Source organism: Oncorhynchus nerka, unplaced genomic scaffold (genome assembly GCF_034236695.1).
Source record: "Oncorhynchus nerka isolate Pitt River unplaced genomic scaffold, Oner_Uvic_2.0 unplaced_scaffold_1359, whole genome shotgun sequence".
In the NCBI taxonomy this organism is placed as follows: domain Eukaryota; kingdom Metazoa; phylum Chordata; class Actinopteri; order Salmoniformes; family Salmonidae; genus Oncorhynchus; species Oncorhynchus nerka.
Window position 1 is genome coordinate 1 of NW_027039990.1, and position 128,369 is coordinate 128,369.

At 43.5% G+C, this 128,369-nt stretch overlaps 4 protein-coding genes and 1 pseudogene across 4 annotated transcripts; 2 read left to right on the forward strand and 3 right to left on the reverse strand.

Annotated features, from left to right (window-relative positions):
- Positions 1 to 2,286: 2,286 nt before the first annotated feature.
- On the reverse strand, positions 2,287 to 54,750 carry LOC115120495 (uncharacterized). The gene is made up of 13 exons (XM_065015660.1): positions 54,247 to 54,750; positions 53,726 to 53,823; positions 53,415 to 53,592; positions 43,298 to 44,276; positions 18,834 to 18,947; positions 18,505 to 18,677; positions 17,719 to 17,858; positions 16,393 to 17,532; positions 12,404 to 12,527; positions 11,841 to 12,215; positions 11,355 to 11,452; positions 11,041 to 11,224; positions 2,287 to 3,621 (listed from the first exon to the last, which is right to left on the reverse strand). Exons 1-13 carry the CDS (start codon positions 54,479 to 54,481, stop codon positions 2,984 to 2,986), a joined length of 4,476 nt encoding a protein of 1,491 aa, XP_064871732.1. The 5' UTR covers positions 54,482 to 54,750; the 3' UTR covers positions 2,287 to 2,983.
- On the reverse strand, positions 25,582 to 31,434 carry LOC115127459 (zinc finger protein 514-like; annotated as a pseudogene).
- A 3,980-nt stretch (positions 54,751 to 58,730) lies between the features above and the next one.
- Positions 58,731 to 89,367, reverse strand: LOC115117365 (zinc finger protein ZFP2-like). The gene is made up of 7 exons (XM_065015659.1): positions 89,013 to 89,367; positions 88,534 to 88,631; positions 88,221 to 88,398; positions 85,902 to 86,141; positions 85,411 to 85,508; positions 85,100 to 85,277; positions 58,731 to 60,470 (listed from the first exon to the last, which is right to left on the reverse strand). Exons 1-7 carry the CDS (start codon positions 89,365 to 89,367, stop codon positions 59,398 to 59,400), a joined length of 2,220 nt encoding a protein of 739 aa, XP_064871731.1. The 3' UTR covers positions 58,731 to 59,397.
- Positions 89,368 to 96,358: 6,991 nt separating this feature from the next.
- Positions 96,359 to 101,668, forward strand: LOC135568884 (zinc finger protein 180-like). Its single transcript, XM_065015658.1, has 2 exons — positions 96,359 to 96,829; positions 99,980 to 101,668. The coding sequence occupies exons 1-2, from the start codon at positions 96,592 to 96,594 to the stop codon at positions 101,122 to 101,124; spliced, it is 1,383 nt and encodes a 460-aa protein (XP_064871730.1). The 5' UTR covers positions 96,359 to 96,591; the 3' UTR covers positions 101,125 to 101,668.
- A 7,873-nt stretch (positions 101,669 to 109,541) lies between these two features.
- LOC115115960 (zinc finger protein 3-like) lies at positions 109,542 to 115,682 on the forward strand. The gene is made up of 2 exons (XM_029644439.2): positions 109,542 to 110,502; positions 113,393 to 115,682. The coding sequence occupies exons 1-2, from the start codon at positions 109,770 to 109,772 to the stop codon at positions 114,037 to 114,039; spliced, it is 1,380 nt and encodes a 459-aa protein (XP_029500299.2). The 5' UTR covers positions 109,542 to 109,769; the 3' UTR covers positions 114,040 to 115,682.
- The last annotated feature ends 12,687 nt before the right edge of the window (positions 115,683 to 128,369 follow it).

Here is a 128,369-nt window from a genome sequence, read left to right on the forward strand (position 1 = left end):
ATTCCTCTATCATCTACACAATTTAAGTTAATCTCTGAATAGAATGAGCAACACCCAACTCATGCACACACACAAAGACACACACACACAAAGACACAAATACCCTTAAATTGATGACTTTTTGTGAAAGTCATCACATAAGATTGTTTGGCTTGAAATGATGTGGAAACAACGTTGAGTCAACCAGTTTTTTTTGTCCAAGTGGGGGTTTTGTTTGTGGAAGAGAATATGGTAGACGTTGCTGTCTGAAAGTGATTTCTATGTCCTTTGGTTGTCCTCTCGTTGGCCTGTTAATGACATCATCTCCGGATGTTCTCACCATATTTAGTGTGTGATTGTGACTTTATAGTGCAGCTGTTTCTTTGTAGTAAAACACAAGTAATGTCCTGGTCATTGATGTGGCGTGTCGTAACCTTGTTGAGCTTAAAGAAATGTGTTTGAAGTAAAAAAGTAATGTCCTGGTCATTGATGTGGCGTGTCGTAAGCTTGTTGAGCTTAAAGAAATGTGTTTGAAGTAAAATATGATTGAAATAAAGAGTGTCCAGGGGATGTCTCAGTCTTTGAAAGGGTCATTTGTAATCTTTAAGATGTTCCCTTTACCGAAGACCTAAATAGATAGATTTTTACCCTTTTAAAAAGAAGTTCTCAGCTATCCAAATGTAATGGTAATGTGGAAATGACATGTTATAATGCTGTTATTGCATCAAATGTTTGCTTCATGCAACAGAATAGAGGGGTTGTTAGAACGCTCATCTGTGTGTGTTCTACTGCGGATGGACCTCTAGAAGATCTACGATGTCTTTGGGTGATACCGCATTCCAGAGCATGAGTTAATGTTTCTATACTGGGGTACCAGGGGGAGATGGCAGTTGGGGGGGCAGTTGTTACAACAGATACTGTCTGCTGTGAATTCTAAGTATCTTTCATACTAGTCTTAACCTTGTGACCCATTCCATACATCTGGTGTTTGTCATGTAGACTGAAGGAGGATGGACTTCGCTATAAAACGCTGTGGCTCAAACCAGATCGCTGACTTCTCAATGATCACCTCCAGGGGTGATATAAAACGCTGTGGCTCAAACCAGATTGCTGACTTCTCAGTGATCACCTCCAGTGGTGATATAAAACGCTGTGGCTCAAACCAGATCGCTGACTTCTCAGTGATCACCTCCAACTCCATTACAGCAGTAATTAAATAATAAAGTTTACTTGTTTTGAAGAAATGTTGCAATAATTCAAAACAGATGTGCTGACTTCTCAGTGATCACCTCCAACTCCATTACAGCAGTAATTAAATAATAAAGTTTACTTGTTTTGAAGAAATGTTGATTACAATAATTCCACCACAATGGTCAAGAGGTTGTGAACCTAGAGGGGCCCTTGAACACGTGTTTAGGTACACATGTTGTGTTTAGGTACAGTAATACACATGTTGTGTTTAGGTACAGTAATACACATGTTGTGTTTAGGTACACATGTTGTGTTTAGGTACAGTAATACACATGTTGTGTTTAGGTACAGTAATACACATGTTGTGTTTAGGTACAGTAATACACATGTTGTGTTTAGGTGCAGTAATACACATGTTGTGTTTAGGTATACATGTTGTGTTAAGGTATACATGTTGTGTTTAGGTATACATGTTGTGTTTAGGTCCAGTAATACACATGTTGTGTTTAGGTACAGTAATACACATGTGTTTACCTACACATGTTGTGTTTAGGTGCAGTAATACACATGTTGTGTTTAGGTGCAGTAATACACATGTTGTGTTTAGGTACAGTAATACACATGTTGTGTTTAGGTACAGTAATACACATGTTGTGTTTAGGTGCAGTAATACACATGTTGTGTTTAGGTACAGTAATACACATGTTGTGTTTAGGTGCAGTAATACACATGTTGTGTTTAGGTACAGTAATACACATGGTGTGTTTAGGTACAGTAATACACATGTTGTGTTTAGGTGCAGTAATACACATGTTGTGTTTAGGTACACATGTTGTGTTTAGGTACAGTAATACACATGTTGTGTTTAGGTACAGTAATACACATGGTGTGTTTAGGTGCAGTAATACACATGTTGTGTTTAGGTACAGTAATACACATGTTGTGTTTAGGTACACATGTTGTGATTAGGTACAGTAATACACATGTTGTGTTTAGGTACAGTAATACACATGTTGTGTTTAGGTGCAGTAATACACATGTTGTGTTTAGGTACAGTAATACACATGTTGTGTTTAGGTACAGTAATACACATGTTGTGTTTAGGTACACATGTTGTGTTTAGGTACACATGTTGTGTTTAGGTACACATGTCTTCTGTTTACGAAGGAATAAATGATTGACAGGATATAGAACATGCAACAAAATATAATTGTAGTCTTTTAACGATGTGCCCTTTACTAATGACTTAAACAGATAATTTTACCCTTTTACTGCAGGGGGCTAAATCAGGGGCCTTCAATGCTGCAGAAATGTTTTGTAAGAGACCTTATATATATTACTAATGACTTAAACAGATCATTTTACTCAGGATTGGGACAACAATCCACAGGCCACAATCAACTATAGGCAAATGGTGGTCACATCAGATACTGACTGGTTTTCTGATCGTGCCCCTACCATTTCTTCAAGGTATCTGTGACCAACGGATGCATATCTGTATTCCCAGCCATGTGAAAAACACAGATTAGGCCTCTAATGAATTTATTTAGATTGACTGATTTCCTTAATATGAACTTTAACTCAGTAAAAATGTTTGAAATTGTTGCATTTTGTGTTTATATTTCTGTTCAGTATTTACATACACACACATATTATATATATACACAAAAACATATATGGGGGATTAGAAATGAAGTAGACAATTACATTGAAGCTACAATCTAAGTTCAATATTAAAGCTGTTCTACCCCCTAGGATAGAGGACTTTTTTCTCTAAAAGTGTTCAGCCTACATCTATCCAATGTTCTACTGTTCAGACTGTGTGTAATCTTTCATGTCTTTTCAGGTTACATAAGTGGGTAAAACTCCTTCCACACTGGGAGCAGTGGTAAGGCTTCTCGCCTGTGTGTATTCTTTGATGTATTTTCAGTTTACATAAGTGGGCAAAACTCTTTCCACACTGGGAGCAGGGGTAAGGCTTCTCCCCTGTGTGTAATATCTCATGTGTTTTCAGGTTACATGAGTGGGTAAAACGCTTTCCACACTGGGAGCAGGGGTAAGGCTTCTCTCCTGTGTGTACTCTCTCATGCGATTTCAGGTTACATAAGTGGGCAAAACTCTTTCCACACTGGGAACAGTGGTAAGGCTTCTCCCCCGTGTGTATTCTCTGATGTGTTTTCAGTTTACATAAGTGAGCAGAACTCTTTCCACACTGGGAGCATTGGAAAGGCTTCTCCCCTGTGTGTATGCTCTCGTGTTTTTTCAGGTTGCTTTTCTGGGTAAAACTCTTTCCACACTGGGAGCAGTGGTACGGCTTCTCCCCCGTGTGTATTCTCTCATGTTTTTTCAGGTGCTCTTTCTGGTTAAAACTCTTTCCACACTGGGAGCAGAGATGTTGTCTTGCTGGTTTGGACTTCACTGGCTCTGGTTCCTCTGAGTCTGGTCTTTCTCCTGCCAAAGACAGAGTGTTCACTTAAATAGAGACCTGAACAAAACCTCCACATGACAAAACGGCCTTGCTACGAGGGTAAAATCCTAATCAGATCCCTCAATAATCTGAGGCCAATTTGAACAATCTTGGTGTGATTTAGCTTCCTGGTAATTACTAATAATATTTTATAAAAGTCAGATCACAAAAAACGAAACAGTTCCAGGACACTGAAGACATGTTTTACAAGTCAGAACACAAAACAGTTCTATGACATCACTGGATTCCAACCGAGCAGGTGGTTCTAAATATACAACCTTCAGTTAACTAAACAGTTCTAGGACACTCAAGACACAGACATCACTGGATTCCTATCAAGCAGGTGGTTCTAAATATATAACATTCATAGCTGTATGATACAGAATGCGACCTACACTTAAACATAAAATAACTAAAAAAGTAATTTTGTGGGGTTTTTTGTTTTTGTTTTTACATTGGAGGCAAAAGCACATGTGCTTTGACACACAGCACATCAGTAACATCTCCCTGTTGTTGAAAGGGTTCGACACATGCTGTTTAAAAGGACCAATTTCTTATTTAAACGTTCAGATTTTCAACATTTTGACTGATTTCATATTTTGGGTAAAGTGAAAAATAAGAAGGTGAAATATTTTGGGTAGATGTTCCTAAAACTGATAGTAACTATATATAGTAAGTTTATATTATAAAGTCTGAAAGGGCTTGTTCATTCACATTAATTCACTATGACATCATCATATGTTTCTAAAACTGATAGAAACTACACTGAACAAAAATATAAACGCAACATGTAAAGTGTTGGTCCCATGGCTTCATGAGCTGAAATAAAAGATTGCAGATATTTCTCTCAAAATTGTACACAAATTTTACATCCCTGTTACTGAACATGTATTCTTTGCCAAGATAATCCATCCACCTGACAGGTGTGGCATATCAAGAAGCTGATTAAACAGCATTATCATTACACAAGTGCACCTTGTGCTGGGGACAATAAAAGGCCACTCGAAAATGTGAAGTTTTGTCACACAGAAATGCCAGATGTCTCAGAGGGAGCCCGGCAATTGGTATGCTGACTGCAGGAATGTCCACTGGAGCTGTTGCCATGGAATTTAATGTACAGTACCAGTCAAAATGTTGGAGTCACCTACTCATTCAAGGGTTTTTCTTTATTTTGACTATTTTCTACATTGTAGAATAACAGTGAAGACATCAAAACTATGAATAAACATAAGGAATCAGGTAGTAACCGAAAGTGTTTACCAAATCAAAATATATATTAGATTCTTCATAAGTAGCCCCCCCTTCGCCTTGATGACAGCTTTGCACACGCTTGGCATTCTCTTAACCAGCTTCACATGGAATGCTTTTCCAACCAGTCTTGAAGGAGTTCACACATATGCTGAGAACATGTTGGCTACTTTTCCTTCACTCTGCGGTCCGACTCCATCCCAAACCATCTCAATTTGGTTGAGGTCGGGGTTGTGGAGGCCAGGTTATCTGATGCAGCACTCCATCACTCTCCTTCTTGGTCAAACAGCCCTTACACAGCCTGGAGGTGTTTTGTGTCATAGTCCTGTTGAAAAACAAATGAAAGCCCCACTAAGCCCAAACCAGATGGGATGGCGTATCGCTGCAGAATCGTGTGGTAGCCAACCTGGTTAAGTTCGCCTTGAATTCTAAATAAATCACTGACAGAGTCAACAGCGAAGCACCTGCACACCATCATTATATATATCTATATATATTATATATATTATTATTATTATCACCATCACACATACGGAGATCATCCATTCACCTACTCCGCATTTGAAACCAAAGATTGCAAATTTGGACTGATCAGACCAAAAGGATAGATATCCACCGGTCTAATGTCCATTGTTCGTGTTTCTTGGCCCAAGCAAGTCTCTTCTTATTGGTGTCCTTTAGTTGTGGTTTCTTTGCAGCAATTCAACCGTGAAGGACTGATTCATGTAGTCTCCTCTGAACAGTTGATGTTGAGATGAGTCTCTTAATTTAACTCTGTGAAGCATTTATTTGGGTTGCAATTTCTGAGGCTGGTAACTCTAATGAAGTTTTCCTCTGCAGCAGAAGTAACTCTGGGTCTTCCTTTCCTGTGGTGGTCCTTAAAGTAATGAGAACCAGTTTCATAATAGCGCTTGATGTTTTATGCGACTGCACTTGAAGAAACTTGAAATTTTCCGGATTGACTGACCTTCATGTCTTCAAGTAATGATGGACTGTGGTTTCTCTTTGCTTATTTGAGCTGTTCTTGCCATAATATGGACTAGATCTTTTACCAAATAGGACCATCTTCTGTATACCCCCCTACCTTGTCACAACACAACTGATTGCCTCAAACACATGAAGGAAAGAAATTCCACAAACTTTTAACAAGGCACACCTTTAATTTAAATGCATTCCAGGTGACTACCTCATGAAGCTGGTTGAGAGAATGCCATGAGTGTGCAAATCTGTCATCAAGACAAAGGGTGGTTACTTGGGGCGGCAGGGTAGCCTAGTGGTTAGAGCGTTGGACTAGTAACCGAAAGGTTGCAAGTTCAAATCCCCGAGCTGACAAGGTACAAATCTGTCGTTCTGACCCTGAACTGTTCCTAGGCCGTCATTGAAAATAAGAATTTGTTCTTAACTGACTTGCCTAGTAAAATAAAGGTAAAATTAAAAATAAAATAAAAAAACTTTGAAGAATCTCAAATATACTTTGATTTGTTTAACACTTTTTTTTAACTTCATGATTCCTTATGTGTTATTTCATAGTTTTGATGACTTCACTATTATTCTACAATGTAGAAAACTGTAGAACATAGTCAAAATAAAGAAAAACACCTGGAATGAGTTGGTGTGTCCAACCTTTTGACTGGTCCTGTAAATTCCTCAACCATAAGCTGCCTTCCAACGTCGTCTTAGAGAAATTGCCAGTACGTCTAACAGTACGTCTAAACGCCCAATTTTTCAGTTTTTGATTTGTTAAAAAAGTTTGAAATATCCAATAAATGTCGTTCCACTTCATGATTGTGTCCCACTTGTTGTTGATTCTTCACAAAAAAATACAGTTTTATATCTTTATGTTTGAAGCCTGAAATGTGGCAAAAGGTCGCAAAGTTCAAGGGGGCCGAATACTTTTGCAAGGCACTGTATATATATATCAGTCTATATATATATCAAATCAAATCAAATCTTATTTGTCACATACACATGGTTAGCAGATGTTAGTGCGAGTGTAGCGAAATGCTTGTGCTTCTAGTTCCGACAATGCAGTAATAACCAACAAGTAATCTAGCTAACAATTCCAAAACTACTACCTTATAGACACAAGTGTAAGGGGATAAAGAATATGTACATAAAGATATATGAATGAGTGATGGTACAGAGCGGCATAGGCAAGATACAGTAGATGGTATTGAGTGCAGTATATACATATGAGATGAATATGTAAACAAAGTGGTATAGTTAAAGTGGCTAGTGATACATGTATTACATAAGGATGCAGTAGATGATATAGAGTACAGTATATACGTATGCATATGAGATGAATAATGTAGGGTAAGTAACATTATATAAGGTAGCATTGTTTAAAGTGGCTAGTGATATATTTTACATAATTTCCCATCAATTCCCATTATTAAAGTGGCTGGAGTTGAGTCAGTGTGTTGGCAGCAGCCACTCAATGTTAGTGGTGGCTGTTTAACAGTCTGATGGCCTTGAGATAGAAGCTGTTTTTCAGTCTCTCGGTCCCAGCTTTGATGCACCTGTACTGACCTCGCCTTCTGGATGATAGCGGGGTGAACAGGCAGTGGCTCACGTCTGTAACCATAAATAGCTTTGAAAGACTGGTCATGGGATCACAACACCATTATGCCAGAAACCCTAGACCCACTCCAATTTGCACACCGCCCCAACAGATCCACAGATGATGCCATCTCTATTGTACTCCACATACTCTTTTTCCCACCTGGACAAAAGGAACACCTATGTGAGAATGCTATTCATTGACTACAGCTCAGCGTTCAACACCATAGTGCCCTCAAAGCTCATCACTAAGCTAAGGACCCAGGGACTAAACATCTCCCTCTGCAACTGGATCCTGGACTTCCTGACGGGCCGCACCCAGGTGGTAAGGGTAGGTAACAACATCCGCCACGCTGATCATCAAAACGGGGGCCCCTAAAGGGTAAGTGCTGAGTCCCCTCCTGTACTCCCTGTTCACTCATGACTGCATGGCCAGCAACGACTCCAACACCATCATTAAGTTAGCCGATGACAACAGTGGTAGGCCTGATCACCGACAACGACGAGACTGCCTATAGGGAGGAGGTCAGAAACCTGGCCGTGTGAGCCAGGACAACAACCTCTCCCTCATCATGATCAAGACAGGAGATGATTGTAGACTACAGGAAAAGGAGGACCTTTCACACCCCCATTCTCATCGACGGGGCTGCGGTGGAGTAGGTTGAGAGCTTCAATTTCCTTGGTGTCCACAATTACCAACAACCTATCGTGGTCCAGACACTCTAAGACAGTCGTGAAAAGGGCACGACAAAGCCTATTCCCCCTCAGAAGAACAAAAAGATTTGGCATAGGTCCTCACATCCTCAGAAGATTCAACCGCTGCACCATCGAGAGCATCCTGACGGGTTGCATCACTGACTGGTACTTCTCGGCCTCCAACCGCAAGGCACTAGAGGCTAGTGCGTACGGCCCCAGTACATCACTGGGGCCAAGCTTCCTGCCATCCAGGACCTCTATACCAGGCGGTGTCAGAGAAAGGCCCTAAAAATGGTCAAAGACTCAAACCACCCTAGTCATAGACTGTTCTCTCTGCTATTGCAGGACAAGCGGAACCGGAGTGGAGCCGGAGCTCCAAGTCGAGGACCAAAAGGCCTTAATTTTTTAGGTTGTGTGAACAACAACAGTAATTGTGTGATAAATACAAATCCTCAGCAAACTACCCAGATAATGACAGAGCGAAATGTTAGCAAAAATAATTATTCCCACTTGATCCAGATCTAGATTTGATCCAGATCTAGATTTGATCCAGATCTAGATTTGATCCAGATCCAGATTTGATCCAGATCCAGATTTGATCCAGATCTAGATTTGATCCAGATCAGATTTGATCCAGATCTAGATTTGATCCAGATCTAGATTTGATCCAGATCCAGATTTGATCCAGATCTAGATTTGATCCAGATCTATATTTGATCCAGATTTGATCCAGATCTAGATTTGATCCAGATCTCCAGATCTAGATTTGATCCAGATCTAGATTTGATCCAGATCTAGATTTGATCCAGATCTAGATTTGTAATCGACTGTTTTTTGGTTGTGTAAACAACAACTGTAATTGTGTGATGGTGGGGCAGCGTTCATTTATGGTCGATTCAGTGGGAAAGTCAACCTGAACATGTGTAACGGAGGTGAGAACGCGCCGTAAACTCACTCCACAGCTTGAAACGTCACAGATGGAGCTGTCCAACTGGTACCTTTTGCTTCAATCGGTTCATTGTCACGTGTGTTGAGAAGCAGATAATCACCAGTTTGAGGGGACAGGGACACTCGAGGAAGCTAAACTGTTAGCAGCACACCGGCGTCAGTTACATATGAACAAATAAAGTGAGTCATTTCCAAATTAAACCATGTTCTTTAAGGTCTATATAGTATATATATTAAACCATGTTCTTTAAGGTCTGTATAGTATATATATATATTAAACCATGTTCTTTAAGGTCTATATAGTATATATATTAAACCATGTTCTTTAAGGTCTATATAGTATATATATTAAACCATGTTCTTTAAGGTCTATATAGTATATATATTAAACCATGTTCTTTAAGGTCTGTATAGTATATATATATTAAACCATGTTCTTTAAGGTCTATATAGTATATATATTAAACCATGTTCTTTAAGGTCTATTTGGTATATATATTAAACCATGTTCTTTAAGGTCTATATAGTATATATATTAAACCATGTTCTTTAAGGTCTATATAGTATATATATATATTAAACCATGTTCTTTAAGGTCTATATAGTATATATATATTAAACCATGTTCTTTAAGGTCTATATAGTATATATATTAAACCATGTTCTTTAAGGTCTGTATAGTATATATATATTAAACCATGTTCTTTAAGGTCTATATAGTATATATATTAAACCATGTTCTTTAAGGTCTATATAGTATATATATTAAACCATGTTCTTTAAGGTCTATATAGTATATATATTAAACCACGTTCTTTAAGGTCTGTATAGTATACAGTGCCTTGCGAAAGTATTCGGCCCCCTTGAACTTTGCGACCTTTTGCCACATTTCAGGCTTCAAACATAAATATATAAAACTGTATTTTTTTGTGAAGAATCAACAACAAGTGGGACAGAATCATGAAGTGGAACTACATTTATTGGATATTTCAAACTTTTTTAACAAATCAAAAACTGAAAAATTGGGCGTGCAAAATTATTCAGCCCCCTTAAGTTAATACTTTGTAGCGCCACCTTTTCCTGCGATTACAGCTGTAAGTCGCTTGGGGTATGTCTCTATCAGTTTTGCACATCGAGAGACTGACATTTTTTCCCATTCCTCCTTGCAAAACAGCTCGTTTGACCTGATAAAGTAGGAAATTAAATGAATTTTGTCCATTACAGAGACGGAGGACAAGTCTCACAAAAAATGCTTTTCATTCATATTTCATGGCTTTTAGAAAAGGTTTCAAATATATATTTACCAGTTTAACAAGTCCTGTAGATCAGCTGTTAATGAAGCAATACAGACCACATTGAAGTGTCTGGAGTTTAGTTTGTATGTTCTAGAGTCTAGTGAAGAGAGGGGGGATGACTGGGACAGACAATGTAACATCTATACTTTTTTTAGGAAATGTTTTTGTAAAACAAGCTCCTTTTGAAACTTTCTCTCTAAATCTAACTTTCATTAAGGTTTTATATGGTCTATTGGTTTCTCTCTAAAGCTAACTTTCATCAAGGTTTTATATGGTCTATTGGTTTCTCTCTTTTAATTGGCAGAATCCTTTTTCAGTGTTATGATATTCATAACATCCATATCCACCAGTCTATCTTCCTGTCAACTAACAGAACTCTGCTAGTTGTCCTGGTAACAGATACCAGTCTTCTTCATGTCAACTAACATAACTCTACTAGTTGTCCTGGTAACAGATACCAGTCTTCTTCATGTCAACTATTTGTATTGTTATTTTATATTTAACCTTTATTTAACCTGGCAAGTCAGTTAAGAACAAAATCTTACACACACCACCAAGCTACCTGCCGCCCCAAAACTAACAGAACTCTGCTGGTTGTCCTGGTAACAGATACCAGATCTATTTCATTTGTTCAAACTAAACTACAGCACTTACTTTGATGAGTCAAATTTGATCCTGATCCTTTCTTCTCTTCTCCTCCTCTCACAGTTCCACTCAGCCCCGTTGTTTTCCTGCAGTCCACCAGCAGCACAGACAACCTCTTCATACCCAGCAGTAAGGTGCTACTGGGAGAGGCTCGACACGGGGACTCCAGGAGGGAGGAAGGGTTAGCGTTGTCCTGGTAACCATACAGAGGGGACACAGACACATATCATTATGGATGCTGATGTCACTGTTGTCATAAAGTGCTTTCCAGAAACCCAGAACCCGATAGAGAAAGCTGTATGCTAGACCAGACCAAGCTGTACCATCTGGTGTTCTGATCTGGAGAGACTCTTCTCTGTCTCGTCAGCATCAGGATGTTGTTGAGGGTCCGCAGAGGATCCAGGATAGTCACGTCTCTCTCCTATGTGAACGAGAACATCAAACAGATATTGAACTTTCTTTTAAAATCATAGGGTCTTAGACGAGGCATTAATATATCTCAACTGGGCATATGTACGAAACAGGTGTATTTTGCATCCCTTCAATATTTTATTAAGAAATTATGCTCCAATATTGAATTTTAAAAGCCTGTTGCATTAGATGAGGTGCAGTTTAATATAGACCACATGGATAATTCAATACATAATCTAAAAGTCCCCAAAAATATATACCAATGGCAGATTGACCCTTTAACAATTTATACAGTACTTGAACAACATATTCAAGTGTAGAACTTCAGTAGAATGCCCCTTAAAAACCCCACATTCAATAACTGCATAGTTTGTGTCCCTGTTGAAGACAGTACTCACTGGTGTTAATCAGATATTCTGTCTCCTCCTCTTTCACTCCCAAAACGTCTTCCTCCTTCACCTTTATTGAGACAGCATCCTCTTCCTCTCGAAACGGTTCTTTCTCTTCCTTCACTATAACAGCCTCCTCTTCCTCCATTTTCATTCTGAACGATTCTTTCTCTCCTTTCACTGTAATATCCTCCTCTTCTTCTTTCACGACAATGTTCAGCGCCAGAGCGTCTTTCTCTCCTTTCACTGTAATATCATCCTCTTCTTCGTCTTTCACGACAATGTTCAGTCCCAGAGCTTCTTTCTCCAAACAGCAGACCTCATCTTCTTTAGCAGGGGATGAGTAGTTTAGTGAGCTCATGGTCAGTGATGTTAGTTTGCATTAGCGACTAGCCTAGTGCTAGGCTCAGTATCAATATTTAACAAGTTTGCAAATTGAACAAGGAAATTAGGTTAAAAGTTAACCAGTAGATACGTCGCCAGAAATGTGTTTTCAACACTGAGATTAGCTATTGTACATTAATAATGTCTAAAACCTCAATCTTTCAGTTTTATGTTGGCTAGCAAGCTACCGAGGTGGTTGAAAGAGTTGGCGAAATAGTAGCCGTGTTGTTGTTCCTGAAGAAGCGTCCCGTCCAGGCCATTATACGTCACACAAGAAGCATCATCTGAAATACGCTCATCGCCATCTGCTGGCTGGAGTGGGTAACGCAGTTTGGAAACAGTTCCTACACTTTTGTATTGGAAAAAACGTCATAATAATTCAACAATAAACTGATATATTTTCTCTCACAAATAATAATTTCCTGTACACAGACGTAGAAGCTTAATATGAATATGTAGATGATGATGATTAAATACTTATATGAATAGGTAGTGTGTTAATGTGTGTTTTCTCTGTTAATTTTTTACATTAGTTTTCATCTAGATGTGACCATGCTATCCACTTCAATCAGTGTAAGATACAAACCATCCTGTAAACAACAGAACAAATGCATCACATGCAAATAGCACTTGATTTTCTGATTATCTGTAGTGCTATACACTGGGTAGACAAAACATTAAGAACAGCTGCTCCTTCCTTGACATAGACTGACTAGGTGAATCCATGTGAAAGCTATGATCCCTTATTGATGTCACTAGTTAAATCCACTTCAATCAGTTTCGATGAAGAGGGGGAGACAGGTTAAATAAGGATTTTTAAGCCTTGAGACAAATGAGACATGGGATTGTGTATGTGTGCCATTCAGATGGTGAATGAGGAAGACAAAATATTATAAGGGTGTATTATGACATCAGAACTACTCAGACATTCCAAATATCACTTGATTATCAGAAGGGTGTATTATGATGTCAGAACTACTTGTCCTGCTGGACACAATAGAGCAAATGCATCACATGCAAATAGCACTTGATTATCTGTAGCGCTTTACACTGAGTCTACAAAACATTAAGAACACCTGCTCCTTCCATAACTTAGACTGACCAGGTGAATCCAGGTGAAGCTATGATCCTTTACTGATGTCACTAGTTAAATCCAGATGGTGAAGAGGGGAAGACAACATATTATAAGGGTCATTGAACAGGGTATGATAGTAGGTGCCAGACACACTGGTTTGTGTCAAGAACTGCAACGCTACAGCTTCCCATGTGTACCAAGAATGGTCCACCATTCTATCCGTGTAGATGAAGGGGAGGAGGCCAGTTAAATAAGGATTGTTAAGTGAAATGAGACATGGATTGTGTCTGAGTACCATTCAGAGGGTGAATTGGGAAGACTAAATATTTAAGTGCCTTTGAACGGGGTATGGTAGTAGGTTCCAGGCGCACCGATTTGTGATTTGTTTTTCCAACTCAACAGTTTCCCATGTGTACCAAGAATGGTCCACCACCGTAACAGTGGCGGTCAGTGCCGTTTAAGATGAGGGAGGACCATTTTGTTTTTTCATGGGCATGGCCTTATTTCTACACAAACATATTGGATGACTGTCATTCATATTCCATTCACCCTGTTCAATGTAGCATGAACGGGTTTAGGCTACTACATGATACTCACATTTTTCACTATAACCATCATGAGGTTGCTACAACCTGGCCTATGAATGAAAGTTTAGAATGTAGGTGCACACTGGTCGAGAGAAAAATACTGCCTAGAACACTCTTGACTACATCTAGCTGATATAGGGTGTCATCAGTAGTCCAACAGTTTCAAACAAGAGATTCTATTGGACAAATGTTCATCCCGGTTTTGTTCCGTTTATGTAATGTTTGTCAACAGAATCGGAGGAATGAATACACCCCTGATCATGTGTAAACACAGGTCACTTTCATAACAGCCACGTTGTATTCCTTCTCTCCTCCTTTCACCTTTTCCCTTCGCTTCTGTACTTCAATGCATAACACATCAGCTGTATGTGACCAGGAAAGAAAACATTTACAAGCCAAACCATATCATAACTGAAACACACAGCCTACATCGTTGTCACCATATTGGCTAAAGTAACATCATAGTCAACAGAGCTAATAGAACTAACCTGCTACAATCATAGCATCGCTACTGAAAGTGCAAAATAAGTGACGAAATATCTCTCTCTCGCTTCTACTTCATTTTGGAATAAAATAATTTGTTAAAAACTGTTCAACTATTGTTTTTTTTCATCTTCTCTCTTTGAGTCAACTACTCAACACATTTTATGTAGTGCAGTGCTAGCTAGCTGTAGCTTTTGCTGTCAGTACTAGATTAATTCTCTGATCCTTTCATTGGTTGGACAACATGTCAGTTCATGCTGCAAGAGCTCGGATAGTTTGGAGGACATCCTCCGGAAGTTGTCATAATTACTGTGTAAGTCTATGGAAGCCTTGAGAACCATAATCCTCCTAGGTTTTGTATTGAAGTCAATGTACCCAGAGGAGGATGCAAAATAGTATGTTTTAATCAATTATTTGGTGACGTGATTATATTTAGTATAGTTTTATCTAAAAAAAAAATCAGTGAGGAGGAGGGTCCTCGCCTTCCTCCTCTGAGGAGCCTCCACTGCACCCAAAGGACATCCAGCCAACTTGACGCAATTGTGGGAAGCATTGGAGTCAACATGGGCCAGCATCCCTGTGGAACACTTTCGACAGCTTGAAGAGTCCATAACTCAATGAATTGAGGCTGTTCTGGGGGAGAAAGGGGAGGGTCCAACTATTAGGAAGTTGTTCCAAATGTTTGGTATAATCAGTGGATATATCTGTCATTTAGCAGACACTTTTATCCAAAGCGATTTGCAGTCATGTGTGCAAACACTTTACATATGGGTGGTCCCAGGAATCAAACCCACTACCTTGGTTTTACAAGCACCATACTCTACCAACTGAGCTACAGGACCACAAGGAATGACCAAGGATGGATGGAGATTTTTAAAAAACATTAGAAAACACACACACACACACACACACACACACACACACACACACACACACACACACACACACACACACACACACACACACACACACACACACACACACACACACACACAGCCTGAATTTGAAAAATCTAATTTAATTAAAGACAGTAACATTAAAACTGACAAATGGAGATATTTAGTTCAAATCAAATGTTATTTGTCACAGGAATACAACAGGTGTCGACCTTACTGTGAAATGCTGAATACAACAGGTATTCTGCCCTTGAGTTGCGTTCCCATGCAAAACTAGACAGATAGCTAACAACTAAGTCTTCAATAAAACTCCCAAGGCGTGACTTTTCTTAAATGAATATATTGAAAACGTTTATGTTGTGAAAAAATATTTTTCCAAGGCTGAAGCGTGACAAGAAATAACTACATTGAAAGACCTGCACCGTAGCGTTGTTTGTAGCTGCTTCTATGCGTGCAAAACAAATTCTGAACTTCCCGTTTGCGTTGTCTTTCTAAGTACCAGAAAGCGCCACTAGGGGGCAAATAACACCATTGAACACAATGAAAATCCAATTTAACCATTGTAATAAAATAATCTGTTACCTTCTAACAGGATGGCAGCACACTCCCCGCCTGGTATAATGAAATTGTGCCACTATGAAATAAAACATCAAGAAACAAATAATGTCCTTTCTATTTTTATCTTTTGTCTCTAGGATGCTTCTGAAAGAAGAACAACAATCTCTGAGATTGGTCCCAGAAACACCTTAGCAGCTCCTTGCTTGACAATTTTTAGTTCTACTTTCCTAACCTTTTTGTCAGTACTGGGAAAGGTTTTTACCACAAGCCTGACTGGCCAGTCATTTCTGTGCACCTGACTGTCTTTCAATAAGACAACATCTCCCACTTTTACATTTGGCTTTTCTGCTGTCCATTTTTTGCGTCTCTGCAGCGTTGTCAGGTACTCCTGTCTCCACCTTTTCCAAAAGGTGTCAGCGAGACACTGGACTTGCTTCCACTGTTTCCATTTCTCTTCTTTTTTCTGTTGGAAGAGGGACATCCCACTCACTCTGATCAGAAGAGAGTACTCTGATTAAGGCTTTACCTTGCATTGTTATTGGAGCCACGAACCCAAGGGGGTCATAAAGACTATTCACTGTGGACAGGATGCCTCTCCGAGTAAAAGGCTTCTCATTGTGGGACACCTGGAATGAGAAGCTGTCTGTTTCCAGGTTCCAGGAAAGTCCAAGACTCCGTTGAAAGGGGAGAGGATCCACTCCTAAAGCCAGATCTTTTAAGTCTTTTGCACGGTCCTCCATAGGGAAGGCTTCCATAACTGTTTTGCTATTGGATGCAATCTTGTGTAGTTTCATGTTGGACTCCGCCAACATTGCTTGTGTTTTTCTTAGAATATTGATAGCTTCTTCTGTAGTAGCTACTGATGTCAGACCATCATCGACGTAGAAGTTCCTCACTACATATTGCTTGGGTTCTGACCCGTGTTCCTTCTCACCCTGTAGCGCTGCTCGTCTCATGCAGTAGATGGCTACGGCTGGTGAAGGGCTGTTCCCAAATACATGGACTTTCATCCTGTACTCTGTTATGTTTCTATCTGGGTTGTTGTCTTCATACCAGAGAAACCTTAAGTAATCTCTGTGATCCTCACGTACACCAAAACTGTAAAACATTTGCTGCACATCTGCTGTTAGTGCATTGCAATCCTTGCGGAAACTCATTAGGACACCCAAGAGTGTGTTGTTTAAGTCTGGACCACTGAGCAGAACATCGTTAAGTGACACGCCTTGACACTTAGCACTGGAGTCAAATACTACTCGTATTTGTTCAGGCTTTTGTGGATGGTAAACACCAAATATGGGCAGATACCAACGTTCTTCGTCTCCCTCTAGTGGCTGTGAAGGTTCGGCTTGGTCGTTATCCAGCATCTTTTGCATGAAGTCAATAAAATGACGCTTCATGTCAGGCTTTTTGTCTAAAGTCCTGCGAAGTGATGTGAGACGGTTCATGGCCTGCTCCCTGTTATTAGGAAGGCGACGTCTAGTGGGGCGAAAGGGTAGTGGAGCCACCCAGTTGTTTCCATCATCCTGGAAAACCTGTTTGTCCATAATGTCCAAGAAGTCTTTGTCCTCCACTGATGGTGCTGGTTTATCATCGTCTTGTGTTTTGTCGAACACGGAACATCCCAGGCTGTCTGTGTTCACAGTTGTGATTGGATCTCTCGAGTGCACTGTAGAGGGAGAGATGTGTTTCTGAGCTACGCTGTTGTAGTTCTCTTTTACCTGGATGATGTCAGGGCAAGGGCTCAGATAGGAAGTGCGACCATTTTAAAGTATGTTTGTCCTGAACACGTTAACATTGGCTGGTCGGTGAGCTGTTCCCAGACAGACCTCACCCACAATGACCCACCCGAGGTCGAGTCGCTGTGCATAAGGAGTGTCGTGGGGCCCATTGATTTGCTCTCGTACCTTGTGTACCCTTAAGATGTCTCGTCCTAAGAGCAGGAGGATGGGAGCGTCTGGGTCCACAGCTGGAATTCTGTCCATAACTGGTTGCAGATGAGGATGATGATACGCAATGTCGGGGGAGGGAATCTCCATCCTATCGTCTGGCATCATATCACACTATCAGAGTAGGGAGAGTGAGCTGCATGTGTCCATCTATAGACTCCACCATGAAGTTGACGGCTCTCCTGCCTGAAGTCTCTGTTACCCCAGAACACGTCTTCATGGTGTATGGAGCAGAGTTGTCATTGATGTTGAAGAGACTGAAAAACTCTGTCTTGGCAAGAGATTTGTTACTCTGTTCATCAAGCACTACATACATTTTGACAGCTTTCTCTCTTTTCCCAGCCGGATAAGCTTTGACTAGGCATATTTTTGAACATGATCTTGGATTGACTGCCTCACCACAGATCTCTGTACACTTTGAGGTGACAGATAGAAGAGTATCGTCACCTTGCTCCCCGCCATAGTCTGTCTCTGCTGTAGCGGTGTCTGTATTTGTAGGGGCTGGGCCTGGATGCAGAGCAGCAAGATGCCTGTCGCTGTCGCACTCAGAGCACTTGATTGAAACCTTACAGTCTTTAGCTCTGTGATGAGTTGACCCACAACATCGGAAACAAATGCCATTGTCTTTGAGATATGATTTGCGCTCATCTAGAGTTTTGTATCTAAACCCACGACACTTTTTAAGAGGATGAGGCTTGTTATGTATTGGGCAGTGACGGTCAGGGTTTTCAACCTTTGTCTTACTGGGTTTGGTTTGGTGGTCTGAGGCCTCAGATGACACATCTGTCTTGTATACAGTCACAGGTGTCTTGCTGCTGTACCTGGCAGGTTTCTCACTTTTCATGGACACCTGGTTAGTTGAGGTGTAGAGGGTGAAGCTGGGGTCATTTCTAATTTTCGCCTGGTTCCTGATGAATCTCGAGAAGAACGAGAATGGTGGGAATGCTACCCGATAGTCCTCCTTATATTTGGATCCCTGTGCTATCCATTTTTCTTGTAAACTGAATGGAAGTTTCTCTACAATAGGGTTTACCCCCCGAGATGTGTCCAGATAAGCGAGTCCTGGAAGGTACCCTTCTACTTTAGCACACTCCAGTTCGAGAAGAATGTCACCTAGTTCTCTTAGTTTGTGATTGTCTTTGTTAACTTCCCGTTTGCGTTGTCTTTCTAAGTACCAGAAAGCGCCACTAGGGGGCAAATAACACAATTGAACACAATGAAAATCCAATTTAACCATTGTAACAAATTAATCTGTTACCTTCTAACAGGATGGCAGCACAACAGGTGTCGACCTTACTGTGAAATGCTGAATACAACAGATGTAGTAGACCTCACCGTGAAATGCTGAATACAACAGGTGTAGTAGACCTCACCGTGAAATGCTGAATACAACAGATGTAGTAGACCTCACCGTGAAATGCTGAATACAACAGGTGTAGTAGACCTCACCGTGAAATGCTGAATACAACAGATGTAGTAGACCTCACCGTGAAATGCTGAATACAACAGATGTAGTAGACCTCACCGTGAAATGCTGAATACAACAGGTGTAGTAGACCTCACCGTGAAATGCTGAATACAACAGGTGTAGTAGACCTCACCGTGAAATGCTGAATACAACAGGTGTAGTAGAGCTTACCGTGAAATGCTGAATACAACTGCTGTAGTAGACCTCACCGTGAAATGCTGAATACAACTGCTGTAGTAGACCTTACCGTGAAATGCTGAATACAACTGCTGTAGTAGACCTTACCGTGAAATGCTGAATACAAGCACAGCCTGGAATCTAACCTGTGAAATTCTTACTGACAAGCACTTACACACACAATGTAGTGAAGAAAAATAAGAGATAAGAAAAAAAGTTAACAATAACAAAACTATACCGTGGCTACAGAGTCAATGTGGAGGCTGTATACAGGAGGTACCAGTACAGAGTCAATGTGGAGGCTATATACAGGGGGTACCAGTACAGAGTCAATGTGGAGGCTGTATACAGGAGGTACCAGTACAGAGTCAATGTGGAGGCTGTATACAGGAGGTACCAGTACAGAGTCAATGTGGAGGCTGTATACAGGAGGTACCAGTACAGAGTCAATGTGGAGGCTGTATACAGGAGGTACCAGTACAGAGTCAATGTGGAGGCTGTATACAGGAGGTACCAGTACAGAGTTAATGTGGAGGCTGTATACAGGAGGTACCAGTACAGAGTCAATGTGGAGGTTATATACAGGGGGTAACAGTACAGAGTCAATGTGGAGGCTATATACAGGAGGTACCAGTACAGAGTCAATGTGGAGGCTATATACAGGAGGTACCAGTACAGAGTCAATGTGGAGGCTATATACAGGGGGTACCAGTACAAAGTCAATGTGGAGGCTATATACAGGGGTACCAGTACAAAGTCAATGTGGAGGCTATATACAGGGGTACCAGTACAGAGTCATTTAGCCTCCACATTGACTCTACTAGTACCCCCTGTATACTAATAAATAGGCAATTGAGATGAAATAATCACAATTTAGCAAAAACACTGGAGTGATAGATGTGGAGATGATGATGTGCAAGTAGAGATACTGTGGTGCAAAAGAGCAAGAGGATAAGTAACAATATGGGGATGAGGTAGTTGGGTGTGCTATTTACAGATTGGCTGTGTACAGGTGCAGTGATCGGTAAGCTGCTCTGACAGCTGATGCTTAAAGTTAGAGAGGGAGATATAAGACTCCAGCTTCAGTGATTTTTGCAATTCGTTCCAGTCATTGGCAGCAGGGAACTGGAATGAAAGACTGCCAAAGGAAGTGTTGGTTTTGGGGATGACCAGTGAAATATACCTGCTGGAGCATGTGCTACGGGTGGGTGTTGCTATGGTGACCAGTGAGCTGATATAAGGCGGGGCTTTACCTAGCAAAGACTTATAGACGACCTGGAGCCAGTGGGTTTGGTGACGAATATGTATTGAGGGCCAGCCAACGAGAGCATACAGGTCATAGTATATGGGGCTTTGGTGACGAAACGGATGGCACTGTGATAGGCTACATCCAGTTTGCTGAGTAGAGTGTTGGAGGCTATTTTGTAAATTACATTGCCGAAGTCAAGGATCGGTAGGATAGTCAGTTTAACGAGGGTATGTTTGGCAGCATGAGTGAAGGAGGATTTGTTGTGAAATAGGATGCCGATTCTACATTTAATTTTGGATAGGCAATGCTTAATGTGAGTCTGGAAGGAGAGTTTACAGTCTAACCAGACACCTAGGTATTTATAGTTGTCCACATATTCTAAATCGGAACCGTCCAGAGTAGTGAGGCTAGTCGGGTGGGCGGATGCAGGCAGCAACCGCTTGAAGAGCATGCACTTAGTTTTACTAGCATTTAAAAGCAATTGGGGGCCACGGAAGGAGAGTTGTACGGCATTGAAGGTTGTTTGGAGTTTGTTAGCACAGTGTCCAAAGAAGGGCCAGATGTATACAGAATGGTGTCGTCTGCGTAGAGGTGGATCAGAGAATCACCAGCAGCAAGAGGGCGACATTGATATATACAGAGAAAAGAGTCGGCCCGAGAATTGAACCCTGTGGCACCCCCATAGACACTGCCAGAGGTCCGGACAACAGGCCCTCGGATTTGACAAACTGAACTCTATCTGAGAAGTAGTTGGTGAACCAGGTGAGGCAGTCATTTTAGAAGCCAAGGCTATTGAGTATGCCGATAAGAATGCAGTGATTGACAGAGTCGAAAGCCTTGGCCAGGTTGATGAAGACGGCTGCACAGTACTCTATTATACTCTACTCCATCTTATCGATGGCAGTTATGATATCGTTTAGGACCTTGAGCGTGGCTGAGGTGCACCCATGACCAGCTCAGAAACCAGATTGCATAGTGGAGAAGGTACGGTGGGATTCTAAATGGTCGGTGACCTCTTTGTTAACTTGGCTTTCGAAGATTTTAGAAAGACAGGGTAGGATAGATATAGGTGTATAACAGTTTGGGTCTAGAGTGTCTCCCCCTTTGAAGAGGGGGATGACCACGGCAGCTTTCCAATCTTTGGGGATCTCAGACGATACGAAAGAGAGGTTGAATAGGCTAGTAATAGGGGTAAAGCAAACTTTAGAAAGAGAGGGTCCAGATTGTCTAGCCCGGCTGATTTGTAGGGATCCAGATTTTGCAGTTCTTTCAGAACATCAGCTATCTGGATTTGGGTGAAGGAAAAGCGGGGGGGAGGGGGCTTTGGCAAGATGTTGCAGGGGGTACTGAGATGTTGGCCGGGGTAGGGGTATCCATGTGGAAAGCATGGCCAGCCATGGAAAAATGCTTATTGAAATGATCGATGATCGTAGATTTATCGGTGGTGACCGTGTTTCCTTTCCTCAGTGCAGTGGGCAGCTGGGAGGAGGTGCACTTATTCTCCATGGACTTCTCCATTCGTGCTCCAGGATGCAAATTTCTGTTTGAAAACAGAATTTCTAGTTTTCCTAATTGACTGAGTATATTGGTTCCTGACTTCCCTGAAAAGTTGCATATCACGGGGCTATTCGATGCTAATGCAGAACGCCACAGGATGTTTTTGTGCTGTTCAAGGGCAGTCAAGTCTGGGGTGAACCAAGGGCTATATCTGTTCTTAGTTCTACATTTTTTTTTTTAAGGGGCGTGCTTATTTAAGATGGTGAGGAAAGCACTTTTAAAGAGCAACCAGTTATCCTCTACTGACGGGATGAGGTTAGTATCCTTCCAGGATACCCGGGCCAGGTCGATTAGAAAGGCCTGCTCGCTGATGTGTTGTAGGGAGAGTTTGACAGCGATGAGGGGTGGTCATTTGACCGTGGACCCATTACACACGTAGGCAATGAGGTAGTGATGGCTGAGATCCTGGTTGAAGACAGCAGAGGTGTATTTAGAGGGCAAGTTGGTCAGGATGATATCTAAGAGGGTGACCATTGTTACGGATTTAGCGTTGCACCTGGTGGTTTCCTTGATAATTTGTGTGAGATTGAGGGCATCTAGCTTAGATTGTAGGACGGCTGGGTTGTTAAACTGGTCCCAGTTTAGGTCACCTAACAGTGCGAACTCTGAAGATAGATGGGGGGAGCGGCAACGGTGAGAGACTTGTTTCTGGAAAGGTGGATTTTTAGAAGTAGAAGCTCAAATTGTTTTGGGCACAGACCTTGATAGTACGACAAAACTCTGCAGGCTATCTCTGCAGTAGATTGCAACTCCGCCCCCTTTAGCATTTCTATCTTGTCGGAAAATTTTATAGTTAGAGATGGAAATGTCAGGATTATCAGAGGGGTACGAAGCCAGATAGAACTATTCAGACATTCCAAATCAGGCTTCATCCATTTCATGAAGGTGGATATTGATCCAACCATTTCAAAAGTAATGACCGGGCTGATGGAAACAGGATATGCCTGTACACTTTTCTAAATGCAGACAGACAATTTGTTAGGCCGTTTGACATGGTGGGGTCTTTTTGCGTCAGTAAAAATGTAAAAACGAGAAATGGCGGTGGAAACTCCTTTATGAGAAAATATTTATATAATAACCATCATATCTTAGTTAACTTGGAGTCACATGATGATACAGTGGGGCAAAAAAGTATTTAGTCAGCCACCAATCGTGCAAGTTCTCCCACTTAAAAAGATGAGAAAGGCCTGTAATTTTCATCATAGGTACACTTCAACTATGACGGACAAAATGAAAAATATAATCCAGAAACTCACATTGTAGGAGTTTTAATGAATTTATTTGCAAATTATGGTGGAAAATAAGTATTTGGTCAATAACAAAAGTTTATCTCAATACTTTGTTATATACCCTTTGTTGGCAATGACAGAGGTCAAACGTTTTCTGTAAGTCTTCACAAGGTTTTCACACACTGTTGCTGGTATTTTGGCCCATTCCTCCATGCAGATCTCCTCTATTGCTGGGCAACACAGACTTTCAACTCCCTCCAAAGATTTTCTATGGGGTTGAGATCTGGAGACTGGCTAGGCCACTCCAGGACCTTGAAATGCTTCTTACGAAGCCACTCCTTCGTTGCCTGGGCGGTGTGTTTGGGATCATTGTCATGCTGAAAGACCCAGCCACGTTTCATCTTCAATGCCCTTGCTGATGGAAGGAGGTTTTCACTCAAAATCTCACGATACATGGCCCCATCCATTATTTCCTTTACACGGATCAGTCGTCCTGGTCCCTTTGCAGAAAAACAGCCCCCAAAGCATGATGTTTCCACCCCCATGCTTCACAGTAGGTATGGTGTTCTTTGGATGCAACTCAGCATTCTTTGTCCTCCAAACACGACAAGTTGAGTTTTTACCAAAAAGTTTGGTTTCATCTAACCATATGACATTCTCACAATCTTCTTCTGGATCATCCAAATGCTCTCTAGCAAACTTCAGACGGGCCTGGACATGTACTGGCTTAAGCAGGGGGACACGTCTGGCACTGCAGGATTTGAGTCCCTGGCGGCGTAGTGTGTTACTGATGGTAGGCTTTGTTACTTTGGTCCCAGCTCTCTGCAGGTCCAGTCACTAGGTCCCCCCTGTGGTTCTGGGATTTTTGCTCACCGTTCTTGTGATCATTTTGACCCCACGGGGTGAGATCTTGCGTGGAGCCCCAGATCGAGGGAGATTATCAGTGGTCTTGTATGTCTTCCATTTCCTAATAATTGCTCCCACAGTTGATTTCTTCAAACCAAGCTGCTTACCTATTGCAGATTCAGTCTTCCCAGCCTGGTGCAGGTCTACAATTTTGTTTCTGGTGTCCTTTGACAGCTCTTTGGTCTTGGCCATAGTGGAGTTTGGAGTGTGACTGTTTGAGGTTGTGGACAGGTGTCTTTTATACTGATAACAAGTTCAAATAGGTGCCATTAATACAGGTAACGAGTGGAGGACAGTGGAGCCTCTTAAAGAAGAAGTTATAGGTCTGTGAGAGCCAGAAATCTTGCTTGTTTGTAGGTGACCAAATACTTATTTTCCACCATAATTTGCAAATAAATTCATTAAAAATCCTACAATATAATTTTCTGGATTTTTTTTCTTCTCATTTTGTCTGTCATAGTTGAAGTGTACCTCTGATGAAAATTACAGACCTCTCGTCTTTTTAAGTGGGAGAACTTGCACAATTGGTGGCTGACTAAATACTTTTTTGCCCCACTGTATGTTGTGTGGTCCTCCCACTACGACTTGGGAACCCATGTAGTTTATTAGGCTACAGATGAAATAAGTTATGAACTTCACAGGGTGGTGAAAGTGCACGTGATGAGCTTGATGCTCCTTTCCAATACATTTTGATGGTCTTGTTCTGGTGACTGATGATTGATGCTTGGTTGCCATTTGACAAATAAAATACAAAAAGAATACTTGAACTTAAATCTTCATTGTAAAGGTTCTAAACACAGTTTCCCATGTTTGTTCAGTGAACCATAAACAAGTAAAACATATACAAATATGATGATGTCATAATGAATTCATGACACGTGATTGAACAAATATGATGACGTGGGGCGGCAGGGTAGCCTAGTGGTTCGAGCGTTGGACTAGTAACCGGAAGGTTGTAAGTTCAAATCCCCGAGCTGACAAGATACAGATCTGTCGTTCTGCCCCTGAACAGAGAGTTTGACAGTGATGAGGGGTGGGATTGTCACCTTGATCAAACATCACATGGATTTCTTTTGTTGAAATGATGTGGAAACAATGTTTATTCAACCAGTGGGAGGCTTGTAAATTCCCACAGGAAAGTGGAACGAGGAACTCTTCATTGAGACAATGATAAACAGCAATCCATGGGAGAGTTGTGGTGGATATTATAAAATAAGGATCTGCTGGAGTCCAAGTCAAACCAAGATTCTTTATTTCTGAGCTCAGAGAGAATAACAGAGTTACACAGTGCAGTGTAGACAGTCTGAATTCCAAAGCATTGAGTGATGAGCAAATATCTTTATAGTTTCCTGTTCCTGGGAGGGACTTTATTCATACAAGGACGCAGGTGCAAATTGGTTTGCAACACAGGATGAAACTCCCAAGAACAGAAGATTATAATAGGACAGTTTCACAAGGTTAGTCACATACTCAGTTATGTGGACACACATACAATTAACATTTTCTATTACAGTCTGAATATTTTAATTTCATTAAATCATCAGTGGGCTACAATGCTAATATAAACAATGGAGCAAATGCATCACATCCAAATATCACTTGATTATCTGTAGTGCTGGAGGAATGACACACCCAGTCAGAGTTTAAAAAAGGACCATTTAAACACATGGAATCTGATCTACTCCATATTCACTTCATGTTTTCTAATAAAACATCATAATAAATAAAAACATACAAATATATATGTTTGAGTACACTTTGTACCATTTCATTTCACATGGTATAAACAAGTAAACACATTCTCAGTCAACAATATAAGACAATGGACAATGATATGTGAAATATGAGTTCACACACTAGGATAAGTCATTATTCTCTCCTGTGTGGATTCTCACATGACTTTTAAGTGACTGTGATGAGTAATGTCTTCCCACAGTCTGAACATTTGTAAGGCTTCTCCCCTGTGTGCAGTCTCATGTGTTCCTTCAGGCTTCCTAAATGGGTAAAACACTTTGAACACTGGGAGCAGTGGTATGGGTTCTCCCGTGTGTATTCTCTCATGACTTCTCAGGCTTTATAAAGGGCCAAAACTGTTTCCACGCTGGGTGCAATGGTATGGTGTCTCCCTAGTGTATTCGCGCATGAGCATTGAGGGTGTCTAAGCGCTTAAAACTCTTCCCACACTGAGAGCAAGTGTGTGGCTCCACTCCTGTGTGTATCCTCTCATGTCTTTTCAGGCTAGCTAAATGGTTAAAACTCTTTCCACATTGTGAGCAGTAGTAAGGCTTCACCCCTGTGTGCAGTCTCATGTGTTCCTTCAGGCTTCCTAACCGGATAAAACACTTTCCACACTGGGTGCAATGGTACGGCTTCACCCCTGTGTGTATTTTCTTGTGAGTTTTGAGGGTGTCTAACCGTTTAAACCGCTTTCCACACTGGGAGCAATGGAAAGGCCTGTTCTGTGTGTGCGTTCGCTCATGAGCTTTCAGATTTCCTAAGTGGCTAAAACTCTTTCCACACTGGGCGCAATTTTGTGTCTTCGGTTCTGTGTGTATTCTCTCATGTCTTTTCAGGCTTCCTAACTTGGTAAAACTCTTTCCAATCTGGGAGCAGAGGTGTCGTTTTGCTGGTTTGGACGTCTCTGGTTCCTCCAAGATTGGTTTTCCTCCTGCCAAAGACAGTGTTTATTTAAAGAGAGAACAGAATTAAATCTCCACATCATAAAACTGCCTTGCTATGAGGTTTAACCTTGTCTTGGTAAAGGAGAAATGTTCACTAACAGGGATGTAAACACATTTGTGCACAGAATATGAGAGAAATAAGCTTTTGAAACATGGGACCAACACTTTTTATTTTTGTAAATACTTATTTCCCACCATAATTTTCAAATAAATTCATTAAAAATCCTACAATGTGATTTTCTGGGTTTTTTTTCTTCTCATTTTGTCCGTCATAGTTGAAGTGTACCTATTATGAACATCTTGGCCATGTTCTGTTATAATCTCCACCCGGCACAGCCAGAAGAGGACTGGCCACCCCACATAGCCTGGTCCCCCTCTCTAGGTTTCTTCCTAGGTTTTGGCCTTTCTAGGGAGTTTTTCCTAGCCACCGTGCTTCTACACCTGCATTGCTTGCTGTTTTGGGTTTTAGGCTGGGTTTCTGTACAGCACTTTGAGATATCAGCTGATGTACGAAGGGCTATATAAATACATTTGATTTGATGAAAATTACAGGCCTCTCTCATCTTTTTAAGTGGGAGAACTTGCACAATTAGTGGATGACTAAATACTTTTCCCCCACTGTATGTTCTCTCTCCACTGGCTATTGTCATGGAAATTGCAAGATTATGTTATAACACTTGTATTGCATTATAATGGTTGTTTTATTCGACAGAATATAGTATTCTGTTAACCATTGTGTTCTACTGAGGAGGGCCTCTATGAGAAAACACTGACAGGGGAGATTTACGATGTCTTTCGGTGATAAAACCTAAAGAGAATTCCAGAGAACATGAGTTAATGGTTCTGTTCTATACCGTACCAGGAAGAGATGGTTCCAGTTTGGAGTCGGAGGACCAGACACTGGTCTATACAATGAAAACTGTTGACACAGCAGAGATGCTGTTTACTATGTATTATAAATATCTTTCATACAAATCTTAACCTTGTGGCTATTCTATGTATCTGTTGTTCGTCATGTAGGTTGAAAGGGGTGTATCTTGGTTATGAAAGACCTTTGTACTTTTGTTTTGCCACTCTCAACGGATCATTGGAAAATGGTGAATCGTTGACAAGTCATTGGTATTGCAAAGCTCTTATTATTAAAGATGTAGTTTAAGTATAACTCTGACTTGGTGTGATAAGTTTATATCTCCTCATTTGATAGTAAAGAAATTAACCACCACACTATCTGGCCAACAGGCTCCACTCTAGTCTCCACTGGCTATCTGGCCAACAGGCTCCACTCTAGTCTCCACTGGCTATCTGGCCAACAGGCTCCACTCTAGTCTCCACTGGCTATCTGGCCAACAGGATCCACTGGCTATCTGGCCAACAGGATCCACTGGCTATCTGGCCAACAGGATCCACTCTAGCCTCCACTGGCTATCTGGCCAACAGGCTCCACTCTATTCAGTATCTTCTGATGATGTGTGCCTGGTAGCGCTAATCTACTATTTTCCTTTCAGCAGGTTAATACCTGCTTGGCGCCCCAACGAAATCTCTAACAATACCGCTACAGAATTAGCATAGTAGGCCATGTAACTTAAGGTTACCTGAAATACATTTTGGTATCTGTAGTGATGGTGCAAACACCATGACAGGGAGACATAGTGGAGTGGTAACGCGCATGCAAACAGTTGCTCCCGACGCCACTTGGGTCCACAGAGTTATGTGCATCCTTTCAAGCACACCCTTCTCATTAACCTGTGGTGAATTATTCACCATTTTTGATGAACAAATAAGGTTTTATATGAAAGATGGTTAAATAAAGAACAAAATTATATCATTATTATTTGTGCCCTGGTCCTATAAGAGCTCTTTCTCACTTCCCACGAGCCGAGTTTTGACAAAAACTCACACTCATTCTTCTGTTTAATAGATGTATCATATAGTGTATGTGTGGCAGGCTTACAGTGATGTAAAAAAACAACATTTGAGAGTAGCACCCTGCTGGAAGAAGCTGGAGGTTGAATGTTTGAAGGGGTACGGAACTATAAAAAGTTTGGCAACCACTGCTCTTCATCATACCATTTTTCTATTCCTCATCAATCCACGTGGATTTAACAGTTTTTACAGTCGTTTTCTTAATGGCTCATTAGTAACTGGGATAAGTAATTTTCATAAATGTGTCAAGGGCAGCGTCTGGTTGCTCGTCATTACACACCACGGACCAACAAATATTATTTACATCAATAACATAGGAATCACTACAAAACTTATTGTATGACCTCTTTTACACAACATTAGGCCCAGCCTTTGGAACGGTGGTTTTCCTAGACATGGCTACTATATTGTGATCACTACATCTGATGGATCTGGATGCTGCTTTAAAACCCATTTCTGTAGCATTAGTAAAGATATGATCAAACCATGTTGATGATTTCATTCCTCTACTGTTTGTAACTACCCTGGTAGGTTGATTGATAACCTGAACAAGGTTGCCGGCACTGGTTACAGTTTGAAGCTTTCTCTTGAGTGGGCAGCCTGATCACAGCTTTCCTCCAGTATTAGTTAATTAACAGTGTCTTGAGTTTAGTTGGCCTGTCCTACAGTCTTGTAAAAATAGGGGGGTTGACTGGGACAGGCAATGTAACATCCATAATGTTTTATGGAAACGTTTTTGTAAAACAAGCACCTTACATCTTGAAACTTTCTCTCTAAAGCTAACTTTCATCAAGGTTTTATATGGTCTATTGGTTTCTCTCTAAAGCTAACTTTCTTTTCATTGGCAGAATCCTTTTTCAGTGTTATGATATTCATAACATCCATATCCACCAGTCTATCTTCCTGTCAACTAACAGAACTCTGCTGGTTGTCCTGGTAACAGATAACAGTGGGCAGGTCTATTTTATTTGTTCAAACTAAACTACAGCACTTACTTTGTGTCAAATCTGATCCTTTCATCTCTTCTCCTCCTCTCACAGTTCCACTCAGCCCCGTTGTTTTCCTGCAGTCCACCAGCAGCACAGACAACCTCTTCATACCCAGCAGTAAGGTGCTACCAGGAGAGGCACGACACGGGGACTCCGGGAGGGAGGAAGGGCTAGCGTTGTCCTGGTAACCATAAAGAGGGGACACAGACACATATCATTATGGATGCTGATGTCACTGTTGTCATGAAGTGCTTTACAGAAACCCAGCCCAGACCCAGAGAGAGCAAGCTGTATGCTAGACCAGACCAAGCTGTACCATCTGGTGTTCTGATCTGGAGAGACTCTTCTCTGCCTCGTCAGCATTAGGATGTTGTTGAGGCTCCCCAGAGGATCCACGATAGTCATGTCTCTCTCCTGTGTGAACGAGAACATCAAACAGGTGGTAAACTTATGATCTACTATTACAATCACAAAGGGTCTTACAAGAGGCATTAATATCTCTAAACGGGGCCTAAAATGCAAATGTTAAAGCATTGTTCGACCAAATGGGTGCTTTTGGAGAATTCAATAAATCTAATTGAAAAAGACCCCAAAATATGTACCAGTGGCAGATTGACCCTTTAACAATTCCTACAGTACTGAACAACATATTCAAGTGTAGAACTTCAGTAGAATGCCACTTTAAAACCACACATTAGTTCAACAACTGCATAGTTTGTGCCCGTTTTTAAGACAGTACTCACTGATGGTAATCGGATATTCTGACTCCTCCTTTTTCACTCCTAAAACGTCTTCCTCCTCCTCTTTTATTGAGATAGCCTCCTCTTCCTTTTTTACTCCAAAAGGTTCTTCCTCTTCTTTCACTACATTCTCTTCTTTCAATGTCATGGCATCTTCCTCCTCTTTGATTATGAAAGCTTCTACCTCCTCTTCCACGCTGACAACCTCTTTCCCATCTTCCACTTTCACTGTAATATCATCCTCTTCTTCTTTCAATGTGATAGCCTCCTCCTCCTCCTTTTTCATCCTGAAAGCGTCTTCTGTCTCCTCCTCTTTCACTCCCAAAACGTCTTCCTCCTTCACCTTTACAGAGACAGCATCCTCTTCCTCTCTAAAAGGTTCTTTCTCTCCTTTCACTGTATCCTCCTCTTCTTCTTCCATGTTCAGCGCCAGAGCTTCTTTCTCCAAACAGCAGACCTCCTCTTCTTTAGCAAGGGAGGAGTAGTTTAGTGAGCTCATGGTCAGGGATGTTAGCTAGCTAGTTAGCATTAGCGACTAGCCTAGTGCTAACCTCAGTATCAATCTTTAACACGTTTGCAAATTGACCATGCGAATTAGGTTAAAGTTAACCAGTTGATACGTCAACTTAACTGCGTTTACAACACTGAGATTAGATCATGTACATTAACATGGTCTAAAACGTCAATCTTTCAGTGTTATGTTGTCTAGCAGGCTACCGAGGCGGCTGAAAGAGTTGGCGCCTTGTTGTTCCTGAAGAAGCGTCCCGTCCAGTCCATTATACGTCACGCAAGAAGAGTCAACTGAAAGACGCAAATCGCCATCTGCTGACTGGAGTGGGTAACGCAGGTTGGAAACAATAGTTACTACACTTTTTGTATTGGAAAGAACGTCAATTATTTAACAATAAGCTGATATATTTTCTCTTACGTCTTACAACTAATACTTTCCTGTACACATACGTAGAGGCGTAATATGAATATGTAGATAATAAATACTTTTATGAATAGGTAGCGTGTTCATTTTTTACATTCGTTTTAATCTAGATGTGACGGTACTATTCCTCTTTAATATACAAACCATCCTGTAAACAACAGAGCAAATGCATCACATGCAAATAGCACTTGATTATCTGTAGTGCTTTACACTGGCTATTTTATTTTTTAAGTCAGTTAAGAACAAATTCTTATTTTCAATGACGGCCTAGGAACAGTGGCCTGTTCAGGGGCAGAACGACAGATTTGTATCTTGTCAGCTCGGGGATTTGAACTTTCAACCTTCATGTTACTAGCCCAACGCTCTAACCACTAGGCTACCCTGCCGCCGAAACATTAAGAACACCTGCTCCTTCCATGACTTAGACTGACTAGGTGAATCCAGGCTAAAGCAATGATCCCTTACTGATGTCACTAGTTAAATCTACTTCAATCCGTGTAGATGAAGGGAAGAGGTTAAATAAGGATTTTTAAACTTTGAGACAATTGAGACATGGATTGTGTGTGTGTGCCATTCAGTGAATGGGGAAGACAAAATATTGAAGTGTCTTTGAACCCTGGCGCACCGGTTTGTGTCAAGATCTGTAACTCTACAGCTTCCCATGTGTACCAAGACTGGTCCACCATCCAAACAGTAGCAGTCAATGCGGTTTAAGATGAGGGAGGATGATTCTTTCAGCATCGTTCTGTTTGAGCCAGGTGTTTGAGTAGGCTAAACTTGCTAGCTGCATTGGCTAGCTAAGTAAGTGAAACTGAAAGTGGAAAATAAATTACCAAAACTCTCTCGCTTCTCCTAATTTTTTCAAAACTGTTCAACTATGGTCTTTTTCTCTCTTTGAGTCAAATACTCACCACATGTTATGCACTGCAGTGCGAGCTAGCTGTAGCTTATGCTTTCAGTACTAGATTCATTATCTGATCCTTTCATTGGGTGGACAACATGTCAGATTATGCTGCAAGAGCTCTGATAGGTTGGAGGACGTCCTCCGGAAGTTGTCATAATAACTGTGTAAGTCTATAGAAGCCTTGAGAACCATAAACCTCCTAGGTTTTGTATTGAAGTCAATGTACCCGGAGGAGGACGCAAAATAGTATGTTTTAATCAATTATTTGGTGACGTGATTATATTTAGTATAGTTTTATCTGAAAAGGATAACTTTCTAAATGTTTTAACATTTTTCTGAAAATCACTCAGGAGGATGGGGCTCCCCTTCCTTACCCCACTGCACCCATTATTATTTGGTGACGTGACATTGGAACATCCATCCAACTTGACACAATTGTGGGAAGCACAGCTTTCGACACCTTGTAGAGTCCTTCCCCCGACGAATTGAGGCTGTCCTATGGGGGGAAAGGGGGAGTGTCCAACACCATATTAGGAAGTTGTTCCAAATGTTTGGTATAATCAGTGGATAAATCTGCCATTTAGCAGAAACTTTTGTGAAAATGAGATGGAAACCCATTTAACTTGTATTTTTCATTCGGTACATGGGAATGCACTACGTAATCATGCAAAGCCTTTTATCGCAATAAGTCTGTTTGATATAAACATTTCTGGTGGGAAAAGGCATATATTGTTTAATGCAGATTTGAGAATATTCACATGAATATGTCGCAAATTAATCCAAATCAGATCCCTCAATAACCTGAGGTCAGTTTTCAAACATTCCATCATTTAAAACAATCTTGGTGTGATTTTAAAACAAATTTTGTAGAGCTTCCTGGTAATATGTTAACATTAATTATTCATCCTGTTTTACAAGTCAGAACACTAAACACCAGACAGTTCTATGACACTCAAGACACAGACGTCGCTGGATTCCAATCAGCAGGTGGTTCTAAATATATAACCTTCATAGCTGTATGATAGAGAACGTGACCTACACACTTCCTTAAACATATAATAAGTAAAGAAGTCAAACGTTTATTTTTTTAACTTTGGAGACACAAAGCACATCAGCACACCTCCCCGTTGTCTCAAGGGTTCGACACAATGTTGATTTAGATGTTCACATTTTTTACATTTTGGCCAATCGCTAATGTCATGATATTTTGGGTAAAATAAAAAAAAAAGCTAAATATTTGGGGCAGACATTTTTTAAATTATTAATATTATATTTATATTTTTCACCCCCTTTTTCTCCCCAATTTGTGTCAATTGGAAGTAAGGCTTATCTCATCTCACTGCTGCAACTCCCATATGGACTCCGGAGAGGCGAACGTCAACAGCCATGCGTCCTCTCTCTCTCTCCCTTCTCCTAATTTGTTAAAAACTGTTCAACTATTGTCTTTCTCTCTCTTTGAGCCAACTACTCACCACATGTTATGCACTGCAGTGTTAGCTAGCTGTAGCTTATGCGTCCCCCGAAACACAACCGCAATACTTCTTGACACAATTGTCACGCATGCGCCCTGCCCGCCACAGGAGTTGCTAGAGGACATCCTGACCTGCCAAACCCTCCCCCAACCCGGACGACGCTGGGCCAATTGGCTCTCCCGGTTGTGGCCGGCTGCGACAGAGCTGGGTATCAAACCAGAATCTGTATTAACGCAGCGAAACACAATGCAGTGCCTTAGACGCTGCGCCACTCAGAAAGCTGCATTTATATTTCTGTTCGGTATATATTTATATTTCTGTTCAGTATATGTTTATATTTCAGTTCAGTATATATCTTTTATATTTGAGATTCCTCAAAGTAGCCACCCTTTGCCATGACACTCTTGGCATTATGTCAACCAGCTTGAAGAAGTTTCAACATATGCTGAACACTTATTGGTTGCTTTCCCTTCACTCTGTGTTTTGGCTCATTGTCCTGTGGAAAAACAAATTAAACAAATGATGGTCCCACTAAGCGCAAACCAGATGGGATGGAGTATCGCTGCAGAATGCTATGGTTGTGCCTTGAATTCTAAATAAATCACTGACAACGTCACCAGCAAAGCACCCGTGTGGTTCTCTTGTAGTGAAGGAGAGTCGGACCAAAATGCAGCGTGTAGATTGCGATCCATGTTTATTCAACAAACGTAACACGAATCTAAATACAATCACTACAAAATAAATAACGTAACGAAAACAGAAACAGCCTATACTTGCGTAAACTAACACAGAGACAGGACCAAAGGACAATCACCCACAAAACCCAACACAAAACAGGCTACCTAAATATGGTTCCCAATCAGAGACAATGACTAACACCTGCCTCTGATTGAGAACCATATCAGGCCAAACATAGAAATAGACAAACCAGACACACAACATAGAATGCCCACCCAGCTCACGTCCTGACCAACACTAAAACAAGGAAAACACATACGAACGATGGTCAGACCGTGACAGACTGGCGGATCCTGGCTGACTGGCGGATCCTGGTTGACTGGCGGATCTGGAAGAGTCTGGTTGACTGGCGGATCTGGAAGAGTCTGGTTGACTGGCAGATCCTGGCTGACTGGCGGATCCTGGCTGACTGGCGGATCTTGGCTGACTGGCAGATCCTGGCTGACTGGCGGATCCTGGCTGACTGGCGGATCCTGGCTGACTGGCGGATCCTGGCTGACTGGCGGATCTGGCAGATCGGCGGATCTGGCAGATCCTGGCTGACTGGTGGATCCTGGCTGACTGGCGGATCCTGGCTGACTGGCGGATCTGGAAGAGTCTGGTTGACTAGCAGATCTGGAAGGGTCTGGTTGACTGGCAGATCTGGAAGAGTCTGGCTGACTGGCAGATCTGAAAGAGTCTGGCTGACTGGCGGATCCTGGCAGACTGATGGATCTGGCTGCTCCATGCTGACTGGCGGCTCTGGCTGCTCCACACTGACTGGCGGCTCTGGCGGCTCCATATAGGCTGACAGCTCTGGCGGCTTCTTACAGACTGGCAGCTCTGGCGGCTCCGTGCAGACTGGCAGCTCCTTGCAGACTGGCAGCTCCTTGCAGTCTGACAGCTCCTTGCAGACTGGCAGCTCCTTGCAGACTGGCAGCTCCTTGCAGACTGGCAGCTCTGACTGCTCCATGCAGACTGGCAGCTCTGGCTGCTTCATGCAGACTGACAGCTCTGGCTGCTCCATGCAGACTGGCTGCTTCATGCAGACTGACAGCTCTGGCTGCTCCATGCAGACTGACAGCTCTGGCTGCTCCATGCAGACTGACAGCTCTGGCTGCTCCCTGCAGGCTGGCAGCTCAGGCTGCGCTGAACAGGCAGGAGACTCCAGCAGCACAGGAGAGGAGAAAGGCTCCAGCAGCGCTGAACAAGTGGGAGACTCCGGCAGCGCTGGAGAGGCGAGGCGCACTGGAGTCCTGATGCGTGGTGCTGGCACTGGTGGTACTGGACCAAGGACACGCACAGGAAGCCTGGTGCAGGGAGCTGCTACCGGAGGGCTGGGGTGTGGAGGTGGTACTGGATAGACCGGATCGTGCAGGCACACTGGAGCTCTTGAGCACCGAGCCTGCCCAACCTTACCTGGCTCGATGCCCACTCTAGCCCGGCCGATACGAGGAGCTGGAATATACCGCACCGGGCTATGCACCCGCACTGGGGACACCGTGCGCACCTCTGCATAACACGGTGCCTGCCCGGTCTCTCTAGCCCCCCGGTAAGGACAGGGAGTTTGCGCAGGTCTCCTACCTGGCGTAGCCCTACTCCCTGTGAGCCCTCCCCCCAAGAAATTTTTGGGGCTGACTCTCGGGCTTCCTTGCCAACCGTGTTCCCTCATATCGCCGGCTCCTCTCTCCGGCTGCCTCTGCTCTCCTCGCTGCCTCCACCTGTTCCCATGGAAGGCGATCCCTTCCCGCCAGGATCTCCTCCCATGTGTAGCAACCCTTGCCATCCAATATATCATCCCATTTACATTTACATTTAAGTCATTTAGCAGACGCTCTTATCCAGAGCGACTTACAAATTGGTGCATTCACCTTATGACCTCCAGTGGAACAGTAGTGCATCTAAATCTTTTCAGGGGGAGGGGGGGTGAGAGGGATTACTTTATCCTATCCTAGGTATTCCTTAAAGAGGTGGGGTTTCAGGTGTCTCCGGAAGGTGGTGATTGACTCCGCTGTCCTGGCGTCGTGAGGGAGTTTGTTCCACCATTGGGGGGCCAGAGCAGCGAACAGTTTTGACTGGGCTGAGCGGGAACTGTACTTCCTCAGTGGTAGGGAGGCGAGCAGGCCAGAGGTGGATGAACGCAGTGCCCTTGTTTGGGTGTAGGGCCTGATCAGAGCCTGGAGGTACTGAGGTGCCGTTCCCCTCACAGCTCCGTAGGCAAGCACCATGGTCTTGTAGCGGATGCGAGCTTCAACTGGAAGCCAGTGGAGGGAGCGTAGGAGCGGGGTGACGTGAGAGAACTTGGGAAGGTTGAACACCAGACGGGCTGCGGCGTTCTGGATGAGTTGTAGGGGTTTAATGGCACAGGCAGGGAGCCCAGCCAACAGCGAGTTGCAGTAATCCAGACGGGAGATGACAAGTGCCTGGATTAGGACCTGCACCGCTTCCTGTGTGAGGCAGGGTCGTACTCTGCGGATGTTGTAGAGCATGAACCTACAGGAACGGGCCACCGCCTTGATGTTAGTTGAGAACGACAGGGTGTTGTCCAGGATCACGCCAAGGTTCTTAGCGCTCTGGGAGGAGGACACAATGGAGTTGTCAACCGTGATGGCGAGATCATGGAACGGGCAGTCCTTCCCGGGAGGAAGAGCAGCTCCGTCTTGCCGAGGTTCAGCTTGAGGTGGTGATCCGTCATCCACACGGATATGTCTGCCAGACATGCAGAGATGCGATTCGCCACCTGGTCATCAGAAGGGGGAAAGGAGAAGATTAATTGTGTGTCGTCTGCATAGCAATGATAGGAGAGACCATGTGAGGTTATGACAGAGCCAAGTGACTTGGTGTATAGCGAGAATAGGAGAGGGCCTAGAACAGAGCCCTGGGGGACACCAGTGGTGAGAGCACGTGGTGTGGAGACGGATTCTCGCCACGCCACCTGGTAGGAGCGACCTGTCAGGTAGGACGCAATCCAAGCGTGGGCCGCGCCGGAGATGCCCAACTCGGAGAGGGTGGAGAGGAGGATCTGATGGTTCACAGTATCGAAGGCAGCCGATAGGTCTAGAAGGATGAGAGCAGAGGAGAGAGAGTTAGCTTTAGCAGTGCGGAGCGCCTCCGTGATACAGAGAAGAGCAGTCTCAGTTGAATGACTAGTCTTGAAACCTGACTGATTTGGATCAAGAAGGTCATTCTGAGAGAGATAGCGGGAGAGCTGGCCAAGGACGGCACGTTCAAGAGTTTTGGAGAGAAAAGAAAGAAGGGATACTGGTCTGTAGTTGTTGACATCGGAGGGATCGAGTGTAGGTTTTTTCAGAAGGGGTGCAGCTCTCGCTCTCTTGAAGACGGAAGGGACGTAGCCAGCGGTCAGGGATGAGTTGATGAGCGAGGTGAGGTAAGGGAGGAGGTCTCCGGAAATGGTCTGGAGAAGAGAGGAGGGGATAGGGTCAAGCGGGCAGGTTGTAGGGCGGCCGGCCGTCACAAGACGCGAGATTTCATCTGGAGAGAGAGGGGAGAAAGAGGTCAGAGCACAGGGTAGGGCAGTGTGAGCAGAACCAGCGGTGTCGTTTGACTTAGCAAACGAGGATCGGATGTCGTCGACCTTCTTTTCAAAATGGTTGACGAAGTCATCTGCAGAGAGGGAGGAGGGGGGAGGGGAGGAGGATTCAGGAGGGAGGAGAAGGTTGCAAAGAGCTTCCTAGGGTTAGAGGCAGATGCTTGGAATTTAGAGTGGTAGAAAGTGGCTTTAGCAGCAGAGAGAAGAGGAAAATGTAGAGAGGAGGGAGTGAAAGGATGTCAGGTCCGCAGGGAGGCGAGTTTTCCTCCATTTCCGCTCGGCTGCCCGGAGCCCTGTTCTGTGAGCTCGCAATGAGTCGTCGAGCCACGGAGCGGGAGGGGAGGACCGAGCCGGCCTGGAGGATAGGGGACATAGAGAGTCAAAGGATGCAGAAAGGGAGGAGAGGAGGGTTGAGGAGGCAGAATCAGGAGATAGGTTGGAGAAGGTTTGAGCAGAGGGAAGAGATGATAGGATGGAAGAGGAGAGAGTAGCGGGGGAGAGAGAGCGAAGGTTGGGACGGCGCGATACCATCCAGTAGGGGCAGTGTGGGAAGTGTTGGATGAGAGCGAGAGGGAAAAGGATACAAGGTAGTGGTCGGAGACTTGGAGGGGAGTTGCAACGAGGTTAGTGGAAGAACAGCATCTAGTAAAGATGAGGTCGAGCGTATTTCCTGCCTTGTGAGTAGGGGGAAGGTGAGAGGGTGAGGTCAAAAGAGGAGAGGAGTGGAAAGAAGGAGGCAGAGAGGAATGAGTCAAAGGTAGGCGTGGGGAGGTTAAAGTCGCCCAGAACTGTGAGAGGTGAGCCGTCCTCAGGAAAGGAGCTTATCAAGGCATCAAGCTCATTGATGAACTCTCCGAGGGAACCTGGAGGGCGATAAATGATAAGGATGTTAAGCTTGAAAGGGCTGGTAACTGTGACAGCATGGAATTCAAAGGAGGCGATAGACAGATGGGTAAGGGGAGAAAGAGAGAATGACCACTTGGGAGAGATGAGGATCCCGGTGCCACCACCCCGCTGACCAGAAGCTCTCGGGGTGTGCGAGAACACGTGGGCAGACGAAGAGAGAGCAGTAGGAGTAGCAGTGTTGTCTGTGGTGATCCATGTTTCCGTCAGTGCCAAGAAGTCGAGGGACTGGAGGGAGACATAGGCGGAGATGAACTCTGCCTTGTTGGCCGCAGATCGGCAGTTCCAGAGGCTACCGGAGACCTGGAACTCCACGTGGGTCGTGCGCGCTGGGACCACCAGATTAGGGTGGCCGCGGCCACGCGGTGTGGAGCGTTTGTATGGTCTGTGCAGAGAGGAGAGAACAGGGATAGACAGACACATAGTTGACAGGCTACACAAGAGGCTACGCTAATGCAAAGGAGATTGGAATGACAAGTGGACTACACGTCACGAGTGTTCAGAGAGTTAAGCTTACGTAGCAAGAATCTTATTGACTAAAATGATTAAAATGATACAGTACTGCTGAAGTAGGCTAGCTGGCAGAGTCTGCGTTGTTGACTAAGTAGGCTAGCTGGCATTGGCTGCGTTGTTGACACTACACTAATCAAGTCGTTCCGTTGAGTGTAATAGTTTCTACTGTGCTGCTATTCGGGGCTAGCTGGCTAGCTAGCAGTGTTGATTACGTTACGTTGCGTTAAAAGAACGACAATAGCTGGCTAGCTAACCTAGGAAATCGCTCTAGACTACACAATTATCTTTGATACAAAGACGGCTATGTAGCTAGCTATGTAGCTAGCTACGATCAAACAAATCAAGCCGTTGTACTGTAATGAAATGAAATGAAAAATGTGATACTACCTGTGGAGCGAAGCGAAATGCGACCGGATTGTTGAGTGCAGAAGTTCTGTTCGGTAGACGTTGGCTAGCTGTTGGCTAGCTAGCAGAGTCTCCTATGTTAAGGACGACATAAAACTACACACTCTAAACTACACAATTATCTTGGGTACGAAGACAGCAAAGACAACTATGTAGCTAGCTAACACCACACCAATCAAGTCGTTCAGTTGAGTGCAATAGTTGTGCTGCTAATCGGTAGACGGTGGACTAGCTAACGGTGGACGTTAGCTAGCTGGCTAGCTGCAGGGCAGTGTAGACTGCGTTAGGACGACGAAATACGATAATTAATTTTAAAGTGTAGACCTTTCTAAAAAAGTGTGCTCTTGCTGTCAGTTAGCCTGTGCTGTCCGTAAACAAATCTTGGGACTACTCCCAAGAGAGTATCACCCCATAACCATTAATACAAACTTTAAAATATGTCGCTCAACCTACTCACGCAAAGAGATAGTAGTCTGCCCTACAGAAATACTCCATCCCATGTCCAATCCTCATTGCGCCGCTGTTGCTGCCTTTGTTGCTTCTCCTGTGGCTCCTGGCTGTTGACACGCTGCTTGGTCCGTTTGTGGTGGGTGATTCTGTAACTGTTCTCTTGTGGTGAAGGAGAGTCGGACCAAAATGCAGCGTGTAGATTGCGATCCATGTTTATTCAACAAACGTAACACGAATCTAAATACAAACACTACAAAACAAATAACAAAAACCGAAAAAGCCTATACTTGCGTAAACTAACACAGAGACAGGACCAAAGGACACTAAGGACAATCACCCACAAAACCCAACACAAAACAGGCTACCTAAATATGGTTCCCAATCAGAGACAGTGACTAACACCTGCCTCTGATTGAGAACCATATCAGGCCAAACATAGAAATAGACAAACCAGACACACAACATAGAATGCCCACCCAGCTCACGTCCTGACCAACACTAAAACAAGGAAAACACATACGAACGATGGTCAGACCGTGACAACCCGCATACCATCGCACCTCCTCCTCCATGATTCACGGTGGGAATTACACATGCAAAGATCATCCGTTCACCTACTCGCGTCTCACAAAGACACTGCGTTTGGAACCAAAAATCGCAAATTTGGATTCATCAGACCAAAGGACAGATTTCCACTGGTCTAATGTCCATTGTTCATGTTTCTTGGCCCAAGCAAGTCTCTTCTTCTTATTGATGTCCTTTTAGTAGTGGGTTCTTTGCAGCAATTCAACCATGAAGGACTGATAAACGCAGTCTCCTCTGAACAGATGATCTTGAGATGTGTCTGTTACTTGAACTCTTGTCTGTTACTTGAACTCTGTGAAGCATTTATTTGGGGAGTTAACTCTAAATAACTCTAATGAACTTATCCTCTGCAGCAGAGGTAACTCTGGGTCTTCTTTTCCTGTGGAGGTCCTCATGAGAGCCAGTTTCATCATAGCGCTTGATGGTTTTTGCGACTGCACTTGAAGAAACTTTCAAAGTTACGGAAATTTTCCGGATTGACTGACCTTCGTGTCTTAAAGTAATGATAGACAATTGTTACTCGTTGCTTATATAAGCTGTTCTTGCCATAATATGGACTTTGTCTTTAACCCAATAGTGCTATCTTCTGTATACCCCCCTACCTTGTCACAACACAACTGATTGGCTCAAACACACTAAGTAGGAAAGAAATTCCACAAATTATCTTTAAGAAGGCACATCTGTTAATTGAAATGCATTCCAGGTGACTACCTCATGAAGCTGGTTGAGAGAATGCCAAGTGTGTGCAAAGCTGTCATCAGGGCAAAGGGTGGCTACTTTGAAGAATCTAAAATCTAAAATATTTTGATTGAACACTTTTGTTGGTTACTACATGATTCCATATGTGTTATTTCATAGTTTATGTCTTCACTATTATTCTACAATGTAGAAAACTGTAGAACATAGTAAAAATAAAGATAAACCCTCAAATGAGTAGGTGTAACCAAACATTTGACTGGTACTTTAAGTTCCTCTACACAACGTCATTTTAGAGAATTTGGCAATACGTCCAACCGACCTCATAAATGCAGACCAGGCGTAACCACACCCACCCAGGACCTCCACATCCGGCTTCTTCACCTCAGGAGACTGAGACCAGCCACCAGGACAGCTGATGAAACCAAGTAGAATGTCTCTCTGTCATAAATCCATTTTGTGGCGAAACAAATTCTGATTGGCTGGGCCTGGCTCGTCAGAGGGTGGGTCTATGCCCGCCAAGGCCCACCCATGGCTGCACCGTGCCCAGTCATGTGAAGTCCATAGATCAGGGCCTAATACATTTGACATTGACTGATTTCCATATATGTGAATCGTTGAAATTGTTGCATGTTGCGTTTATATTTTTGTTCAGTATATATATATATATATATATATATACAGTGGGGCAAAAAAGTATTTAGTCAGCCACCAATTGTGCAAGTTCTCCACCTTAAAAAGATGTGAGCGGCCTGTAATTTTCATCAAAGGTACACTTCAACTATGACAGACAAAATGAGAAAAAAAATCCAGAAAATCACATTGTAGGATTTTTTTATGAATTTATTTGCAAATGATGGTGGAAAATAAGTATGAGCTCAGAGAGAATAACAGAGTTACACAGCGCAGTGTAGACAGTCTGAAATCCTGAAGCATTGGGTGATGAGCACATATCTTTATAGTTTCTTGTTCCTGGGCGGGACTTTATTCATACAAGGACACAGGTGTAAATTGGTTTGCAACACAGAATGATCCTCCCAAGAACAGGAGCTTATAATAGGACAGTTTCACAAGGTTAGTCACATACTCAGTTATGTGGACACACATACAATGAACATTTTCCATTACAGAGTCTGAACATTTTCATGTCATTAAATCATCAGTGGGCCAACAACGCAAATGTCAACAATGGAATTAATGCATCACATCCAAATATCACTGGATTATCTGTAGTGCTGGAGGAATGACACACCCAGATAAACACACAGTTTTAAAAAGGACCATTTAAAGACATGGAATCTGATCTACTCTATATTCAAACTGACAGCCTCCATATTCAATTCATGTTTTCTAATAAAAAACAAACAAATATACATGTTTGAGTATACCCTGTACCATTCCATTTCATGTGGTATAAACAAGTAAACACATTGTCAGTCAACAATATAAGACAACGGGGCAATGTGATGTGAAATATGAGTTCACACACTAGGAAGTATTCTCTCCTGTGTGGATTCTCACATGACTTTTAAGTGTCTGTGATGAGTAATATGTCTTCCCACAGTCTGAACATTTGTAAGGCTTCTCCCCTGTGTGCAGTCTCATGTGTTCCTTCAGGCTTCCTAAATGGGTAAAACACTTTGAACACTGGGAGCAGTGGTAAGGCTTCTCCCCTGTGTGTATTCGCTCATGAACTCTCAGGCTTTCTAAAAGGCTAAAACTCTTTCCACACTGGCTACAATTGTATGGCTTCTCCCCTGTGTGTGTTCTCTCATGAACTTTCAGGCTTCCTGACTGGCTAAAACTATTTCCACACTGGGCGCAATGGTATGGTGTCTCCCCTGTGTGTATTTGCTCATGAGCTTTGAGGGTGTCTAACCGCTTAAAACTCTTTCCACACTGGGAGCACGGGTGTGGCTTCGCTCCTGTGTGTATCCTCTCATGTCTTTTCATGCTAACTAAATGGTTAAAACTCTTCCCACAATGTGAGCAGTAGTAAGGCTTCTCCCTTGTGTGCAGTCTCATGTGTTCCTTCAGGCTTCCTGACTGGCTAAAACTCTTTCCACACTGGGCGCAAAGGTATGACTTCTCCCCTGTATGTATTCGCTTATGAACTTTCAGGCTTCCTGACTGGCTAAAGCTATTTCCACACTGAGAACAATGGTATGGCTTCTCCCCTGTGTGTATTTGCTCATGGGTTTTGAGAGTGTCTAACCGCTTAAAATTCTTTCCACACTGGGAGCAATGGAAAGGCCTCTCCCGCGTGTGTGTTCGCTCATGAGCTTTCAGATTTCCTAAGTGGCTAAAACTCTTTCCACACTGGGCACAATTTTGTGGCTTCGGTTCTGTGTGTCCCCTCTCATGTCTGTTCAGGCTTCCTAACTTGGTAAAACTCTTTCCAATCTGGGAGCAGAGGTGTCGTCTTGCTGGTTTGGACGTCTCTGGTTCCTCCAAGTTCGGTTTTCCTCCTGCCAAAGACAGTGTTTATTTAAAGAAAGACGTGAATGAAATCTCCACATGATAAAACTGCCTTATTATGAGGTTTAATACAAATCAGATCTCTCAATAACCTGAGGCCAGTTTTCAAACATTTCATAATTTAAAACAAATGATGTTGTAGAGCTTCCTGGTAATTACTGATATGTTTACTTACTTATTATTCTTTCTGTTTTAGAAGTCAGAACACAAACAACTAGACAGTTCTAGATCACTCAAGACATAATTGGATTCTACAGTTCTATGACACCCAAGACACAGACGACACAGATGTTGTTCCTATCAAGCAGGTGGTTCTAAATATATAACCTTCATAGCTGTATGATACAGAATGTGACCTAAATACTTCCTTAAACATCAAATTAGTAAAGAAGTCATTCTGTGTGGAAGTCCAGAACTTGGAGAAAGACACAAAGCTCATTAGTAACATCTCTCTGTTGTTGAAAGGGTTCGACACAATGGCTTTTTATTATTTAGACATTCACACGGAGTTACCGTACATAGTGTATATAATAATGAAGGCACCGTATATAGTGTATATAATAATGTAGGCACCGTGTATAGTGTATATAATAATGTAGGCACCGTGTATATAATAATGTAGGCACCGTATATAGTGTATATAATAATGTAGAGTTACCGTATATAGTGTATATAATAATGTAGGCACTGTATATTTTGTATATAATAATGTAGGCACCGTATATAGTGTATATAATAATGTAGGCACCGTATATAGTGTATATAATAATGAAGGCACCGTATATAGTGTATATAATAATGTAGAGTTACCGTATATAGTGTATATAATAATGTAGGCACTGTATATAGTGTATATAATAATGTAGACACCGTATATAGTGTATTTAATCATGTAGAGTCACCGTATATAGTGTATTTAATAATGTAGACACCGTATATAAGAAGGTAGGCACTGTATATAGTGTATATAATAAGGTAGGCACCGTATATAGTGTATATAATAATGTAGGCACTGTATATATAATAATGTAGGCACCGTATATAGTGTATATAATAATGTAGGCACCGTATATAGTGTATATAATAATGTAGGCACCGTATATAGTGTATATAATAATGTAGGCACCGTATATAGTGTATATAATAATGTAGGCACTGCATATATAATAAGGTAGGCACCGTATATAGTGTATATAATAATGTAGGCACCGTATATATAATAAGGTAGGCACCGTATATAGTGTATATAATAATGTAGGCACTGTATATTTTGTATATAATAATGTAGGCACCGTATATAGTGTATATAATAATGTAGGCACCGTATATAGTGTATATAACAATGTAGGCACCGTATATAGCGTATATAACAATGTAGGCACCGTATATAGTGTATATAATAATGTAGGCACCGCATATATAATAATGTAGGCACTGTATATATAATAATGTAGGCACCGTATATAGCGTATATAATAATGTAGGCACCATATATAGTGTATATAATAATGTAGGCACCGTATATAATAATGTAGGCACCGTATATAGTGTATATAATAATGTAGGCACCGTATATAGCGTATATAACAATGTAGGCACCGTATATAGTGTATATAATAATGTAGGCACCGTATATATAATAATGTAGGCACTGTATATTTTGTATATAATAATGTAGGCACCATATATAGTGTATATAATAATGTAGGCACCATATATAGTGTATATAATAATGTAGGCACCGTATATAGTGTATATAATAATGTAGGGACCATATATAGTGTGTATAATAATGTAGGCACCGTATATAGTGTGTATAATAATGTAGGGACCGTCTATAGTGTATATAATAATGTAGGCACAGTGTATATAATAATGTAGGCACCGTATATAGTGTATATAATAATGTAGAGTTACCGTATATAGTGTATATAATAATGTAGGCACCGTATATAGTGTATATAATAATGTAGGCACCGTATATAGTGTATATAATAATGTAGGCACCGTATATAGTGTATATAATAATGTAGGCACCGTGTATATAATAATGTAGGCACCATATATAGTGTATATAATAATGTAGGCACCGTGTATATAATAATGTAGGCACCGTATATAGTGTATATAATAATGTAGGCACCGTATATAGTGTATATAATAATGTAGGCACCGTATATATAACAATGAAGGCACCGTATATAGTGTGTATAATAATGTAGGCACCGTATATAGTGTATATAATAATGTAGGCACCGTATATAGTGTGTATAATAATGTAGGCACCGTATATAGTGTGTATAATAATGTAGGCACCGTATATAGTGTATATAATAATGTAGGCACCGTATATAGTGTATATAATAATGTAGGCACCGTATATAGTGTATATAATCATGAAGGCACCGTATATAGTGTATATAATCATGAAGGCACCGTCTATAGTGTATATAATAATGTAGGCACCGATATAGTGTATATAATAATGTAGGCACCGTATATAGTGTATATAATAATGTAGGCACCGTATATAGTGTATATAATAATGTAGGCACCGTATATAGTGTATATAATAATGTAGGCACCATATATAGTGTATATAATAATGTAGGCACTGTATATAGTGTATATAATAATGTATATAGCATAAATAATAATGTAGGCACCGTATATAGCGTATATAATAATGTAGGCACCATATATAGTGTATATAATAATGTAGGCACCGTATATAGTGTATATAATAATGTATATAGCATAAATAATCATGTAGGCACCGTGTATATAGTAATGTAGGCACCGTATATAGTGTATATAATAATGTAGGCACCGTGTATATAATAATGTAGGCACCGATATAGTGTATATAATAATGTAGGCACCGTATATAGCGTATATAATAATGTAGGCACCGTATATAATAATGTAGGCACCGTACATAGTGTATATAATAATGTAGGCACCGCATATAGTGTATATAATAATGTAGGCACCGTATATAGTGTATATAATAATGTAGGCACCGTATATAGTGTATATAATAATGTAGGCACCGTATATAATAATGTAGGCACCGTGTATATAATAATGTAGGCACCATATATAGTGTATATAATAATGTAGGCACCGTGTATATAATAATGTAGGCACCGTATATAGTGTATATAATAATGTAGGCACCGTATATAGTGTATATAATAATGTAGGCACCGTATATAGTGTATATAATAATGTAGGCACCGTGTATATAATAATGTAGGCACCGTATATAGTGTATATAATAATGTAGGCACCGTATATAGTATATATAACAATGAAGGCACCGTATATAGTGTATATAATAATGTAGGCACCGTATATAGTGTATATAATAATGTAGGCACCGTATATAGTGTATATAATAATGTAGGCACCATATATAGTGTATATAATAATGTAGGCACCGTGTATATAATAATATAGGCACCGTATATAGTGTATATAATAATGTAGGCACCGTATATATAACAATGAAGGCACCGTATATAGTGTATATAATAATGTAGGCACAGTGTATATAATAATGTAGGCACCGTATATAGTGTATATAATAATGTAGGCACAGTGTATATAATAATGTAGGCACCGTATATAGTGTATATAATAATGTAGAGTTACCGTATATAGTGTGTATAATAATGTAGGCACCGTATATAGTGTATATAATAATGTAGGCACCGTATATAGTGTATATAATCATGAAGGCACTGTATATAGTGTATATAATAATGTAGGCACCGTATATAGTGTATATAATAATGTAGGCACCGTGTATATAATAATGTAGACACCGTATATAGTGTATATAACAATGAAGGCACCGTATATAGTGTATATAATAATGTAGGCACCGTATATAGTGTATATAATAATGTAGGCACCGTATATAGTGTATATAATAATGTAGGCACCGTGTATATAATAATGTAGACACCGTATATAGTGTATATAACAATGAAGGCACCGTATATAGTGTATATAATAATGTAGGCACCGTATATATAACAATGAAGGCACCGTATATAGTGTATATAATAATGTAGGCACTGTATATAGTGTATATAATAATGTAGACACCGTATATAGTGTATATAATAATGTAGACACCATATATAGTGTATATAATAATGTAGGCACCATATATAGTGTATATAATAATGTAGACACCGTATATAGTGTGTATAATAATGTAGGCACCGTATATAGTGTATATAATAATGTAGAGTTACCGTATATAGTGTATATAATAATGTAGACACCGTATATAGCGTATATAACAATGTAGGCACCGTATATAGTGTATATAATAATGTAGGCACCGTATATATAATAATGTAGGCACTGTATATATAATAATGTAGGCACCGTATATAGTGTATATAATAATGTAGGCACCGTATATAGTGTGTATAATAATGTAGGCACCGTATATAGTGTATATAATAAGGTAGGCACCGTATATAGTGTATATAATAATGTAGGGACCGTCTATAGTGTATATAATAATGTAGGCACCGTATATAGTGTATATAATAATGTAGGCACCGTATATAGTGTATATAATAATGTAGGCACCATATATAGTGTGTATAATAATGTAGGCACCGTATATAGTGTGTATAATAATGTAGGGACCGTCTATAGTGTATATAATAATGTAGGCACATAGTATATAATAATGTAGGCACCGTATATAGTGTATATAATAATGTAGAGTTACCGTATATAGTGTATATAATAATGTAGGCACCATATATAGTGTGTATAATAATGTAGGCACCGTGTATATAATAATGTAGGCACCGTATATAGTGTATATAATAATGTAGGCACCGTATATAGTGTATATAATAATGTAGGCACCGTGTATAAAATAATGTAGGCACCGTATATAGTGTATATAATAATGTAGGCACCGTATATAGTGTATATAATAATGTAGGCACCGTATATAGTGTATATAATAATGTAGGCACCGTGTATATAATAATGTAGGCACCATATATAGTGTATATAATAATGTAGGCACCGTGTATATAATAATGTAGGCACCGTATATAGTGTATATAATAATGTAGGCACCGTATATAGTGTATATAATAATGTAGGCACCGTATATAGTGTATATAATAATGTATATAGTATAAATAATAATGTAGGCACCGTATATAGTGTGTATAATAATGTAGGCACCGTATATAGTGTGTATAATAATGAAGGCACCGTATATAGTGTGTATAATAATGTAGGCACCGTATATATAATAATGAAGGCACCGTATATAGTGTATATAATAATGTAGGCACCGTATATATAATAATGAAGGCACCGTATATAGTGTATATAATAATGTAGGCACCGTATATATAATAATGAAGGCACCGTATATAGTGTATATAATAATGTAGGCACCGTACATAGTGTATATAATAATGTAGGCACCGTATATAGTGTATATAATAATGTAGGCACCGATATAGTGTATATAATAATGTAGGCACCGTATATAGTGTATATAATAATGTAGGCACCGATATAGTGTATATAATAATGTAGGCACCGTATATAGTGTATATAATAATGTAGGCACCGATATAGTGTATATAATAATGTAGGCACCGTATATAGTGTATATAATAATGTAGGCACCGTATATAGTGTATATAATAATGTAGGCACCATATATAGTGTATATAATAATGTAGGCACTGTATATAGTGTATATAATAATGTATATAGCATAAATAATAATGTAGGCACCGTGTATATAGTAATGTAGGCACCGTATATAGTGTATATAATAATGTAGGCACCGTATATATAACAATGAAGGCACCGTATATAGTGTATATAATAATGTAGGCACCGTGTATATAATAATGTAGGCACCGATATAGTGTATATAATAATGTAGGCACCGTATATAGCGTATATAATAATGTAGGCACCGTATATAGTGTATATAATAATGTATATAGCATAAATAATAATGTAGGCACCGTGTATATAGTAATGTAGGCACCGTATATAGTGTATATAATAATGAAGGCACCGTATATAGCGTATATAATAATGTAGGCACTGTATATAGTGTATATAATAATGTAGGCACTGTATATAGTGTATATAATAATGTAGGCACTGTATATAGTGTATATAATAATGTAGGCACCGTATATAGTGTATATAATAATGTATATAGCATAAATAATAATGTAGGCACCGTGTATATAGTAATGTAGGCACCGTATATAGTGTATATAATAATGTAGGCACCGTATATAGTGTATATAATAATGTATATAGCATAAATAATAATGTAGGCACCGTGTATATAGTAATGTAGGCACCGTATATAGTGTATATAACAATGAAGGCACCGTATATAGTGTATATAATAATGTAGGCACCGTATATAGTGTATATAATAATGTAGGCACCGTATATATAATAATGTATATAGCATAAATAATAATGTAGGCACCGTGTATATAATCATGAAGGCACCGTATATAGTGTATATAATAATGTAGGCACCGTATATAGTGTATTTAATAATGTAGGCACCGCATATAGTGTATATAATAATGAAGGCACTGTATATAGTGTATATAATAATGTATATAGTGTATTTAATAAGGTATATAGTGTATATAATCATGTATATAGTCTATATAATAATGTATATAGTGTATATAATAATGTACATAGTGTATATAATAATGTATATAGTGTATTTAATAAGGTATATAGTGTATATAATAATGTATATAGTGTATATAATAATGTGTATAGTGTATATAATAATGTACATAGTGTAGGCACCGTATATAGTGTATTTAATCATGTAGGCACCGCATATAGTGTATATAATAATGAAGGCACTGTATATAGTGTATATAATAATGTATATAGTGTATATAATAATGTATATAGTGTATTTAATAAGGTATATAGTCTATATAATAATGTATATAGTGTATATAATAATGTACATAGTGTATATAATAATGTACATAGTGTAGGCACCGTATATAGTGTATTTAATAATGTAGGCACCGCATATAGTGTATATAATAATGAAGGCACTGTATATAGTGTATATAATAATGAAGGCACTGTATATAGTGTATATAATAATGTATATAGTGTATTTAATAATGTATATAATAATGTATATAATAATGTATATAGTGTATATAATAATGTATATAGTCTATATAATAATGTATATAGTGTATATAATAATGTACATAGTGTATATAATAATGTATATAGTGTATTTAATAATGTATATAGTGTATATAATAATGTATATAGTGTATATAATAATGTATATATATAGTGTGCATAATAATGTATATAGTGTGTATAATAATGTGTATAATAATGTATGTAGTGTGTATAATAATGTATATAATAATGTATATAGTGTATATAATAATGTATGTAGTGTATATAATAATGTATGTAGTGTGCATAATAATGTATATAATAATGTATATCGTGTGTATAATAATGTATATAGTGTGTATAATAATGTATATAGTGTATATAATAATGTATAAAGCCATGTTATGAAGTATGAAAAGGCTTGTTCATTCACGTGTCATGAATTCATTATTACATTTATTAATTTTTTATTTTATCTTTATTTAACTAGGCAAGCCAGTTAAGAACAAATTCTTATTTTCAATTACGTTCTCGGAACAGTTGGTTAACTGCCTGTTCAGGGGAGGAACGACAGATTTGTACCTTGTCAGCTCGGGGATTTGAACTTGCAACCTTCCGGTTACTAGTCCAACGCTCAAACCACTAGGCTACCCTGCCGCCCCACATCATCATATTTGTTCATGTTTTACGTTACTTGTTTATGGTTCATTGAACAAACATGGGGAACGTTCCTTTTCATTTCTAAAGACAAAGAAATTGTCCGGTTGGAACATTGTTGAAGATTTATGTTCACAACATCCTAAAGATAGATTCTACACATCGTTTGACATGTTTCTACGAATTGTAATATATCTTTTTGAATTTTTGTCTGGACTTGCCCGCACCTTGTGAATTTCGATTGGTGAACTAAAAGCATTAACAAAAAAAAGGTATTTGGACATAAAGATTAACTTTATCGAACAAAACAAACATTTATTGTGGAACTGGGATTCCTGGGAGTGCATTCTGATGAAGATCATCAAAGGTAAGTGAATATTTATCACGCTATTTCTGACTCCACAACATGGCGGGTATCTGTATGGCTTGTTTTTGTGGCTTCGCGCTGTCCTCAGATTATTGCATGGTGTGCTTTTTCCGTAAAACTTTTTTGAAATCTGACACAGTGCTTGCATTAAGGAGAAGTAAATCTTTAATTCTATGCATAACATTTGTATCTTTTATCAAATTTTATGATGAGTATTTCTGTAAATTGATTTGGCTCTATGCAAATTCGACAGATGTTTTCGAAGCACAACATTACTGAACAAACTCTCCAATGTAAACTGAGATATTTGGATATAAATATTTTAACTTTATCCAACAAAACATACATGTATTGTGTAACATGAAGTCCTATGAGTGTCATCCGATGAAGACCATCAAAGGTTGGGGATTAATTTTATCTCTATTTCTGCCTTTTGTGACTCCTCTCTTTGACTGGAAAATGTCTGTATGTTTTTTTGTGACTAGGTGCTGACCTAACATAATCAATCGTATGGTGAGCTTTCACTGTATAGCATTTTTGAAATTGGACACAATGGCTAGATTAACAACAGGTTAAGCTTTAATTTGGTGTATTGCACTTGTGAATGTATGAAAGTTAAATATTTCCCAAAAATATATTTTCATTTTGCACTCTGCCATTTCAGCGGATGTTGTCGAGGGGTTCCGCTAGTCTTAAGAAGTTTTAAACACTTCACAACTAAGCACGCTGAAAATGAACAAGAGTTCTGCAGAGTTGCACACACTGTCACACTTCTGCGCCAACCGATAGCACTTCCGGCTCTCTGTGGAGAGAGAACTCTGCTGGTTGTCCTGGTAACAGATACCAGTGGGCAGATCTATTGTATTTGTTCAAACTAAACTACAGCACTTACTTTGATGTGTCAAATCTGATCCGTTCTTCTCTGCTCCTCCTCTCACAGTTCCACTCAGCCCTGTTGTTTTCCTGCAGTCCACCAGCAGCACAGACAACCTCTTCATACCCAGCAGTAAGGAGCTACCGGGAGACGCACAATACAGGGACTCAGGGAGGGAGGAAGGGCTAGCGTTGTCCTGGTAACCACAAAGAGGGGACACAGACACATATCATTATGGATGCTGATGTCACTGTTGACATAAAGTGCTTTACAGAAACACAGCCCAGACCCTGAGAGCAAGCTGTATGCTAGACCAGACCAAGCTGTACCATCTGGTGTTCTGATCTGGAGAGACTCTTCTCTGCCTCGTCAGCATCAGGATGTTGTTGAGTCTCCCCAGAGGATCCACCATAGTCATGTCTCTCTCCTGTGTGAACGAGAACATCAAACAGATGGTAAACTTATGATCTACTATTACAATCACATAGGGTCTTACAAGAGGCATTAATATCTCTGAACAGGGCCTAAAATGCAAATGTAAAAGGGTTGTTCCATGAAATGGGTGCCTGTTGCATCCCTTTGATATTTAAGTAGAAATGATGCACCAATATTGAATTTTAAAAGCCTGTTATATTAGATGAGGTCCACTTTAATATAGACCACATGGAGAATTCAATACATCTCATTTAAAAGACCCCGAAATATATGAACCAATTGCAGATTGACCCTTTAACAATTCCTACAGTACTGAACAACATATTCAAGTGTAGAACTTCAGTAGAATGCCCCCTTAAAACCACATTAGTTCAATAACTGCATAGTTTGTGTCCCTGTTGAAGACAGTACTCACTGGTGTTAATCTGATATTCTGCCTCCTCCTCTTTCACTCCCAAAACGTCTTCCTTCTTCAACTTTATTGAGACAGCATCCTCTTCCTCCTTTTTAATTCTGAAAGGTTCTTCCTCTCCTTTCACAGTAATATCCTCCTCTTCGTCTTTCACGACAATGTTCATCGCCAGAGCTTCTTTCTCCGTCCAGCAGACCTCCTCTTCTTTAGCAGGGGAGGAGTAGTTTAGTGAGCTCATGGTCAGGGATGTTAGCTAGCTAGCTAGCTAGCATTAGCGACTAGCCTAGTACTAGGCTCAGCAACAATCTTTAACAAGTTTGCAAATTGAACATGCAAATTAGGTTCAAGTTAACCAGTTAATACGTCAACTGAACTGCGTTTACAACACTGAGATTACATAATGTACATTAACATGGTCTAAAGCGACACTCTTCCAGTTTTATGTTGGCTAGCAGGCTACCGAGGTGGTTGAAAGAGTAGACGTGTTGTTGTTCCTGAAGAAGCGTCCGTCCAGTCCATTATACATCACGCATGAAGCATCAACTGAAAGACGCTCGTCGCCGTCTGCTGACTGGAGTGGGTAACGCAGTTTGGAAACAATAATCAGGACACGTTTTGTATTGGAAAGAACGTCATAATTATTTAACAATAAGCTGATATATTTCTCTTACGTCTTACAAATAATACGTTCCTGTTCACAGACGTAGAAGATTAATATGAATATGTAGATAATGAATACATACTTCTGTGCCGCCATCCTGTCAGAAGGTAACAGACTGTTTTATTACCGTGGTAACGATGGATTTTCATTGTGTTCCATGGTGGAGCTTTCTGGTACTTAAAAAGACTGTACGAAAACAGTAAGTAGAGAATTCGTTATGTTATTGTACAGAGGTGGTTGCACATTATTAGAGTAATTAAAGGAGTTAGCCAATTACCATATGAGTAACAATTAGCTATATGGTTTGGCATCATGCCAGATACATGGTACATTGGCACGTGCTTTGTATTTATGCAACTTCAACTTGAATGTCGGTGTGAATTGAATACTAAATGTATAATGTACAGCTATAGTATGTCGGTGTGAATTGAACACTAAAGTATATTATTTTCTGTATTTTGTAGTTTCACAACCTAAACGTTTTTAATACTAATTCAAGAAAAGTCACGCCTTGGAAGTTTTATTGACGACTTAGTTGTTAGCTATCTGTCTAGTTTTGCATGGGAACGCACTTCAAGGGCAGAATAACTTAGATGAATAGGTAGCGTGTTAATACACATTTTCTCTGCTCATTTTTCACATTAGTTTGAATCTAGATGTGACGGTACTATTCCCTTAAAGCCACGCTCTATAAAATACGAATAAACCTGTAAACAGAGCAAATGCATCACATGCAAATAGCACTTGATTATCAGAGGGGTCATATAGAACTACTCAGACATTCCAAATATCACTTGATTATCAGAAGGGTGTATTATGATGTCAGAACTACTTGCCCTGCTGGACACAATAGGGCAAATGCATCACATGCAAATAGCACTTGATTATCTGTAGTGCTTTACACTGAGTCTACAAAACATTAAGAACACCGGCTCCTTCCATGACTTAGAAAGACTAGGTGAATCCAGGCTAAAGGTATGATCCCTTCCTGATGTCACTAGTTAAATCCACTTCAATCAGTGTAGATGAAGGGGGCAGGTTAAATAAGGATTTTTAAGCCTTGAGACAATTGAGGCATAGATTGTGTGTGTGCCATTCAGAGGGTGAATTGGGAAGACAAAATATTGAAGTGTCTTTGAACGGGGTATGGTATTAGGTGCCAGGTGCACCGGTTTGCATCAAGAACTGCAACGCTACAGTTTCACATGTGTACCAAGACTGGTCCACCATCCAAACAGTAGCAGTCAATGTGGTTTAAGATGAGGGAGGATGATTCTTTTAGCATACCATCGTTATTTGGTGATGTGATTATATTTGGTATAGTTTGATCTAAAAAGGATAACTTTCTAAATGTTTTAACATTTGTATTTTTCTGAAAATGGGGCTCCCCTTCCTCCTCTGAGGAGCCTCCACTGCACCCAAAGACCATCCAACCAATTTGACACAATTGTGGGAAGCACTGGAGTCAACATGGGCCAGCATTCCTGTGGAACGCTTGTCGACACCTTGCAGAGACCATGCCCAGACGAATTGAGGCTGTTCAGGGGGGAAAGGGGAGGGTCCAACTCCATATTAGGAAGTTGTTCCAAATGTTTGGTATAATCAGTGGATATATCTGCCATTTAGCAGACACTTTTATCCAAAGGGATTTGCAGTCATGTGTGAAAATGAGATGGAAACCCATTTAACTTGTATTTTTCATTCGGTACATGGGAATGCACTACGTAATCATGCAAAGCCCTTTATCTGCAATAAGTCTGTTTGATAGAAACATTTCTGGTGGGAAAATGTATATATTGTTTTATGCAGATTTGAGAATATTCACATCAAAATCTGTAGCAAAGTAATCCAAATCAGATCCCTCAATAACCTGAGGTCAGTTTTCAAACATTTCATCATTTAAAACAATCTTGGTGTGATTTTAAAACAAATGTTGTAGAGCTTCCTGGTAATATGTTAACATTACTTATTCATTCTGTTTTGTGTGGAGGTGAAACGTAAAAAAAAAAAAAAATTACTTTGGAGACACAAAGCACATCAGTAACATCTCCCCGTTTACATTTTGACTAATCGCTAATGGCATGATATTTTGGGTAAAGTAAAAAGAGTGAAATATTTGGGGCAGACTTTAAAAAAATTATTATTATTATATTGATATTTTTTTACCCCCTTTTTCTCCCCAATTTTCGTCAATTGGTGGTTAGTCTTGTCTCATCGCTGCAACTTCCATACGGACTCAGGAGAGGTGAACTTCAAGAACCATTTGCTGCTGAACGCAGTAAACGCAGTTGACAAGCGCTATAGAGCCATGCATCCTCCGAAACACAGCAGCACTGCTTCTTGACACAATGCAATTAACCTGGAAGCCAGCCGCACTTATGTGTCGGAGGAAATAGGAAATACCTTACACCTGGCGACCGTGTCAGCCCGGCCCGCCACAGGAGTCGATGGGACAAGGACATCTCGACAACCCGGACGACGCTGGGCCAATTGGCTCTCCCGGTTGTGGCCGGCTGCAACAGAGCTGGGTATCAAACCAGAATCTGTGTTAATGCAGCGAAACACAATGCAGTGCCTTAGATGCTGCGCCACTCAGAAGGCTGCATTTATATTTCTGTTCCAGTATATATTTATATTTCTGTTCAGTATATATTTATATTTCTGTTCAGTATATATACACTGCTCAAAAAAATAAAGGGAACACTAAAATAACACAAATTTCTTGCGACCGTGTCAGCCCGGATCATATGGGTTGAGTTGTGTTTAATGATGTAATAGATCATATGGGTTGAGTTGTGTTTAATGATGTAATAGATCATATGGGTTGGTGTTTTATGATGTAATAGATCATATGGGTTGAGTTGTGTTTTTATTATGTAATAGATCATATGGGTTGGTGTTTTATGATGTAATAGATCATATGGGTTGAGTTGTGTTTTTATTATGTAATAGATCATATGGGTTGGTGTTTTATGATGTAATAGATCATATGGGTTGAGTTGTGTTTTATGATGTAATAGATCATGTGGGTTGAGTTGTGTTTTATGATGTAATAGATCATATGGGTTGAGTTGTGTTTTATTGTGTGTTACGAATCCCTTTTGGCCCGACAGTCTAGGGGGGATGGTAAATGAGACCCGTAACATAACTCATGCAAATTATAATAGTGACAAAGTAAAAGTGTGAACGAAATAACCAGGACAACTGAAATCTACCGTCAAACTCAGGGTTTATTGGAAAACACACGGTAATGGGGGGAGCAGGAAAAGGGGCTGAGCTGGACCCAAGGAAAGAAATAATAAGTATTCAAAAACACCCCTAAACTAGACGAGCCTACTTTATCAACAGCTAACTAACTAACCAAAAATACAGTAGGTGGTCCACCCAGTTCTAACTAGTGTTAGATGTAATATGATGTAATAGATGGGTTGAGTTGTGTTTAATGATGTAATAGATCATATGGGTTAGTGTTTAATGATGTAATAGATCATATGGGTTAGTGTTTTATGATGTAATAGATCATATGGGTTGAGTTGTGTTTTATGATGTAATAGATCATATGGGTTGAGTTGTGTTTTATTATGTAAAAGATAATGTGAAGAATGGCGCTGAAGGAGATGGATGGTTTTCCGATCCCGTAACCAACTAAGGTGGATATTGATCCAACACCTGCCGCTTATTCAAACCACTGGGCACAGACGTCAGTTCAACATGTAGTTTACATTTACATTTCTTTTGAGTCCTCAACTAAAGTGAATTCAACATGAAATCAACACAAAATGTCTCCTGTCATTGGATTTGGGTTGCAAGTTGGGTGGAGTCCAAGTCAAACCAAGATTCTTTATTTCTGAGCTCAGAGAGAATAACAGAGTTACACATCGCAGTGTACAGTCTGAATTCCTGAAGCATTGGGTGATGAGCACATATCTTTATAGTTTCCTGTTCCTGGGCGGGACTTTATTCATACAAGGACACAGGTGTAAATTGGTTTGCAACACAGAATGATCCTCCCAGGTACAGGAGATTATATGATTTACTCTATATTCAAACTGACATACTCCATGTACGATTTATGGTTTCTAATAAAAACATACAAATATATATGTTTGAGTTTACTGTGTACAATTTAATGTCTTATAGTATAAACAAGTAAACATTCTCAGTCAACAACATAAGACAATGGGAGCAGTGTGTACGCTCTCTGATGAATTTTAAGTGTATGTGATGTGAATTACAAGTTTACACACTAGGAGAAGTAATTATTCTCTCCTGTGTGGATTCTCATATGTTTTGTAAGTGACTGTGATGAGTAATATGTCTTCCCACAGTCTGAACATTTGTAAGGCTTCTCCCCTGTGTGCAGTCTCATGTGTTCCTTCAGGCTTCCTAAATGGGTAAAACACTTTGAACACTGGGAGCAGTGGTATGGGTTCTCCCGTGTGTATTCTCTCATTAACTTTCAGGCTTCCTGACCAGCAAAAACTATTTTCACACTAGGCGCAATGGTATGGTATCTCCCCTGTGTGTATTCGCTCATGAGCTTTGAGAGTGTCTAACCGCTTAAAACTCTTTCCACACTGGGCACAATGGTACAGCTTCTGCCTAGTGTGTATTTGCTCATGGGTTTTGAGAGTGTCTAACCGCTTAAAACTCTTTCCACACTGGGCACAATTGTATGGTGTCTCCCCTGTGTGTATTCGCTCATGAGCTTTGAGGGTGTCTAACCGCTTAAAACTCTTTCCACACTGGGAGCACGGGTGTGGCTTCGCTCCTGTGTGTATCCTCTGATGTCTTTTCATGCTAACTAAATGGCTAAAACTCTTCCCACAATGTGAGCAGTAGTAAGGCGTCTCCCTTGTGTGCAGTCTCATGTGTTCCTTCAGGCTTCCTGACTGGCTAAAACTCTTTCCACACTGGGCGCAAAGGTATGACTTCTCCCCTGTATGTATTCGCTCATGAACTTTCAGGCTTCCTGACTTGCTAAAACTATTTCCACACTGGGCACAATGGTACGGCTTCTGCCTAATGTGTATTTGCTCATGGGTTTTGAGGGTGTCTAACCGCTTAAAACTCTTTCCACACTGGGAGCACGGGTGTGGCTTCGCTCCTGTGTGTATCCTCTGATGTCTTTTCATGCTAACTAAATGGCTAAAACTCTTCCCACAATGTGAGCAGTAGTAAGGCGTCTCCCTTGTGTGCAGTCTCATGTGTTCCTTCAGGCTTCCTGACTGGCTAAAACTCTTTCCACACTGGGCGCAATGGTACGGCTTCTCCCTAGTCTGTATTTGCTCATGGGTTTTGAGAGTGTCTAACCGCTTAAAATTCTTTCCACACTGGGAGCAACGGAAAGGCATCTCCCGTGTGTGTGTTCGCTCATGAGCTTTCAGATTTCCTAAGTAGCTAAAACTCTTTCCACACTGGGCACAATTTTGTGTCTTCGGTTCTGTGTGTCCCCTCTCATGTCTGTTCAGGCTTCCTAACTTGGTAAACCTCTTTCCACAATGGCAGCAGAGGTGTCGTCTTGCTGGTTCGGACGTCTCTGGTTCCTCCAAGTTTGGTTTTCCTCCTGTCAAAGATAGTGTTTATTTAAAGAGAGAACAGAATAAACATCTCCACATCATAAAACTGCCTTGCTATGAGGTTTAATCCAAATCAGATCTCTCAATAACCTGAGGCTAGTTTTCCAAACATTTCATAATTTGGTAATTAATAGTAATTACTGATATGTTAACATTACTTATTATTCTTTCTGTTTTAGAAGTCAGAACACAAAGAACTAGACAGTTCTGTGACACTGAAGACACAGACGTCACTGGATTCCAATCGAGCAGGTGGTTCTAAATATATAACCTTCATAGCTGTATGATACAGAATGTGACCTAAATACTTCTTTAAACATCAAATTAGTAAAGAAGTCATTCTGTGTGGAAGTCCAGAACTTGGAGAAAGACACAAAGCTCATTAGTAACATCTCCCTGTTGTTGAAAGGGTTCGACACAATGGCTTTTTATTATTTAGACATTCACACATTTTTTACATTTTGACTAATCATGTCATGATATTTTGTGTAAAGTTTTAAAAAATGGTGTCACATATTTTGGATAGATGTTCCTAAAAAATATAAACGCAACATGTAAAGTGTTGGTCCCATGTTTCATGAGCTAAAATAACAGAATTCTTCCATACACACAACAGCTAATTTCTCTCAAATCCTGTGCACAAATTTGTTTACATCGTTGTTAGTGAACATTTCTCCTTTACCAAGACAATCGTGGCATATCAAGAAGCTGATTAAACAGCATGATCATTACAAAGGTGCACCTTGTTCTGGGGACAATAAAATGCCACTCTAAAATGTGAAGTTGTGTCACACAACACAATGCCACAGATGTCTCAAGTTTTAAGGGAGCGTGCAATTGGCAATGCTGACTGCAGGAATATCCACTGGAGGTGTTATCAGATAATTGAATGTTCATTTCTCTACTAGAAGCCGCCTCCAACATCATTTTAGAGAATTTGGCAGTAAATCAAACTGGCCTCACAAACGCAGACCACGTTTAACAACACCAGCCCAGGACCATCGTCTGAGACCAGCCACCCGGACAGATGATGAAACTGAGGAGTTTTTTAAATTTAAATTACCCCCCCCCCCTCTGCACTCCACCACTGGGAGGTAATACAGATTATTATCCCCCCCCTGCACTCCACCACTGGGAGGTAATACAGATTATTACCCCCCCCCCCCCACTCCACCACTGGGAGGTAATTCAGATTATTACCCCCCACTTGCAGGTAATACTGATTATTACCCCCCACTCCACCACTGGGAGGTAATACAGATTATTAACCCCCTGCACTCCACTACTGGGAGGTAATACAGATTATTACCCCCCACACTCCACCACTGGGAGGTAATACAGATTATTACCCCCCCACACTCCACCACTGGGAGGTAATACAGATTATTACCCCCCCCCACTCCACCACTGGGAGGTAATACAGATTATTACCCCCCACACTCCACCACTGGGAGGTAATACAGATTATTACCCCCCCCACACTCCACCACTGGGAGGTAATACAGATTATTACCCCCCCCCCACACTCCACCACTGGGAGGTAATACAGATTATTACCCCCCACTCCACCACTGGGAGGTAATACAGATTATTACCCCCCACACTCCACCACTGGGAGGTAATACAGATTATTACCCCCCCCCACTCCACCACTGGGAGGTAATACAGATTATTACCCCCCACACTCCACCACTGGGAGGTAATACAGATTATTCACCCCCCGCACTCCACCACTGGGAGGTAAATACAGATTATTCACCCCCCTGCACTCCACCACTGGGAGGTAATACAGATTATTACCCCCCGCACTCCACCACTGGGAGGTAATACAGATTATTACCCCCACCCCCCCGCACTCCACCACTGGGAGGTCATTCAGATTATTACCCCCCGCACTCCACCACTGGGAGGTAATACAGATTATTACCCCCCACCCCCCGCACTCCACCACTGGGAGGTCATTCAGATTATTACCCCCCCGCACTCCACCACTGGGAGGTAATTCAGATTATTACCCCGCCACTTGCAGGTAATGCAGATTATTACCCCCTGCACTCCACCACTGGGAGGTAATACAGATTATTCACCCCCCACTGCACTCCACCACTGGGAGGTAATACAGATTATTCACCCCCCTGCACTCCACCACTGGGAGGTAATACAGATTATTACCCCCCCGCACTCCACCACTGGGAGGTAATACAGATTATTACCCCCACCCCCCCCCGCACTCCACCACTTGCAGGTAATGCAGATTATTACCCCCCTGCACTCCACCACTGGGAGGTAATACAGATTATTCACCCCCCCCACTGCACTCCACCACTGGGAGGTAATACAGATTATTACCCCCCGCACTCCACCACTGGGAGGTAAAACAGATTATTCACCCCCTGCACTCCACCACTGGGAGGTAATACATATTATTACCCGCCCCCCCGCACTCCACCACTGGGAGGTAATACAGATTATTACCCACTCCCCCACTCCACCACTGGGAGGTAATTCAGATAATTAACACCCCTGCACTCCACTACTGGGAGGTAATACAGATTATTAACCCCCACTGGGAGGTAATACAGATTATTATCTCCCCCTGCACTCCACCAATGGGAGGTAATACAGATTATTACCCCCACACTGGGAGGTAATAGAGATTATTCACCCCCTGCACTCCACCACTGGGAGGTAATACAGATTATTAACCCCCTGCACTCCACCACTGGGAGGTAATACAGATTATTAATCCCCCATGCACTCCACTACTGGGAGGTAATACAGATTATTACCCCCCACTTGCAGGTAATGCAGATTATTACCCCCTGCACTCCACCACTGGGAGGTAATACAGATTATTACCCCCCACTCCACCACTGGGAGGTAATACAGATTATTAACCCCCTGCACTCCACTACTGGGAGGTAATACAGATTATTACCCCCCACACTCCACCACTGGGAGGTAATACAGATTATTACCCCCCCCACACTGGGAGTTAATACAGATTATTACCCCCTGCACTCCACCACTGGGAGGTAATACAGATTATTCACCCCCTGCACTCCACCACTGGGAGGTAATACAGATTATTACCCCCCGCAATCCACCACTGGGAGGTAATACAGATTATTACCCCCCCGCACTCCACCACTGGGAGGTAATTCAGATTATTACCCCCCCGCACTCCACCACTGGGAGGTAATTCAGATTATTACCCCCCCACTTGCAGGTAATGCAGATTATTACCCCCACCCTGCACTCCACCACTGGGAGGTAATACAGATTATTAACCCACCCCCTGCACTCCACTACTGGGAGGTAATACAGATTATTACCCCCCCCACTTGCAGATTATTACCCCCCTGCACTCCACCACTGGGAGGTAATACAGATTATTACCCCCCGCACTCCACCACTGGGAGGTAATACAGATTATTACCCCCTGCACTCCAACACTGGGAGGTAATACAGATTATTACCCCCCACTCCACCACTGGGAGGTAATACAGATTATTACCCCCCGCACTCCACCACTGGGAGGTAATACAGATTATTACCCCCTGCACTCCAACACTGGGAGGTAATACAGATTATTCACCCCCCTGCACTCCACCACTGGGAGGTAATACAGATTATTCACCCCCCTGCACTCCACCACTGGGAGGTAATACAGATTATTACCCCCCGCACTCCACCACTGGGAGGTAATACAGATTATTACCCCCCCCGCACTCCACCACTGGGAGGTAATTCAGATTATTACCCCCCCGCACTCCACCACTGGGAGGTAATTCAGATTATTACCCCCCCCACTTGCAGGTAATGCAGGTTATTACCCCCACCCTGCACTCCACCACTGGGAGGTAATACAGATTATTAACCCCCTGCACTCCACTACTGGGAGGTAATACAGATTATTACCCCCCACTTGCAGATTATTACCCCCTGCACTCCACCACTGGGAGGTAATACAGATTATTACCCCCTGCACTCCAACACTGGGAGGTAATACAGATTATTACCCCCCGCACTCCACCACTGGGAGGTAATACAGATTATTAACCCCCCTGCACTCCACTACTGGGAGGTAATACAGACTATTACACCCCACACTCCACCACTGGGAGGTAATTCAGATTATTACCCCCCACTTGCAGGTAATGCAGATTATTACCCCCCTGCACTCTACCACTGGGAGGTAATACAGATGATTAACCCCCCTGCACTCCACTACTGGGAGGTAATACAGATTATTACCCCTCCCCACACTCCACCACTGGGAGGTAATTCAGATTATAACCCCCACTTGCAGGTAATGCAGATTATTACCCCCTGCACTCCACCACTGGGAGGTAATACACATTATTACCCCCCACTCCACCACTGGGAGGTAATACAGATTATTACCCCCTGCACTCCAACACTGGGAGGTAATACAGACTATTACCCCCCACTTGCAGGTAATGCAGATTATTACCCCCCTGCACTCCACCACTGGGAGTTAATACAGATTATTACCCCCCTGCACTCCACCACTGGGAGGTAATACAGATTATTCCCCCCCCCCTGCACTCCACCACTGGGAGGTAATACACCACTGGGAGGTAATACAGATTATTACCCCCCACTTGCAGGTAATACAGATTATTACCCCCCACTCCACCACTGGGAGGTAATACAGATTATTACCCCCTGCACTCCACCGCTGGGAGGTAATCCAGATTATTACCACTGGGAGGTAATACAGATGATTACCCCCTGCACCCCACTCCACTACTGGGAGGTCATACAGATTATTACCCCCCCCACACTCCACCACTGGGAGGTAATTCAGATTATAACCCCCAACATGCAGGTAATGCAGATTATTACCCCCCACTTGCAGGTAATACAGATTATTACCCCCTGCACTCCACCACTGGGAGGTAATACAGATTATTACCCCCCTGCACTCCACCACTGGGAGGTAATACAGATTATTACCCCCCACTTGCAGGTAATACAGATTATTAACCCCCTGCACTCCACCACTGGGAGGTAATAAAGATTATTACCCCCCTGCACTCCACCACTGGGAGGTAATACAGATTATTACCCCCTGCACTCCACCACTGGGAGGTAATACAGATTATTACCCCCCCCCACTTGCAGGTAATACAGATTATTACCCCCCTGCACTCCACTACTGGGAGGTAATACAGATTATTAACCCCCTGCACTCCACTACTGGGAGGTAATACAGATTATTAACCCCCTGCACTCCACTACTGGGAGGTAATACAGATTATTACCCCCTGCCCCACACTGGGAGGTAATACAGATTATTACCCCCCACCTGCAGGTAATACAGATTATTACCCCCTGCACTCCACTACTGGGAGGTAATACAGATTATTAACCCCCCACTCCACCACTGGGAGGTAATACAGATTATTACCCCCTGCACTCCACCACTGGGAGGTAATACAGATTATTACCCCCCACACTGGGAGGTAATACAGATTATTACCCCCCCCTGCACCCCCCACTCCACTACTGGGAGGTCATACAGATTATTACCCCCCCCCCACACTCCACCACTGGGAGGTAATTCAGATTATTAACCCCCCACTTGCAGGTAATGCAGATTATTACCCCGCCCACTTGCAGGTAATGCAGATTATTACCCCCCTGCACTCCACCGCTGGGAGGTAATACAGATTATTACCCCCCGCACTCCACCACTTGGAGGTAATACAGATTATTACCCCCCACTTGCAGGTAATACAGATTATTACCCCCTGCACTCCACCACTGGGAGGTAATACAGATTATTACCCCCTGCACTCCACCACTGGGAGGTAATACAGATTATTACCCTCCCCTGCACTCCACCACTGGGAGGTAATACAGATTATTACCCCCACTTGCAGGTAATACAGATTATTAACCCCCTGCACTCCACCACTGGGAGGTAATACAGATTATTACCCCCCTGCACTCCACCACTGGGAGGTAATACAGATTATTACCCCCTGCACTCCACCACTGGGAGGTAATACAGATTATTACACCCCCCCACTTGCAGGTAATACAGATTATTAACCCCCTGCACTCCACTACTGGGAGGTAATACAGATTATTAACCCCCCTGCACTCCACTACTGGGAGGTAATACAGATTATTACCCCCTGCACTCCACCACTGGGAGGTAATACAGATTATTACCCCCACTTGCAGGTAATACAGATTATTACCCCCCCACTTGCAGGTAATACAGATTATTACCCCCCCACTTGCAGGTAATACAAATTATTACCCCCACACACTTGCAGGTAATACAGATTATTACCCCCTGCACTCCACCACTGGGAGGTAATACAGATTATTACCCCCCACTCCCCACTGGGAGGTAATACAGATTATTACCCCCCACTTGCAGGTAATACAGATTAATACCCCCTGCACTCCACTACTGGGAGGTAATACAGATTATTACCCCCCCACACTGGGAGGTAATACAGATTATTACCCCCCACACTCCACCACTGGGAGGTAATTCAGATTATTACCCCCACTTGCAGGTACTGCAGATTATTACCCCCCACTTGCAGGTAATCAGATTATTACCCCCACTGGGAGGTAATACAGATTATTACCCCCTGCACTCCACCGCTGGGAGGTAATACAGATTATTACCCCCCCGCACTCCACCACTTGGAGGTAATACAGATTATTACCCCTCCCCCCACTTGCAGGTAATACAGATTATTACCCCCTGCACTCCACCACTTGGAGGTAATACAGATTATTACCCCCCCCCACTTGCAGGTAATACAGATTATTACCCCCTGCACTCCACCGCTGGGAGGTAATACAGATTATTACCCCCTGCACTCCACCACTGGGAGGTAATACAAATTATTACCCCCTGCACTCCACCACTGGGAGGTAATACAGATTATTACCCCCTGCACTCCACCACTGGGAGGTAATACAGATTATTACCCCACCACTTGCAGGTAATTCAGATTATTACCCCCTGCACTCCACCACTGGGAGGTAATACAGATTATTACCCCTCCCCCACTTGCAGGTAATACAGATTATTACCCCCTGCACTCCACCACTGGGAGGTAATACAGATTATTACCCCCCCCACACTCCACCACTGGGAGGTAATTCAGATTATTACCCCCACTTGCAGGTACTGCAGATTATTACCCCCCACTTGCAGGTAATGCAGATTATTACCCCCCACTGGGAGGTAATACAGATTATTACCCCCTGCACTCCACCGCTGGGAGGTAATACAGATTATTACCCCCCCGCACTCCACCACTTGGAGGTAATACAGATTATTACCCCCCACTTGCAGGTAATTCAGATTATTACCCCCCACTTGCAGGTAATACAGATTATTACCCCCCACCAGATTATTACCCCCCTGCACTCCACCACTGGGAGGTAATACAGATTATTACCCCCCCCACTCCACCACTGGGAGGTAATACAGATTATTACCACCCCCCTGCAGGTAATACAGATTATTACCCCCTGCACTCCACCGCTGGGAGGTAATACAGATTATTACCCCCTGCACTCCACCACTGGGAGGTAATACAGATTATTACCCACCACTGGGAGGTAATACAGATTATTACTCCACCACTGGGAGGTAATACAGATTATTACCCCCTGCACTCCACCACTGGGAGGTAATACAGATTATTACCCCCTGCACTCCACCACTGGGAGGTAATACAGATTATTACCCCACCACTTGCAGGTAATTCAGATTATTACCCCCTGCACTCCACCACTGGGAGGTAATACAGATTATAACCCCCCACTCCACCACTGGGAGGTAATACAGATTATTACCCCCCACTGGGAGGTAATTCAGATTATTACCCCCCACTTGCAGGTAATACAGAGTATTACCCCCCACTTGCAGGTAATGCAGATTATTACCCCCCCCACTGGGAGGTAATACAGATTATTACCCCCCTGCACTCCACCGCTGGGAGGTAATACAGATTATTACCCCCCACACTCCACCACTGGGAGGTAATTCAGATTATTACCCCCCACTTGCAGGTACTGCAGATTATTACCCCCACTTGCAGGTAATGCAGATTATTACCCCCCACTGGGAGGTAATACAGATTATTACCCCCTGCACTCCACCGCTGGGAGGTAATACAGATTATTACCCCCCGCACTCCACCACTTGAGGTAATGCAGATTATTACCCCCCACTTGCAGGTAATACAGATTATTACCCCCACTTGCAGGTAACTCCACCACTTGGAGGTAATACAGATTATTACCCCCCACTTGCAGGTAATACAGATTATTACCCCCACTTGCAGGTAATACAGATTATTACCCCACACTTGCAGGTAATACAGATTATTACCCCCTGCACTCCACCACTGGGAGGTAATACAGATTATTACCCCCCCCCACCACTGGGAGGTAATACAGATTATTACCCCCCACTCCACCACTGGGAGGTAATACAGATTATTACCCCCTGCACCCCCCACCACTACTGGGAGGTAATACAGATTATTACCCCCTACACTCCACCACTGGGAGGTAATACAGATTATTACCCCCTACACTCCACCACTGGGAGGTAATACAGATTATTACCCCCTGCACCCCCACTCCACTACTGGGAGGTCATACAGATTATTACCCCCTACACTCCACCACTGGGAGGTAATACAGATTATTACCCCCTACACTCCACCACTGGGAGGTAATACAGATTATTACCCCCTACACTCCACCACTGGGAGGTAATACAGATTATTACCCCCTGCACTCCACCACTGGGAGGTAATACAGATTATTACCCCCCTGCACTCCACCACTGGGAGGTAATACAGATTATTACCCCACCACTTGCAGGTAATTCAGATTATTACCCCCTGCACTCCACCACTGGGAGGTAATACAGATTATAACCCCCCACTCCACCACTGGGAGGTAATACAGATTATTACCCCCCACTGGGAGGTAATTCAGATTATTACCCCCACTTGCAGGTACTGCAGAGTATTACCCCCCCCACTTGCAGGTAATGCAGATTATTACCCCCCACTGGGAGGTAATACAGATTATTACCCCCTGCACTCCACCGCTGGGAGGTAATACAGATTATTACCCCCCGCACTCCACCACTTGGAGGTAATACAGATTATTACCCCTCCCCCCACTTGCAGGTAATACAGATTATTACCCCCTGCACTCCACCACTGGGAGGTAATACAGATTATTACCCCCCCACACTCCACCACTGGGAGGTAATTCAGATTATTACCCCCCACTTTGCAGGTACTGCAGATTATTACCCCCCCACTTGCAGGTAATGCAGATTATTCCCCCACTGGGAGGTAATACAGATTATTACCCCCTGCACTCCACCGCTGGGAGGTAATACAGATTATTACCCCCCGCACTCCACCACTTGGAGGTAATACAGATTATTACCCCTCCCCCCACTTGCAGGTAATACAGATTATTACCCCCCCTGCACTCCACCACTTGGAGGTAATACAGATTATTACCCCCCACTTGCAGGTAATTCAGATTATTACCCCCCACTTGCAGGTAATACAGATTATTACCCCCCACACTTGCAGGTAATACAGATTATTACCCCCTGCACTCCACCACTGGGAGGTAATACAGATTATTACACCCCCCACTCCACCACTGGGAGGTAATACAGATTATTACCACCCCCCACTTGCAGGTAATACAGATTATTACCCCCTGCACTCCACCGCTGGGAGGTAATACAGATTATTAACCCCCTGCACTCCACCACTGGGAGGTAATACAGATTATTACCCCCCGCACTCCACCACTTGGAGGTAATACAGATTATTACCCCCCCCCACTTGCAGGTAATACAGATTATTACCCCCTGCACTCCACCACTGGGAGGTAATACAGATTATTACCCCCCACACTCCACCACTGGGAGGTAATTCAGATTATTACCCCCCACTTGCAGGTACTGCAGATTATTACCCCCACTTGCAGGTAATGCAGATTATTACCCCCCACTGGGAGGTAATACAGATTATTACCCCCTGCACTCCACCGCTGGGAGGTAATACAGATTATTACCCCCCGCACTCCACCACTTGGAGGTAATACAGATTATTACCCCTCCCCCCACTTGCAGGTAATACAGATTATTACCCCCTGCACTCCACCACTTGGAGGTAATACAGATTATTACCCCCCCCCACTTGCAGGTAATTCAGATTATTACCCCCACTTGCAGGTAATACAGATTATTACCCCCCACACTTGCAGGTAATACAGATTATTACCCCCCTGCACTCCACCACTGGGAGGTAATACAGATTATTACCCCCCACTCCACCACTGGGAGGTAATACAGATTATTACCCCCCTGCACCCCCCCACTCCACTACTGGGAGGTCATACAGATTATTACCACCCCCCACTCCACTACTGGGAGGTCATACAGATTATTACCCCCCTACACTCCACCACTGGGAGGTAATACAGATTATTACCCCCTACACTCCACCACTGGGAGGTAATACAGATTATTACCCCCCTGCACTCCACCACTGGGAGGTAATAAGATTATTACCCCCTGCACTCCACCACTGGGAGGTAATACAGATTATTACCCCCCTGCACTCCACCACTGGGAGGTAATACAGATTATTACCCCCCTGCACTCCACCACTGGGAGGTAATACAGATTATTACCCCACCACTTGCAGGTAATTCAGATTATTACCCCCTGCACTCCACCACTGGGAGGTAATACAGATTATAACCCCCCACTCCACCACTGGGAGGTAATACAGATTATTACCCCCCACTGGGAGGTAATTCAGATTATTACCCCCCACTTGCAGGTACTGCAGAGTATTACCCCCACTTGCAGGTAATGCAGATTATTACCCCCCACTGGGAGGTAATACAGATTATTACCCCCTGCACTCCACCGCTGGGAGGTAATACAGATTATTACCCCCCGCACTCCACCACTTGGAGGTAATACAGATTATTACCCCTCCCCCCACTTGCAGGTAATACAGATTATTACCCCCTGCACTCCACCACTGGGAGGTAATACAGATTATTACCCCCCACACTCCACCACTGGGAGGTAATTCAGATTATTACCCCCACTTGCAGGTACTGCAGATTATTACCCCCCACTTGCAGGTAATGCAGATTATTACCCCCCACTGGGAGGTAATACAGATTATTACCCCCTGCACTCCACCGCTGGGAGGTAATACAGATTATTACCCCTCCCCCCACTTGCAGGTAATACAGATTATTACCCCCCTGCACTCCACCACTTGGAGGTAATACAGATTATTACCCCCCCACTTGCAGGTAATTCAGATTATTACCCCCCACTTGCAGGTAATACAGATTATTACCCCCACACTTGCAGGTAATACAGATTATTACCCCCTGCACTCCACCACTGGGAGGTAATACAGATTATTACCCCCCCCACTCCACCACTGGGAGGTAATACAGATTATTACCACCCCCCACTTGCAGGTAATACAGATTATTACCCCCTGCACTCCACCGCTGGGAGGTAATACAGATTATTAACCCCCTGCACTCCACCACTGGGAGGTAATACAGATTATTACCCCCTGCACTCCACCACTGGGAGGTAATACAGATTATTACCCCCCACTCCACCACTGGGAGGTAATACAGATTATTACCCCCTGCACTCCACCGCTGGGAGGTAATACAGATTATTACCCCCCTGCACCCCCCACTCCACTACTGGGAGGTCATACAGATTATTACCCCCTACACTCCACCACTGGGAGGTAATACAGATTATTACCCCCTACACTCCACCACTGGGAGGTAATACAGATTATTACCCCCTACACTCCACCACTGGGAGGTAATACAGATTATTACCCCCCTGCACTCCACCACTGGGAGGTAATACAGATTATTACCCCCCTGCACTCCACCACTGGGAGGTAATACAGATTATTACCCCCCACTCCACCACTGGGAGGTAATACAGATTATTACCCCCCCACTTGCAGGTAATACAGATTAATACCCCCTGCACTCCACCACTGGGAGGTAATATAGATTATTACCCCCTGCACTCCACCACTGGGAGGTAATACAGATTATTACCCCCTGCACTCCACCACTGGGAGGTAATACAGATTATTACCCCCCACTCCACCACTGGGAGGTAATACAGATTATTACCCCCTGCACTCCACCGCTGGGAGGTAATACAGATTATTACCCCCTGCACCCCCACTCCACTACTGGGAGGTCATACAGATTATTACCCCCTACACTCCACCACTGGGAGGTAATACAGATTATTACCCCCTACACTCCACCACTGGGAGGTAATACAGATTATTACCCCCTACACTCCACCACTGGGAGGTAATACAGATTATTACCCCCCTGCACTCCACCACTGGGAGGTAATACAGATTATTACCCCCTGCACTCCACCGCCCACAGATTATTACCCCCCACTCCACCACTGGAGGTCATACAGATTATTACCCCCTCCCCCCACTTGCAGGTAATACAGATTATTACCCCCTGCACTCCACCACTTGGAGGTAATACAGATTATTACCCCCCCCACTTGCAGGTAATTCAGATTATTACCCCCACTTGCAGGTAATACAGATTATTACCCCCCACACTTGCAGGTAATACAGATTATTACCCCCTGCACTCCACCACTGGGAGGTAATACAGATTATTACACCCCCCCCACTCCACCACTGGGAGGTAATACAGATTATTACCACCCCCCACTTGCAGGTAATACAGATTATTACCCCCTGCACTCCACCGCTGGGAGGTAATACAGATTATTAACCCCCTGCACTCCACCACTGGGAGGTAATACAGATTATTACCCCCCTGCACTCCACCACTGGGAGGTAATACAGATTATTACCCCCCACTCCACCACTGGGAGGTAATACAGATTATTACCCCCTGCACTCCACCACTGGGAGGTAATACAGATTATTACCCCCCTGCACCCCCACTCCACTACTGGGAGGTCATACAGATTATTACCCCCTACACTCCACCACTGGGAGGTAATACAGATTATTACCCCCCACTCCACCACTGGGAGGTAATACAGATTATTACCCCCTACACTCCACCACTGGGAGGTAATACAGATTATTACCCCCCTGCACTCCACCACTGGGAGGTAATACAGATTATTACCCCCCTGCACTCCACCACTGGGAGGTAATACAGATTATTACCCCCCCCACTCCACCACTGGGAGGTAATACAGATTATTACCCCCCACTTGCAGGTAATACAGATTAATACCCCCTGAACTCCACCACTGGGAGGTCATACAGATTATTACCCCCTGCACTCCACCGCTGGGAGGTATGCAGATTATTACCCCCCCTCACTCCACCACTGGGAGGTAATACAGATTATTACCCCCCACTTGCAGGTAATACAGATTATGACCCCCCTGCACTCCACCACTGGGGGTAATACAGATTATTACCCCCCCCCCCACTCCACCACTGGGAGGTAATTCAGATTATTACCCCCCCCCCCCCTGCAGGTAATACAGATTATTACCCCCCACTCCACCACTGGGAGGTAATACAGATTATTACCCCCCACTTGCAGGTAATACAGATTATTACCCCCCTGCACTCCACCACTGGGAGGTAATACAGATTATTACCCCCCACTCCACCACTGGGAGGTAATACAGATTATTACCCCCTGCACTCCACTACTGGGAGGTAATGCAGATTATTACCCCCTGCACTCCACCACTGGGAGGTAATTCAGATTATTACACCCCCACTTGCAGGTAATACAGATTATTACCCCCTGAACTCCACCACTGGGAGGTCATACAGATTATTACCCCCCCCCACACCACCACTGGGAGGTAATACAGATTATTAATACTTGCAGGTAATACAGATTATTACCCCCTGCACTCCACCACTGGGAGGTAATACAGATTATTACCCCCCTGCACTCCACCACTGGGAGGTAATACAGATTATTACCCCCCACTTGCAGGTAATACAGATTACCCCCCTGCACTCCACCACTGGGAGGTAATACAGATTATTACCCCCTGCACTCCACCACTGGGAGGTAATTCAGATTATTACCCCCCACTTGCAGGTACTGCAGATTATTACCCCCACTTGCAGGTAATGCAGATTATTACCCCCCACTGGGAGGTAATACAGATTATTACCCCCTGCACTCCACCGCTGGGAGGTAATACAGATTATTACCCCCCCCCCGCACTCCACCATTTGGAGGTAATACAGATTATTAACCCCCTGCACTCCACTACTGGGAGGTAATACAGATTATTATCCCCCCGCACTCCACCACTTGGAGGTAATACAGATTATTACCCCCCACTTGCAGGTAATTCAGATTATTACCCCCTGCACTCCACCACAGGGAGGTAATACAGATTATTAACCCCCTGCACTCCACTACTGGGAGGTAATACAGATTATTACCCCCCCACTCCACCACTGGGAGGTAATACAGATTATTACCCCCTGCACTCCACCGCTGGGAGGTAATGCAGATTATTACCCCCTGCACTCCACCACTGGGAGGTAATACAGATTATTAACCCCCTGCACTCCACTACTGGGAGGTAATACAGATTATTATCCCCCCGCACTCCACCACTTGGAGGTAATACAGATTATTACCCCCTGCACTCCACCGCTGGGAGGTAATACAGATTATTACCCCCTGCACCCCCACTCCACTACTGGGAGGTCATACAGATTATTACCCCCTACACTCCACCACTGGGAGGTAATACAGATTATTACCCCCTGCACTCCACCGCTGGGAGGTAATACAGATTATTACCCCCCTGCCCCCCACTCCACTACTGGGAGGTCATACAGATTATTACCCCCTACACTCCACCACTGGGAGGTAATACAGATTATTACCCCCTGCACTCCACCACTGGGAGGTAATACAGATTATTACCCCCCACTGGGAGGTAATACAGATTATTACCCCCCACACTTGCAGGTAATTCAGATTATTACCCCCCTGCACTCCACCACTGGGAGGTAATACAGATTATAACCCCCCCACTCCACCACTGGGAGGTAATACAGATTATTACCCCCCCACTTGCAGCTAATACAGATTAATACCCCCTGCACTCCACCACTGGGAGGTAATACAGATTATTACCCCCTGCACTCCACCGCTGGGAGGTAATGCAGATTATTACCCCCTGCACTCCACCACTGGGAGGTAATACAGATTATTACCCCCTCACTCCACCACTGGGAGGTAATTCAGATTATTACCCCCCATTTGCAGGTAATACAGATTATGACCCCCCTGCACTCCACCACTGGGAGGTAATACAGATTATTACCCCCCCACTCCACCACTGGGAGGTAATACAGATTATTAACCCCCACTCCACCACTGGGAGGTAATTCAGATTATTACCCCCCACTTGCAGGTAATGCAGATTATTACCCCCTGCACTCCACCACTGGGAGGTAATACAGATTATTACCCCCCACTCCACCACTGGGAGGTAATACAGATTATTACCCCCTGCACTTCACTACTGGGAGGTAATGCAGATTATTACCCCCTGCACTCCACCACTGGGAGGTAATTCAGATTATTACCCCCTGCACTCCACCATTGGGAGGTAATGCAGATTATTACCCCCCTGCACTCCACCACTGGGAGGTCATTCAGATTATTACCCCCCTGCCCTCCACCACTGAGAGGTAATACAGATTATTACCCCCCTGGAGGTAATACAGATGATTACCGCCCCCACCACTGGGAGGTAATACAGATTATTACCCCCCCCACTTGCAGGTAATACAGATTATTAACCCCCCCACCACTTGCAGGTAATACAGATTATTACCCCCCCCCACACACTTGCAGGTAATACAGATTATTACCCCCTGCACTCCACCACTGGGAGGTAATACAAATTATTACCCCCTGCACTCCACCACTGGGAGGTAATTCAGATTATTACACCCCCACTTGCAGGTAATACAGATTATTACCCCCTGAACTCCACCACTGGGAGGTCATACAGATTATTACCCCGCCCCCCACACCACCACTGGGAGGTAATACAGATTATTACCCCCCCACTTGCAGGTAATACAGATTATTACCCCCTGCACTCCACCACTGGGAGGTAATACAGATTATTACCCCCCACTCCACCACTGGGAGGTAATACAGATTATTACCCCCACTGGGAGGTAATACAGATTATTACCCCCCACTTGCAGGTACTGCAGATTATTACCCCCACTTGCAGGTAATGCAGATTATTACCCCCCCACTGGGAGGTAATACAGATTATTACCCCCTGCACTCCACCGCTGGGAGGTAATACAGATTATTACCCCCCGCACTCCACCATTTGGAGGTAATACAGATTATTAACCCCCTGCACTCCACTACTGGGAGGTAATACAGATTATTATCCCCCGCACTCCACCACTTGGAGGTAATACAGATTATTACCCCCCCACTTGCAGGTAATTCAGATTATTACCCCCTGCACTCCACCACTGGGAGGTAATACAGATTATTAACCCCCCTGCACTCCACTACTGGGAGGTAATACAGATTATTACCCCCCACTCCACCACTGGGAGGTAATACAGATTATTACCCCCCTGCACTCCACCGCTGGGAGGTAATGCAGATTATTACCCCCCTGCACTCCACCACTGGGAGGTAATACAGATTATTAACCCCCCTGCACTCCACTACTGGGAGGTAATACAGATTATTATCCCCCCCGCACTCCACCACTTGGAGGTAATACAGATTATACCCCCCTGCACTCCACCGCTGGGAGGTAATACAGATTATTACCCCCTGCACCCCCCCACTCCACTACTGGGAGGTAATACAGATTATTACCCCCTACACTCCACCACTGGGAGGTAATACAGATTATTACCCCCTGCACTCCACCGCTGGGAGGTAATACAGATTATTACCCCCTGCACTCCACCACTGGGAGGTAATACAGATTATTACCCCCTACACTCCACCACTGGGAGGTAATACAGATTATTACCCCCCTCTCCACCACTGGGAGGTAATACAGATTATTAATGCAGGTAATTCAGATTATTACCCCCTGCACTCCACCACTGGGAGGTAATACAGATTATAACCCCCCACTCCACCACTGGGAGGTAATACAGATTATTACCCCCCACTTGCAGCTAATACAGATTAATACCCCCCTGCACTCCACCACTGGGAGGTAATACAGATTATTACCCCCTGCACTCCACCGCTGGGAGGTAATGCAGATTATTACCCCCTGCACTCCACCACTGGGAGGTAATACAGATTATTACCCCCTCACTCCACCACTGGGAGGTAATTCAGATTATTACCCCCCATTTGCAGGTAATACAGATTATGACCCCCTGCACTCCACCACTGGGAGGTAATACAGATTATTACCCCCCCCAATCCACCACTGGGAGGTAATACAGATTATTAACCCCCACTCCACCACTGGGAGGTAATTCAGATTATTACCCCCCACTTGCAGGTAATGCAGATTATTACCCCCTGCACTCCACCACTGGGAGGTAATACAGATTATTACCCCCCACTCCACCACTGGGAGGTAATACAGATTATTACCCCCCCTGCACTTCACTACTGGGAGGTAATGCAGATTATTACCCCCCCACTCCACCACTGGGAGGTAATACAGATTATTACCCCCCCTGCACTTCACTACTGGGAGGTAATGCAGATTATTACCCCCCCTGCACTCCACCACTGGGAGGTAATGCAGATTATTACCCCCCTGCACTCCACCACTGGGAGGTAATTCAGATTATTACCCCCCTGCACTCCACCATTGGGAGGTAATGCAGATTATTACCCCCCTGCACTCCACCACTGGGAGGTCATTCAGATTATTACCCCCTGCACTCCACCACTGGGAGGTAATTCAGATTATTACCCCCCTGCCCTCCACCACTGAGAGGTAATACAGATTATTACCCCCCTGAACTCCACCACTGGGAGGTAATACAGATGATTACCGCCCCCCACCACTGGGAGGTAATACAGATTATTACCCCCCCCACTTGCAGGTAATACAGATTATTAACCCCCCACCCCACCACTTGCAGGTAATACAGATTATTACCCCCCCCCACACACTTGCAGGTAATACAGATTATTACCCCCTGCACTCCACCACTGGGAGGTAATACAAATTATTACCCCCTGCACTCCACCACTGGGAGGTAATACAGATTATTACCCCCTGGGAGGCCCTCCACCACTGGGAGGTAATACAGATTATTACTCCACCTCCACCACTGGGAGGTAATACAGATTATTACCCCCCACCCTGCACTCCACCACTGGGAGGTAATACAGATTATTACCCCCCCCCCTGCACTCCACCACTGGGAGGTAATACAGATTATTTACCCCCTCCCCCTGCACTCCACCACTGGGAGGTAATACAGATTACCCCCCCCCCCCCTCCACCCTGCACTCCACCACTGGGAGGTAATACAGATTATTACCCCCCCCTGCAGGTAATACAGATTATTACCCCCCTGCACTCCACCGCTGGGAGGTAATACAGATTACCCCCTCCCCCGCTGCACTCCACCACTGGGAGGTAATACAGATTATTACCCCCTCCACCCTGCACTCCACCACTGGGAGGTAATACAGATTATTACGCCCCCTGCCCTGCACTCCACCACTGGGAGGTAATACAGATTATTACCCCCTGCCCTCCACCACTGGGAGGTAATACAGATTATTACCCCCCTCCCTGCACTCCACCACTGGGAGGTAATACAGATTATTACCCCCCTGCCCTGCACTCCACCACTGGGAGGTAATACAGATTATTACCCCCCTGCCCCCTCCACCACTGGGAGGTAATACAGATTATTACCCCCTGCCCTCCACCACTGGGAGGTAATACAGATTATTATCCCCCTGCACTCCACCACTGGGAGGTAATACAGATTATTACCCCCCCCGCACTCCACCACTGGGACGTAATACAGATTATTACCCCCCCTGCACTCCACCACTGGGAGGTAATACAGATTATTACCCCCACCTGCCCTCCACCACTGGGAGGTAATACAGATTATTACCCCCCCCTCCACCCTGCACTCCACCACTGGGAGGTAATACAGATTATTACCCCCCCCACCACTAGGAGGTAATACAGATTATTACCCCCCCCACTCCACCACTGGGAGGTAATACAGATTATTACCCCCCCACTCCACCACTGGGAGGTAATACAGATTATTACCCCCTCCACTCCACCACTGAGAGGTAATACAGATTATTACCCCCCTGAACTCCACCACTGGGAGGTAATTCAGATTATTACCCACCACCCCACCACTGGGAGGTAATAGATGATTACCGCCCCCCACCACTGGGAGGTAATACAGATTATTACCCCCCGCCCCCACACCACTGGGAGGTAATACAGATTATTACCCCCCCCTGATTATTACCCCCCCCCTCCACCACTGGGAGGTAATACAGATTATTACCCCCTCCCACCCTGCCCTCCACCACTGGGAGGTAATACAGATTATTACCCCCCTGCACTCCACCACTGGGAGGTAATACAGATTATTACCCCCCACACACTTGCAGGTAATACAGATTATTACCCCCTGCACTCCACCACTGGGAGGTAATACAGATTATTACCCCCCTGCACTCCACCACTGGGAGGTAATACAGATTATTACCCCCACCTGCCCTCCACCACTGGGAGGTAATACAGATTATTACCCCCTCCACCCTGCACTCCACCACTGGGAGGTAATACAGATTATTACCCCCTCCACCCTGCACTCCACCACTGGGAGGTAATACAGATTATTACCCCCCCCACCACTGGGAGGTAATACAGATTATTACCCCCCACTCCACCACTGGGAGGTAATACAGATTACCCCCCCCCCACTCCACCACTGAGAGGTAATACAGATTATTACCCCCCTGAACTCCACCACTGGGAGGTAATACAGATTATTACCCCCACTCCACCACTGAGAGGTAATACAGATTATTACCCCCTGAACTCCACCACTGAGAGGTAATACAGATTATTACCCCCACTCCACCACTGAGAGGTAATACAGATTATTACCCCCTGCACTCAACCACTGGGAGGTAATACAGATTATTACCCCCCACCCTGCACTCCACCACTGGGAGGTAATACAGATTATTAACCCCCCTGCACCCCACTACTGGGAGGTAATACAGATTATTACCCCCACTGAGAGGTAATACAGATTATTACCCCCCCCTGCACTCCACTACTGGGAGGTAATTCAGATTATTACCCCCCACTTGCAGGTAATACAGATTATTACCCCCCACACTTGCAGGTAATACAGATTATTACCCCCCTGCACTCCACCACTGGGAGGTAATACAGATTATTACCCCCCTGCACTCCACCACTGGGAGGTAATACAGATTATTACCCCCCCCCCACCCTGCACTCCACCACTGGGAGGTAATACAGATTATTACCCCCCTCTGCACTCCACTACTGGGAGGTAATACAGATTATTACCCCCCCCACTGAGAGGTAATACAGATTATTACCCCCTGCACTCCACCACTGGGAGGTAATACAGATTATTACCCCCCCTGCACTCCACCACTGGGAGGTAATACAGATTATTACCCCCCCCTGCACTCCACCACTGGGAGGTAATACAGATTATACTCTAGCCTCCACTGGCTATCTGGCTCCACTCTAGCCTCCACCGGCTATCTGGCCAACATGCTCCACTCTAGCCGCCACCGGCTTTCTGGCCAACAGGCCAGAACAGACAAACAGGAACTTGGTGTAACTCTGCAGTTTCACCCTCATCAGGTGACGGGAGAGACGGCCGTACCTACGCCAGAACTATAGGAGGAGGAGGAGGAGGGAGGGGATGAGGAGGAGGAGGAGGGAGGGGATGAGGATGGACAGAGTGAAGAGAAGGGGATAAAGAAGTTGGATGACGCATCACTATTCTTCACACACACTCTAGTCTCCACCGGCTATCTGGCCAACAGGCTCCACTCTAGCCTCCACCGGCTATCTGGCTCCACTCTAGCCTCCACCGGCTATCTGGCTCCACTCTAGCCTCCACCGGCTATCTGGCTCCACTCTAGCCTCCACCGGCTATCTGGCTCCACTCTAGCCTCCACCGGCTATCTGGCCAACAGGTTCCACTCTAGTCTCCACTGGCTACCTGGCCAACAGGCTCCACTCTATTCAGTATCTTCTGCTGATGTGTGCCTGGTAGCGCTAATCTACTCTTTTCCTTTCAGCAGGTTAATACCTGCCTGGAGCCCCAACAAAATATCTATCTTTAAACCCCTTTAATTACTAGGGCCCCACCTTTGGAACTGTGGTTTTCCTAGACATGGCTACTATCTTGTGATCATTTCATCTGATGGATCTGGATACTGCTTTAAACCCAATTTCTGCAGTATTAGTAAAGATATGATCAAACCATGTTGATGATTTCATTCCTCTACTGTTTGTCACTACCCTGGTAGGTTGATTGATAACCTGAACCAGGATGACGGCACTGGTTACAGTTTGAAGCTTTTGCTTGAGTGGGCAGCCTGATCACAGCTTAACTCCAGTATTAGTTAATGAATTAAAACAGGCCAAATTGAAGTTTCTGGAGTTTTGTTTTCCTGTTCTAGAGTCTTGTAAAGATAGCTTGACTGGTACAGGCAATGTAAAATCCATAATGTTTTTAGGAAAAGGTTTTTTAAAACAAGCACCTTACATCAGATCATCTTGAAACTTTCTCTCTAAAGCTAACTTTCATCAAGGTTTTATATGGTCTATTGGTTTCTCTCTAAAGCGAACTTTCATCAAGGTTTTATATGGTATTATACAGTGCATTCACCACTAATACTACGAATCCCATAATGCTCTGCTGTTTTCGCGCGCCAATCAGGACAGGACCCAGAAACGCTCTCTCCTCTGTGACAGTAGTCATAGCAACATAGACGCTACAACTGTCAGCGAGCTAACCCTTCCCAAAAATGGCGAAAAGAAAGGCAGAAAACAGGAGCTTTCTGGACAAGTGGGAGGCAGAATATCTGTTTACATATGTAAAAGACAAACCTGTTTGTCTTGTTTGTGGAGTCAACGTGGCTGTAAGTAAGGAGTACAACATTAGACGACACTAGGAAACGAAACACCATGACAAATACAAGGACCTGGACATGACTCAAAGGAGCCAGAAAGTAGAGGAGATGAAAAGAAGTTTGGTTTCACAACAGAATATGTTTAAAAAAGCCACATCACAAAGCGAGGCTGCTGTAAAGGCTAGTTATATAGTGGCAGCAGAGATCGCAAAATCAGCCCGGCCCTTTAATGAGGGAGAGTTCATGAAAAAGTGCATGATGAAGGTTTGTGACCTCGTATGCCCAGAGAAAAAACAAGCATTTTCAAACGTGAGCCTGAGCAGGAACACAGTAGCTGATCGCACATGTGATCTTGCCACCAATCTGTATGACCAGCTGATGGAAAAGGGAAAAGATTTTGTTGCGTTCTCCCTCGCTGTGGATGAGAGCTGTGACGCATCTGATACTGCTCAGCTGTCAGTCTTCATCCGTGGAGTGGACTCAAATCTGTGTGTTACGGAGGAGCTATTAGGATTCAAATCAATGCATGGCACAACCACAAGAAAGGAAATCTTTGAGGAGGTTTCCAAATGTGTAACTGAAATAAAGCTGCCGTGGGATAAACTCGTTGGATTAACGACAGATGGTGCGCCAGCGATGTGCGGTAAAAAGAGTGGACTGGTGGGCATGGTTCGGGAGAAGATGCGGGAAGAGAACTGTGCAGGTGAGCTAACTGTTTACCACTGCATCATACATCAGGAAGCACGGTGTGCCAAAGCCCTAAAGATGGAACATGTTATGACCACAGTAACACAGGTAGTTAACTTTATAAGAGCCAAAGGTCTAAATCACCGCCAGTTTAAATCTTTTCTGGAGGAGTGTGGTTCGGAATACGCAGACGTGCCGTATCACACAGAGGTGAGATGGCTAAGCAGAGGAAAAGTACTGAACAGATGTTTCGAAATATGTCAATTCCTGGAAACCAAAGGGAAGGATACAGCAGAGCTCCGGGAGCAAAAGTTCCTGTGTGAGCTGGCCTTTCTCTGTGACATCTCGAGCCATCTCGATGCGCTGAACCTGCAGCTTCAGGGGCGGGGGCGCATCATCACAGACATGTACGCTGCAGTGAGGGCCTTCAAAACTAAACTGTGCCTGTGGGAGAATCAGATGCTGCAAGGAAACCCTTGCCATTTTCCCTGCTGCCAATCCATAAAAGCGCAGATCTCTACCGCCGTGTTCCCATGCGCACAGTTTGCTGAAAAACTCAGTGTTCTCGCCGCTGAGTTTAGCCGGAGATTTTCCGACTTCGATGCCCAGAAATGCAAGTTTGAACTGCTTAGTAATCCCTTCGCAGTTGATGTGGAAAATGCACCAACCAACATCCAAATGGAGCTGATTGAACTCCAGTGCAACGACACGCTGAAGTCAAAGTATGATGCTGTGGGCGCCGCACAGTTTCCACGGTTCATCCCTGACACAATGCCTCAGCTCCGCACCCAAGCTGCTCAGATGCTCTCCATGTTCGGCAGCACTTATCTATGCGAGCAACTTTTCTCCTCGATGAAGATGACCAAAACAACTCACAGGAGACGTCTGACTGATGAACATCTTCGCTCGATACTGAGGATTTCTTCAGCTCAGAGCTTGAGCCCAGACATTGATGAACTAGCATCCAAGAAGAGATGCCAGGTATCTGGCTTGGGCACATCAGATTAGACCAGTGTGCAATAATTAACGTTTTCTTTATGCACTTTTTCTTGCTACAAGGCATGGGCTTGAATGGTTGATTGATTTATTATCATTTTATTTGTCAAATTATTAGCCAGTGGAAAAAGTTTATTTTGGTATTTAAATCAGAAGGCTGCAAATAGAAAAGAGGCATACAATTTTTATTTAAATTTTATTTATTTAATAAATGAATGCCATTGATGTGTTTTTTCATTTGAAATTCGATTTTGCATGTCTCCACTATTAAATTATATATTGTATGGTAATAAGCGATGCTTGTTCCATATTCAATGTTAAAGCAAAACTTGTTTGGGTCCATATTAAAAGGTTAATTTGTTCAATGTTGGCCCGTGACTTTGTTCAGGTTTTACATTTTGGCCCACTGGGTATTTGAGTTTGACACCCCTGGTCTATTGGTTTCTCTCTAAATCTAACTTTCATCAAGGTTTTATATGGTCTATTGGTTTCTCTCTTTTCACTGGCAGTATCATTTTTCAGTGTTATGATATTCATAACATCCATATACACCAGTCTTCTTGTCAACTAACAGAACTCGGCTGGTTGTCCTGGTAACAGATACCAGTGGACAGGTCTGTTGTATTTGTTCAAACTAAACTACAGCACTTACTTTGATGTGTCAAATTGGATCCTTTCATCTCTTCTCCTCCTCTCACAGTTCCACTCAGCCCTGTTGTTTTCCTGCAGTCCACCAGCAGCACAGACAACCTCTTCATACCCAGCAGTAAGGTGCTACCGGGAGAGGCACGACACGGGGACTCCGGGAGGGAGGAAGGGCTAGCGTTGTCCTGGTAACCATAAAGAGGGGACACAGACACATAGCATTATGGATGCTGATGTCACTGTTGACATAAAGTGCTTTACAGAAACCCAGCCCAGACCCTAAGAGCAAGCTGTATGCTAGACCAGACCAAGCTGTACCATCTGGTGTTCTGATCTGGAGAGACTCTTCTCTGCCTTGTCAGCATCAGGAGGTTGTTGAGGCTCCCCAGAGGATCCATGATAGTCATGTCTCTCTCCTGTGTGAACGAGAACATCAAACAGGTGGTAAACTTATGATCTACTATTACAATCACAAAGGGTCTTACAAGAGGCATTAATATCTCTAAACGGGGCCTAAAATGCAAATGTTAAAGGGTTGTTCCACGAAATGGGTGCCTGTTGCATCCCTTTGATATTTAAGTAGAAATGATGCACCAATATTGAATTTTAAAAGTATGTTATATTAGATGAGGTGCACTTTAATATAGACCATAAATCTAATTTAAAAGACCCCGAAATATCATATTCTATATCATATACTGAACATCATATTCAAGTGTAGAACTTCAGAACTTCAGTAGAATGCCCCTTAAAAAAACCACATTCAATAACTGCATAGTTTGTGCCCCTGTTTTTAAGACAGTACTCACTGGTGTTAATCTGATATTCTGTCTCCTCCTCTTTCACTCCCAAAACGTCTTCCTCCTTCACCTTCACCTCTTCCTCACTGAAAGGTTCTTTCTCTTCTTTCACTATAACAACCTCCTCTTCCTCCTTTTTCATTCTGAAAGATTCTTCCTCTCCTTTCACTGTAATATCCTGCTCTTCTTCTTCTTCTTTCACGACAATGTTCATCGCCAGAGCTTCTTTCTCCATAGAGCAGACCTCTTCTTTAGCAGGGGATGAGTAGTTTAGTGAGCTCATGGTCAGTGATATTAGCTAGCTAGCTAGCTAGCTAGCATTAGCGACTAGCCTAGTGCTAGGCTCAGCAACAATCTTTAACAAGTTTGCAAATTGAACATGCAAATTAGGTTAAAGTTAACCAGTTAATACGTCAACTGAACTGCGTTTACAACACTGAGATTACATAATGTACATTAACATGGTCTAAAGCGTCAATCTTCCAGTTTTATGTTGGCTAGCAGGCTACCGAGGTGGTTGAAAGAGAAGCCGTGTTGTTCCTGAAGAAGCGTCCGTCCAGTCCATTATACGTCACGCTAGAAGCATCACCTGAAAAACGCCATCTGCTGGCTGGAGTGGGTAACGCAGCTTGGAAACAATAGTTACTACACCTTTTTGTATTGGAAAGAACGTCATAATAATTTAACAATAAGCTGATATATCTTCTCTTACGTCTTACAAATAATAAGTTCCTGTTCACAGACGTAGAAGCTTAATATGAATATGTAAATAATGAATAAATACTTCTGTGCCGCCATCCTGTCAGAAGGTAACAGACTGTTTTATTACCGTGGGAACGATGGATTATCATTGTGTTCCATGGTGTTTATCGCCCCCTAGTGGAGCTTTCTGGTACTTAGAAAGACTGTACGAAAACAGTAAGTGGAGAATTCGTTCTGCGCGCATAGAAGCAGCGCTACGGTTCAGGTCTTTCAGTGCAGTTATTTCTTGTCACGCTTTCTTGTCACGCTTCAGCCTCGGAAAATATTTATTTGTAAGTTCGATTCAAGCATGTTGCTAGTGATGATAATCTTGTTATTGATAGAATTGCTTACTAATCAATGTTAGTTGGTTGCATTTACTCACACAAATTACCTTGCCAATCATGTATGCCGTCCGCTGTATTCCTTTGCTCGGGCGTCATGTAAACCAATTGTAAAACATACAATATTGAAGTTTTGTTACTGTTTCTAGTGTAATATGCATTGTTATTTTACAGAGGTGGTTGTACATTAGAGTAATTAAATGAGTTAGCCAATTACCATATGAGTAACAATTAGCTATATGGTTTGGCATCATGCCAGATACATGGTACATTGGTACATTGGCACGTGCTTTGGATTTATGCAACTTCAAATGTATAATGTACAGCTACAGTATCTCAATGTGAATTGAATACTAAAGTATATTATTTTCTGTATTTTGTAGTTTCACAACCTAAACATTTTTAATATTAATTCAATATTAATTCAAGAAAAGTCTTGGAAGTTTTATTGAAGACTTAGTTGTTAGCTATCTGTCTAGTTTTGCATGGGAACGCACTTCAAGGGCAGAATAACTTAGATGAATAGGTAGCGTGTTAATACACATTTTCTCTGCTCATTTTTCACATTAGTTTTAATCTAGATGTGACGGTACTATTTCCTTAAAGCCACGCTCTATAAAATACGAATAAACCTGTAAACAACAGAGCAAATGCATCACATGCAAATAGCACTTGATTATCAGAGGGGTGTATTATGATGTCAGAACTACTTGCCCTGCTGGACACAATAGAGCAAATGAATCACATGCAAATAGCACTTGATTATCTGTAGTGCTTTACACTGAGTCTACAAAACATTAAGAACACCTGCTCCTTCCATGACTTAGAAAGACTAGGTGAATCCAGGTGAAAGCTATGATCCCTTACTGATGTCACTAGTTAAATCCACTTCAATCCGTGTAGATGAAGGGGGCAGGTTAAATAAGGATTTTTAAGCCTTGAGACAATTGAGGCATAGATTGTGTGTGTGCCATTCAGAGGGTGAATTGGGAAGACAAAATATTGAAGTGTCTTTGAACGGGGTATGGCATTCGGTGCCAGGCACACCGGTTTGTGTTAAGAACTGCAACTCTACAGTTTCCCATGTGTACCAAGACTGGTCCACCACCCAAACAGTAGCAGTCAATGCAGTTTAAGATTTGAGAGAGTGTGCAAAGCTGTATTTGTATTAGTCAGCCCTACTGGGAACAGCTACCAGTGGGCAGATCTATTGTATTTGTTCAAACTAAACTACAGCACTTACTTTGATGTGTCAAATCTGATCCTTTCTTCTCTTCTCCTCCTCTCACAGTTCCTCTCAGCCCCGTTGTTTTCCTGAAGTCCACCAGCAGCACAGAGAACCTCTTCATACCCAGCAGTAAGGTGCTACCGGGAGAGGCACGACACGGGGACTCCGGGAGGGAGGAAGGGCTAGCGTTGTCCTGGTAACCATAAAGAGGAGACACAGACACATACCATTATGGATGCTGATGTCACTGTTGTCATAAAGTGCTTTACAGAAACCCAGCCCAGACTCCGATAGAGCAAGCTGCATGCTAGTCCAGACCAAGCTGTACCATCTGGTGTTCTGATCTGGAGAGACTCTTCTCTTCCTCGTCAGCATCAGGATGTTGTTGAGGCTTCCCAGAGGATCCACGATAGTCATGTCTCTCTCCTATGTGAATGAGAACATCAAACAAACTTGATCTTCTATTACAATCCCAGGGTCTTACAAGAGGCATTAATATGTCTAAAAAGGGCCTAAAATGGCCACTTTAATCATGATTTCCTAAAACATTGTTTGTGATTCAAATGTAAAAGGGTCGTTCCATAAAATGGGTGCCTTTTGCATCCCTTTGTTATAAGTATAAGAATTCAACACATCGAATTTAAAAGTCCCCAAAACATATGTACCAATGGCAGATTGACCCTTTAACAATTCCTACAGTACTGAACAACATATTCAAGTGTAGAACTTCAGTAGAATCCCCCATTTAAAACCACACATTAGTTCAACAACTGCATAGTTTGTGCCCGTTTTTAAGATAGTACTCACTGGTGTTAATCGGTACTTCAGTCTCCTCCTCCTCCTTTTTCACTCCCAAAACGTCTTCCTCCTCCTCTTTAATTGAGACAGCCTCCTCTTCCTCTTTCACTCCAACATGTTCTTCCTCTTCTTTCACTACATTCTCTTCTTCTTTCAATGTTATGGCATCTTCCTCCTTTTTGATTCTGAAAGCTTCTACCTCCTCTTTCACTCTGACAACCTCTTTCCCATCTTCCTCTTTCACTGTGATATCATCCACTTCTTCTTTCAAAGCAATAGCCTCCTCTTCCTCCTTTATCATCCTGAAAACTTCTTCGTCTCCTTTCACCAGAGCTTCTTTCTCCGTTGAGTTTAGTGACCTCATGCTCCGGGAGATTAGCCTAGTTCCGTATCCTGTTAATTAACACATTTGCTAATTTAAGCAAATTGCGTTTAAATGAACTAGTAGATACGTAAACAGAATTATGTTGAAAACACTAAGAGTAATATACACAAGATTGGTCGAAAGCGCTTCAATGTTTCGGTTTTATGTTGGCTAGCAAACCACCGCTTTGGTTGATTCAGAAGCCTTTTCTCGCTGTTGAAGAAGCCTCTTGTTACCGTCCACCAGATTATACGTCACGCAAGAAATATCACCTGAAAGACTCATATCGCCATCTGCTAACATTTAATTGACAACGCCATCTGCTAACATTTAATTGACAACGTTTTTGGGAAAGCTTTTCCATCAACCAGGAGATGGTTGTCATTAGCGTCATTGTTAACAGCTATACATCGCGGTAGACAAATGCGGTAGACTTATCCTCTTCTATTTATAACATTTTTGACATGCGTTTTTCTGGATTTTTGTTGTTGTTATTCTGTCTCTCTGTTCAAATAAACCATTAAAAGTATAGATGGATCATTTCTTTGTCAGTGGGCAAATGTACAAAATCAGCAGGGGATCAAATACTTTTTTCCCTCACTGTATATTATATTATAAAATAAGGATCTGCTGGAGTCTAAGTCAAACCAAGATTCTTTATTTCTGAGCTCAGAGAGAATAACAGAGTTACACAGCGCAGTGTAGACAGTCTGAATTCCTGAAGCATTGAGTGATGAGCACATATCTTTATAGTTTCCTGTTCCTGGGCGGGACTTTATTCAGACAAGGACACAGGTGTAAATTGGTTTGCAACACAGAATGATAGTCCCAAGGAGAGGAGATTATAATAGGACAGTTTCACAAGGTTAGTCACATACTCAGTTATGTGGACACACAAACAATTAACATTTTCCATTACAGAGTCTGAACATTTTCATTTCATTAAATCATCAGTGGGCTACAATGCAAATGTCAAACAATTACATTCAGATAAACACACAGTCAGAGTTTAAAAAATGACCATTTAAAACAAGGAACCTGATCTTCTTTACATTCAATTTGCTACAATGCAAATGTAAACAATGGAGCAAATACATCACATCCAAATATCCCTGTATTATCCCTGTATTATTAGGATTCTTTGTATAAGTACATTTTACATACATTTTCATCTGGTATAAACAAGTAAACACATTGTCAGTCAACAATATAAGACAACGGGAGCACTGTGTATGTTCTCTGATGAATTTTAAGTCAATGTGATGTGAAATATCAATTTACACACTAGGAGAAGTAATTAGGTCAATGGGAAGTGAAATATCAATTTACACACTATAAGTCATTATTCTCTGCTGTGTGGATTCTCACATGATGATTAAGGGACTGTGATGAGCAATATGTCTTCCCACAGTCTGAGCATTGGTAAGGCTTCACCCCTGTGTGCAGTCTCATGTGTTCTTTCAGATGTCCTAAATAGACAAAACTCTTTGCACAGTGGGAGCAGTGGTAAGGTTTCTCCCCTGTGTGTATTCACTGATGAGTTTTCAGGCTTCCTGACTGGCTAAAACTCTTTCCACACTGGGAGCAGTGGTAAGGTTTCTCCCCTGTGTGTATTCGCTCATGAACTTTCAGGTTTCCTATAGAGATTCTGGGAATACCATCTTCCCCCTGGAGCTAGGATAGCAGAGACTCTGCCCATCTTCCCCCTGGAGCTAGGATAGCAGAGACACTGCCCATCTTACCCCTGGAGCTAGGGCAGCAGAGACCCTGTGCATCTTCCCCCTGAAGCTAGGACAGCAGAGACCCTGTCCATCTTCCCCCTGAAGCTAGGACAGCAGAGACCCTGTCCATCTTCCCCTGGAGCTAGGACAGCAGAGACCCTGTCCATCTTCCCCCTGGAGCTAGGACAGCAGAGTCCCTGTCCATCTTCCCCCCTGGAGCTAGGATAGCAGAGTCCCTGTCCATCTTCCCCCTGGAGCTAGGATAGCAGAGACTCTGCCCATCTTCCCCCTGGAGCTAGGACAGCAGAGTCCCTGTCCATCTTCCCCCTGGAGCTAGGACAGCAGAGACCCTGTCCATCTTCCCCCTGGAGCTAGGACAGCAGAGACTGAGCCCATCTTCCCAAAAACATCTGAAACACACCTTCCTCTTCAAAGAGCTAGAACAGCAGAGACCCTGCCCATCTTCCCCCTGGAGCTAGGACAGCAGAGACCCTGCCCATCTTCCCTCTGGAGCTAGAACAGCAGAGACCCTGACCATCTTCCCCCTGGAACTAGGATAGCAGAGACCCTGCCCATCTTCCCCCTGGAACTAGGATAGCAGAGACCCTGCCCATCTTCCCCCTGGAGCTCGGATAGCAGAGACCCTGCCCATCTTCCCCTGGAACTAGGATAGCAGAGACCCTGCCCATCTTCCCCCTGGAACTAGAATAGCAGAGACCCTGTCCATCTTCCCCCTGGAGCTAGAATAGCAGAGACCCTGCCCATCTTCCTCCTGGAGCTAGGACAGCAGAGACCCTGTCCATCTTCCTCCTGGAGCTAGAACAGCAGAGACCCTGTTCATCTTCCTCCTGGAGCTAGAACAGCAGAGTCCCTGCCCATCTTCCCCCTGGAGCTAGAACAGCAGAGACCCTGTCCATCTTCCCACTGGAGCTATGATAGCAGAGACCCTGCCCATCTTCCACCTGGAGCTAGGATAGCAGAGACCCTGCCCATCTTCCCCCTGGAGCTAGTATAGCAGAGTCCCTGTCCATCTCCCCTCTGGAGCTATGATAGCAGAGACCCTGTCCATCTTCCTCCTGGAACTAGAATAGCAGAGACCCTGCCCATCTTCCCCTTGGAGCTAGAACAGCAGAGACCCTGTCCATCTCCCCTCTGGAGCTAGGATAGCAGAGACCCTGTCCATCTCCCCCTGGAGCTAGGACAGCAGAGACCCTGTCCATCTTCCCCCTGAAGCTAGGACAGCAGAGACCCTGCCCATCTTCCCCCTGGAGCTAGGACAGCAGAGTCCCTGTCCATCTTCCCCCTGGAGCTAGAATAGCAGAGACCCTGCCAATCTTCCCCCTGGAGCTAGGATATCAGAGACCCTGCCCATCTTCCTCCTGGAGCTAGGATAGCAGAGACCCTGTCCATCTTCCCCCTGGAGCTAGGATAGCAGAGACTCTGCCCATCTTCCCCCTGGAGCTAGGACAGCAGAGTCCCTGTCCATCTTCCCCCTGGAGCTAGGACAGCAGAGACCCTGTCCATCTTCCCCCTGGAGCTAGGACAGCAGAGACTGAGCCCATCTTCCCAAAAACATCTGAAACCCACCTTCCTCTTCAAAGAGTATCTTAAATTCTCCCTTTTGGAACACCTTTTTTATTTACCTCAATCTAACGTCATTAAACCTGTTCTCTGATCAGCCCAACTAGTAGAGCAGAGACTGATCTGACTCCATTAAACCTGTTCTCTGATCAGCCCAACTAGTAGAGCAGAGACTGATCTGACTCCATTAAACCTGTTCTCTGATCAGCCCAACTAGTAGAGCAGAGACTGATCTGACTTCATTAAACCTGTTCTCTGATCAGTCCAACTAGTAGAGCAGAGACTGATCAAATCAAATGTATTTATATAGCCCTTCGTACATCAGCTGATATCTCAAAGTGCTGTACAGAAACCCAGCCTAAAACCCCAAACAGCAAGCAATGCAGGTGTAGAAGCACGGTGGCTAGGAAAAACTCCCTAGAAAGGCCAAAACCTAGGAAGAAACCTAGAGAGGAACCAGGCTATGTGGGGTGGCCAGTCCTCTTCTGGCTGTGCCGGGTGGAGATTATAACAGAACATGGCCAAGATGTTCAAATGTTCATAAATTACCAGCATGGTCGAATAATAATAAGGCAGAACAGTTGAAACTGGAGCAGCAGCACAGTCAGGTGGACTGGGGACAGCAAGGAGTCATCATGTCAGGTAGTCCTGGGGCACGGTCCTAGGGCTCAGGTCAGTTGAAACTGGAGCAGCAGCATGGCCAGGTGGACTGGGGACAGCAAGGAGTCATCATGTCAGGTAGTCCTGGGGCATAGTCCTAGGGCTCAGGTCCTCCGAGAGAGAGAAAGAAAAGAGAGAAGGAGAGAATTATGTTCAAATGTTCATAAAACCAGCATGGTCGAATAATAATAAGGCAGAACAGTTGAAACTGGATCAGCAGATGGCCAGGTCTAGGGACACAGGACACCTGGGGAATAGGACGAGAGAGAGAAAGAAAGAGAGAAGGAGAGAATTAGAGAAGATTCACACAGGACACCGAATAGGACAGGAGAAGTACTTCGGATATAAATCAAATCAAATCAAATCTAATTTTATTTGTCACATAGACATGGTTAGCAGATGTTAATGCGAGTGTAGCGAAATGCTTGTGCTTCTAGTTCCGACAATGCAGTAATAACCAACAAGTAATATAACTAACAATTCCAAAACTACTGTCTTATACACAGTGTAGGGGGATATAGAATATGTACATAAGGATATATGAATGAGTGATGGTACAGAGCAGCATAGGCAAGATACAGTAGATGGTATCGAGTACAGTATATACATATGAGATGAGTATGTAAACAAAGTGGCATAGTTAAAGTGGCTAGTGATACATGTATTACATAAAGATGCAGTAGATGATATAGAGTACAGTATATACGTATACATATGAGATGAATAATGTAGGGTATGTAAACATTATATTAGGTAGCATTGTTTAAAGTGGCTAGTGATATATTTTACATCATTTCCCATCAATTCCCATTATTAAAGTGGCTGGAGTTGAGTCAGTGTGTTTGCAGCAGCCACTCAATGTTAGTGGTGGCTGTTTAACAGCCTGATGGCCTTGAGATAGAAGCTGTTTTTCAGTCTCTCGGTCCCAGCTTTGATGCACCTGTACTGACCTCGCCTTCTGGATGATAGCGGGGTGAACAGGCAGTGGTTCGGGTGGTTGATGTCCTTGATGATCTTTATGGCCTTCCTGTAACATCGGGTGGTGTAGGTGTCCTGGAGGGCAGGTAGTTTGCCCCCGGTGATGCGTTGTGCAGACCTCACTACCCTCTGGAGAGCCTTACGGTTGAGGTCGGAGCAGTTGCCGTACCAGGCGGTGATACAGCCCGCCAGGATGCTCTCGATTGTGCATCTGTAGAAGTTTGTGAGTGCTTTTGGTGACAAGCCGAATTTCTTCAGCCTCCTGAGGTTGAAGAGGCACTGCTGCGCCTTCTTCACGATGCTGTCTGTGTGAGTGGACCAATTCAGTTTGTCTGTGATGTGTATGCCGAGGAACTTAAAACTTGCTACCCTAGCCCCCCGACACAAACTACTGCAGCATAAATACTGGAGGCTGAGACAGGAGGGGTCAGGAGACACTGTGGCCCCATCCGAGGACACCCCCGGACAGGGCCAAACAGGAAGGATGATCTAACTTCATTAAACCTGTTCTCTGATCAGCCCAACTAGTAGAGTAGAGACTGGTGCGTAAAGTACAGAATCCTGCACACGCCGAATAGAATATATATTGACAAGTCACCTTGTCCGAGAGAGATTTATATGGTTATCAAAACGTCACGACAAGATAAGCTTACAGGAAACACAGCCCTTATTTTAACTGTTTCTAAAATCCCATATGGGGGAAAAATGAATGGTGGAAAAATGATTGGAACCATTTCCCTGTTTGACCACTAGGTTTTATGGGTATTATGACACCTCCACTGTGCAATGCTGTTTTGCTCGCTTGTTTCAGCAGAAAGGAAGAGGCAAAAAACGAGAGGGCTCATTTGCCAAAACCTGTCCTGAATAAGCCTAATGCGTTTCTATGGGCATATAATGCATTACTGAGCTTGTCGTCTGCATACACGTTTTAGGGACAACGACTCACGTTGTTATGGTGGAGACATGAGCATCTCGTCATTATATAAAGTTGGCGGTGCAGATGCTTTGTCCTGATCTGCTTCAACTGTCTTTGTGATTGTCTCCACCCACCTCCAGGTGTCACCCGTTTTCCCCATTTAGTCCCTGGGTATTTATACCTGTGTTCTCTGTCTGTCAGTTCGTCTTCTCTCATCAAGTCAACCAGCGTGGTTTTGCCGTGCGCCTGCTTTTCCCCCCCTCATCGCTGGTCCTCCCAGTTTTGACCCTTGCCTGCGTTGACTCTGAACCCGCCTGCCTGACCAGTCTGCCTGCCCTGACCTCCAGCACGCCTGCCATTCTGTCCCTCCTGGACTCTGACCTTGTTTATGATCCTTTGTCTGTCCACGACCAGTCTCTTGCCCCTTGGATTATAATACATATCAGAGACTGTGATTTTGCCAAAATTACATAAATACTCCTGTCTAAATAAAATTATTCAAAACACTTAAATAGCTGTGGATTGTTTCAAACCACAAGTGTATTTATATAGCTATTATAGCTATGCTTTTGGGGAAGCCAGCAGTTTGGGCGGCACATGTGGAAACCTAGCTGTTTACAGCCTAGCTGTTTACTGGGGCCCCATCCTGTTCAGCCTCTACAGTAATGATCTGCCTTCTGGCTGTACCGGGTCCAAAGTACACATGCAGATTATACAGTGATGTGTGCATGCAAAGAGAAACAACAAGCTGCACCAGAACTCACAGCAGAAATCGTCCCATGTTACAAAGTGGCTCAGTGACTCATGTTTGCATCTCCTATAATGTTCTACACATACGGAATTGTTTGATTACAGAGACAGCAAAAGTGTACTTCAATGATGTGATAATGCTATGGCCCCCTCCCTTAACATACTGCTTGACTAGTTGGGCCCAAGCGTTCTGTACAACACTGCAACTCATTCAGTCTGTCCATAAACAAACTATCTTGTGAAATACATGTACCCATGTCGTGTATTCAAGTTCGTAAATGGCAATAAAATAAACTTTTCGCTGAACTGCGTTACCAACTCCAGTCAATAGAGGGCGTCTTGCAGGCGAAGCTGCTGGTGTGACGTATAATCTAGTGGACGAGAAGCTTCTTTAAACAACAGCTAGTTAAGCCTCTTCGGTAGTTTGCTAGCCAATATAGCCGAAACATTAAAGCTCTTTATACACTTTCTGTGTATATTAGCCTCTGTGTTTTAAGCAAACTTATGTTGTATAGCTAGTTGCCGCATTTAATTTCATTTTACGTTGTTAGTAGTCAGCTAGCTGGTTTGCTAAATTAGCTCAGCACTAATGCTAAATAGCTAGCTAGCATCCCGACCATGAACTCACTAAACTACTCCCTCCCTGCTAAAGAAGAGGTCTGCTGGACGGAGAAAGAAACTCTCATGAAAGAGGTCACAGTGAAAGAGGAAGAAGTTACGGTGAAAAAAGAGGAAGAAGACTTCAGAGTGAAAGAAGAGGATTTTATTGCGAAAGAAGAAAAGGAAGAGTTTGGATTGAAGGAGGGCGAGATTACTGTCACATTGGAGGAGGAGACTGGAGATCTGATTAACTCCAGTGAGTATTGTCTTTAAAAACAGAGGCACATCCTCTGCTGTTGTTGAATCATTGTGTGGTTTTTAAGGTGCATTCTACGGTTTTTAAGGTGCATTCTACTGAAGTTCTACACTTGGATATGTTGGTCTGTACTGTATTGTTAGTAATGGATCAAATGCTTCCCATATCTCTTCATGCAGTGCTTCGTTCAGTTTTTTATGTATTTATTTTACCAGGCAAGTCAGCTAAGAACAAATTCTTATTTTCAATAACTGCCTGTCAACTGTGTATTTACAGGCCTGGTCAACTGTGCATTTATAGGCCTGGTCAACTGTGTTTTACAGGCCTGGTCAACTGTGTATTTATAGGTCAACTGTGTATTTATAGGCCTGGTCAACTGTGTATTTACAGGCCTGGTCAACTGTGTATTTACAGGCCTGATCAACTGTGTATTTATAGGTCAACTGTGTATTTATAGGTCTAGCCAACTGTGCATTTACAGGCCTGGTCAACTGTGTATTTATAGGCCTGGTCAACTGTGTATTTACAGGCCTGGTCAACTGTGTATTTATAGGCCTGGTCAACTGTGTATTTATAGGCCTGGTCAACTGTGTATTTATAGGCCTGGTCAACTGTGTATTTATAGGCCTGGTCAACTGTGTATTTATAGGTCAACTGTGTATTTATAGGCCTGGTCAACTGTGTATTTACAGGCCTGGTCAACTGTGTATTTATAGGCCTGGTCAACTGTGTATTTATAGGCCTGGTCAACTGTGTATTTACAGGCCTGGTCAACTGTGTATTTATGGGCCTGGTCAACTGTGTATTTACAGGCCTGGTCAACTGTGTATTTACAGGCCTGGTCAACTTGGTTCTGAAGTTATCGGAGGTCACTGACAGATAAACTTCTTGATTCTATGTTTATCGGAGATCTTCTCTGAATAAAGCGAGGCGGAAGGGATTTCTTAGCAAATTGCGAGAAGACATTATGTCTGCTCATAGATTGTACACGTATAAACTACATATTGACACATTCAGCCCGAAGCAGGAAGTTTAAAACATACTTACTAGTCGCCAAAGTTCCGGAGCATGTCTAAGATGTTTTTTGGGAAACCTGGCCCTGGTCTATTCTCAGATGTTTTTTATAAACACACTTATCTTTTTATCTAAAAAACACTACTGTCATGTATGAGAGATCCATTTTCCATGATAATGGGGTCCTGTTATGTCTGGTGAAAACCAATCACTGCATTCCACAGCAAGAACCTCATAGCAACGGTCAAGCTTGGTGGTGGAGATCGTCGGCACGTAGCCTCGTTTTCCTCAGGGGCTCTCCTCTGCAGTATATAGCTCGTCCTATAGGGCGGCGTTGGTGTCCGCCACTTGACTGGCTTTCATTTGGTCCATGATCGTTAGAAGCCCCTGCCACACGCCTCGCATCTGACCCTCTGAATAACTCCTCAATAAGTCTTCAACATCTCAAATTTCGAGACTGACTACTACCACATGGACAAGACTGACTACTACCACATGGACAAGACTGACTACTACCACATGGACAGACTGACTACCACCACATGGACAGACTGACTACCACCACATGGACAGACTGACTACTACCACATGGACAGACTGACTACTACCACATGGACAGACTGACTACTACCACACTGGACAGACTGACTACTACCACATGGACAGACTGACTACTACCACATGGACAGACTGACCACTACTGACAGATAAACTTCTTGATTCTATGTTTATCGGAGATCTTCTCTGAATAAAGCGAGGCGGAAGGATTTCTTGACAATGGACAGAGACTACTGACTACTACCACATGGACAGACTGACTACTACTATCAACTGGACAGACTGACTATTACCACATGGGACAGACACTGACAGACTACTATACCATACTGACCACTACACTGGACAGACTGACACTATCACATGGACAGACTGACTACTACCACATGGACAGACTGATGTTACTTTCACTGGACAGACTACTACTCAGATGTTTTTATAAACAGACTTATCCATCTAAAAAACCACTACTGTCAGACTGACCACTCCATTTTCCATGGATAATGGGGACTACTATGTCTGGAAGACTGACTACTACCACATGGACAGAACTAGCAACGGTCAACTTGGTGGTGGAGATCGTCGGCATGGACAGACTGACTACTAGGGGCCACATGGACAGACTGACTACTACCACGTTGGACAGACTGACTACTACCATTTGGACATGACTGACTACTGCCACACGCCAGCATCTGACCCTCTGAATACCACATGGACAGACTGACAACATCTCAAATTTCGAGACTGACTACTACCACATGGACAAGACTGACTACTACCACATGGACAGACTGACTACTACCACATGGACAGACTGACTACCACCACATGGACAGACTGACTACTATCACTACTACCACATGGACAGACTGACTACTATCACATGGACAGACTGACCACTACCACATGGACAGACTGACCACTACCACACGGACAGACTGACTACTACCACATGGACAGACTTCAATAGTGTGTTTCTGGGGAGCATGCTGTTTATTTAGTCAGGCAATGCCCACATTATTCTGATATATTTTAGAATGTTAATTATGTGAATGTCAATGCATAATACCATTGGGTGGTTCTATTATGGGACACAGGCCAGGTCATTATAAATTATCTCATTTAATTAAGGGAAAATGTGGTTACTGTCACTGTTGTGGTTGTCTCACCAAGCTACCTTAAGATGGATGCACTAACAAGTTGCTCTGGATAGTGACCATACTATTCCCTTAAAGCCACACAGTGTAAAATACATGGGTCATGTGAACAATGGAGCACATGCATCACATGCTAAGAGACAATAGAGCACATGCATCACATGCAAAGAACAATGGAGCACATGCATCACATGCTAAGAGACAATGGAGCACATGCATCACATGCTAAGAGACAATGGAGCACATGCATCACATGCTAAGAGACAATGGAGCACATGCATTGTTTTAAGAGCATCACATGCTAAGAGCACTTGCCTGTAAGTCTCTCTGGATAAGAGGGTCTGACTAAATGACTAAAATGTATGTGGAGATTTCATTCAGGTCTCCCTGTTTTAACCACTCTGTTTATCTTTGGCAGAAGAGAGACCCGACTCAGAGGAACCAGAGACGTCTGAACCAACGAGACGACACCACTGTTCCCAGTGTGAAAAGAGTTTTACCCATTTAGGGAGTCTTAAAAACCACAAGAGAACACACGCAGAGAAGAAGTCTTACAACTGCTCTCAGTGTGGAAAGAGTTTTAGCTGGTCTGGGCAACTGAAAGAACACGAGAGAATACACACAGGAGTGAAGCCTTACCACTGCTCCCAGTGTGGAAAGAGGTTTTTCAAGGCATCACATCTGAACGAGCATAAGAGAACACACACAGGAGAAAAAACATTCCAATGCTCTCAGTGTGGAAGGACATTTTCCCGGTCAGGGGACCTGAAATCACATGAAAGAACACACACAGGGGAAAAGCCTTACCACTGCTCTCAATGCGAAAAGAGTTTTACCCGTTTAGGGAACCAAAAAATGCATGAGCGAATACACACAGGAGTGAAGCCTTACAACTGCTCACAGTGTGAAAAGAGTTTTGCGAAGTTAGGGAACCTTAAAATACATGAAAGAATACACACAGGGGAAAAACCATTCCAATGCTCTCAGTGTGGAAAGACATTTTCACGATCAGGGGACCTGAAATCACATGAGAGAATACACACAGGGGAAAAGCCTTACCACTGTTCCCATTGTGAAAAGAGTTTCAGTTGGTCAGGACAACTGAACGAGCATGAGAGAACACACACAGGAGTGACGCCTTACCACTGCTCCCAGTGTGGAAAGAGTTTTAGAAGGTTGGGGTCCCTTAAATCACATAAGCTGTATACCCACACAGGAGAAAAGCCATGTAACTTCTCCCAGTGTGAAAAAAATAAGAATGTGTCATTAGGGGACATGAAAAAGCCTGAGAGAAAACACTCTGTAGAGAAGCCTTTCCAGTGCTCTCAGTGTAGTAAGGGATTTTTCCAGTCATCGCATCTGAAAGTGCATAAGAGAATACACACAAGAGAGAAGCCATTCCAATGCTTGCAGTGTGGAAAGAGTTATACCCGGTTAGGGAACTTGAAAACGCATGAGATGACACACACAGGAGAGAAGCCGTTCCAATGCCTTCAGTGTGGAAAGCGTTTTACCTGGTTAGGGAACCTGAAAATGCATAAGGTGACACATAAAGTTGGCTAGCCTCACCTCTTTTTCCAGTGTGAAAAGGGTTTTGTTCCTTTAAGGGACTTGAAAGAGCATGAGAAAGTACAAACACCGGAGAAGACATACCACTGCTCCTCATTGCCCAAATACACTTTCAGAGAGGACCTGAAATCACATGAGAGAAAAGAGAGGCTGTGTTCTGACTTATGTATTTGATTTAAGAATTTTTGTTTTTGGTTGTTGACATGAAATCTAATTGTATATATAAAATCATACTCAAAATTAGGTCTACATTTGTTTTTTTTATTTTAACCTCCAAATATCTCAAATCTGATTTAATCAAATGAAATGTTTCGCTTATAGACATTAATTGAATGGATACAAATGTGGATGTTTAATTTGACGATTTTCAAATTATAAACCAACAAGTAGATTAATATAATTCAGATTTCTTTATTCTAACCTTGAAACCTCTTTAATTTAGTTGTTGTTGTGTTTCGTTGACTTAATTTGTGTCATCAAGGAATATGAAAATGTTGTTCTGATGATAACCTTGGACATTAAAAACATTCAATACCTCCATGAATGTTCCCATCAGTATTATTCCACTATGTCAGAATAACACAGGTGCTGATTATAAAAAGGACTTGATTAATGCAACAGTTTTTCCTGAATAGTGTAGGCTGTTAGTCTGATGATGGTAGTGTGGTGCTGGGGAGTAGTTCTCTAGAAGTTATAGCATATGTATGAAGGTGCATTAACTCTGGAAAACCTTAATAAAGGTGAGCAGCACAATCTGACATTTGATACTAAACAGGAAGCCAATAGAGGTTTTATAAAACAAGGGTGATGTTTTTTTTTTCTGGTTTGTGGTCTGGAAAGAAGCCTTACTGGGATTCCTGTCAGTAGTAGTGAAGAACAGCCTGATTGGAGCGATGTTACGCGACCCGATTGGAGCGATGTTACGATGATTGGAGCGATGTTACGCGGCCTGATTGGGGCGATGTTACGCGACCCGATTGGAGCGATGTTAAGCGGCCCGATTGGAGCGATGTTACGCGGGTGATTGGAGCGATGTTACGCGACCCGATTGGAGCGATGTTACGCGGGTGATTGGAGCGATGTTACGCGGGTGATTGGAGCGATGTTACACGGGTGATTGGAGCGATGTTACGCGGGTGATTGGAGCGATGTTACACGGGTGATTGGAGCGATGTTACGCAGGTGATTGGAGCGATGTTACACGGGTGATTGGAGCGATGTTTACGGGTGATTGGAGCGATGTTACACGGGTGATTGGAGCGATGTTACACGGGTGATTGGAGCGGTGATTGGAGCGACGGGTGATTGGAGCGATGTTACGGACCCGATTGGAGCGATTTTACGCGGCCCTGATTGGAGATTGGAGCGATGATTACGCGACCCGATTGGAGCGATGTTACGGGTGATTGGAGCGATGTTACGGGTGATTGGAGCGATGTTACGCGGGTGATTGGAGCGATGTTACGGCCCGATTGGAGCGATGTTTACCCGGGTGATTGGAGCGATGTTACGGGTGATTGGAGCGATGATTACGACGGGTGATTGAGCGACGGGTGATTGGAGGCGATGTTACGGGTGATTGGAGCGATGTTATTTACACGGGTGATTGGAGCGATGTTACACGGGTGATTGGAGCGATGTTACACGGGTGATTGGAGCGATGTTACGCGACCCGATTGGAGCGATGTTACGCGACCCGATTGGAGCGATGTTACGCGACCCGATTGGAGCGATGTTACGCGGGTGATTGGAGCGATGTTACGGGTGATTGGAGCGATGTTACGCGGCCCGATTGGAGCGATGTTACGCGACCCGATTGGAGCGATGTTACGCGGCCCGATTGGAGCGATGTTACGCGACCCAATTGGAGCGATGTTACGCGGCCTGATTGGAGCGATGTTACGCGGCCTGATGTCCTCATCTAGAAAGTCTGTCAGTCTGGTTCTCAGTGTCCTCATCCAGACAGTCTGTCAGTCTGGTTCTCAGTGTCCTCATCCAGACAGTTTGTCAGTTTGGTTCTTGAAGTCTCAGTGTCCTCATCTAGACAGTCTGTCAGTCTGGTTCTCAGTGTCCTCATCCAGACAGTCTGTCAGTTTGGTTCTTGAAGTCTCAATGTCCTCATCCAGACAGTCTGTCAGTCTGGTTCTTGAAGTCTCAATGTCCTCATCCAGACAGTCTGTCAGTCTGGTTCTTGAAGTCTCAGTGTCCACATCCAGACAGTCTGTTAGTCTGGTTCTTGTAGTCTCAATGTCCTCATCCAGACAGTCTGTCAGTTTGGTTCTTGAAGTCTCAATGTCCTCATCCAGACAGTTTGTCAGTCTGGTTCTTGAAGTCTCAATGTCCTCATCCAGACAGTCTGTCAGTCTGGTTCTTGAAGTCTCAATGTCCTCATCCAAACAGTTTGTCAGTCTGGTTCTCAGTGTCCTCATCCAGACAGTCTGTCAGTCTGGTTCTCAGTGTCCTCATCCAGACAGTCTGTCAGTCTGGTTCTCAGTGTCCTCATCCAGACAGTCTGTCAGTTTGGTTCTTGAAGTCTCAATGTCCTCATCCAGACAGTCTGTCAGTCTGGTTCTCAGTGTCCTCATCCAGACAGTCTGTCAGTCTGGTTCTCAGTGTCCTCATCCGGGACAGTTTGTCAGTTTGGTTCTTGAAGTCTCAGTGTCCTCATCTAGACAGTCTGTCAGTCTGGTTCTCAGTGTCCTCATCCAGACAGTCTGTCTGTTTGGTTCTTGAAGTCTCAATGTCCTCTTCCAGACAGTCTGTCAGTTTGGTTCTTGAAGTCTCAGTGTCCTCATCTAGACAGTCTGTCAGTCTGGTTCTCAGTGTCCTCATCCGGGACAGTTTGTCAGTTTGGTTCTTGAAGTCTCAGTGTCCTCATCTAGACAGTCTGTCAGTCTGGTTCTCAGTGTCCTCATCCAGACAGTCTGTCAGTTTGGTTCTTGAAGTCTCAATGTCCTCATCCAGACAGTCTGTCAGTCTGGTTCTCAGTGTCCTCATCCAGACAGTCTGTCAGTCTGGTTCTCAGTGTCCTCATCCAGACAGTTTGTCAGTTTGGTTCTTGAAGTCTCAGTGTCCTCATCTAGACAGTCTGTCAGTCTGGTTCTCAGTGTCCTCATCCAGACAGTCTGTCTGTTTGGTTATTGAAGTCTCAATGTCCTCTTTTCCACACAGTCTGTCAGTTTGGTTCTTGAAGTCTCAGTATCCTCATCTAGACAGTCTGTCAGTCTGGTTCTCAGTGTCCTCATCCAGACAGTCTGTCAGTTTGGTTCTTGGAGTCTCAGTGTCCTCATCCAGACAGTCTGTCAGTTTGGTTCTTGAAGTCTCAGTGTCCTCATCCAGACAGTCTGTCAGTTTGGTTCTTGAAGTCTCAGTGTCCTCATCCAGACAGTCTGTCAGTTTGGTTCTTGAAGTCTCAGTGTCCTCATCCAGACAGTCTGTCAGTTTGGTTCTTGAAGTCTCAATGTCCTCATCTAGACAGTTTGTCAGTCTGGTTCTCAGTGTCCTCATCCAGACAGTCTGTCAGTCTGGTTCTCAGTGTCCTCATCTAGACAGTTTGTCAGTCTGGTTCTTGGAGTCTCAGTGTCCTCATCCAGACAGTTTGTCAGTCTGGTTCTTGAAGTCTCAATGTCCTCATCCAGACAGTTTGTCAGTCTGGTTCTTGAAGTCTCAATGTCCTCATCCAGACAGTTTGTCAGTCTGATTCTTGAAGTCTCAATGTCCTCATCCAGACAGTTTGTCAGTCTGATTCTTGAAGTCTCAGTGTCCTCATCCAGACAGTCTGTCAGTCTGGTTCTCAGTGTCCTCATCCAGACAGTCTGTCAGTCTGGGTCTTGTGAGTCTTTGTCATATATTTATGTCAGCAGCATAAAAAGTTCAATCCCAATCTTCAGATTAGTATCCGAAGCCCTGTATAGTAGATATAAATTATGTTTTTAAATTCACAATCATTAAAAAAAATGAGCTGAACTAATCAATTAACACACGCTTCTCTTTGTATGTCTCAATATAATGTTATTTAATGAAAAAAATAAAAAAAATAAACTGAAACTACTTTTATTTAGCAGTCAGTAGATTCTGTATGTCTCTATATATTATTTTATGAAAGAAATCAACCGAATGTATTATAAAAAATATTGTTGATCGTTTCTGGGATATAATTTTCCAATCTAGAATAATACTACATTCTTGCCAGAGGGGTCTCCAAAAACACCTGTACACACATAGTGACGCAATACACACACAGTTACCCAGTGCAGGTTTACATTTGCTCTACACTAAAAGCATTGTGAATGTGGCTTTCAATTACTCTTCAGTGAATTTAGCCTACTGTTAAATAACCAAACGGTGTTCATTTTGGAGCAATAGCCTTCTTAAACATGCTTACTTAAACAAAAAACATTGGTCAACAATAGAAGATACAATGGTGTAGTAGGGTATTCGCAGGGGGTTATAGTGTAGTAGGGTATTCACAGGGGGTAATGGTGTAGTAGGGTATTCACAGGGGGTAATAGTGTAGTAGGGTATTCACAGGGGGTTATAGTGTAGTAGGGTATTCACAGTGTAGGGGTAAGGGGTTATAGTGTAGTAGGGTATTCAGGGGGTAATGGTGTAGGGGGTTAGGGGTTATAGTGTGTAGTAGGGTATTCACAGGGGTAATGGTGTAGTAGGGTATTCACAGGGGGTAATAGTGTGTAGTATTAGGGGTATAGTGTCACAGGGGGTAATGGTGTAGTAGGGTATTCACATGGGGTAATAGTGTAGTAGGTTGTTCACAGGGGGTAATGGTGTAGTAGGGTATTCACAGGGGGTAATGGTGTAGTAGGGTATTCACAGGGGGTAATAGTGTAGTAGGGTATTCACAGGGGGTAATAGTGTAGTAGGGTATTCACAGGGGGTAATGGTGTAGTAGGGTATTCACAGGGGGTAATGGTGTAGTAGTGTATTCACAGGGGGTAATGGTGTAGCAGGGAATATGTGGGGATAATGCTGTAGTAGGGAATTCCCAGGGGGTAACGGTGTGGTAGGGTATCCACGGGGGTAGTAGTGTATTCACATGGTGTAATGGGGTATTCACACATATACTTATTTTCCACCATAATTTGCAAAAAAATCTTACAATGTGATTTTCTGGATTTTTCCCCCCTCATTTTGTCTGTCATAGTTGAAGTGTACCTATGATGAAAATTACAGGCCTCTCATCATTTTAAGTGGGAGAACTTGCACAATTGGTGGCTGACTAAATACTTTTTTGCCCCACTGTAGTGGATCATTAGCATCATCGCTAACAGCTACACATAGTGGATCATTAGCATCATCGCTAACAGCTACACATAGTGGATCATTAGCATCATCGCTAACAGCTACACACAGTGGTAGACAATCAGAATCATCGCTAACAGCTAAACATAGTGGGAGACAATCAGCATCATCGCTAACAGCTACACACAGTGGTAGACAATCAGAATCATTGCTAACAGCTACACAAAGTGGTGGACAATCAGCAGCATCGCTAACAGCTACACATAGTGTAGACAATCTGAGAGACACAGGCATTCCTCTCTGTTTCCTCTTCAGGAAGTAGAAGGAAAATGCAAAACACTAATTTAACAACAACTTGCAAGCAATGGGCTTAGTACAACAACTCCAAATGTTTTTATGCAATTGATATCACCAACCAAAAAAGGCAATTAGGAGACTGGAAGGGCAAAGGGGCATTTGCTCTGCACAGGTAAAGGCCGTATCTGTCCACGTTTGGCAAAGTGGGCACTGCTTCATGTGGCGACTCACCTAAATAGCCCATATGCCACTGGATAAGAGAAGTTTTCATTGTTTTTTGGGCAGCATTATGTGCTGTGTTATTATGTGTTGTTGGCGGTGCATCTTGGTCAATTGAGCTCGGAAAATGACGCCCTTCTCAATCTGCCTAATGGGCAGGTCAGCCTTGGAGGAAACTATTGGCTGTAAGAAGTAAGAGAGAACATCACATCTGGTTGTTTTTAAATTACTTCTTTTCTACATTGAAAAATCAGCCTCAGAAATTTCAGCCCAAATAAATGCTTCACAAAGTTCAAGTAACAGACACATCTCAACATCATCGGTTCAGAGGAGACTGCGTGAATCAGGCCTTCATGGACGAATTGCTGCAAGGAAACCACTACTAAAGGACAGCAATAATAAGAAGAGACTTGCTTGGGCCAAGAAACACGAGCAATGGACATTAGACCGGTGTCCTTTGGTCTGGTGTCCAAATTGGAGATTTTTGGTTCCAACCGGCATGTCTTTGTGATACGTGGTGTGGGTGAACGGATGATCTCTGCATGTGTGGTTCCCACCGTGAAGCATGGAGGAGGAGGTGTTATGGGGTTGGGGTGCTTTGCTGGTGACACTGTCAGTGATTTATTTAGAATTCAAGGCGAACTTAACCAGCATAGCTACCACAGCATTCTGCAGTGGTACGCCACCCTGTCTGGTTTGGACTTAGTTGGACTATCATTTGTTTTTCAACAGGACAATGACCCACCACACCTCCAGGCTGTGTAAGTCAAATCAAATCAAATTTATTTATATAGCCCTTCGTACATCAGCTGATATCTCAAAGTGCTGTACAGAAACCCAGCCTAAAACCCCAAACAGCAAACAATGCAGGTGTAAAAGCACGGTGGCTAGGAAAAACTCCCTAGAAAGGCCAAAACCTAGGAAGAAACCTAGAGAGGAACCAGGCTATGTGGGGTGGCCAGTCCTCTTCTGGCTGTGCCGGGTAGAGATTATAACAGAACATGACCAAGATGTTCAAATGTTCATAAATGACCAGCATGGTCGAATAATAATAAGGCAGAACAGTTGAAACTGGAGCAGCAGCACAGTCAGGTGGACTGGGGACAGCAAGGAGTCATCATGTCAGGTAGTCCTGGGGCACGGTCCTAGGGCTCAGGTCCTCCGAGAGAGAGAAAGAAAGAGAGAATTAGAGAGAGCATATGTGGGGTGGCCAGTCCTCTTCTGGCTGTGCCGGGTGGAGATTATAACAGAACGTGGCCAAGATGTTCAAATGTTCATAAATGACCAGCATGGTTGAATAATAATAATAATGTGTAAGGGCTATTTTACCAAGAAGGAGAGTTATGGAGTGCTGCATCAGATGACCTGGCCTCCACAATCCCTCAAACTCAACCATATTGAGATGGTTTGCAGGTGAAGCTGTTTGAGAGAATGCCGAGAGCGTGCAAAGCTGTCATCAAGGCAAAGGGTGGCTATTTGAAGAATCTCAAATATAAAATATATTTTCATTTGTTTAACACTTTTTTGGTTACTACATGATTCCATATGTGTTTGATGTGTTCACTATTATCTACAATGTAGAAAACTGTAAAAAATAAATAAAAATAATAATAATAATAACTTGAATGAGTCAGTGTTCTAAAACGTTTGACTGGTAGTGTCTATATATAGAAATATAGTAGAAAGAGGAGGAAGGGAAGCGCTACTAATGTACTCAATAGTACATTTTGGTAGATAGAAGGTGCTCTTTGGTAAAAGGGGTAAATTGGTCATCAAAAGGAAAGGAGGACCAAGGCACTCTTCATATAATCGATTAAAATGCCTTTATTAGTTTCGGCTGCATGGCCTTCCTCGGGGAGTACAAAAAAAGACCATGCAGCCGAAACGTGTCGTTTAAAAAAAACTTGAACATGTCATACTAATAAAGACATTTGAATCAATTATATGAAGAGCGCCTTGGTCCTCATTTCTTTTTGAGTGTCTATATATATTTAATACCTTTTGACTGGTTGTGTCTATATATATTTAATACCTTTTGACTGGTTGTGTCTATATATATTTAATACCTTTTGACTGGTTGTGTCTATATATATTTAATACCTTTTGACTGGTTGTGTCTATATATATTTAATACCTTTTGACTGGTTGTGTCTATATATATTTAATACCTTTTGACTGGTTGTGTCTATATATTTAATACCTTTTGACTGGTTGTGTCTATATATATTTAATACCTTTTGACTGGTTGTGTCTATATATATTTAATACCTTTTGACTGGTTGTGTCTATATATATTTAATACCTTTTGACTGGTTGTGTCTATATATATTTAATAAACAACAGTAACAACACGGAACAGACAGAGACCCAAATACAAAATTGCCATCATGTATGTTGATTTGTGTATTACATTTTTTTTCCAAGTAAAATAAGGAGATTGTTAGTTAAAGGGCTTGTGAGTAAGCGTTTCACGGTAAGGTCTACAGCTGTTGTATTCGGCGCATTTGACAAATAAGATTGGATTTGATGTAGTGGATAATTGTGTTGCCCACTCCAGTCAGCAGATGGCGATATGAGTATTTCAGGTGATTCTTCTTGCGTGACGTATAATCTAGTGGACGGGAGGCTGTCGACTACTGAATCAGCCACATCGGTAGCTTGTTAGCCGACATAAAACCGAATAATTGGAGCTACTTTGACTATTTTGTGTATATTAATAGGTGTTTTAGACACAATTAGTTGTACGTATATAGGAGTTAACTTAACGTACTTGTTCAATGTATTAATTTGTTCAGATTAATTTGATTCTGAGCCTAGCACTAGGCTAGTCGCTAATGCTACATAGCTAACTAACGTCCCTTACCATGAGCTCACTAAGCTACTCGCCCCTTGCTAAAGAAGAGGATGTCTACTGGACGGAGAAAGGAGCTCTGGAGCTGAATATTGTCGTAAAAGAAGAAGAAGCTTTCAGAATAAAACAGGAGGAAATCACACCGACAGAAGAACAGGAGGATGTTAAAGTGAAAAAAGAGAAAGATCTTTTTGGAGTGAAAGAGGAAGAGGAGATAGAGGCTGTCACGGTGGTAGAGGAGGAGGTAGAAGCTTTCAGAATCAAAAAGGAGGAAGAGGAGTCTGTTATAGTGAAAGAAGAGAAATATATTTTTGTAGTGAAAGAGGAAGATGTAGAAGCTTTAAGAATAAAAAAGGAGGAAGAGGAGGATGTTATCGTGAAAAAAGAGAAATATATTTTTGGAGTGGAAGAGGGGATAGAGGCTGTCACAGTAAAAGAGGAAGAGGGGATAGAGGCTGTCACAGTGGAAGAGGAAGAGGGGATAGAGGCTGTCACAGAGGAAGAGGGGATAGAGGCTGTCACAGTGGAAGAGGAAGAGGGGATAGAGGCTGTCACAGAGGAAGAGGAAGAGGTAGAAGCTTTCAGAATTAAACAGGAGGAAGAGGAGGATGTTATAGTGAAAAAAGTAGAAGAACCTTTTAGAGAGGAAGAGGACGATATCTCAATGAAGGTGAAGGAGGAAGATGTTTTGGGAGTGAAAGAAGAGGAAGGAGAGGAAGAGGAGACTGAAGATCTGATTAACACCAGTGAGTATTGTCTTAACAACGGGCATAGACTCCGCACATGAATAGGTTGTTCAGTACTGTAGGAATTGTTAAAGGGCCAATCTGATTGGTACATGGACTTTTACATTAATAATATTTAAGCTCTCGAAAACTCTTCTATGTATGTAGGGTTTTCAGCCATTACATTCACCCAAATTTGGCTCCATGCAAACTACATTTCCGACGCTGTGCTCCAACAGTTTTAGAAAACATGCTGATATGCCCGTTTTAGTTCATGTCAGCGACACAGATTCTTTGAAATAGAAAAGAGAAATACCTTAGCAGTTTTGCACGGATCTAAACACTGTGTATGGTTCCAATTGTCGAACTAAACTTCCTCCCCAGTTAGCTTACACACAGATGTTCGGAGCATGCTAAATATTCAAATCAAGCTTTATTTATACAGCACATTTCAGACATGGAATGCAAAACAATGTCTTTCACAGGAAATAAATAAAAACACTGAAAATAAAACTGAAATATGTACTACAAAACACATAAGGGGATATACAATTAAAGAACAACAAACAAAAACTGAAACCTTTACCACACAACACATGAAGAAGAACAATAAAAACTGAAACCTTTACCAAACAACACATGAAGAAGAACAATAAAAACTGAAACCTTTACCAAACAACACATGAAGAATAACAGTAAAACAGAGTGACTAAAAAGCAACCTGAGGAAAAGCACTGCTAAAAAGGTGTTGATCTCTTTTAAATAAGTCCACCGTTTCAGCCCCCATCAGGTTCTCTGGCAGGCTATTCCAGAGGCTGGGGGCATAGTAACTAAAGGCTCCCTCTCCATGCCTCTTGGTCCCCATCAGGTTCTCTGGCAGGCTATTCCAGAGGCTGGGGGCATAGTAACTAAAGGCTCCCTCCCCATGCCTCTTGGTCCCCATCAGGTTCTCTGGCAGGCTATTCCAGAGGCTGGGGGCATAGTAACTAAAGGCTCCCTCCCCATGCCTCTTGGTCCCCATCAGGTTCTCTGGCAGGCTATTCCAGAGGCTGGGGGCATATTAGGCGACCTGCTGGAGCGGCGGGTAGCCTAGTGGTCAGAGTGTTAGCACTAGTAACTGGAAGGTTGCAAGATAGAATCCCCGAGCTAACAAGGTAAAAATCTGCCATTCTGCCCCTGAACAAGGCAATTAACCCACTGTTCCTAGGCCGTCATTGACAATCAGAATTTGTTCTTAACTGACTTGCCAAGTTAAATAAAGGTAAAATGAAATTTAAAAAAATAATGAAATTAACTCAAGGCTCCCTCTCCATGCCTCTTGGTCCTAGGCTTTGGGATAGTTAAAAGGCCAGAGGATCTGAGGGACCTACTGGGTACATCACTTAAAAACATGTCTGACATGTATTGGTGCTCAATCATGGATTAATTTCTAAACCAATAGAATATTTTTTTAATTAATTCTAAAACATTACAGAAGTAGCATTACAGTAGTCAAGCCTGCTTGTAATAAAAGCATGGACGAGTCTCTCTGTATCAGCCTGAGATCACATAAGAATGGAGTAATGAAGAGATTTACGGGACTTTAGTGAGGTCCAACTCACCTGATTACAGGATGCAGTGATTAAAACTGTCACCTGATTACAGGATGCAGTGATTTAAACTGTCACCTGATTACAGGATGCAGTGATTAAAACTGTCACCTGATACAGGATGCAGTGATTAAAACTGTCACCTGATTACAGGATGCAGTGATTTAAACTGTCACCTGATTATAGGATGCAGTGATTAAAACTGTCACCTGATTACAGGATGCAGTGATTAAAACTGTCACCTGATTACAGGATGCAGTGATTAAAACTGTCACCTGATTACAGGATGCAGTGATTAAAACTGTCACCTGATTACAGGATGCAGTGATTAAAACTGTCACCTGATTACAGGATGCAGTGATTAAAACTGTCACCTGTGATAAAAAGAAGGGCGCCAAGGTAGACGGCATCCAGAGGGTTTATGAGTATTATCTGCTGCATTCTGGTAAATGGCGCCCACCATAGTCAAGAATGGCAGGAAAGTTGTCATCTGCTTCCTGCTCTTTGTGGAGAGGCCAAGATGTATTTCTAAAAAGAAGAAGTCTACTTTACATTGGAGCTTTTTAACGAGCTTCGTGTTTTCTAGACTTTAGATCTTTATCAATCCAAACGTCCAGATACTTCTAGAACCCGCTGGATGAGAGAAACCATCCAATCGGTGAATACGTAGCCCGCTGGATGAGAGAAACAATCCAATCGGTGAATACGTAGCCTGCTGGATGAGAGAAACCATCCAATCGGTGAATACGTAGCCCGCTGGATGAGAGAAACCATCCAATCGGTGAATACGTAGCCCGCTCGATGAGAGAAACCATCCAATCGGTGAATACATAGCCCATCTGAGACATGTTAACTATCACTGTTGTGGTTGTCTCACCAAGCTACCTTAAGATGGATGCACTAACAAGTTGCTCTGGATAGTGAACATACTATTCTCTTAAAGCCACACAGTGTAAAATACATGGGTCATGTGAACAATGGAGCACATGCATCACATGCTAAGAGACAATGGAGCACATGCATCACATGCTAAGAGACAATGGAGCACATGCATCACATGCTAAGAGACAATGGAGCACATGCATCACATGCTAAGAGACAATGGAGCACATACATCACATGCTAAGAGACAATGGAGCACATGCATCACATGCTAAGAGACAATGGAGCACATGCTAAGAGACAATGGAGCACATGCATCACATGCTAAGAGCACTTGACTGTAAGTCTCGCTGGATAAGAGGGTCTGACTAAATTACTAAAATGTATGCTGAGATTTCATTCAGGTCTCCCTGTTTAACCACTCTGTTTGTCTTTGGCAGAAGAGAGACCCGACTCAGAGGAACCAGAGACGTCTGAACCAACGAGACGACACCACTGTTCCCAGTGTGGAAAGAGTTTTAACCATTTAGGGAATCTTAAAAACCACAATAGAACACACGCAGAGAAGAAGTCTTACAACTGCTCTCAGTGTGGAATGAGTTTTACCCGGTTAGGGAACCTAAAATCACATGAGAGAATACACACAGGAGATAAGCCTTACCACTGCTTCCAGTGTGGAAAGAGATTTATCGAGCCAGCACAACTGAAAGTTCATTGGAGAAAACACACAGGGGAAAAACCATTCCAATGCTCTCAGTGTGGAAATACATTTTCCCGATCAGGGGACCTGAAATCACACGAGAGAATACACACAGGGGAAAAGCCTTACCACTGTTCCCATTGTGAAATGAGTTTCAGTTGGTCAGGGCAACTGAAAGAGCATAAGAGAATACACACCGGTGAAAAGCCATTCCAATGCTCGCAGTGTGGAAAGAGTTTTACTCGGATTGGGAACCTGAGAACACATGAGAGAATACACACAGGAGAGAAGCCTTTCCAATGCTCTCAGTGTGGAAAGAGTTTCACCCAATTAAGGAGCCTGAAAAGTCATGAGAGGGCACACACAGGGGAGAAGCCTTTCCAATGATCTCAGTGTGGAAATGGTTTTACCCGGTTAGGGTACCTGAAAACACATGAGGAGACACACAAAGGAGGGTAGCCTCACCTCTGCTCCCAGTATGAAAGAGTTTTACCCAATTAATGGTCCTGAAAGAGCATGAGAGAATATATACTCTTCATGTCACTACTCATTGTGGAAATACATGTCTGGCTTATGGTTTTGACTGAGAATTTGTGCTTTTGTCATGAAATCTAATTGTATATATTTTATCATACTCACAAATAGGTCTACATTAGTTTTTTTATTTTTGAGATTCTTCAAAGTATCCACCCTTTGCCTTGATGACAGCTTTGCACACTCTTGGCATTCTCTCAACCAGCTTCATGACGTAATCACCTGGAATGCATTTCGATTACAGGTGTGCCTTGTTAAGTTAATTTGTGGAATTTCTTTCCTTCTTAATGCGTTTGAGCAAATCAGTTGTGTTGTGACAAGGTAGGGGGGTATACAGAAGATATCCCTATTGGGTAAAAGACCAAGTCCATATTATGTCAAGAAAAGCTCAAATAAGCAAAGAGAAACGACAATCCATCATTACTTTAAGACATGAAGGTCAATCAGGAAAATTAAGAACTTTGAAAGTTTCTTCAAGTACAGTCGCTAAAAACATCAGGTGCTATGAGGAAACTCTCATGAGAACTGCCACAGGAAGACGCAGAGTTACCACAGCTGCAGAGGATAAATTCATTAGAGTTAACTGCACCTCAGATTGCAGTCCAAATACAGTTACCACAGCTGCAGAGGATAAATTCATTAGAGTTAACTGCACCTCAGATTGCAGTCCAAATACAGAGTTACCACAGCTGCAGAGGATAAATTCATTAGAGTTAACTGCACCTCAGATTGCAGTCCAAATACAGAGTTACCACAGCTGCAGAGGATAAATTCATTAGAGTTAACTGCACCTCAGATTGCAGCCCAAATACAGAGTTACCCAAGTATGTGCCACAGCATCATCGGACTGAGCTTGTTGTCATTGCAGGCAATCTCAATGCTGTGTGTTACAGGGAAGACATCCTCCTCCCTCATGTGGTACCCTTCCTGCAGGCTCATCCTGACATGACCCTCCAGCATGACAATGCCACCAATCATACTGCTCGTTCTGTGCGTGATTTCCTGCAAGACAGGAATATCAGTGTTCTGCCATGGCCAGCAAAGAGCCCAGATCTCAATCCCATTGAGCACATCTGGGACCTGTTGGATCGAAGGGTGATGGCTAGGGCCATTCCCCCCAGAAATGTCCGGGAACTTGCAGGTGCCTTGGTGGAAGAGTGGGGTAACATCTCACAGCAAGAACTGGTAAATCTGGTGCAGTCCATGAGGAGGAGATGCACTGCAGTACTTAATGCAGCTGGTGGCCACAGCAGATACAGACTGTTACTTTTGATTTTGACCCCCCATTTGGTCAGGGACACATTATTCCATTTATGTTAGTCACACGTCTGTGGAACTTGTTCAGTTTATGTCTTGGTTGTTAAATCTTGTTATGTTCATACAAATATTTACTTTAGTTAAGTTTGCTGAAAATAAACTCAGTTGACAGTGAGAGGATGTTTCTTTTTTTTGCTGAGTATATTTTACAATGTAGAAAATAAAGAGAAACCCTTGAATGAGGAGGTGTCAAGTTTTGACTGGTCCTGTATATATATATAAGCTTAACTCAGGAAGAGTAGCTGAGGTGTAGTTTAGTAGGATGGAGGCTCCATAGCTGAATGGATCTGTAACTGCTACAGGGGAACAGCCCCTACACTGATATATGATGGTGTAGAGGAGGGGGACAGCCCCTACACTGATATATGATGGTGTAGAGGAGGGGGACAGCCCCTACACTGATATATGATGGTGTAGAGGAGGGGGAACAGCCCCAACACTGATATATGATGGTGTAGAGAGGGGGGGACAGCCCCTACACTGATATATGATGGTGTAGAGGAGGGGGGGGGACAGCCCCTACACTGATATATGATGGTGTAGTGGAGGGGGACAGCCCCTACACTGATATATGATGGTGTAGAGGAGGGGGGACAGCCCCTACACTGATATATGATGGTGTAGAGGAGGAGGGGGACAGCCCCTACACTGATATATGATGGTGTAGTGGAGGGGGACAGCCCCTACACTGATATATGATGGTGTAGAGGAGGGGAACAGCCCCTACACTGATATATGATGGTGTTGAGGAGGGGGGGGACAGCCCTACACTGATATATGATGGTGTAGAGGAGGGGGGAACAGCCCCTACACTGATATATGATGGTGTAGTGGAGGGGGGGAACAGCCCCTACACTGATATATGATGGTGTAGAGGAGGGGGGGAACAGCCCCTACACTGATATATGATGGTGTAGTGGAGGGGGGAACAGCCCCTACACTGATATATGATGGTGTAGTGGAGGGGGGGGGGGAACAGCCCCTACACTGATATATGATGGTGTAGTGGAGGGGAACAGCCCCTACACTGATATATGATGGTGTAGAGGAGGGGGACAGCCCCTACACTGATATATGATGGTGTAGTGGAGGGGAACAGCCCCAACACTGATATATGATGGTGTAGAGGAGGGGGGGGGAACAGCCCCTACACTGATATATGATGGTGTAGAGGAGGGGGAACAGCCCCTACACTGATATATGATGGTGTAGAGGAGGGGAACAGCCCCTACACTGATATATGATGGTGTAGAGGAGGGGAACAGCCCCTACACTGATATATGATGGTGTAGTGGAGGGGAACAGCCCCTACACTGATATATGATGGTGTAGTGGAGGGGAACAGCCCCTACACTGATATATGATGGTGTAGTGGAGGGGAACAGCCCCTACACTGATATATGATGGTGTAGAGGAGGGGGGGGAACAGCCCCTACACTGATATATGATGGTGTAGAGGAGGGGAACAGCCCCTACACTGATATATGATGGTGTAGAGGAGGGGGGGAACAGCCCCTACACTGATATATGATGGTGTAGAGGAGGGGGGGGAACAGCCCTACACTGATATATGATGGTGTAGTGGAGGGGGAACAGCCCCTACACTGATATATGATGGTGTAGAGGAGGGGGGAACAGCCCCTACACTGATATATGATGGTGTAGTGGAGGGGAACAGCCCCTACACTGATATATGATGGTGTGGAGGAGGGGAACAGCCCCTACACTGATATATGATGGTGTAGAGGAGGGGGGGGGGGAACAGCCCCTACACTGATATATGATGGTGTAGTGGAGGGGGACAGCCCCTACACTGATATATGATGGTGTAGTGGAGGGGAACAGCCCTACACTGATATATGATGGTGTAGAGGAGGGGGGGACAGCCCTACACTGATATATGATGGTGTAGAGGAGTGGGGGAACAGCCCCTACACTGATATATGATGGTGTAGTGGAGGGGAACAGCCCCAACACTGATATATGATGGTGTAGTGGAGGGGAACAGCCCCTACACTGATATATGATGGTGTAGAGGAGGGGGAACAGCCCTACACTGATATATGATGGTGTAGAGGAGGGGAACAGCCCCTACACTGATATATGATGGTGTAGAGGAGGGGGAACAGCCCTACACTGATATATGATGGTGTAGTGGAGGGGAACAGCCCCTACACTGATATATGATGGTGTAGTGGAGGGGAACAGCCCCTACACTGATATATGATGGTGTAGAGGAGGGGAACAGCCCCTACACTGATATATGATGGTGTAGTGGAGGGGAACAGCCCCTACACTGATATATGATGGTGTAGAGGAGGGGAACAGCCCCTACACTGATATATGATGGTGTAGAGGAGGGGAACAGCCCCTACACTGATATATGATGGTGTAGTGGAGGGGAACAGCCCCTACACTGATATATGATGGTGTAGAGGAGGGGGGAACAGCCCTACACTGATATATGATGGTGTAGAGGAGGGGGAACAGCCCCTACACTGATATATGATGGTGTAGTGGAGGGGAACAGCCCCTACACTGATATATGATGGTGTAGAGGAGGGGGGAACAGCCCCTACACTGATATATGATGGTGTAGAGGAGGGGAACAGCCCCTACACTGATATATGATGGTGTAGAGGAGGGGGAACAGCCCCTACACTGATATATGATGGTGTAGTGGAGGGGGAACAGCCCCTACACTGATATATGATGGTGTAGAGGAGGGGAACAGCCCCTACACTGATATATGATGGTGTAGAGGAGGGGGGGGACAGCCCTACACTGATATATGATGGTGTAGAGGAGGGGGGACCAGCCCCTACACTGATATATGATGGTGTAGAGGAGGGGAACAGCCCCTACACTGATATATGATGGTGTAGAGGATGGGGGGAACAGCCCCTACACTGATATATGATGGTGTAGAGGAGGGGGGAACAGCCCCTACACTGATATATGATGGTGTAGAGGAGGGGGGGGACAGCCCCTACACTGATATATGATGGTGTAGAGGAGGGGGGGGGGACAGCCCCTACACTGATATATGATGGTGTAGAGGAGGGGGGGGGGAACAGCCCCTACACTGATATATGATGGTGTAGAGCCAAACCAAACCAAACCCAGCTACCTGTCATCACACCCACTGATCCCACTCAATCCAGCCCATCCCAGCTACCTGTCATCACACCCACTGATCCCACTCAATCCAGCCCATCCCAGCTACCTGTCATCACACCCACTGATCCCACTCAATCCAGCCCATCCCAGCTACCTGTCATCACACCCACTGATCCCACTCAATCCAGCCCATCCCAGCTACCTGTCATCACACCCACTGATCCCACTCAACCCAACCCATCCCAGCTACCTGTCATCACACCCACTGATCCCACTCAACCCATCCCATCCCAGCTACCTGTCATCACACCCACTGATCCCACTCAACCCAGCCCATCCCAGCTACCTGTCATCACACCCACTGATCCCACTCAATCCAGCCCATCCCAGCTACCTGTCATCACACCCACTGATCCCACCCTCACACCCCATCCCACCCATCCCTCCCAGCTACCTGTCATCACACCCACTGATCCCACTCAACCCATCCCAGATCCCATCAACCCAGTCCACCACCCACTGTCATCACACCCACTGATCCCACTCAACCCAGCCCATCCCAGCTACCTGTCATCACACCCACTGATCCCACTCAACCCAACCCATCCCAGCAACCAGTCCACCACCCACTGACACTGATCCCACTCAACCCAGCCCATCCCAGCTACCTGTCATCACACCCACTGATCCCACTCAACCCAGCCCATCCCAGCTACCTGTCATCACACCCACATCAACCCAACCCATCCCAACCGTCCACACCCACTGATCCCACTCAACCCAGCCCATCCCAGCTACCTGTCATCACACCCACTGATCCCACTCAACCCAGCCCATCCCAGCTACCTGCTACCTGTCATCATCACACCCACTGATCCCAAATCCCAGCTCACACCTGTCATCACACCCCTGATCCCACTCAATCCACCTATCCCAGCTACCTGTCATCACACCCACTTCCAATCCAGCCCATCCCAGCTACCTGTCATCACACCCACTGATCCCCTCAACCCAACCCATCCCAGCTACCTGTCATTTCCACTGATCCCATCAACCATCCCATCCCAGCTACCTGTCATCAGGGGATACCCATCCCAGCAACCAGTCCACCACCCAGGACCTGATGGGGTTAGTGGATCCCAGCTACCTGTCATCACACCCACTGACCTCAACCCAGCCCATGGGGTTAGTGGATCCCACCACCCATCCCAGAACATCCACCACCCACTGACACTGACCTGATGGGGTTAGCCCATCCCAGCTACCTGTCATCACACCCACTGATCCCACTCAACCAGCCCATCCCAGCATCCAGTCCACCACCCACTGACACTGATCCCACTCAACCCAGCCCATCCCAGCTACCTGTCATCACATACTGATCCCCTGATGGGGTTCCCAGCTGGTCATCACACCCACTGATGAAACAACGGAGGAGTGGACACTGGACCAATCAGGATGGAGGTTAGTGGATCCACATCCTAAACAGCTACATAGGACCTGATGGGGTCTTTCCATTCATAACTATTAATCCAACCCTTCCCAAGGACTCTTCTATTTCCAGGAGTACATAGGACCTGATGGGGTTAGGGGATACCAGCAGTACATAGGACCTGATGGGGTTAGTGGATACCAGGAGAACATAAGACCTGATGGGGTTTAGTGGACACCAGGAGAACATAGGACCTGATGGGGTTAGTGGATACCAGCAGTACATAGGACCTGATGGGGTTAGTGGATACCAGCAGTACATAGGACCTGATGGGGTTAGTGGATACCAGCAGTACATAGGACCTGATGGGGTTAGTGGATACCAGCAGTACATAGGACCTGATGGGGTTAGTGGATACCAGCAGTACATAGGACCTGATGGGGTTTTAGTGGATACCAGCAGTACATAGGACCTGATGGGGTTAGTGGATACCAGCAGTACATAGGACCTGATGAGGTTAGTGGATACCAGCAGTACATAGGACCTGTTGGGGTTAGTGGATACCAGGAGAACATAAGACCTGATGGGGTTTAGTGGACACCAGGAGAACATAGGACCTGATGGGGTTAGTGGATACCAGCAGTACATAGGACCTGATGGGGTTAGTGGATACCAGCAGTACATAGGACCTGATGGGGTTAGTGGATACCAGGATAACATAGGACCTGATGGGGTTAGGGGATACCAGCAGTACATAGGACCTGATGGGGTTAGTGGATACCAGCAGTACATAGGACCTGATGGGGTTAGTGGATACCAGCAGTACATAGGACCTGATGGGGTTAGTGGATACCAGCAGTACATAGGACCTGATGGGGTTAGGGGATACCAGCAGTACATAGGACCTGATGGGGTTTTAGTGGATACCAGCAGTACATAGGACCTGATGGGGTTAGTGGATACCAGGAGAACATAGGACCTGTTGGGGTTAGTGGATACCGGCATGTGGTCCTCCTGGCCAGGAGTCTGCTGCTGGAGGGGCCATGGTTCTATAATAGGCACATAGAGGAGATCATGGCTCTCTGGGGAAATCTTCTGGCGAGAGACAAGGCAGCAGTCTCCTACCTTGAGGGTTAGTGGATACCAGCAGTACATAGGACCTGATGGGGTTAGGGCACTTCAACAATTCAAAGGACCTCAACCGTGAAGGGGAAGACCAGTGTGAATGGGGAAGAACATAGGACCTGATGGGGTATGAAGGGGGAAGAGAGTGTGAAGGGGGAAGAGAGTGTGAAGGGGAAGAGAGTATGAAGGGGGAAGAAGAGTGTGAAGGGGAAGAGGGGAAGAAGAGTGTGAAGGGGAAAGAGAGTGTGAAGGGGGAAGAGACTATGAAGGGGGAAGAGAGTGTGAATGGGGAAGAGAGTGTGAAGGGGGAGATATTGTGAAGGGGGAAGAGAGTGTGAAGGAGGAAGAGAGTATGAAGGGGGAAGAGAGTGTGAAGGAGGAAGAGAGTGTGAAGGCAGTTAACCCACTGTTCCTAGGCCGTCATTGAAAATAAGAATTTGTTCTTTAACTGACTTGCCTGGTTAAATAAAGGTAAATAAATTGTGCACCTTTTCTCCCTTGAAATTAATTTTGATTTATTTTCATACACTCTTTATAAAGTTCAACAAATACAAAAATACGAGTAAATCAGTGATCATTTTCTACTCGGTCAATAAAGACACACAAAAACACAAATAATACAACCAGTCAGTCTCTACTCAGAGACTTGAGATGACCAGCAGATACTAGAGGTGACAGCAGAGATGACCAGCAGATACTAGAGGTGACATCAGAGATGACCAGCAGATACTAGAGGTGACAGCAGATACTAGAGGTGACAGCAGATACTAGAGGTGACAGCAGAGATGACCAGCAGATACTAGAGGTGACAGCAGATACTAGAGGTGACAGCAGAGATGACCAGCAGATACTAGAGGTGACAGCAGAGATGACCAGCAGATACTAGAGGTGACAGCAGAGATGACCAGCAGATACTAGAGGTGACAGCAGAGATGACCAGCAGATACTAGAGGTGACAGCAGAGATGACCAGCAGATACTAGAGGTGACAGCAGAGATGACCAGCAGATACTAGAGGTGACAGCAGAGATGACCAGCAGATACTAGAGGTGACAGCAGAGATGACCAGCAGATACTAGAGGTGACAGCAGAGATGACAGCAGATACTAGAGGTGACAGCAGAGATGGCCAGCAGATACTAGAGGTGACAGCAGAGATGACCAGCAGATACTAGAGGTGACAGCAGATACTACAGGTGACAGCAGATACTAGAGGTGACAGCAGAGATGACCAGCAGATACTAGAGGTGACAGCAGAGATGACCATCAGATACTACAGGTGACAGCATAGACTTGAAATGACCAGCAGATACTAGAGGTGACAGCAGAGATGACCAGCAGATACTAGAGGTGACAGCAGAGATGACCAGCAGATACTAGAGGTGACAGCAGAGATGACCAGCAGATACTAGAGGTGACAGCAGAGATGACCAGCAGATACTAGTGGTGACAGCAGAGATGACCAGCAGATACTAGAGGTGACAGCAGAGATGACCAGCAGATACTAGAGGTGACAGCAGATACTAGAGGTGACAGCAGAGATGACATAGGACCTAGATGACACAGAGATGACCAGCAGATACTAGAGCTGACAGCAGAGATGACCAGGGGCAGATACAGAGGTACAGATACTAGAGGTGACAGCAGAGATGACCAGCAGATACTAGAGGTGACAGCAGAGATGACCAGCAGATACTAGAGGTGACAGCAGAGATATTGAGATGACCAGCAGATACTAGAGGTGACAGCAGAGATGACATAGGACCAGAGGTGACAGCAGAGATGACCAGCAGATACTAGAGTGACAGCAGAGATGACCAGCAGATACTAGAGATGACAGCAGAGATGACCAGCAATGAGACAGCAGAGATGACCAGCTTAGATGACCAGCATAGATGACCACAGATACTAGAGGTGACACCAGGTGACAGCAGATACTAGAGGTGACAGCAGAGATGACCAGCAGATACTAGAGGTGACACAGAGATGACCAGCAGATACTAGAGGTGACAGCAGAGATGACCATACAGACAGCAGAGATGACCACAGATACTAGAGGTGACAGCAGAGATGACCAGCAGATACTCAGAGAGGTGACCAGCAGATACTAGAGGTGACAGCAGAGATGACCAGCAGATACTAGAGGTGACAGCAGAGATGACCAGCAGATACTAGAGCAGAGATGACCAGCAGATACTAGAGGTGACAGCAGATACTAGAGGTGACAGCAGAGATGACCAGCAGATACTAGAGGTGACAGCAGAGATGACCAGCAGATACTAGAGGTGACAGCAGAGACTTGAGATGACCAGCAGATACTAGAGGTGACAGCAGAGATGACCAGCAGATACTAGAGGTGACAGCAGAGATGACCAGCAGATACTAGAGGTGACAGCAGAGATGACCAGCAGATACTAGAGGTGACAGCAGAGATGACCAGCAGATACTAGAGGTGACAGCAGAGATGACCAGCAGATACTAGAGGTGACAGCAGATACTACAGGTGACAGCAGATACTAGAGGTGACAGCAGAGATGACCAGCAGATACTAGAGGTGACAGCAGAGATGACCATCAGATACTAGAGGTGACAGCAGACAGCAGAGATGACCAGCAGATACTAGAGGTGACAGCAGAGATGACCAGCAGATACTAGAGGTGACAGCAGAGATGACCAGCAGATACTAGAGGTGACAGCAGAGATGACATAGGACCTAGAGGTGACAGCAGAGATGACCAGCAGATACTAGAGATGACAGCAGAGATGACCAGCAGATACTAGAGATGACAGCAGAGATGACCAGCAGATACTAGAGATGACAGCAGAGATGACCAGCAGACACTAGAGGTGACATCAGAGATGACCATCAGATACTAGAGGTGACAGCAGAGACTTGAGATGACCAGCAGATACTAGAGGTGACAGCAGAGATGACCAGCAGATACTAGAGGTGACAGCAGAGATGACCAGCAGATACTAGAGGTGACAGCAGAGGTGACCAGCAGATACTAGAGGTGACAGCAGAGATGACCAGCAGATACTAGTGGTGACAGCAGAGATGACCAGCAGATACTAGAGGTGACAGCAGAGATGACCAGCAGATACTAGAGGTGACAGCAGATACTAGAGGTGACAGCAGAGATGACATAGGACCTAGAGGTGACAGCAGAGATGACCAGCAGATACTAGAGCTGACAGCAGAGATGACCAGCAGATACTAGAGGTGACAGCAGATACTAGAGGTGACAGCAGAGATGACCAGCAGATACTAGAGGTGACAGCAGAGATGACCAGCAGATACTAGAGGTGACAGCAGAGACTTGAGATGACCAGCAGATACTAGAGGTGACAGCAGAGATGACATAGGACCTAGAGGTGACAGCAGAGATGACCAGCAGATACTAGAGATGACAGCAGAGATGACCAGCAGATACTAGAGATGACAGCAGAGATGACCAGCAGATACTAGAGATGACAGCAGAGATGACCAGCAGATACTAGAGGTGACAGCAGAGACTTGAGATGACCAGCAGATACTAGAGGTGACAGCAGAGATGACCAGCAGATACTAGAGGTGACAGCAGAGATGACCAGCAGATACTAGAGGTGACAGCAGAGATGACCAGCAGATACTAGAGGTGACAGCAGAGATGACCAGCAGATACTAGAGGTGACAGCAGAGATGACCAGCAGATTACTAGAGGTGACAGCAGAGATGACCAGCAGATACTAGGCTTTTGGGACTGTGATCAATGCAGTCTATACCTCTACAGACCCTAAACAAAGAAGGTAACTTGTTTTAAAATATTTTTTAATATGAACTTTCTATGTATCTGAATATTTGTTATCCTTTTCAGTGTATCGGCTAATTCTTTATTTTGGTTATCACAGCTACATAGGCTGGATAAGGCAGTTCAACACCTGGCCTGGGACAAGAATACCGACTGTCCAACGCTATATCTGGAAAAAAGGATCAACAGAGGAGGGAAGCCCAAAAGACCCAGCTACAGTGTAACGGAATAAAAAAGGCAGACGAGGGAAAGAGAGAGGAGACGCCCCGCGGCATGCTGGGAAATACAAGGACCCACCTACACACCTGACATGTCCACGGTGTCTCTAGTTCTGAACCTGACATGTAGCCGTCCACGGTGGTCTCCAGTTCGGAACAGGCGGTTCCCCAAATGTGAGTTTTTATTTTATTTTTTAAGGTCAATTTTTTTTTATTCCATAAATTTTGTTCATCTTAAAAAATAAACAATTCAAACAAAATCAATACAAGTTAAGTCGATCAAAAGAAAAAAAAAATTACCCTAAATGGATGCATTCGTTCAAATAGCACGTAACCATCATCATTAAATACAGCAATATATTGTGTGGTGTGTTCAATAAGACACTAATGCCTGTTTGTCCTTCTGTAGACAGGAACCTGATGCTCCAACCGGAAGGTCGTTAACCCCCCTGAAATTCAGCCGTCCATGTTGGCCCCCAGTTCTGAACAAGATGGCCATGGATCTTTTGTGCAGGGGCCAAAACAAAAACTTTTTTTTAATGTGTGTATTCTGAACTATGTAACTCCTATCTTCTGATCTTTCCTCAATTTTTTTTAAACCTTTATTTAACCAGGCAAGTCAGTTAAGAACAATTTCTTATTTTCAATGACAGCGGGTTAACTGCCTGTTCAGGGGCAGAATGACAGATTTGTACCTTGTCAGCTCAGGGGTTTGAACTTGCAACCTTCCAGTTACTAGTCCAACGCTCTAACCACTAGGCTAACTCCCACATCTCCCAGTCTTCTTTCCAAATATACCAAGTTTTTGCATTTCGGAATCATGTAATTACACATGAATAGAAGTAACTTTTGGGTTGGAAATCTACATTTTGCCACTTTCTCTCGTGATTTCAGGTCCTCTGGAAATGTCTTTCCACAATGAGAGCAGTGGTATGTCTTCTCCTGTGTGTGTATTTTGTCATGCTCTTTCAAGCCCCTTATCTGAACAAAACCCTTTTCACACTGGGAGCAGAGGTGAGGCTACCCTCCTTTATGTGTCACCTCATGCCTTTTCAGGTTCCCTAACCTGGTAAAACGCCTTCCACACTGAGATCATTGGAATGGCTTCTCTCCTGTGTGTGTCATCTCATGCGTTTTCAAGTTCCCTAACCGGGTATAACTCTTTCCACACTGCAAGCATTTGAATGGCTTCTCTACAGAGTGTTTTCTCTCGTGCTTTTTCATGTCCCCTAATGATAAATGTGTATTTTCACACTGGGGGCAATGATAGGGCTTATCTCCTGTGTGTGTATATATCTTATGTGATTTAAGGGACCCCAACCTTGTAAAACTCTTTCCACACTGGGAGCAGTGGTAAGGCTTCACTCCTGTGTGTGTTCTCTCATGCTCGTTCAGTTGTCCTGACCAGCTAAAACTACTTTTACAATGGGAACAATGATAAGGCTTTTCCCCTGTGTGTGTTCTCTCATGAGATTTCAGGTCCCCTGATCGAGAAAATGTCCTTCCACACTGAGAGCATTGGAATGGTTTTTCTCCTGTGTGTGTTCTCTTATGCTCGTGCAGATGTGTTGACTGGATAAATCTCTTTCCACACTGGAAGCAATGGTAAGGCTTGTCTCCTGTGTGTATTCTTTTATGTATTTCAAGGCTCCCTAACCGTGTAAAACTATTTCCACACTGAGAGCAGTGATAATGCTTTCCCCTGTGTGTGTTCTCTCGTGTGATTTCAGGTTCCTTGATAGGGAAAATCTATTTGTACACTGGGAGCATTGGAAAAGCTTCTCCCCCGTGTGTGTCATCTCATGCTTTCTCAGATTCCATACTCGGGTAAAACTCTTTCCACATGGAGAGCAGTTGTAAGACTTCTTCTCTGCATGTGTTCTCTTATGGTTTTTCAGGCTCCATAAATGGCTTTAACTCTTTCCACACTGGGAACAGTGGTGTCATCTCACTGGTTCAGACGTCTCTGGTTCCTCTGAGTCGGGTCTCTCTTCTGCCAAAGACAAACAGAGTGGTTAAAACAGGGAGACCTGCATGGAATCTCCACATACATTTTAGTCATTTATCAGACCCTCTTATCCAGAGAGACTTACAGTCAAGTGCTCTTAGCATGTGATGCATGTGCTCCATTGTCTCTTAGCATGTGATGCATGTGCTCCATTGTCTCTTAGCATGTGATGCATGTGCTCCATTGTCTCTTAGCATGTGATGCATATGCTCCATTGTTTACATGACCCATGTATTTTACACTGTGTGGCTTTAAGGGAATAGTATGGTCACTATCCAGAGCAACTTGCAGTTAGTGCATCCATCTTAAGGTAGCTTGGTGAGACAACCACAACAGTGATAGTAAATACAGTTTCCCTCAGTTAGTGCATCCATCTTAAGGTAGCTCAACTCAATTTGGTTGAAACTAAGTTTGGCTATTGAGCAATTAAGCTGGCTAGCTAACGCTACCTTACCCGAAAATATCCGATGGCAGAGTGAAGAAAAAGCTTTGGAACAGTGACACATCAACCTCTCCACAAGCTCTTCAACATTCCAATAATCTTTCACAAGGTTTCTCAGTTGGTACCAAATTGGGACACTTACCGACCAGAGCCTACTGGACAAAATATGTTTCAGAGGACGTGAAAATCAACAATATAAATCCAAAGTATAACATTTTCCCACCATCTGCCATGTAGTTGCCTTCCTTGCCATAACCCAAACCCTTGCAACACCATCAAAGTCGGTACGCCGTTTGCCCAGCTGAAGCCACCTGACACCTGAGTTCGGCCTCATCCCTGGTGCCAGCTGGGAAACCTACCAAGTACACCACCATCACAGTTTATATAATACAAGTGCAGCAAACTGTGTTCTGAGGTCAAGTGTTAAAAATATTACAAAGAACATTTCCACCACTTTATACTATAACCAGTTAAACTACGACTCCCAGACTGCATTGCAATGCCCCACTGGAAAATGTTAGTCCAACTGACTAAAACATCACTAAAATCAAAGGACATCATTACAACTGCAGGCAGGGTAGCCTAGTGGTTAGAATGTTGGACTAGTAACCGCAAGATTGAATCCCAGAGCTAACAAGGTAAAAATCTGTCGTTCTACCCCTGATCAAGCCAACTAACCCACTGTTCCTAGGTCATCATAAGAAATTGTTCTTAAATGACTATTCCTTTTCT

Bases quoted from the DNA above. Each gene is read 5' to 3' on its own strand.
- LOC135568884 (XM_065015658.1), top strand. From the start codon at position 96,592: ATGAACTCACTAAACTACTCCCTCCCTGCTAAAGAAGAGGTCTGCTGG. The intron at 96,830-99,979 runs GTGAGTATTGTC...TATCTTTGGCAG, and splicing joins TGGAGATCTGATTAACTCCA to AAGAGAGACCCGACTCAGAG.
- LOC115115960 (XM_029644439.2), top strand. From the start codon at position 109,770: ATGAGCTCACTAAGCTACTCGCCCCTTGCTAAAGAAGAGGATGTCTAC. The intron at 110,503-113,392 runs GTGAGTATTGTC...TGTCTTTGGCAG, and splicing joins TGAAGATCTGATTAACACCA to AAGAGAGACCCGACTCAGAG.
- LOC115120495 (XM_065015660.1), bottom strand. From the start codon at position 54,481: ATGAGCTCACTAAACTACTCCTCCCCTGCTAAAGAAGAGGAGGTCTGC. The intron at 53,593-53,725 runs GTACAGCTTGGT...TGTGGTTACCAG, and splicing joins CCAGATCAGAACACCAGATG to GACAACGCTAGCCCTTCCTC. The intron at 11,453-11,840 runs GTGAGTACTGTC...TCGTTCACATAG, and splicing joins AGAATATCTGATTAACACCA to GAGAGAGACGTGACTATCCT.
- LOC115117365 (XM_065015659.1), bottom strand. From the start codon at position 89,367: ATGAGGTCACTAAACTCAACGGAGAAAGAAGCTCTGGTGAAAGGAGAC. The intron at 88,632-89,012 runs GTGAGTACTATC...TCATTCACATAG, and splicing joins TGAAGTACCGATTAACACCA to GAGAGAGACATGACTATCGT. The intron at 88,399-88,533 runs GTACAGCTTGGT...TATGGTTACCAG, and splicing joins CCAGATCAGAACACCAGATG to GACAACGCTAGCCCTTCCTC.